This window comes from Castanea sativa, chromosome 11, assembly GCF_040712315.1.
Source record: "Castanea sativa cultivar Marrone di Chiusa Pesio chromosome 11, ASM4071231v1".
Classification (NCBI taxonomy): Eukaryota; Viridiplantae; Streptophyta; class Magnoliopsida; order Fagales; family Fagaceae; genus Castanea; species Castanea sativa.
The window spans coordinates 57,274,186-57,396,081 of NC_134023.1; the positions used below are offsets into that span (position 1 = coordinate 57,274,186).

The 121,896-nt window shown below is 33.4% G+C and overlaps 10 protein-coding genes, 1 long non-coding RNA gene and 1 pseudogene across 16 annotated transcripts; 5 read left to right on the plus strand and 7 right to left on the minus strand.

Moving 5' to 3' along the window:
• Nucleotides 1-6,111: 6,111 nt before the first annotated feature.
• Nucleotides 6,112-12,413, plus strand: LOC142617698 (putative choline kinase 2). Its single transcript, XM_075790651.1, has 8 exons — nucleotides 6,112-6,243; nucleotides 7,210-7,640; nucleotides 8,460-8,581; nucleotides 8,730-8,925; nucleotides 10,551-10,668; nucleotides 10,772-10,819; nucleotides 11,260-11,360; nucleotides 12,052-12,413. The coding sequence occupies exons 2-8, from the start codon at nucleotides 7,293-7,295 to the stop codon at nucleotides 12,190-12,192; spliced, it is 1,074 nt and encodes a 357-aa protein (XP_075646766.1). The 5' UTR covers nucleotides 6,112-6,243; nucleotides 7,210-7,292; the 3' UTR covers nucleotides 12,193-12,413.
• A 1,705-nt stretch (nucleotides 12,414-14,118) lies between these two features.
• Nucleotides 14,119-27,657, plus strand: LOC142614914 (uncharacterized). The gene is made up of 11 exons (XM_075787548.1): nucleotides 14,119-14,234; nucleotides 15,513-15,611; nucleotides 16,556-16,699; nucleotides 16,937-18,863; nucleotides 19,035-19,321; nucleotides 21,108-21,214; nucleotides 22,815-22,965; nucleotides 25,578-25,730; nucleotides 25,928-26,125; nucleotides 26,214-26,291; nucleotides 26,797-27,657. Exons 1-9 carry the CDS (start codon nucleotides 14,187-14,189, stop codon nucleotides 26,060-26,062), a joined length of 3,051 nt encoding a protein of 1,016 aa, XP_075643663.1. The 5' UTR covers nucleotides 14,119-14,186; the 3' UTR covers nucleotides 26,063-26,125; nucleotides 26,214-26,291; nucleotides 26,797-27,657.
• Nucleotides 27,658-38,259: 10,602 nt separating this feature from the next.
• On the plus strand, nucleotides 38,260-39,714 carry LOC142614640 (cytosolic sulfotransferase 15-like). Its single transcript, XM_075787199.1, has 2 exons — nucleotides 38,260-39,396; nucleotides 39,429-39,714. The coding sequence occupies exon 1, from the start codon at nucleotides 38,281-38,283 to the stop codon at nucleotides 39,286-39,288; it is 1,008 nt and encodes a 335-aa protein (XP_075643314.1). The 5' UTR covers nucleotides 38,260-38,280; the 3' UTR covers nucleotides 39,289-39,396; nucleotides 39,429-39,714.
• Nucleotides 39,715-43,613: 3,899 nt separating this feature from the next.
• On the minus strand, nucleotides 43,614-48,419 carry LOC142615421 (pentatricopeptide repeat-containing protein At1g80270, mitochondrial-like). Its single transcript, XM_075788167.1, has 3 exons — nucleotides 48,239-48,419; nucleotides 46,955-47,519; nucleotides 43,614-45,051 (listed from the first exon to the last, which is right to left on the minus strand). Exons 1-3 carry the CDS (start codon nucleotides 48,271-48,273, stop codon nucleotides 43,825-43,827), a joined length of 1,827 nt encoding a protein of 608 aa, XP_075644282.1. The 5' UTR covers nucleotides 48,274-48,419; the 3' UTR covers nucleotides 43,614-43,824.
• Nucleotides 48,420-50,030: 1,611 nt separating this feature from the next.
• LOC142615424 (uncharacterized) lies at nucleotides 50,031-52,838 on the minus strand. Its single transcript, XR_012840754.1, has 3 exons — nucleotides 52,067-52,838; nucleotides 50,272-50,902; nucleotides 50,031-50,163 (listed from the first exon to the last, which is right to left on the minus strand). It is a non-coding gene; the product is annotated as an uncharacterized LOC142615424 (long non-coding RNA).
• A 514-nt stretch (nucleotides 52,839-53,352) lies between these two features.
• LOC142616778 (uncharacterized) lies at nucleotides 53,353-56,521 on the minus strand (annotated as a pseudogene).
• A 103-nt stretch (nucleotides 56,522-56,624) lies between these two features.
• On the plus strand, nucleotides 56,625-58,654 carry LOC142615423 (uncharacterized). Its single transcript, XM_075788173.1, has 3 exons — nucleotides 56,625-56,825; nucleotides 57,782-58,130; nucleotides 58,363-58,654. The coding sequence occupies exons 1-3, from the start codon at nucleotides 56,656-56,658 to the stop codon at nucleotides 58,426-58,428; spliced, it is 585 nt and encodes a 194-aa protein (XP_075644288.1). The 5' UTR covers nucleotides 56,625-56,655; the 3' UTR covers nucleotides 58,429-58,654.
• A 628-nt stretch (nucleotides 58,655-59,282) lies between these two features.
• Nucleotides 59,283-67,506, minus strand: LOC142615422 (pentatricopeptide repeat-containing protein At1g80270, mitochondrial-like). Of its 5 annotated transcripts, XR_012840753.1 has the most exons (5): nucleotides 67,263-67,506; nucleotides 66,155-66,716; nucleotides 62,354-63,590; nucleotides 59,911-59,991; nucleotides 59,283-59,532 (listed from the first exon to the last, which is right to left on the minus strand). XR_012840753.1 is itself a non-coding variant. In XM_075788172.1 (4 exons), exons 1-3 carry the CDS (start codon nucleotides 67,295-67,297, stop codon nucleotides 62,364-62,366), a joined length of 1,824 nt encoding a protein of 607 aa, XP_075644287.1. In that variant the 5' UTR covers nucleotides 67,298-67,506; the 3' UTR covers nucleotides 62,128-62,228; nucleotides 62,354-62,363. The 5 variants fall into 5 exon arrangements, 4 of the variants coding, with proteins under 4 accessions (XP_075644287.1, XP_075644285.1, XP_075644286.1 ...); XM_075788172.1 differs by lacking the exons at nucleotides 59,283-59,532; nucleotides 59,911-59,991 and adding an exon at nucleotides 62,128-62,228; XM_075788170.1 differs by lacking the exons at nucleotides 59,283-59,532; nucleotides 59,911-59,991 and adding an exon at nucleotides 62,128-62,236.
• A 4,371-nt stretch (nucleotides 67,507-71,877) lies between these two features.
• On the minus strand, nucleotides 71,878-72,636 carry LOC142615074 (protein MIZU-KUSSEI 1). The gene has a single exon (XM_075787763.1). It carries the CDS (start codon nucleotides 72,634-72,636, stop codon nucleotides 71,878-71,880), a length of 759 nt encoding a protein of 252 aa, XP_075643878.1.
• A 3,761-nt stretch (nucleotides 72,637-76,397) lies between these two features.
• On the minus strand, nucleotides 76,398-80,882 carry LOC142617116 (protein LNK3-like). Its single transcript, XM_075789814.1, has 6 exons — nucleotides 80,683-80,882; nucleotides 79,484-79,822; nucleotides 78,797-79,058; nucleotides 77,868-77,984; nucleotides 77,624-77,769; nucleotides 76,398-77,163 (listed from the first exon to the last, which is right to left on the minus strand). The coding sequence occupies exons 2-6, from the start codon at nucleotides 79,810-79,812 to the stop codon at nucleotides 76,755-76,757; spliced, it is 1,263 nt and encodes a 420-aa protein (XP_075645929.1). The 5' UTR covers nucleotides 79,813-79,822; nucleotides 80,683-80,882; the 3' UTR covers nucleotides 76,398-76,754.
• A 5,932-nt stretch (nucleotides 80,883-86,814) lies between these two features.
• LOC142614463 (uncharacterized) lies at nucleotides 86,815-90,418 on the plus strand. Of its 2 annotated transcripts, XM_075786982.1 has the most exons (6): nucleotides 86,815-86,918; nucleotides 87,139-87,220; nucleotides 87,354-87,385; nucleotides 88,455-88,696; nucleotides 89,720-89,956; nucleotides 90,062-90,418. In XM_075786982.1, exons 2-6 carry the CDS (start codon nucleotides 87,168-87,170, stop codon nucleotides 90,068-90,070), a joined length of 573 nt encoding a protein of 190 aa, XP_075643097.1. In that variant the 5' UTR covers nucleotides 86,815-86,918; nucleotides 87,139-87,167; the 3' UTR covers nucleotides 90,071-90,418. The 2 variants fall into 2 exon arrangements, with proteins under 2 accessions (XP_075643097.1, XP_075643096.1); XM_075786981.1 differs by lacking the exon at nucleotides 86,815-86,918 and having other exon boundaries at nucleotides 87,062-87,220.
• Nucleotides 90,419-92,215: 1,797 nt separating this feature from the next.
• LOC142617207 (THO complex subunit 1) lies at nucleotides 92,216-112,668 on the minus strand. The gene is made up of 21 exons (XM_075789972.1): nucleotides 112,476-112,668; nucleotides 111,074-111,157; nucleotides 110,247-110,321; nucleotides 108,904-108,997; nucleotides 106,714-106,859; nucleotides 106,525-106,596; nucleotides 105,061-105,133; nucleotides 104,916-104,981; nucleotides 104,752-104,798; nucleotides 104,307-104,378; nucleotides 104,071-104,196; nucleotides 103,894-103,959; nucleotides 103,752-103,793; nucleotides 103,394-103,510; nucleotides 103,219-103,301; nucleotides 98,984-99,050; nucleotides 95,818-95,889; nucleotides 95,608-95,658; nucleotides 94,366-94,425; nucleotides 94,124-94,273; nucleotides 92,216-93,143 (listed from the first exon to the last, which is right to left on the minus strand). Exons 1-21 carry the CDS (start codon nucleotides 112,476-112,478, stop codon nucleotides 92,883-92,885), a joined length of 1,827 nt encoding a protein of 608 aa, XP_075646087.1. The 5' UTR covers nucleotides 112,479-112,668; the 3' UTR covers nucleotides 92,216-92,882.
• Between the last annotated feature and the right edge of the window lie 9,228 nt (nucleotides 112,669-121,896).

The window sequence follows — 121,896 nt, forward strand, 5'->3', positions numbered from 1 at the left end:
GTATTTCACAAGTTTCAATACGTTATTTTTTAAGGATATTCCAAAGGGGTTAGTGAAGCTCTGCAGAACCCCCATTGCACTCCCCTTGCTTTCTTGCCCTGCTTTCTTCTGATTTGAGTAGAGCCTTAAATTCCCTCTCTGGATGGGATTTTCGTTTTATCTCTAGGAATTTTAATTTTTTGTCTCACAAATATGGCCCTTTAGACAGTCTTTTGTAATAGGGATGAGTTCATCTCCATCTCTTTTCTTCCTTTTTGGGTTCTTGTTTTAGAAGTTGGAGATCAGTTGTGGGCCTGTGGCTCTCTCTTGTTCCTTCTTAATATATTCTTATTCTTAAAAAAAACATGATCATGTTACGTGCACATATTGTTGTTAAAAAAAAAATCATTTTAAAGATAGTATGTGCACACCACGCAGTGGCGGCTCGATCTACATGCAAACTATGGTGGTCACAGGACTACCTTGACTTGGAAAAAACATGTACATATACACTTGCCAAAAAAGTATTATATGCTAAACTAACCTATTGTGACTACCCTAATAAAATTTTTGAACACCCTGACTTAAGAATTACAAAAATTTGGGTTCAACAAAAATATGAGTAGTGCTACTACATTCACAAAATTTTCACAATAATTTTACAATAAATCTAAGGTAGTAAGCTGTTACTAATTCTAATTTGGGCCAAATACTTTTTTTTTTTTTACCCACCACCAACAACTTTTTGCATAAGATTTATTGTAAAAATGTTGTGGATGTAGCATTACTCCAAAATTAATTTTGCCTTCAAACATAATTCTTAATCCTTATTTTTTTTAAAGCTTAAATAACAACAATAAATATTATCTCAAATAACAACAAATATAAACCAAATAAAAACAAGACAAGACAAAACAACAACAAGTGAAAAATTATTCAACAAAAAGCCTATTATAAAACAAAAAGATAAAATATGTAGCGCGTTCAACCTATTTAATAAAAATAATTTCTAATTTCATTTTTCTTTAAAAAATAGTACCAATAAAAATATTGTGGTAATTTAAATTTTTTAGTGACCACTCTAAAAAAAATTTCGAAAGCTGCCATTGACACCACGTGACCATTTTTTTGTTAGTTATAGTTCACAAAAATAATTTTGATTAATTCTTAAACGTTAGTGGTCAATTAGACAACATTGATACATTCTCAAAAAAAAAAAAATAGACAACATTGATAACTTTAATTTTTGGCGTTGGTTCTTAATGATAACTATTTATTTATTATTAAACTAAGACACCAATCTGTTTTTAGTGTAGACGAAAATTGAATCATAAATCTCTTATTCAATCATCATAAATTTTATCAGTTGAGCTAACTGAAACTCACATATTTATTGTAAAAGTTTTTTTTTTAAGGGGAATTTATTGTCAAAGTTGATCCTTCAATCTAGACGGAAATATGGTCCGAGTGCAATTGGTATCAAGAGTTGACATTGAATATTAAAAAGTTAGCTTTTTTTTTTTCCAGTCTTTGAATTAAATTTTTTTTAACTTGTTAACTTTCCTCGTCAGTGTTGAGAGGAAAAAAAAGAAAAACAAAAAAAGTTAACTGTTTAGCTTTCAATCTTAGCCTTTAATAAATATTACACCCAATGCATCTCAATTCTCTTTTCCCCTTGGATCCAATTACTCCTTTACCTATTAACAAAATTGGTATAATTTTATTTATATAAAAATAATACTAATTTTTATTTAAATGAAACGTTATAATATGTTTAAAAAAAAATAAAAAATTCATTTGAGGTGGCAGAACTACTTGAATTTGAAAGGAAAGGTGTCCCGCTTCCCATGTGCTTTAGGAGTTATCTCGAAGACCTGTCAAAACCAACAGCTAGAGGTGCATAGGGAATACAATTTATCCGAAAGTTTCTTCTTATCCAAATATGCTAGCTTTTAGGGTTATATCTCACATAATACTTGATCATAAATTCGCGCACTAATTATAGATTGACACTTAAAAAAAAATTGCGAAATTAATTGTAGAATTCGATCCTCTCTAGAGTTTTACTTTAAGAAAGAGTTCTTCTATACCTCCATGGTTTTAAAAATAGAATTGGTCAATGAACCAATTTTGCACTCGGTTCTCAATTTTTACTAGTTTTTAAATGATTTTAGCCGGTTTTATTGAACCAATCCGTAACTAATTTTTGGTTGAACCAGTCGGACCAACCAGTCCGATCCTCTTTTTAAAATCATGAATACCTCAAACAATTTTACAATTTTTGCAATAACGCTTTTACATGGTAGATTGTAAGTAGTTATTTGTCATTTTTGTATGAAAGAACTACCTTTTTTCACTGCTCAAAGTTTGCACTTGCCTATGGTACTAGATTTAAAATTTCTTTTAATAGAAAACTTGCAAGTTTGTGTTACAGATTAACAAAGAAAAAGAAAAAGAAAAAGAAAAAGAAAAGTACTTCATTCACGGGGAAATCTGTGTTTTTCCTGAAAAAACAAAAGTACTTCATTGATTCACAGGGGGGAATCTATCCAAAAATAATACTAATTTTTATTTAAATGAAATGTTATAAATTTTTTAGTATAATTTAAAAAAAAAATTATTTGAGGTGGCAGAACTAGTTAAATTTGAAAGGGAAGGTGTCCCATCTCCATGTGCTTTTAGAATTAGAAGTGTCAAAATTATCTAAAAAAGAAGTGTCAAAATTTGCTCGGCACTTTGCCTGATTACGGGTTCAAACTTCAAAACCAACATATGGAGGTGCATTGGGAATACAACTTATCCAAAAGCTTTTTATTTGGTACTTGATGAGAAGGGGTGCCCTAACCATTGACACTTCCAATGAAATTAGCCGTAAGTACACTTTTTAATATTTACATTTTGTACTTTTTTTTTTTTTATTTTTTTATGTCATTACATTTTGTTTTTATCATTTTTAGTCTCTAAACCAATTAACGCCTTATATTTAGGTCCTTTTCGTCACTCAATTAACAGCAAAAGCTGACATGACTAATGGTGAAATAAAAAAATAATATAATCACACGTTAATTAATTAAATTAAAAACATATATTAACAACAACAAAAAAACTCGAAAAGAACATGGAGAAAACAAGTACTCGAACCCAAATCAAAGAACTCAAGAACACAAACCTAAACACAGAATTTTCTTTCCAGCCGTACCCAAACCTAGAAAATTTCTCTCTAACCAAACACAAAAAAATCCAGCCACCACCTCTACTGATCAAACCCAGCCAACAAACATAAAGACAAACCCAAAAATTTTCTTTCCACTCGAACCCAAACCCAGAAATTTTCTTTCTACCCAAACATAGAAAAATCCAGCCACCACCTCCACCGATCAAACAACCACTACCCACCATCACAGCCGCCACAACCCACCATCCTAACTGCCACAACCTAACCCAACTCGATCTCAACCCCAGCCACCCCGACTCAAGCCACCTCAGTCAGTCTCAAACCACCCACCCCAGCTTGACCTAAACCCAACCCGACCTCTACCCACCCCAGCCGACTCATAAACCACCCACCCCAACCCAACCTCAAACCTAGCCACCTCATAAACCACCCACCCCAACCCAACCTCAAACCTAGCCACCTCAACTCAAGCCACCCTAGTCGGTTTCAACCCACCCACCCCAGACCAACCTCAACCCACCCCACCCTGATCTCAACCCATCCACCCTAACCACCACCCACCACAGCCACCATGAGCCATTGCACCACCAGTTACCACGAGAGTGAGAACACGAGAGAGAGAGAGAGAGAGAGAGAGAGAGAGAGAAGAGAAGAGAAGAGAAGAGAATGAGAAAAGTTGATAGAAAGTGAGAGACACAGATGAGAAAGAGAGAATAAAAACTAATTTAATAAAGTGAGAAGGAAGAGAAAATAATTTGAACCCATTTTGTGATCTCTTCCTAAGAGAGAGTCAAGATACTTTTTAGATCTTAATTTTAGTGATTTTTGGTTTTAATTTTGTTTTTTATTTACTTAAAATCAATAAATTATTTTTTAAATTTATATGCTGACATGGCATTATATCCTGTGTGATTATATTATTTTTTTTATTCTACCATTAGCCATATCAGCTTTTATTGTTAGTTGGGTAATGGAAAGAACCTAAATGTCAGACGTTAATTGGTTTAGGGACTAAAAGTGGTAAAAACAAAATGTAAGGACCAAAATGAAAAAAATGCAAAATATAGGAACTAAAAGTGCATTTATGCCATGAAATTAACCACAGAATTCAACTGTATTCAGTGTTTGGGAGGAGAGAAAGTGAATGGAGTGAAAAAAAATGAAAAAAAATTTATTTTAGAATTTTTGTTTTGGGTTTTTAATAGAGGGAATAAAAATTTTATATTTTTTTCATTTGAGAGTTTAATTGAAAAGGAAAATAATAGATAGAAGGGAATACTCATTTTTCTCTATTTTCTCAAAATCTTAAATTTTCATTCTTCCAAAATTAGAAAGGATTGTAAGAAATGAAATGAAATTTAATAAATTTTTTACTAAAACTTTCAAAGTACCCCTATATTTAGTTATTTAGTTTAAAATGCGGGTTTAATAGTAATATTGTTATAAAATAATTCAATTTTTTCTCTATGTCACTCCTAAACAAAGTAACTTACTTTCCATTATTGTATTTTACAATATCTAACTTAAATACATTTCATTTTATTCATTTCTATTTATTTATGAACATTCCAATCGTTCTCTTATGAACTCTCAAATGAAACTTTAAGGGCAAATTACACTTTACTCACCTATGATTTACCCGAAAAATACTTTAGCTACCTGTGGTTTAAAAATTGGCACTTTACACACTTTAAAAATCTTTTTTTTCTCTTTGATTTTTTAAAAAGTTTTTTATGTTAGTAGGAGAGAGATATAAAAGAGTAGCAAAAATATAAATTTACCCATATTTTTAATAGAGGTGGATAACGGGAGACAAATGGAGCTTACTTTAAATGGGTAAAGTGTCAATTTTGAAACCATAGCTGGACAAAGCGTTTTTAAGATGAATCACAAGTGAGTAAACTGTAATTTTCCCAAACTTTAAAATTTTCCTCTAAAAAAGAGAAGAAAAAAAAGATATATTTTTTTTAATATCACAAACAACTTGTGACTATCGGTCAATTATTTTCCTATAAATTTACTACTTTTTTTTCTAGAGTAATACTTAGGACACATAATAGTATATAATTTTGTGCCACAACTCGCCACATGGTGAGTTGTGATTATTGTAGGTGTGTTCCCACATGACCCACCATCACACTTACACTAATCATAACTTGCCACGTAACAAATTATGATACAAAATTGTGTACTTTTCTATGTCTTGAGCATTACTATTTTCTTTGCCACTCAAAATGATGTATATATTTGTAAGGATTTTACTAATGTGTGTCCTTAGGGTATACAATAATTAATCATTTTTGAAAATATTTCTCGAGAATTGAAAAAGTATTGACAGCTTTTTCAATTCCCGAGAAAATGTTTACAAAATTAGATTACTTAATGTGTGCCCTTAAGGTAATACTAGAGACATGTTTGATACATCTATTTAAATTTATTTAAGAAAAGTATTCATTCGGGGAAATCTTTGTGTTTTTACCTTAAAAAAAAAAAAAAACTTTTTATTTGAGATTCACATGGGGGAATCTAGAGCTGTCCCCCCCTAATTTCCGTGAAACGTGTCCAATCACTATCATCTCAAGCATTACTCTTTTCTTTGCCACTCAAAATGATGTATATACTTGTAATACCAGGGCATGTTTGGTAGTATTCATTTGGGGAAATCTTTGTGTTTTTACCTTAAAAAAAAAAAAAAACTACTTTTCATTTGAGAGTCACAAGGGGGAAATCTAGAGCTGTCCCCCCCCTAATTTCCGTGAAACGTGTCCAATCACTATCATCTTACACACACAAAATACAAACGCGTATCTCTCTCAATGTGTATCTGTCTATATGTCCGAAATCCTGACTCATCAAAAAACGAAAATAAAAACACGAATCGAATCGAAAAACTACGAGGCCCATCCTCAAAAAACACACTCAAAAAAATCCTGGACCCCACAAACACCGCACATTCCCATTCTTAAACCGACACTCCCGCTTTGGCTATTCACTCTCTCACAAAAACTCTGTTTTCTTTTTTCCAATTCAATATCATCGCCCACCTTCTTCTTCTTCTTTCTCTCCGGTTCCCTACAGTTCCCTCTCAGGTTCGTTCCCCGATCACACGACGCCGTTTCATTGTCTCTCCAATTCTTTCATTCCCCTTTTCCGCTTTTTTCATTACTAGCTAAAATAATATGTGATTGATTGATTAAAGATCGAATCTTTTTGTTTATTTATGTAGTGGTTGGTTAGTTGGTTTGGTAGTTATGCAATTTACTTATTATTTATATCGTTAAAAGTAATCAAATAGAAAGGAATGGAATTAATTAATATATGGTGGATTTGTATTGGTATTGGTATTGCTTTTGTTTGTGTTAATAATGTTAATGTTAAAATGCACTGTTGAGATATTCGAAATCGATCTGGGGTTGTTAGGAAAAAAACTTTCAAAGTGGATGGATAGGATTTTAGGGAACCCAGTTTATGAAAAGATTTGACTTTATTTGATTAGGTGTTAGATCAGATCATCATGTGCTATTAAATTTGTGTTAAGCAATTTATACTTTGGCAACTGTTTTTCCAAATCCTAAATTGGGTTTTTTTATTTATTATTTTTTTTATGATTTTAATTTTAGGCTAGAGCTAAAGTTTGTTGATTTAGATTGGTTTAGTGGGGTTTTTATAGACTTGGGTATCGTTCAGATGGTTTTCGCCACGTGAATTTTCAACTTTCTGTATGTTGATTTTTGTTTTGATTTCTTGTTTTTCGAAAATATGATGTTGAGGAAAAAATTGCATATGATCATGCAGCTGTAGAAGTTGTTGGCTTTAGCTGTAAACTATGTATTTGCATTGTGTGGGGATTTTTCAGATCTTAAGCAAGTTGGATGGTTGTATGCTAGTAGGTTCTGGCTCAAATGGCACTTCCACCTATTATAAAAGTAGTCGGAGGGTTCAAAAAACATTGGGTGCAGGTGTAACTAACATTTAGATGAAAAAACACTTAGATGATTGTATACTTTTTTTTTTTTTTGTTTGGCATTTGAATTTAATATTCACATTGCTTGCAGATCGGGTTGTTTTCACATTTAGAAGTCTGATTTACTCAAATTATTTTGAGCAATATTGTGTGGGAAATTGGTGGTCATTTGTAATGGGGGCTGGAGAGAATACCGTAGACATCAAAGTGGATCGTTTACCGGGAGAAGCAAAGGAGATTCTAAAATCATTGGCTTCCAAATGGGAGGATGTACTTGATGTGAATGAATTGCAAGTTATCCAGCTTAAGGGTGCAATGACCAATCAGGTTTACCAAATAAAGTGGCCAACAAAGACGGTCTCTAGGAAAGTTCTAGCTAGGACATATGGTGAGGGCGTGGAAGTGTTCTTTGACCGGGACGATGAGATTCGGACGTTTGAGTTTATGTCAAAGCATGGGCAAGGACCTCGTCTTCTAGGCCGGTTCCCCAATGGGCGAATTGAAGAGTTCATCCATGCACGGGTATTTTGATTTTTTTTTTCCTTTATAGTAATCTTGTTTGAGCTTGAAGTAAGTAGCATGGACATGAACATGAACACACAGTACATGGAGATAAGACAATTTTTGAAAGATTAGGTTACCACATGGAGGGGATATGACAATCATTTTATATGTGTATATGCATATGTATGTATGTAGTTTTACTTATTTTTAGGCATATTTTGTGTTTATTTTAATTTTAGAAAATAAATAACAACTATCAAAATGGTTAAAAGCATATCTAAATTGAAGGAATTCTTTAAAATAAAAATACTATATTTTGTCCTCCTTACACATTGAGGACATGCATGCAGGACACCAGTGATTTTTGAGTGGATGTCCTTCAAATGCATGGGGATATGCAGTGGTCTTTTTTATTCTTAACTAAATGGTGTTGCACATGTGGTCTCTTTTTTCATCAGATGGGTTAGTAAAAGTTAGCATTATTGTGGATTTATGTTAGATTGTGCATTTTTCCCTCCTATATACAACTCAGAAGCATGTGCCCGTATTGTTCTGACCATCTAGTGGTGTAATATTTTTAGTACATGACATTTAGTTGGTAAGGTGGATCATTATGTGGTTTTTTTAGAGAATCTGATATAGCCCTGGTGCAATTTCTTTACTCTTTTACTTATCAAAAAAAAAAAAAAAAATTTCTTTACTCTTTTTTTTTTTTAATTGAAATTTTGAGTCTTTATTCAATAAGAAATGGGTAGCTTTGTTCTCTCTAAAAATTGAAGTGTTCACATTCCCTTCCTGAAATAAATATAATATGCCTGCTTTATTTGTGATTTTCAGACACTGTCAGCATCTGATCTGCATGATCCAGAAATATCTGCTCTTATAGCATCTAAAATGAAGGAGTTTAATGATCTTGATATGCCTGGCCCAAAGAATGTTCGCCTGTGGGATAGATTGCGGTATGTTTGCCCCCAATACAGAATTTTCTTTTCTCCAATCAGTTTCAGTTGTATGTATCTCAACCAAAGCAAGGTTATTTTTGCATCCGCATTGTTTGTTCTACAATTTAGATGCAATAACTTCTTCTTTTTTTGTTCAATGCTTCAGAAATTGGCTAGGTGCGGCCAAGAGTTTGGCTCTCCCCGAAGAAGCTAAAGCCTTTTGCTTAGATACCATTGAAGAGGATATCTCGATATTGGAAAAGGAGCTTTCAGGGGCACATCAACGTATAGGTTTTTGCCACAATGATTTGCAATATGGTAACATAATGATTGATGAAGTGACAAATTCAATAACCATCATTGTAAGTTCCTCTTTGCTGGTTATCTAAATTTATGGTTCTTTGGCAAAATCAGATTTTCTGGGTGACAAAACCATGTTCTGAATTTTTCATAAAACCTCTACTGTGAAGATTAAAATTTACAATTGTTTGGTCTACTCAGTGGAATGCAGTGCATAGGAGATTTGATATACCTTAAGTGTCGATCACTTCACACCCTAATTTTTGTTCCCTAAATTTGTTAGTTCATGTTTGAAAGAATGAGAGATTTCATTTACCTTGTAATTCTGAATTCTGCATTTCTTTTCCAACTTTACTTTGAGATACCTCATTAACTTTTATAGGTTTTCAAGGTTAGTACATATAACTGGAAGCGAATTTAAGAATAACTGTTAATGGGGGGTAATCAGTTTAGGGAAAGTGGTCAGGTTAGTATTAGTAGCTGCTTGGAAAGATCATTTTCAGTTGTTAAATTTTATGTTTATTATTATTATTTTCTTATAAGCATTATATGCAATTTTTGAACCAACCCTGCTGATGAAAAAGAGTGCAATTATGTCTGCAAATTATTGTAGCAATTATCCTTGGAATCTCGTATTCATAGGTCTAGCCATCTGTTACCTGTATGATGTATGAGTTTAGAGTGGTTCTGTTTTCCTGTGGTGTATATTCAACTAAGTTTGCATGGCATCCAAGTGGAGTTGTGACTCTGCCTGGTTGAATTACTTATAGGTCAATGATGGGGTTACTAGTGGTGTCATGGATTTTCCGTAGTCTCAGGTCAGACGAAGATGCATGTATCAGGTAAAATTGATATTGGACAGAAACTTCTGCTGCATCACCGGATCTTTTTTTCTTTAATTGAGAATTAAGCATTTTAGTAATTTCCTTTTTTATTATACTGCACAGAAACTTGACTCAATTGGAAAGTTCATTAGTTCAGCTGTCATGGAAGATATATACTCGGACTGAAATCCTATACAATAAATGTTGCTAGACTAAATCATATTGAACTATTTTTTTTTTTGGATAAGTCTGAATCATATTGAACTTTGACACAAAAATTCGGAAATGTATGGATTACAGTGAGAAAGTTTTGCCACTTGTTTTGTTTGGTTTGAAAATCTTGAGTCTTATTGCATCCTTTGTTCTCTTTTTCCTTTCTTTTACTTCCTTTTATCCCCTCTCCCCCTTTTCTTCTTAATTGCAATTCTATGATACCCCCAAACTAAAAGATCAAAAACCAAAAATTGTGAAAGTTATGGGATCTGAAGAGGATACTTTGATATTCTTAACTACATATATGATCATGAATAATAAAACCATGCCATGCCTGGTCGTGGGTTTTTCTGGATGGAATCCACTAACTTTCATGGTTTTTATGGATGGAATCCACAAATTTGCATGCAGCTGCAAGTCCTGCATGTATACACTTGGGTTGTTTTCTCAGTAAGTTGTTTATATACCAAAATAAAAAATAAAAAACAGATTGTCATCTTTATACATGAATGTTATGAGAACATCTTGTTTGATATGAATTGAAATATCTGAATTAACCCTTCACACATAATTACTTCCCCCATGAACGCGCAAAGATATTATATGATATAATCAGCTATCATTAATTGTAATTCCACCATCATTACCAGGATTATGAGTATGCAAGTTACAATGCTGTTGCATTTGACATAGCAAATCATTTTTGTGAGATGGCTGCTGACTATCACATGGAATCTCCTCATATTCTGGACTTCAGTAAATATCCTGGTGCGTGGCTTGCTGAGGGTTTTTTTATTTATTTATTTTTTTAAACATCTTTCTTTGCTTTTATTTCCTCTGATCGAAAAGGAATTCTTTTTGCCTCCACCAGGTTTGGAGGATCGTCAAAGATTTGTTCGTATATATTTGAGCTCTTCTGGTAATAAAACTTTTATCCTTCATTTTATTTGTACAAGTAATTTTTGCTGTGTCTCTCTTTTTTTTACTATGAATTCACATGAATGATCACTATTATAACATTTAAAAACTGCAATTAGTGTTCATTTCCGGCGATAGGATAGCCTAATATTGTCGCTGTATATTTTCCTTGGAATTCTCATATTTCATTGGCTTAAATATGTCAACAGCCTTGTAGCTCAACTGACACCTCTTAGCGTTTCCAATAGAGACGTCAAGGATTCAAATCCCTCCTTCCCCAACTATCGAATGATCCAAAAAAATAAAACAGAACCTAAATATAATGTAATTGTTTAACAATCTAAATCGCGTAACCAAGTTGTGTTAGTGGCTAGAATTATACTTCACCTGAGAATTTGCATTTTGCTTTCATCATCCTCTGATCTGAATCTTTAAATGCAGGTGATGAACCTAGCGATATTGAAGTTGAGCAGTTACTTCAAGATGTTGAGAAGTTTACTCTTGCAAGCCATCTGGTTTGGGGCTTATGGGGAATAATATCGGTACTTCTAACCTTCACATCTTAGCTTTCATGATTAGAACTTGAACACTAACATCCTTCTAGAATGTCTCAGGATGACCAGGCCAATATTTTTACCAGGAAGTTTCCTATGGTTGCTGAATATAAAGTTTGACTTACCTCTTGGATATCTGTACAGATTATTACTTAATTTAACCTTTTTTTTTTTTCCTTCTTCTATAAACATCCTTTTAAACGCTTCGTCAAACATTTCTATTCTTCTATACTATTCACCACACCCCCCCCCTCCCCCACCCACCCACCCAGTTTTTCAAAACATTAATGGCATTTCTAGCCTCATACATAACTCGCCGGGTGCCTCATCAGGGACATGCCATTAAATGGATTAAATAGAAGCTATTCTGTGTCTAGTTTTAGCTTTTATGCCTGGTTTTAGTTTCAACCAAGTTGATCTCCTACCACAGTAACTTTTTCTAGTTTTCAAAACGTTATTTTACTGGCAGTCTACCCTCATATAGCTGATAGGGACCTCACCATTAATAGGTTTACAATATAAGCTATTTTTTTTATTATATGCTTGGTTTTAATTTCTACCTAGCTGATCTCCTACCTTGTACCTAGTACGTATGTTATGAGAAATTGCTGGGAAATAATTTTTTTATGCATTTATTTTCTGCAAGTTCATTAGTTTTATCTTCTGATATCTGGTTCAGGAACATGTGAATGAAATCGACTTCGACTACATGGAATATGCAAGGCAAAGGTTTCAACAATACTGGTTAAGGAAGCCTGAACTTTTGGGCTCTGTTAGAGCTTCCTCTGATAGTGTGGCTGATGGTAACTGTGCCACCTAGTTCTTGATATGCTTCCACTTTATTAGTGTATCGTGTATATACAGATACAATAGTTTGTTAAATTTCATCATGTCCCATGATCTCAAATATAAGATGTTATTTTTATGGTTGATAAGGGGCTTTGCTTATTGCGCTTTTTAATGAAATTTGTTATAAAGAATATGGTTGATAAAGGATTTTGTTTTTGTTACAAAATTAATGACTTCATATTTGATTTGGAAGAGTTGTTTTTTTGTCTTGTTAAAACATGTTGGCCTTATTAAGGACGAAAACGAGCATGGAGCAATGCTTTTGTGCAAATATCTATGTATGACAACAATGTACTAATCCCAGTCCGAACTAGGGACATTACAATTGAATACAATCAAAGAATTAATGGTTGGTTAGTTACTTGCAATTATTTCTATAGAAAAAAAAAATTACTTGCAATTATTGAAAATTATACGTCAAAGTGTCAAATCCTGGACTACACATCAATCCGGACTCATGGTTGGTTGGTTCATAGGCCACAACTGGTTGAATTGTTGCTTTTTCAAAGACACTTGAGTGGTAGGCTCAGATATCCGTAATTCTTGATATCCCAAGTTTCATCCATTATATTATTGGTTCATGAAGTTTCTTAGGTGTTTTGTAGAATACTAGGTCAAATTGGAGACATTATATATATATATATATATATATATATATATATATATATATATATATTTTATTGGATTGATGTGTTAATTAGAGTCCCGTTAATGGGTGCTCTTAATTATTTTTTCATTTTTTCAAGAGGAAATTCCTCCTTTTTTTCAATAAGAAATTCTTAAAATGATTCACTAACAATTGGCCTTAAGATATTCGTTAATATTTCTTGTATTTTATTATTATTATTTTTTTAATAAAAACCAAGTTGTAATCTTGGTTCATGAAATGTGAGGTAGAATTGTCACGATTTTGAATTTTGTTTAAATTTGGTTAATTATAACTTATTGAAGGTGTGAATTGAAACGTATTAAAAAAATGTGTGGTTTAAACATTTTTTTAATTTGTGATTTAATTAAAAATTTTTTGGAACAGTTCCTTGAACTTAGTCACAAGCTTATAAAACCTTTGATGTCGTATTGACTAATGCAACACACACAATATAATTTTTTCCCTTACTCAATCATATGCATTGGCTAATAGAATCACCTAGTTGAATTTAATAAAATTTGTACATAATTTTTTCTGTATGTATTTACTATTTACTAATTTATTTTATAAAGGTGGCTACTTAGCGCTATAAAAAAAAAATGTCGCCATGATGTGCAAATAGAAAAAAAAATTATTTAATTATTAGAATGGGGAAAACAAAGGCTTGGATTATATGATTTTGCTTTAAAAAAAGAAGTTTGAGAAATAGTAAATAATTAAAAAAAAGATTTTGAAATGCTGAAAATAAATTAAATTTTAAACTTATCCTAACATACATGAAATATAGATAGCGAATCACATATTTCACCCAATCCAATATAATTATATAAAAAAAATCATAAATTCTAATTAATCCAACTAGGAAATTGACTATTATCCAATTGCGCCTATAATGATAACAATAATAATTTTTTTTTTGATAGGAACAATAATAATAATAATTTATTAATGTGTTGGTCACTTAGCCTCATTCTAAAGAATAGTTATAATAAAATAAATATTTTATATTGTATCATATGTTCAAATTCTATTGTATTTATAATTTTTTTTTTTAAACAGCCTTTTAAAGTTACAAAATCATGATTAAAAAAATTACAAAATTATATTAACATAAAATGTTTATATGTTACTTTAAAAAAAAAAGTTTTTTTTTTTAAATTTAAAATTTCTTATTAACTATTACTAATTAAAAAAAAAAAAAACTATTACTAGAATTTACTACAAATACTTTTCGTTTGGCGCGAAAATCCTAGACCAAGTGAATAGATAGGCTGTGTTTGGCGCTCCCACATTCTCTCCTTTTTGTCGAAATTTCAATGTCAATGGGGTGCAGCTTAGGGTTTCGTCCTCCTCAGTTCTCTGAGGTACGCCAATTGGTTTCTTTTTCTCCTTATCCTCTTTTGTTATAATGCTAATTGTTACTTGTTTGGTTACTGAGAAAATAGTCAAAAAGTTCAGTGAAATAGATTTCTCAGTTTTGTGTATTAGTGGAAAAAGTGGAAACCCACTTGACTTGATCCATGGTTAGTAGCTATGGCTCATGCAAAAATTCGTTCTTTTTTTGTTTTTTGGTTTTTTCAGCAACCGAATTGAGCTGGGTCAAGCTTAATTTTAAGTAAAATTATGGATTTTGAAAGGTTCAGCTTTTAGGTCTAATTGAAAGTTCCACTTGACTCAGTTAGCAAATGCTTATCTAAGATTATTGTTGTTATTATTGTTGTTTTTTTCGTTTCTCTTGGCAACCAAACTGAACTGGGTCAAGCTTAATTTTAAGTAAAATTCTGGATTTTGAATGGTTCACTTATTGGGTCTAATTGAAAGTAGAGGGGGGTATTCGTTTCTTTTTGTTTGTTTGTTGTTTCTTGGTTTTATCCAGGAAGAAGTATTGAATTCAATTTTCATAGGCATTTGGTTATGCATGTGATGAGTGAGTTTGTGGTGTCTTATCTTTTCCTTAAGAAAATTTCCTGGTTTTGAGGTTTTCCTACCTGGGTTTTTTTGTTTTTTGTTTTTTTTTTTCCCTTTAACCATGGGCTATTTGTTGACAATTTATATGTGTTTCCAATTTACAATAACTATTCCATCTTACAATTTTGATAAAGGAAATCCATTTAGAAAGTACTTGGATTTAGGCAATTATCTTTTTCAATTGCGATAAACCTTGGTAAATCTCGCTTATGTTGTGTTGTGCTTCCAGAACCAATGAACAACCTGTTTGAGATATTTAATGAAAATTTTCTTTCTAAGAGGGAAATCAAATATTAAGGTTAATAATGAAAGTTGCTTCCAGAACAACTAAACTTTATGTTCTCGTAGCTTTAATCTAATAATTGTATAATACCAAAGTGGAATCTTGGTATTTTGTAAAAAGAAAAAAAGAAATATTGGTATAAAATTGGAGTTTGTTGCTGCCTCGAAACTAAGCTCCCTTCTTGTACTTCCCTTTTGGCATCATGGTTGTGTTTTCTGTACATCTCCTAACTCCTATGTCATTGTACATGCTCTGCAAATTTGCATCCAATGAAATTTGGTAAAGAAAAAGAAATGTGGGTTGTTCTGTTTTCTAAGTGATTGCTTATAATTTTTTTGTTACAAGCTATAACTGCAACCAATGGTGTTGTTTGAACATGTACTAATTACAGGATTTAGTTTGGCTTCCTGGTTGGCTTCAGCAACATCAAGCAGAACCATTTGATGAGCACATAAAGGAAACTCAAATGCCTTCTGAGCTAGCAATTAAGGTTGGAAGGTTTTTTATTGTTTATTTATATGTTGTTTACCGTTTGGCATGTGTTGATATTGATACATAATACGGCTTATTCTCCAATAACTTCAAATTCTATTATGTTCATAACCTTCTCCCACCTCCCATAGGGAGTCCCTTGATGAACTTCAATTCTGTGCATTGTGGATCCAACTTACTTCTCTTGTGTCATCAGCATCTTTCTTATGTCCTACTGAATGAAATTGAAACAATGATGTTGTTGTAAATAACTTAAAAGAGTGGCCAGCTTTTTTTCTGCACTGTCAAAGTTTCTTTTTGTTCTGCTGATTGTTTTCATCCAATATTTTAGCATTCAATACTTACACAAGGAAGAATGGGATAAAAGATACTGCTTCTATAAGTAGATAGGTCAGTAACGCAATATCTATTATTTGGGCTTGTCACTATGCAACATGATAAACTAATGATCCAAAATCGCTTGCAATCATCTTATAATGGGGATTTTTTGTCAATTAGGACTTCCTTTTTTGTTAACCTAATTTTATTCCTGTCATTCTAGTGTTGTGGTCACTGAGCTCTAAGTCTGTTTTTCCACCTTTAGGTTATTAAGATGCAATCAATGAGGTGGAAGGAGTAGTGGGACAAGAGAACTATTTTAACCATCATGTTTAAGTCAGAAGCTGATTTTTCTTAGACTCCAAAAGCATCTGGAATTGGAAGAAAACTACTTATTTCTGGTCTACATTTTGTAAATTATTAGTTTGTTGTAGTGATTTTTTCTTGACTTCTGATAGTATGTAATTTGATAAAGCCATAAAGGTGATGATTCAAATAAACTTAATTAACATTTGTTATTTCCAATCACTGGATTGTTGCACAGATTATTCTATGCTTGATATGCATGAATGGTTTAGTTTAATAAAATGTTTTCTAATGCATCTTGTTTGTTGGAATGGATAGGGTTTGAGTTCTTTTCAAGGAAACATTGGTGAAAGTAAAGATGCAAATCTTTTAGCAAGGGAAGAAGGTAGATATAACAGCTGTCATTTATTCTTATCTGGGGAAAACAGTTCAGAAATTAGTTTTTCTCCATCTCCTGGAAATGTAAGTTTTTAACCATATTGGCCAAAAAGTAATTCTAAAATTTTGGGTTCTGCAAACATTATTAAGTTTCTGAATGAATTGTGAGTTTAGTCTTGTCTCCTAACTTTGACCTGCAAAATGATGCGTTTTCTTTTGAATTTTTTATTCTGCATTAGCATATATTTCAATAAAAATTAGTTATCTTGTTTGGATATTCAGTTATAACTTGGCTTGATCTATATATCTTCTGTTGGACAGGTGCTTCATTTCCATCTACATCTTTCATCAGATGGAAACTCACAGAATAGCACTGCTCAACTTTTGGATTCATCACAAAAGCTGCTTGAATCTAACAAAGTCCTCTCAGTGCAGCTTGCTGAAAATTCTGTTGGTTCTAAAGATAAGACCCATGCCAACATGCAGTTTAGTGCTGGTGGGCCTAATTTGTTGCCTCTAAGTTCTGTTCCAGAAACTGTGGAGAATGTTTATCCACCATCTCCATCCAATAACAAGAAGATTGAGGGGCAGTATGAAAAGAAATTCAATTACAGGTTCCTCAAAGGTGCTGATGTCAATGAAGCAGTTGAACTATCTATTGCAGCATCTGAAGCATTGGTTATAAATGAATTAGTGAAGAGTGAGTCAGCTTCAGAAGCACTGCCAACAGCATCTGTGCTTGAAGTTGCCCTTCTGGTGAAGCAAGCACGGTTAAATATGTTGGAAGATGCTTTTTGTTGCCCAACCAAGGAGACTGACACATGTGATTCTCTTTCTGAGTTGGATGATGTTGCCATGGCAGATGCATTTGAAGATGTTGGGTTATCTTGTAGTGTCCCTGATGACCAGCATGCTTGTAATTCGGCTATGTCTCACATCAAGGAAACTTTTCTCTCTGAAACTCATTTTAGAGATGACAATGGATTGAATTGTACAAAACTCAGGTCTCAACAAGAATCTTTTGATTATATTTCTACAAGTAAACATTTAGAAAACAATGTGGAAATTGATCTGCAGATAACAAATGACTTGCCTCTAGAATCTCTTGATTGTGAGAGGCAGAAGAAACTTCCTCATGATCCTCTCTCGCAAGAATCTCTTGATTGTGAGAGGCAGAAGCAGGAAAATCCTAAAAGTTTCCCCAAGCGTTTTCTTGGTGAGACGAGCTTTCTCTCTGAATCAGCATATATTGCCCCAGATGAGAACTCTTTTGTGCAGAAACATGAGTCCAAGTCCAAGTTAGGTTCACAGTCAAGCATGCACTCTGTGGGTTTACCTAACAAAGCTAATGAGGGAATATTGCTTTCTCAAGATGTTAGATCTTCGAGTCTATCTTTCGTTGATCCTCTTTGTTCTGTTGTTCCTTGTAGTATTTCTACAGAAAATGCTAGTACAGCACAAGATAAGAATCAGAATGAAGGTGAAAATAGTAAGGAAAATTTCTTTCAACCCATGCCAGAAGTTGGAATGGAGGATTTGCAAAAAACACTGGACCAAAATATTGAACTTGACCATGGGAATGAGCAATCTACAAACACGGTTAATGTGCAAGGCTCTGGATTTTCAGTCAGAAGGAAGTTGACCTCACTTAAGACTTACAGCATGCTTTTGCCTAACTACATTCCCCTCTTGGAAAGGGGACGCCTTTGCCATAATCAGTTTCAATTCAAATATGATTGGGGACTGCTTTCCTCTGATCAGAATATGAGCAGCACCAAGTATTCTGATAAAAGGGGTTTTGATGATCTCCTATGTTTAAGACCTGTTTCCAAGTGTACTGCTGGTAGAAATAATGAGGACAATAATGAAATTGCAATTAACAGGAGTTTAGCTGCAGAAATGAAAAATGAGGAGAGAAATGAAACTGCAGAAGGGGTTGAGTTTCTGGTTCAGCCATTAGAGAAGAGGACTTCACCTCTTGTCGTAAACCAAAGGAGATTCCATGGTCTGCAGACTTCTAAACATTCTGTGAACAATTTTTCTGGAGAGAAACATCCCAAGACTGCTACAGTACCAGGACCTGTTATTGAGCATCAAAAAATCAAAAGTCTTCAAAAGATTCAATCTGAATGCTATAACTCCAATGACAAGCATGTTTTTGCAAGAAAGCGAGTTCGTTTCTCTGAAGCAAAGGACCTGCTCCCGCAGAACAAGAAACTTCAAAAGATACAATCTTCACACCAAAACTGTAAGACTTGAATGCTGGTTGTGTAATGCATATCTAAATTTTGAATCATGTGTTTTCAAATTTGGTTCTTTTTTCATGTGGGCACTGATTGTGTAATGGACCTTCAATATGTAAATATTATGGTCCCCCCCCCCCCCGGGGCCCCATTTAACATTGTTTAAATTTATGTAGGCTCAACTGCTAGAGCTAAAAGGACGAAATTGTCCAGACCAGGATCCAGAGCTTATGGCGTGAAAAGATGTCTCACAAATTTTTGTGTTAATGTTGGGAAGAGATTGATTTTACAAGGGGTAGAATTCCTTCTTACAGGATTTTCTAGTGAGAAGGAAAAGGAAATTGAGGGACTAATATGGAAATATGGTGGTGTGGTTCTATTTGATATTCCTTCTCCACCAATTTCAAGGGGAAAGAGAAGTTCTATTTGCCAGAATTTTCCAGTTATTCTTTGTTTAAAAAAGGTTGGTTCTTAATGATTAAGACCTTTTCTTCCTTTATTTATAACTTTGGTCCTCCCCACCCCCACATCCCAGGCTTCGTGGAGCCTCACTCTATCTTTGGAATGATGCATCTAAAAATTGGTCCTCATTATATCAAGACTCATTACTTTTCTTTTCTTTTTCTTTTTTTCATTTTTAAATCCTCAGGAGTAATCAGTTGTTTTGTTCTTGTTTCCTAGCTAATTTGATTTATTGTGAGTGGAGGTGCACAACCCACAATGACACATCAGTTTCTTTCAAATATGTATATGTTGAAAAATTACTCTAAGTCACAATTATTTATTTATTTTTTCCATCTATGTCTGCTTTCACTGCCAGAAACCCTCTATGAAAATTTTAGGTATACATCATTGCTAAAAATTTCTTATATATATATATTCTTGATTTGTTTATGTAAATTTTAGAGAGACTCAATCTATGGATGGGTTCTTTTCTAAAGACTTAAGAGTTTACTTCATAGGGTCTCCATGAGTGTTCATCTATTCACGTTTGATTATATATCAATGAGTATTTTTTAATAAAAATATTTGATTGAGACCCTATGAATATCTAATAATTATTACATAATAATCATGCAGTTAGACTTCAACCGTTATTATATTGTTATCCATATATTTTTCCCATCTATGTCTGATTATATAATAAAAATATTTGATTGAGGCCCTACAAATATCTAATAATGATTGAAGTCTAACTACATGATTATATTGCTATCCATTTATTTTTGCTGTCTGTGTCTGATTAATAAAAATATATGATTGAGACCCAATTAATATCTAATAATGATTATATAATAATCATGTAGTTAGACTTCAACATTTTTATATTGTTAGAATTTTATTTTTGCTATCTATGTCTGATTATATAATAATTATTTTTATGTAATGTTTTAGAATTCAATGCAGTGTAATACTGTACAATCATTATAAAGAACTTTTGCTTTCAAGAATAAAATAAGTGTATGACATGGTAAATGCTAGATGTTTGTCATATGACTCAAACATGAAGTCAATACTTTAACATGGCTATGATGTATTCAACATAGTGACCTTCAATGAACTGATATGTGATATAACAGTGAACACAAACATGGGCATTGGATTGCAGCAAAATAGTGTTGTCCTTTTCATGTGGGTTAAAGTGAAAGGTAGTTTAAGTTATGATCACAAAATATTGGAAGTCTTTTGATGGTCTTAAGGATTACTGTTAATTAAATGTTACTGCCTATTGCAGATACATGGACATCTTTGTGATCGAGGTTCCCTCTCTCTTTTTATTTGGGGAGTGGGGTGGGGGAGGGAGGGGGTGGATTTGGCAGAGGTGATTAAAGAACTGAAATATGTTTGATATTAATGATCAATTAATTGTTCTTTATATATAGGCTAACATATCTTCCTTTATCAGTGGTTACTTTTATATTCATCAGGGTATACAATAAGTTTTGACTGTTCAGCAATTAGCTCCTCTCATCTCATTTAGTTTCAACTTTGCTGGGCTTAAGAAACTTCAAGGTTAAAATGAGTCACAAGAGTCATAGCCATAAGAGTTCTTAAAATTTATTTCGGGGTGATAGTCTTCTTAATCTGAAGTAGGAAATATCATAAGAAGTTTGTGAATATCTTAACATCTGACTTCTGTTCTATTTAAAAATATTTTGTTTTATTATCTTTCACAGTACAAGGTTTCATAACTTTTTGGGGGATGTGGCATTTCTTTTTCTAATGGGTATTCTCTTTGTCTGTCTCAGCTAAAAACTACCAAATTCTTGTATGGGTGTGCAGTGAATACCTTAGTACTGAAAGTTGATTGGCTCACTGATTCAATTGCAGCAGGTTCTATTATACCACCCGAGAAGTAAGTTGAGCTCCATGTCTGACTTGCACTTTTATCTTGTTTCTTGGAATTGTTTGGCGCTATATTCCTGCTTAATGTTCGTGTTATGTTTTAGTGTCGTAATGACTGCCTGCTTAATCAAAGCTTGAACTTTGACCATGAAGTTGACTAGGTTTCTATTGAATTAGAATTTAGTTGGAAGAAATAAGGGTCAAAGTATTTTAGACTGCTCAATTAGCTCTAACTATATATATATATATATATATATATATATATATATATATATATATATATTTTTTTTTTAGTTAATAAAATTTTTATTAATCAAGTCTACTTCATGCAAGAAGAATGAAGTAGCAAAAAAAATATATATACAAAAAGGCTACTCAATTATCTCTAACTATAGAGAAGATCATCAGAGAAAGACGAGAAGCAGTCTGTCTTTATTCATCTATACTAGCTGCCATGCATGACACAAAAGTAACATTTTCAATAGTAGCTTTTTAAGCTTGCTCTGAAACAAACAAGGCAGATTCATGGTACAACATCAACAACAACAAAGCCTCAAATGAAATGAATTTATAAAATTGGGAGAGATTATTCTTAAGCTTTTACTAGGTTAAATTTTGGTGATTGCAGTTGAGTTGTTTTTAGCACATGTCTAGTGGAAAGAGGTCCTGCCTATCTTTTTTTGGAATATTTTTTAAACACATTCTCAAATTTTTTATTGCAGTAGTTAAGGATGTATTTATAAAATTTTCTTTGGATATACATTGGAACCAAAGATTTGTGAGAGTAGTACTTAATTTGATAGAATTTTTTATTTTAATTTTAAATCAGTTCAGTTTGAATCAGGGGGAGAGGGTGGGGGTGGGGGTTTTAGAAGATGACAATTTGAGTGGTGGAATGATCCTATCAAAAGAGGATATATTAAAGATGATAAAATAGCACATTTTCCAAAAGCTTAAGTTGATAGATATGATTATTTTAAGGACTTAACCATTATTCTAACACTAACCACCCCCCCCAATCAATAAGTGGGGCTTAACACAGGGAGTTTTTAACATTAAATGGAAGGAGGTAGAGTGGAGATAGGGTTTAGATGGGGTTTGAATTCAGAATCACCTAATTTGATACCATGAATGATAAACTACCATTTGTCCGAAAAACTTAAGCTGGAAAGAAAGGGTGAATTTACTTCTAGCAAAAGAGAGAGGAGATTATTTGAGATTGGTCTTGTATGTGTAAGAGGGGTGGTGAAGCAGTTGACCATCTTCTTACTTCACTGCTTGGTTGCACAGGACCTTTAGTCATTAGAGTTTGTGTTTTGTACCGAGTATAACTGAAATTGATAGTTTTTTTTAACATAAATGAGGTAACCCTTTCTTCTTATTCTGGATTTTGTTTGATGTTATAGCTCGCATTGTGAGTTTATTGGAGAGGACTTTCCAGTCTGGCTGAATGCTTGTCTTACAACCTTCTGTCAACTGCTTTTTTTTGATGTATGAAGGTTTAAAAGAATCAATATATTTTTATCAGGAGATGAATGTTGCTGCCATTTTTTCCAATTTTGAATGTATTTCTCTATGGTTTTATGATTCCAAATTTGTCAATCTATTAGGTACATGATTCTTTTAAACCGAGCTGATGCAATGTGTACCAGCATTGGGAAGCTAGTTCATCTCAATAATAATAAATATATCTTTGAGAGAGTAGGGATCATGCTTCATGGAAAGCATAGTTTCTACACCAAATTCTCAAAAATAATCAAGGTAAGATCAGTTCACTCTAATTGATAGCTTTAATTGAAGTCCATATTATATCTCCTTGACTATATTAGTTAATTTGCCTCTCTCTGGCCATCTTTTCTTGGTCACATAGGCACATAGCTCCTGGATTACAAAACTATACTGTTAATATTTTTTAATAAGCACCGGGAAATCAGTGGAATTGCTTTTAACTGACCTTGTAACCTATGCACGGATCATTATTGAACTCTGAAGTTTGAATTTGTATCTCGATACTTCTTGTAGCTATTGTGTGCTGAGTGCTAGACCTAAAAAGTAAGAGAACTAGGTTGTTTCTTGGATATGTTTGATCTTGATGCAAAGGTTTTCCAAAAGTTTCTGATCATCTAACTCTTAAGAGTTAAGAAGTTCTTTTTTGAGTAGAGCAAAATAGTTAGATCATGGTGGGAATGGAGCACTTGATTGGGAATATTTAAGCAAACTTGCACTAGTTTTCTCCTTGATGGTAGACTCTTTTTTCTTAAAATCTTGAGTCTTTATAGAATTCATTGACTCCTGAAATTTTAGCTTCTCTAACCTTCACCAGTTCACGTATATCCTAAATGTTTAAATAAAATGATTGAAGAACAAAGAAGAAGGTTTGACTGTATTCTTTATTCCTGTTACAAGATTTAGCAACTGAAAAAGTAGGACATGACATAGTAAGGCACACAAACATGAACATGGTACGAGTCAATGTGTGCAAGCCAACAAAGCAAATTGCAAAAGTAGACTTGATGGAAATGGGAAATCGGGATGATTAATAAACCTCTCAAGTCTCACCTAGTATTTTACTCTGCGTAACTCCTAATAAAAAATAAATTTTATTTCATTTATATGAACTTATGAATGCAAAATTTCTAAAGTAATTCACGCCTTCTTTTTTTGTCACATATTCTTATATCATATCCTAGTTGATTTGTTTTTGAAATATCGATTAGTTTCATTGCTTATAGACCATTAATGTGGTTGTCCCTCTTTAAAACCATAGTGTTTCATTTATTAAAATGGAAGAAATAACATATGCCGACATGTCAAAACTAAATGAAGGGTAGGGAAAAACTTGATTATGGTACCTTAGGTATTGTTTTTCTGGTTACCAATTATAATTTGCCATGTCATACATATGCAAACTAAACACTCATTTTGTTAAACACTGAAACCCTATCATGTCCTTTCTTTTCATTCACTGAATCTTTTCAATCTCTCTTTGAAGCCTGATTGGGTCCAAAGTAGATGGCCATAAGCAAAAATTCTCTCTCTTACAGCTAATGAAATCATTTATGTGCTTTTTAGTGGGCATGTTAGCAAAAATTGGACATTGTGGCTATGGATATTACATATTTAACTTGTCCATTTGCTGCACAACACTCCTATTACAGTTTTCATAAAAGCAACATCTGATATCAAACCTACCTTACCCTTCAAGATCCCCCTAAAAGATTCAGACCTCACTTGAGAAAACACATTCTCAAAGAACCACAAAATCTTTGAATTTCAAGAAACAGAATTCTATTAGGCATAATTCAAACACTGTCATGGTTACTCAACAAACCCACATTTCATAAAATCACAATCAGTGCATCACCCACGAACACATCCATAATCAAATCCATCTTCACTGTCATTGTAGGAATTACCTGCTCCAAACAAAAATCTAAGAGTCCAGCTCAAGGCTTAATTAAACAAGGAAATGTTAATTCACTGGTTTGCATTCCGTTACATTAATGAACATCAACTAAATGTATACACAACATGGCTTGTCTTTACATTTATTTAAATCCTCACTTTGCCCACCCCCTCCCTAAAAATAATAATAATAATAAAATTCAGGTTTCGCCCCTAGTATATGGCAGTGTCATCCAATTTTGTATTGTTAATGTGATAACAATGGCACACATTTAAATGTTTGAATTTTTAAGAGTGAGCATGGGCTCACAGAAGTTCAGTTAAAGAATCTAGTCATGGTGATAAATTTCAGTCTCTAAAGATTAAATATTGATTATGCAGTGTATGGAAATGGGGCAAAAAAGTATTTTAGTTAGTCCAATAACAAGATCTAGAAGAAAGATGGAGTACATTGAATTTTATACACCTACCACATCAATGCTAAAGCACAATTAGTCAGACCAGGTGTCTTTATATGCTACTTTTTTAGAAGAATGGCAGCCAGGTCAAATATGATAATGATTTCTAACATTGTTGTTTTGAGAAAACCTGTGTTCAGTGTCAGACCCTTAATTTGAGTGATGGCTACCTTCTCTCCTCTTAAGTCCAGTTTTTTTATTTGCTAGGTAAGAAAGTCCAGTTTTAATCTTCAGTTACTATGTAGCCATAGACCTAAATTCCCAAATGCACCTTAATCACACATTTTGCTTAGAAGCAACTTCCATGTAGTTAACATATAACAGTATAACGCCCATATGGCCATTTTAGCATTTGTAGTTGGTTAGTTCGTCCTAGCTTCATTCTTATTGTACTATGATATGCTTGATTTCTGCTTGATTTCACATTCTTCTTTCATATGGTTAGTTTTTCCCTTCTAAAAAGTTGATTATAGTCTAATTCAGTGTGTTGTCCGTTTCTTGGTTGCCCAGCATGGAGGTGGGCTGGTATTCAAAACCCTTCAGTGGTTGGTTCAAAGTCTTGACAATGAAAAGATTTTTGTTGGTGCTATTATTGCTGAGGATGAGAGTAGGGTATCACGTCATTTGAAACATTGTGCCTCAGAGCGAGAAATACCCATGATGGTTAGTACTTGTTTTACTCTTTACAATTGCATTGAATTACTGATGGGAAATCATATCATCCCCTCCGAAAATTTTCTATGTCTAAGAAGTGCATATAGATATATTTCTTGGTTGCTTGCACATGAAGATTCCTAAGTATTTGCTTTTCCCTACACTGTTTAACTTTCAAGCCTTCTTTTGATCATATGTTGTTGCAGCCGGCTAGCTGGATCATCAAGAGCTTACATTCAGGAAAGCTCTTTCCTATTAAGGAGAAAACCCATTCATCGCTTTTGCCAGCAAATAATATTCCAGAGGCTCCAATTTCCATGGACTGGAGTGAAGAAATATGAAATTTACTTCTCCCATGGGCTCTTGCAAGATAAATGCACAAAGTTTTCTGTGAATTGCCATTGGTATGGCTTGGTATTGCTTGGTGTCTGTATTTTTGGTTAAATGTGAACTGCATGGCTTATGGATAGTTACATTTGATGTTTTTTACAGGTACCAGCTACTATTGAAACATATAAAAAGATGCCATACTTCTCTTGCTAAGCTGTCCACGAGAGAAAAAAAGTAGAGGTAAAGTACTAATTGATTGAAAATGGTGGGCCTATATACTTAAAACACCTTCTTTGTTTTGTTTTTTGTTTTTTTGTGCCCGAATAAACACATTCTTTGTCAGTTTAAATAAGGGGGCTGTACCCAACTTTTCTGTATCTTATGGCAGTTTAATGTTATTGAAGCAACTTTATCTGCAGAATTTTCTGCTACAGCAACGGCAACAGATAAGATGAGCTGTAACAGAAAATTCTGCACATGTTGAAAATTTTGATAATGAGATGGGCCCAAGGAAGCCCAGGTCACACTGACACCTAGTGTTTCCTTATCTGTATCTTTTTTTTTTTTTCTTTTTTTTTTTTCCTTATAAAAAAGAAAAATTGTAGACCCAAAAGGCTTGTTCTTGTTAATGTAGTAATTACTAATTTTAGGTTCTTGAAGCTGTTTTGACAACTGTTCGAAAGATTTAATGTATATTTTTCAACTTTAAGGGCACTAAAGAATTTTGCATATCTTCTCTTTCCAGGATGCTTAAAATCTTAGCCTGACATCCACACTAAAGATTTTGAACTTTATGAGAAACATTAACTAGGGTGGATTGGTGGAAAGCCTGGCTTGCTCCAACTTCTCTGATGCCTGGTTGATCAATTTGTTTGGATTAGCAATACAGGGAGCTACAACGGCTTATTAATGGCCTATTTCCTAGCTGGAAGAAAATAGGGCGGCGGTGGCCACGTGGGGGCGGGGGGATGCAGGTATGAACAGAACAGTTGATCTTATCTTCGATGATTGGATTTTGGAAGTAGAAGGCTTAAAACAGCAAAGAGTCCTGCAACTGGATCCCATAATAGCAGAGGCTCAACTTCTCAGAGAAGCCATTGTGCAAATGTGATGATCAATGACTGGCCTAAATTGTTTCAAATGAAACCGTCTTTGGCTTTAAGTGCTCTTAAGTATCGTCTGTGAAGATGTATATGTTATACCCCCAGTTGCTGATGCTGTTAACCAGTATAGCATATTCTTTTTGATCTCTTTCTCTCATGTCAAGGTACAACTTAAAAAGTTGGAACCGGTGCTGATCTTCTGTGAAATAATGGAGTCAATATTGAGTGGGTTGTTTCTTCCCCTTGGAGAGTTCCCATCTTTGTGATGCAATGTATTATTCCCAGAAACGAGATGGAAAATATTGTCATGTACTGCTTGTTAATGCACACTGATAAAGCAAGCCAGCAATGACTAGATAGAATGAGCAATTAGTGACAGATCTAGATTTGCATGTTACATGGCGTAAGAAATGTTGAAACAAAAAAGTAATGACAATTCCTAGAATCATGTAATCTCTTACATCTGTACCATAATTCCATTCGTTTGAGAAAGTTAAGGATTATTGCCTAGATATAAGTTAGAATTTTTGTTTAGAATTTAGGCAGGGTTGCTAAGGAGGAGTGGGGAAGATAACGCCCTTATAGTGTAAGCCCTAAGCCCACCTTAAAACGAGTACTCCTTGACTCCTAAGATAGTTTAGACGCTATTAAAGCAAACTTCCAATTCCATCCCTGGCAATTTGGGACAGATTTTTAAATTGAAAGTTTTTGTATTTAAAATTGTGCATAAAAAGATGGATTTCTAATTTTCTAAATTGAATAGTAAATAGTATTCGATTAACACAAATCTTGGTATGTGTGTTAAGACTTAAGAGCATAGAGAATATGTAATCTTACAGTGAGATTTTTGAAATATTAATCCAATAAGAAGTCATTAAATTAGAGTTACATTAGGTTCAAGTTACATTTAATATAACTCTAAGTTATGTCAAATAATGCCCATGTCAAATTAACCTTGTGGCCTTACTTGAGGATATGTTGTATAGGCTCGTATATACGTAGGCTTGCTCACTTAGGAGATAGTACCCTTTAAAGGTTTTTTCATTTTCTTTTGTTAAAGAACACGCATATCAAAATTAGTAACCTCATAAGAAGTGTGTGTCTATATATATATATATATCATTCCAACCTCTTTTTCGTTTTTAATTTTTAATATTACTTTTTGATTAATGCCTTCCCGATTTCCTTTTTTTTTTTTTTTTAAAGAAAAGAAAAGAAAAGTGGGTGAAATTTGATTGAAAAAATAATGAGGCACCTTACTATCAATCACACCCTTCAACCTAACTGGGACTTCTTCAAGCCAGACAAGCTCAGTATCTCGACAACCAGTCATTTTGGCCAACCTATGTGCTGCTTCATTAACTGAAACTAAAACCTTAAGTAGCAATTTCATCTCCTCAAACAAAGGGCCCAGCAAGGTCAGATTTTCTGTTACATCTTCCTTTCTTTCTTCTTCTTTTTTTATTTTTTTTTTGCTGAAAATTTGCTGCATGATTGCATCTTCCAATTCAACTATCACCCCAAGAGAATCACGATCAAAACAGACTTGTGTCAACCCCACTTCTTGCCCAAAAATTATTCCCATTCAGTTCCCGTTGTAAACCTTTTTTTTAGTTGAATAAAAAATTGGGTCTTTTATGTGGACTTATCGACTCCACGCCACGTGACAGTAATGATAATATCACATATACTACTAGACCTTATCCAATTCCCCATTGTAAACCTTTTTTTTTTCAGCTGAATAAAAAATGAGATATATGGTGTGGATTCATCGACCTCACGCTACTTAATAGTAATGGTAGTATCACATATACCACCACGCCTTAAAGGTAACATAAACCAATTGTCATTCAATAGCAATGAGAAACTACAATGGCATTCACATGTGGTACATTCATATTGACATCTCGCAAATAATTAAAATAGAAAAAAGACCGAATGGTTATAGAAAGGTAACATCATTCTGGAAATCCTACCGAACCTCACCTTCATCTAAGCATGATTACGAAGGAGAAGGAATAGATTGAATGCAATTTGAAAAGTGGATACGTAAGAGAAATTGAATGAGAATAAACAAGAAATTTAAACCATTAAATATTTTAGGAAAAATTTAAGATAGTTAGAATAAAAAAATTTACTAAAACAAAAGATTTTAATATATATAAAAGGAAACAGTATCTCAACCTTTGACTACCCTTGAGATACTCTAAAAATCTCATAAACTTATAATGTGATAGATGAAATTTAAAACTTTTGGATTTACAGTGCACCATTCAAGTTCACTGAGCCTATCATTTTGGTGTCTACAAATGGACTAAGAGTCCATTTGAGAACAACTTATTTAGCAGAAATTGAAAACTTTTTGCTAAAAGTATAGAAAATAGGTTAAAAAAATAAGCTGAATAGTACAGTGAGACTCATGAATAGTATAAAAAAGTCCAGTGAAATTCATGAATAATAGCAAAAATAAACTGAAAGTATAGATAAGCTGAATTTTTCAGCTCATCCCAAATGGATGCTAATAGTGTGATAATTAGAGATTTAAGAGAAATTAATTAAAGTATGAGCATGTCCATAAAACTAAGCTATTACACAGGTTAAATTGGTTTTACTTTACTTACATCTCCTTATTGTTTTCCTTACAAATTGCGGTTTTTTTAGATAATCTAAAAAGATTTTGTAAATAGTAACAAAAATAAGTTGAAAGTATAGATAAGTTGAATTTTTCAACTCATCTCAAACAAATGCTAATAGTGTGATAATTAGAGATTTAAGAGAAATTAATTAAAGTATGATTATGTCCATAAAACTAAGTTATTACATAGGTTAAATCAGTTTTATTTTACTTAGGGTGGGTTTGGATAGAGAGACCAGTGTCCACAATTTGGGTTTCACGTTTCAGATTTTTTTTTTCCTGCACACGAGTTTTAACAGGAGACAAGCAGTACTGTTTACCACTATGCGGTTACTGTTCATGCACAGTGGCGCACTGTTTATGTACTGTTTCAATCATTTCTTATTAAAAATAGGACTCACGACATTATTCACATATTTAAAAATTATTTTATTACAATATTTTTAGTTTTTAATTTTCAATTTTTAGATATATCCGAACGTAACCTTACATCTCATTATTGTTTTCCTTATAAATTGCTGTTTTTTTTGGATAATCCAAAAAGATTTTATTGCCAATCCATTTTGAGTGGACATCAAATCAAAGAGCTGGATTTCAATGAAGTGAAAATTTGTGCATAGGTTCAGGGTCATGAATCACGATGTGACAATTGACAAAGTAGTGCAACCTTAACTAGCCCCCACATTGATTGAAATGATATAAAGCACGAGATAAACCTTATAATCGCATATTTCAATCGGGACAAACAAAAGAAAACTGCACTTTGTACAACGTCGGCAGAAAACCGATGTCAAGTCAAGGTCTCAAGGTCCCCCTCCCCCTTTTTACTTTTCTAAGACAGTGACCTGATAAAGATGTGCATTGTAATTGCTCATCAGCTCCTATTGTATCTGTATGAAAATTGTGAGTATGTTCTTTCAATATGTCGGCAATTTATGACAGTGTAACCCTCTAGCTGTGCCTTTACGTTTCACAGCATGTTGATGCTAAAATCCAGGTAATACCATAGAAGGAACCAGCTCAACCATGTTACTGCAAATACTTGTGGTAGTACTGTGTGTAAGTGCTAAAATTCAATCGTAAATTAACATTTAAGTATATTGTGAAATTTAGTACTGTAAATACTCGTGGTGGTCCTTTGTGTAAGTGCTAAAATCTAATTACAAATTCACATTTAAACAGATGAAATTGAATGTGTGTTTGGGTGTGTCCATAAACAAATGGTTGTTCATATGTTTTCCTAAAGCGTTCTTGTTCAAGACTAAACTTAGGGGGACCAAAAATAAGGAAAAAGAAAAAAAAGAACAAGTTAACATTATAGAAAAACAAACATTATGCACACAATACATATACATCAATAATCTATAATATAATGAAAACCAAACCTTAAGCATAGATTTGCATGTCATTATTATAATATATATTTAATTGAGTTTAAATTATATTCTATATTTAAATATTTCATAAGAATCTTGTTGCATCATATTTTCTTTAAATGATAGAAAAGATAGCTTCATTTACGAACACAATCAAACTAAATGTTTATTAATTATTATCATAATTATCAAATTTCATATTTAGAAAAAAAAAAAAAAATATTTTATTCAAAATCTTTTCACGGGATATTGACTAGTTTTATATATATATATATATATATATATATATATATATATGAGAGATGGGTTCAAGTTATACTTTAAAGTTACATTTTTTTTTTTATAAAATTATTAGATTTAAGTAGATTCAACGATAAAAAAAAATCCTTATAATATTAATATTCTAATTGATCTCATTTATTATAACTTATTTAATAGATTCTATACTTATTTAATTTTAAACCCAAAAAAATTTATACGGCTGACTCTTTTTCTCTCCACTAGACGTCTCTCTCTCTCTCTCCTCCACGGCTCTTTCACTCCTCGGACAGGTTGCCCACAGCTAAAAAAAAAGAAAAAAAAAGAGCCACAGATGGTGCGGATTCAACAGATGGTGTAGTACTCGTTAATGGTGACGAGGCTGGACAAGAGTGGGGTACAAATAATAAAGGAACCCCTCTGCCTAAAAGCAATTGGTCATGGATGGAGATAGCGTCAACATCATAGAGGAAGAGTGGATGCGGATTCAACAGATGGTGCAATACTTGTTAATGTTTTGCCATTGGCATGGTAGTGCGCATAGTATAAAATGTTTCTTAGCTTCAGTTATTTGCTTTTTTTACTCTCTTTTTTAGCGTATTCGAAGGTCTTATCCTCAAAATCTTTTGTGCCATTGTGAATGTAGAAAGAACTGAAGTAATGATTATTACTGAGATTATATTATTCTTTTCATTGTTCAAATTCAAAGAACTTAACATTAGCTTATAAAAAAACTATATAATCACATCAAAGCTATTACGTACAGTCTCCAAATTAAAATTTTTCTATATAGTCTCCAAATGAAAATTTTGTTACATTTCTCATATATAAGATTGAAGACAATCGAGTTCAAAAACAGCACACACCCATTCATCAACCAAAAAAAAAAAAAAAAAAAAAAGCACACAACCTATTATAATTTTAAAAGTATGGTTAAAAAACAGCACACAACCTCTCTCTCTCTCTCTCTCTCTCTCTTTATATATATATATATATATATATATATATATATATATATATATATACACACATACACACTCATGTGAATGTTAAAAAGTAGTTTTTTTTTTGTTTGAGAAACAATATTAAAAGGTAGTTTAGTGTTGAAAAACTCAACAAAAATTATATACATAATATTGTATTGTATTTATTAGAGTTTATATATATATATATACACACACACATCGTGTTGTAATTTTTTTTTTAGTCAAAATTTTACCTAATTCCCATGGAATTATTTTTGGTAACTAGATAAAACTCAAGTATGGTATACTTTACGTCAGTTTTGTTACTCATAAAATGACTAAATTGAGTAACATTTTAAAACCATATATAGGAACCATTTATGCCTTTTTTTTTTTATTATGGGAAATTGATATTAGACTTTATTGATTAATTAAAACTTTATAGTTTAACTTAAAAATAATATCAATTTATGGAGTTTATTTATATAATTATTTCCAAATTTTGTTACTTATACACTTGTTTTTACAAAGAATAATAAATTAATAAATAAAAAATTGAGCTCCTACCACTTTTCAAAGGTAAAATTTTTTTTATATGATATTTTCATCTTAAAAAAAAAATTATAGCTTTTGAATCTCTAAAAGACCTTGTAAAATATGAAAATATTTCTTTCTATTTTTGTTTTCAAACAAAGTTTGATTTCTTTGGTAACACGTGGGGCAATTGTCCATAGTGTTTATCTTATGAACTTGTTCTATGGAGTGAGCTACTCATTGATTATTGATTATAGACCCCATGCTCATGTGAAATTCATATTTTGTGAGTGTGGTCTGACTAAGAACAATTGCCTGTCATAATTATCTTATGAGCTTGTTCTATGAAGCGGGTATTATTATTATTATTATTATTTTTGGATGGGAAAGCGAGCATTAATTGATTATGGATTCTATATACATGCATGGAATCCACATGTTGTGAGTTGAATGGGCTCATAAGATGCCCCATTATTCTCACATGTCACCCATTTTTTTGGTCACCTTTTGGTCAATTTGTTATAGAATATAGATAAATCTCTTTCTTAATTAAAGTTGAGAGGAAGGGACAGGGGACATGGGTGGAGAAGGCGTTGGGGATGGAGTAGGGGTCGCTATGGCCCCCTCAAAACTTTGAAAATTATACTAATCATTCATATGTATAATTGACCCAAGAAAAACATGATTAAATCTTTTAATTTAAATATTCAAAAAAGTTCGACCTTTTAAAGAAATTATTATTATTTTCATGAAATTATAATAAAAGTATAAAAACATAATTTATATATATATATATATATATATATATATATATATATATTAAATCACATTTAGTTTTTATTTGTAAAATTTAGGTTTTTTTTTTAATATTCTTTCTCAATAAGCATGGGCACACACTCATATATAACAAAGAAATAAATAAATAGTAATTATGAATGAACCAATTGGTAGTTTGTCAAGGAATCAACCTGTGGGCTCTGAGGGATAGAACATGCTTATTCATCCTTATTTGTTTCCTCTAGCAAATGATTGCTGGTCTCTATTCCTAAGAATTCCTAGCTATGAAATTCAACATGCTTTCAGGGAAGCGAAATAAGTGTGTTGATGTCCTTGCTGCTTTTGGAAGATTTCGACCAGGATTTTGATGTTTTTGTCGATACCTCTGCTATGGCTAGGGAGTTTATTGTAATTGACAAATCTGTGGTGACTAGTTCCTGCCTTGTTATTGTTTCTTAGTTGCTTTATATATCAATATTTACCCCACACACACACACAAAATCTCTCGAAAGGATAAGGCTGATTATCAATGACGTCTCTTAAATATTTTAAGAATAAAATCTGTATATATTATGTACGATCTTTTTAATCAATTAGTGACTTGTTCTGTTCCTAAAGGCAAAGTATTCTTTCGAATTTTACAGATTACCATTACAATGTTATTCCTGAAATGGTGAACTTTGCATTTGCAGTGACATGGATCTGTTTCAAACTTCAAACATTATCCTTACAAATTTATTTAAAATTCTATGACCATTTGCAGCCCCGTAAGAACAATAAAGAAAGAATTATCATGGCAAGAAAGTGGAGTCTTCTGTTTAATTGACCCTACCACCATTCTCCGAAAGATTGAAAGACTCAATTATTTGGTTATTAAACTATTTTGGGCAGGTTAAGTTAACCCAACCGTTTAACATCACATAGTTCAATTCATGTCCCCCACATATTTATTATAATTAGATGATGTCTCTTGTAATGCGTGGACTACTTTACAAATTCATTTAAAATTATTTTTATGTATATTAAGACCTGCATATAATACTTAGGTTATTGTATAATATTTATGTTTGCCCACAATATTGTTGAATACTTTGAAATTAAACTTGATTTTCTTAATTCATATTTTATTAAAAAATTATATAGCACTATAAGACTATAACATATTATAATATATACTATTAAAAGTAGGTTTTACTTTTAAATCTGATTAAATAATTTGGAAATCTATAAATAAGAATTTAAAGCATAAAATACTTTATATCCTAAAATTACATAAATTTAAACAACTTCCCAAATACTTTCTCAACCACTCTATTCTCACAACCAAATATGGAGATCTCAATTACAAACACCCAATTCATTATCTCAATGAAATTAAGGAAATCATTTGTAAGTATCAACAGAAAGAGAACATGGTTAAATAAAGAAAAATTGGATAAAAACACATCCATTTATCAAAATTTAATTGTCTTTAGTTGGACTTTCGTATAATTTATAAAAAAAAAGTGAAAAATACTTTGAAATCATCATCAATTTTTAATTTTATCACTATGGCTCACGTTGCACAAAATAATAGTAAAAAATGTACAAAGAAACCTACAAAGTATAAGTTCTAAAACAAAATTAAAAAAATTAGCTAACTTCATAAATAATCAATTAGAATGTTTATTTTTCTTTAGCTCAAAAAAAAAAAAAAAAAAACATTTGTGACTTTCCCAAACCAAAATCTCAAACATCCAAAGACTCAAAGTGAATCACAAAATCCACAACGTCCTACTTCAACATAAAAACTGTAAGCTACCATCGCTGAATAAAAAATGCAAGCCTCCTTTCTTGTTCATAGCCTACTCATACGGGCTAGATACAAATAGTTCTGCAATGTTGGAGTTATGTAGGTGTCATTGGAGGGTTGAAGGTAAATAACATCGTTTTTTGTCTGAGTGTCTTTTAGATGGGATAACATTAAAGGCTGTGAGCTTGTGTATATAAAGGAGTAGAAGTGAAAAGTGTGAATGGAATACAAAAAGTTTTTTGTGTGTGAAAGAGAGGAAAAATCTTGAAATATTGAACCAAATTAAACAAATAGTAGTCTTAACAAAAAATTTAACAAAAAGTATTCTTGAAACATTGAATCAAAGGAAATAAGGAGTCTTTATTTTTAAATTTGTTATTATCTATAATGTGGTTTAAGAGTGTTTTAATTCTCTTCGTAGAATGTCCTATATGGCAAAATTTCATGTTGTCCCGCATAAGGTCTTTGTTTATATATATATATATATATATATATATATATATATATATATATATATATATATATTAATTGGATTGGATTGCTTGATAATTGCACGCGCGCGCGCACACACACACATATATATATGATATTTCTTTCATTTTGGGATTTAGATTGGTCCATAAAAAATCTAAGAATTAATAAAATACTCTACCAATTAATTATGAAATGAGTGACAAAATTTTTTGAAATGAGTAGATTGAATGCTATTTAAGTCATTTAAATTTAAATAAACATTATCTAACACTACTTTTGTTGATGAAATTCAAACCCCTCACTTCATAATTAGTTGATAAGCATTTAAATCTTGTTGTTCATATGGAGATTATAAATCAATATCTATAAAAATTTGGATTTAAATTGCTAATTTAGATATTTCATAACCAAATTTGTGAAATATCTAAAATTTGATCTACTATATATTCTGTAGAAGACATTTTGGAAGTCAAATGACATTCCAAATTAAGCAGGTTGAAAATGATACATTCATATTATCAAAATAAAATTGCAAGTATTTATTGATGAATGTTCTCAGACTTACATTTGCAGTTTAATTTTTTTAGCTATTTTCATATTTAGAAGTTTATATTAAGAAAAGCGTGTATGTTGGTTTTTTTTTTTTTTTTTATGTTGGTTATACATATGTGAGTGGAAGTTTCATATGGAGAAAAACCTAAGAAATTGAAGAATTTATATAATATAACTAGACTGAAATTCATACACTTAACTTTAGTTAAATGGTATATCTATATATATTAACTACACAATCAAAATCTCCCTAACATGTTATCTGCCAAACAAGTGGTATTAGATCCAATTATGGTGTGCATTAAAGTGGCAACGTCATTGAGATTCCTTTTTCTAGTTGGAGCGGGGCATGTACTTGGAGTCCACACAAGTGTGCATTATACAAGATAAGCTTGTGGAGCCCATACAAATTATCTTAGAAAAATGTCCAGCAAAGTAATATTGGCATGGGTGCTATATCAAAAAGAATGGTGTGGCTCAAGGTTCCCATCGACGTGGAGACGCAAGGTTCACATGGGTGAGTGTGCAATGTTTGAGAAGTCCATGGATGATGCACGAATGAAGAAAGAAAACCCAAAATAATGGGGAATTAGTAAAAATTGTTGTGGCGTATATAGTGCATTGGGTAGAAATTATTCTACTCTGCATCTGTGTTTTTAGCATTCCACGTCTTTTTTTGAGCGGTAATTTTTAACTATTTTGTCTGTGCACTGTTTACACTAGCAAAATAAGCGGTGGACGGTACACATTAGTGGGTCTTGTGTATTGTTTACAGAACTCATAAACTTCACTTATTAACAATTTTTTTAATAAAAATAAGTTACACGGCACTATTTACTCATCTAAAAATTATTTTACTACAATATTTTTAATTTTTAATTTTTAGTAAAATAGGCGGTATCCAAACAGATCCATAAAGGCCTTAAAACCCACCAAGAGGTAAGGACTCACGAGAGAGCGGGACGGGATGCATATGCTTGGCGTGCGTACAAGTGTGAATTATATAAGGTAAGCCCGTGGAACCCATACAAATGATCTTTAGAAAAATGTCCAACAAAGTAATATTGTCTGGGTGCTATATAAAAAGAATGGTGTGGCTCGAGATTTTCATGTACATGGGGATGCAAGGTTCACATGAGTGAGCGTGCAACATTTGAGAAGTCCATGAATGACACACGGATGAAGAAAAAAAACCTAAAATAATGGGAACTAGTAAAATTTGTTTGTGGCTAGAGGCCTTAAAGCCTACGGAGTTATAATAACTTACATATGAGAGGAAGCAATCAAACATGGACAAGGAAGCAAAAAATCTATAATTTCAATGCAACAGTATGTTTCCATGCTGTTGATTTTAGTTTATAGTTAAAAATCTTTCCTATAAAAAAAAGTTAAAAATCTTTTACATTGAAAGGAGCATTCATATAAAATTGCATTTACGTACCTCATGCAAAATAGTGTGGGACAAACGAATTAAATTCTTCTTTTTGAGAAAAGAAAGGTCCCCCATATAGACGTATAGAACTAGGAAACTTTAAGCAACATGTCTGAATAAGGCGAAACAGGCATGACAAGTTGTAGCCCACAATGGCTTTTGTGGCTTGAACTTTTGCTGTGCATGTTCTCAACGTGGTAGAAATGGCCAAACCTCATTTTCTGACAGGAAAAAAAAAAAAAAAAAAAAAACAGTGATGAAGTGCAACTATAAAGAAGTGATCTTTGTGAGTTGATTTTCATGCCAATATTTCAACTAACACTACTTCAATATGGTGCTCACCCATTACACAAAAAACCATGGAGAAGAAGCACGAGAAGGAGAAAAGCTAAGCCATGAAAGCCAGGAACTTCTTCTTTCTCTTCCAAAAGAGAAAGGATGGAGAACCCCTTATCTCTATAAGTACCAAGGATTTTGGTGCCAGCCAATGGAGATTCAAGCTATAGTGTCTTTCCAAAAGCACTTCCTAGCATGTGACACAGATGTTGTATTAGCTACTATACCAAAATCAGGCACCACATGGTTAAAAGCCTTGGCTTTTGCTATTGTGAATAGAAAGCGTTTTCCAATCTCAAACAACCACCCTTTGCTTTCTTACAACCCCCATGATCTTGTACCTTTCCTTGAGTACAAGCTTTATGCAAATGAGCAACTTCCTGACCTTTCCAACCTTCCACAACCTAGACTTTTTGGCACTCATGTTCCATTTGCTTCTTTGGCTAATCCTATCAAAAAGTCTAGCAGTAGGGTTGTTTATCTTTGTCGAAACCCATTTGATACTTTTGTCTCCTCGTGGCATTACACTAACAAAATTATACCAAAAACTCATGCCCCAATGCCATTAGAGGATGCATTTGAAAAGTATTGTAAAGGGATTGTTGGGTTCGGTCCATTTTGGGACCACATGTTGGGGTACTGGAAAGAGAGCATAGAGAGACCTCACAAGGTGTTGTTCTTGAAATATGAGGATATGAAAGAGGATGTTAGTTTTCACTTGAAAAAGTTGGCTGATTTTCTTGGGTTCCCATTTTCTTTGGAGGAAGAGAGAGCTGGCTGTGTTGAAAAGATAGCAAAGCTTTGTAGTTTTGAGAATTTGAAGGAGTTGGAGGTAAACAAAGCTGGCAAATCTATTAAGAACTTTGAAAACAGAAACTTGTTTAGGAAGGCTGAGGTGGGAGATTGGGTAAACTATCTATCACCTAGAATGGTGGAGCAATTAACCAAAGTCATGGAGGAGAAGCTAGGTGGTTCTGGTTTGTCATTCAAAGTGATACCTTAGACCAGGCAAATAATCAATAAGTTTAGAGCTAGCCACAATATCTTTCATGATTGTTGATACAAATTGTTATAATTGGCGACTTATGAAAATGGTATCAATGATGTTAAAGTAAAACTCCAAATCATAATATTTCATATCAGTAAAAAATGTGTGTCTTTAGCATTATTCGTACGTGTTGTCAGCTTTTGCTTTTTAATTTGCTTTATTATCCGTATGACTCGTCCTTTCCATGCAGGATAGAAAGGTGAAGTCATTGTTCAAATAAATTCACATGCAGTTAAATTGTTCGCAACTGGAACAATATTGTACTCTTCGTGTTGTAAGAAAATTTCTCTTTTGTACAAATATGGTATTAGCATGTTGTTTAATGAAAGCATTTCAGTTTTTGATAAATCAAATAAAAGGATTTGATGCGTGTTTTTCCCACCTCATGTAGCCAGACTCAAATATAAGGAGTGTGATGTTTGATATTAGATCATGGATAATGTTATCAATTTTAATATAAACAAAAAAATTACAAATTGAATAACAATAAAAATCAAAATAATAAAAAAACTATTGATTATTGTTTTATTTTGTGTTAAAAATTGATATATAATAACTTGTAAAATATCCATGGTAAAATTTGTAATAATTTTATATCCAACAATAATAAAGTGGATTGTGGACCTTGTCGTCTATATCTCCATCAAAGCACTCTTTTTTTTATTGACTGTGGTCAAATAATGGATTGAATAATGAATTGAATTGGAGTTAATTCTAAGATAAGAGAAGCTTTAGATATTAATGGAAAAAGTTAAGGAATTCCTAAAGATATTAGTTTAAAAATTATTTTTAAAATTTTTTTATGAGAAAGAAAAAAAATGACTCTTTTTTGATAATTTTTTATTTATATTTTCGATTAATGATATTAAAATTTTTCTACCGTACCCCATTAACTATACTTTTAATGATATTAAAAAAGTATACTTTTTTAGAACCTAACCACCATAATTTGTAATAAAAGTGCCTCATCAGATCTGTGATGGAAATGGTTGGATTCTCATGGTCCGTGTACACTGAAAGATTGAAAGTTAATTTGACTCTTTTCTTTTTCTTCTTTAAATAAAATGAAATGAAATAAAAATAAAATAAAAGCTACACTACTAATTAAATTAAAGAATAGCTCTCCTAATATGGATTCTTTATTATTTTAAAAACTCATTATTGTCTTCAAATCACTGTCTCAAAACTCATTTTAATTTATCACATCCAAATCTTGTCAGAACTGACTCATTGCCAGAATGAGTAGATTTTATGCGAAAACATATCATTAGTGACCGTTTGGATCAACTTATTTACGGTTACGTTTTTTTTTTTAAGATACAGTTGTTGACTTTTTTTTCATGTATAGTACATTTATGCACTGTTTATAAGACTCACAAATTTTACTTTTTAACAACTTTTTCATTAAAAATAGGTTTACGATACTATTTACACATTTAAAAATTATTTTACTACAATATTTTTAGTTTTCAATAATAAATTCTATCCAAATCCACCTCTACTAAGTTCTAGATTTGTTTACGTGGAGTAATATGGACAATATAACTAAAAGGAGCTAAAGATTCCAACTTAAAAGGTGCTTTTTCTTCGACCCGTTACCAACATGATATATCATATTGGCAGATGAAAATGACATCTAAACTGTTTGGACTCACAAGAAGAACCACTCTTTTTTTTTTTTCGTATTTTAAGAGTTTCCTTTTCATGGTAAAAATGGGAGCCCCTGATGCACCATGCAATTACCATTTTGATGTGAGTGAAAAAAGTTAACAAAGTAAAAGTCACAAAAAAGTTTTAATAACAAAACTAAAATTAGAATTAAATTTTTTTTTTCTTTTAATCTTAGTAATTGAAAGTGCTATTATGCTGCAATAACTTCTGCCCATTGCACTAAATCTCAGTCCAAAAATGAGTACTCTACTCTTCAATAAAAGAAAAAGAAAAAGCGTACTTGAAAGAAAGTGAATTAGTCAAAAGTCTTGTAACTTAATTAACACTTTTTTTTTTTTTGTATTTTTAAGGAGACATCTAGAGTTTAAATCTTTTAATCAAGCATGTATATAGTATTTTCTACTTCCACATTTGGCCCACTATACAAAGATATTTATACTAACAAAAAATAATGTGTTGAAAACAAAACCTTGTTATTATAGGTGAGGTGGGAAACTGGGTGGTAGATCAAAAACTTGTAATTTGATCCCCTACGATTGTGGAACAATCGGGCAAAGTCATGGAGGAAGTTGGGTAGTTCTGGTTTGCCATTCAAAGTGTTCTTTTAGACACTTAGGGTAAGCAATACATGTGGTTGGCTTGTGCAATTTTGCACTGTTAGGTGTATGGCTTTTCCTTTGGCAAGTAAGACGAAAAGGTGCAGATGATATTCAATTAAATTAATATGTAGTTAATTAATATGTTTTAGTTTAGACAGTACCCTAAGATGTGATTATAAAGTTTTCTTAAAAGCAAGTCATTATGTGATGACTCAAAAGTGTGGCCAGGCTTAAACATAATGAATATTATGTTAGGTATTCCCATATAATCATGTGGTCGCCATTAAGTATTCCATTAAAATCAAAAGTGAAATAAGGTAGGTTGTTGTAACTTCTATGATGAAGCACTCTTGCCTTATTGATATATGCTAGTTTAACTATTAATATATAGATTGATCCAAATTAAACATGGTCCAGTTCCAAGAGTCTCACACAAACACACACACACACACGATACTCCATGTAATCATAAAAATTTCTTAAAAGTATGTCATTATGTGATAACTCAAATAGAGTGATAATCCTCCAAGCTTGTATGGCTAGACTTAAAGATAATGAATATTATGTTAGATTAACTCTATATAATCATGTGATCACCATTCAGTACTACATTAAAATCAAGAGTGAAATAAGGTAGGTTGTTGTAACTCCTATAATGAAGCACTCTGTTATTGATATATGCTAGTTTGACTATTAAATATGGATTGGTCCAAAACATTGTTAATGGTACCAAGAGTCTTGCAACTCTAGTTTAAATTGCCCCTTTCATTGTTGTAACTAGTTATATATATATATATATATATATATATATATATATATATATATATATATATATATGTTTAAGTTCAAACAATACTTTAACATGTGATCATAAAGTTTTCTTAAAATCATACCATTATATGTGACGACTCAAATAGAGTGGTAATCCTCAAAAAGTTTGTGTGGCCAGGCTTAAACATAATGAACATTATATTAGGTAGCCCATACAATCATGTGGTCACTATAGTACTCCATTATAATCAAAAGTAAAATAAAGTAGGTTATGCTAGTTTGACTGTTAAATATGAATTGATCCAAACCTGGTTAATTGTGTCAAGAGTCTTATAATTCAAATCATACTTTTTTTTTTTAATTTTTAATTTTTTATGTTCTCTATGGAAGCATCCAAAGTTTAAATACTCTCATCCTTTAACTATCGAATTAAAAAAAAAAAAACAAGAAAAAAAAAAGGGAAAAACGACAAGAAAGCAACCTTCATTGGTATGAAAAGCTTTGATTCTTAATAAACTGTTAAGAAACCAAACTACCAAAACAAAAGAGGATCAATGGTACTAGAAGCTTTGATTATCAATAAAACTTTAAAAGAATAACGATTCTAACTACCATTACATAAGAGGATCAATACGTTTTTATTAGATTTCAAAGATTTGTGGTTGGAGTTTTATGACCCATATATCTTACATTACCCTCTTGTAATGTAAATTTGAATATATGGACGTAAATTTTACATTTCAAGCACGTGATGTAATTCGATCTCATGGCTAATATATGTCAGCAAATTAGCTTTTGTTCTCATTTCACAAGAGACTAAAATACAGTTCAAACAACCGGGTATGTATCATTTCCCAGAGCATCTCTGGTGATTTTCTGCTATAATTTGGCATTGCAAATAGGAGAAGAAATGGTGTCTGACCCTTTTATCACTTTCAGTTAGATATGGTCCAAGGGTTTCTGAAGCAAACTGATTCTCAATATCATTTATAACATTATTGCATGTCTGGTATCCTTGACATATAAAGGATCATAAACGTAATAAAATGAACAGTAACATGCTTGTCTTTTAGGCTGGTATCCTCTGCAGTTGTCCATTTCTCTTGAGCAGTTCATGCAAAACCTATACTGCACCACAGTAATGCTAGTACAATTTTTTTTTTTTTTTTTAATTTTATCAAGACTTATATCTAATTGTTCCTCTAAACATGGTAAATTTATCCACAAAATACACAATGATTATGAGAATTGAATGTTAAATAAGACTCAACATAATTTTTTTTACCACTTCTTGAAAATTACATTGGCCATAATTTAAAAAACTGAGCCAGTTTCATGTACCTCCTTCCTCCTACAAACCTACTAATTACTTACATGAGTTAGACATTAATATTGCAAACTCTAGCAAAGTCAATCTCCAACAATCAAGCAAATCTAATACCTTTTTGCTTTATCTTTTCCTGAACGGATCTGCTTGTGCCAACCGTTGTGCAAATGCTTTGTTTGGGAATATGTTCTCTGCCTTCATCCTCTCTCGAAACCCATAAACAGGAGCTTTAGCATTAATATATGCCTGGATCAGAATTTCATGTGGCTTGAGTCGGCCATTGTACCCAGACTGCTTCATTCTATGGAACAATTTCTCAGTATTATGTATATCTCCCTGCTTTGCATATTCTTCCATGACAACCTTGTAAGTGTTGAATAGTGGTCTCACCTTATTCTTCTGAGCTGCCTTATGCAAAATGGAGTCAGCTTTCTCCACATCTCCAGCTCCCAAATAGATCCTCACCAGTGCATCCCAAGCCAATGGGCCAACCCAGCTCCCACTATCTCCCATCCGCTTCACAAATTCCTTTCCCTTAGTCAGAAGCTTATGGTTCACATAAACTTGTAGGAGGGAAGAGTAATGCCTTGAAGAGAGTTTCTTCCACTTCTGAAGCATCATTTCAAAGACTGCTTCTGCCTTCTCTACTTCACCCAGCTTGCCCCATGCTTCTATAGCAGCCATGCACTCGTTCATTGTGGGATCCAATTCACATTCCTTCCAAATTCTATCCACATCATCAGAAATGCCAAGAGAAGCGTAGAGAGGAAGCACCACTCTGCGCACATCAAGACTTTCCTTCAGCTTTCTTTCTTCAATTTCCCTTAAGACAGTTTTAGCTTTATCTTCTAAACCCCCAGATATGTAGTGCTTAGCCAAGACAGCTAAAACATGTATGTCGGGTAGCACTCCTTCAGCCTTCATAGTCTCAAACAACTGCTCCATCCCTACAATGTCATTGGACGCCCCTTTGGTGTCTAGTAAGAGCCTGTAAGTAAAGAGAGATGGCTTGAGATTTTCTTTCTCCATTAACAACAAGATATCGGCTATCCTTCTCTTGTCAAGTCTCTTGTAAAGGATGATCATTTGATTGCAAGCATCAATAGTGATTGGAAACTCTAGCTCCCTGATTTTCTTGAACACTGCCTCTGCTTTCTTAATGTTAACGAGATGGACGCAGCAAGTTAGGAGGGTTCGGTATACTAATTCACCTTTGAAAGACTTGGGGATGTTCTCAATGTACTTCTCTGCCTTCTGGATACCATGTACTTTAGCAATCAAATCAAGGCGAGCAGCATGATCTTGTTCAGTAAGGTCATGTTGCTTAGTAGTCTCCAACCACTCTGAGAACTGCAAAATAAATTAGATTTTAATAGAAGGTTAAAAATGCAACCAAGCATCAATCCTGACTACATAGGGTCAGCTATATGAATCTTTTTCCACATATCCTGCTTCACTTTTAATGATATTGTCTTTGCTGCAGATCATTGTTACAATCAATAAGCTATTATTATGATTGCAGCAGCTAGAAGTAAGCAAATTTAAATTTATTAATGCTTAAGAATCCAGGGAAACATATTATTGCATCAGATGTTTAACCAATTCCATGATAGAACTAAGAGTATTATCTTCTTTCTTTTCTCCCTTTTGGCTTAAGTCATAAGTGCACTAAGGAGTAATAAGACTTCAGCCATAAGCTGACATTTTCACCTATAAGAGAAGGGTTATGGTTAGAACCTAAAGAAAGAAGGAGAGAGGTCCAGGGGGCTTTGCTGTGGATGTGAAGAGTAACAGTGCAGAGAAGAGGTGGAGCGGTGTGCACACAAGATATTTCCTCCAATAATGCAAACATATGGGCATAGATGTAAAAAGATGATGACCTAACTTGTGGCCTTATGGATGAAGCCTACTAAGCCCAATCATATAATAATTAGGATTTCTTTTATATAATTGTTATTTTCTTCGGTATTTGGTTTAGGAGTTTAAATTCTTTTTAGAGTAGTAACGTTATTCTCAATCCCTACAAGGATAATAAGTTTGGAACTCTATTTAATGAACCCGTGATTCAGTTTTGTTTACAGTTTGATAAATTAATAAATTTCTCTTGGAATTTTCCTTCCAATGTTCTAGTGCTGACTTGAGCTACCCTTAGGTGTTGACTCCTAGAAGTTTGTTTGCTTACTTGGTGCTGACTCAAAGCTAGCCAAAATGTTGATTCCTAAGTTACCTATCCTTAAATTTTCTGTTCTTTGATTTTTGTGTTGCATTAAGTTTTGTTTTTATTCAATGTCAAGGAAAAGAAAAAGAAGAAAGGAGAAAATGCGCTAGGCGATCATGCCACAACACAAACATTGTTTACTATGCCAAGTCAATAGTCTTGTAGACATAACATTTCTCATAGAAAAATAAAGTAATATATGTAAATATAAATTTTAATTTTATTTTTTAATAAATTTCATTTTTTTATTAGTAATAATAGTTTTATTAAAGAAGAAAAAAAATACTCCATGTTCACGATGATAAATATAAAGTACCATGAACAATTACAAGGAAATCAAGTAGAAGATCTAACAAAATGTTGGAATTAAAAAATGGAAGTACAATGTGTAAAGCCCAATGCCCAAGACCAATCAAAGAAAGTACAAATCAACATGAAATTCAAGTGATCGATAGGTCTCGCAACATCCTCAAATGTGTGTTTGTTCCATTCCTTCCATACTAACCACATCAAGCACACCAACACCAAATTCCATACATTGGAGTAATGTATGGAATTTAAAGTCATCTCTTATTTATATTCTCCAATTTTGTATATATTATATATAGTTTATATTGAATATGGTAGGTTACACATACACTCAGTAGATCTTGAATTTACAACCTCACGTTTCACCTCGTTCGCATGGAGAAGATTTTCCAATTGAGCTACAACTAATTGGCATAAATTAACAGAAATTCATATGTATTCTTTACTTGAGGCATTAATAACTTCTTCTTCTTTTTTTGGCAATATATCTAATTTGAATCTAGCACATACCAAGGTGATGCTGGATAACTTTTGGATAAAACAATGACAAGCTAGCAAATTATGTCTTCATTTTACCTTTCAAGGTACAAAAATGTCACAGGCAAAGTGCAAGCAAACATATGCATTTCAGCAAAATCAGACATGCATTTCATAATTTGTGACAAAAAATGAAAATAATAATAATAATAATAATAATTTATTTAGGGAAATATCAAGAAATAGCACCTGCAATGTCTTGCCATACATCCTACGCTTCCGAAGGCTAACTATGATTTTAGAAATACTGAGTCGGTTCAAATCATTCCCTTCTGCAAGCCACTTATCAAGAACACTAGCAACAGAGTGGCTTGGAGCATCCATTATAGCCTTGCACAACTCTAAAGAAGCCTTTTTCTTGTGAGATTCCTCACCAACCACACCTTTTTCAGTATCAAATAAATCATCGTCCAAAATCCCTGGTTCTGAAGTTAATTCTTCCCCAACTTCTTCATGCGCATTACTATCCTCAATTACATCAACTGTAGAGGTTGTTTCAGGTTCTAAAAAAATCCCATCTTCCACATCAAGGTTATCACTGCTGCTTCTTGCATCTGCCACTGAACAAAGACTACAGCTACGCACAAAGATTCCTTCAAGAATAGGTGTATGGTGAAACAACTTCACTGAAAAGAATTTCGTTGATAATAAGTGAGCAGGGTGGTATCTACTAGCTCTGTCTCCTCTAAGATTACTTGATGTTTCCGGTTTAGCAAACAAAACCCTTGAAGCCTCAAGGAAATACCGTTGTTTCCTAACATTAAAAGAAAAAAATTCAAAAAATTTAGATAGTTAACACAAGTGTTAGTGAAAGCTATCACAAACAGCATAACAGGTGATTGCTATATAAATTCAAAATCATAAGAACATGTTTATTTATTGTAAAAACTTTTCTCAAATGACAAACCCACCCACATACACAAAGTTGGAAGCAAGACCTGAGGAGGCAAAATGGTCTTGCTTTATTTTGTGAATAAAATTATAAACTAAGAAATACTTTTTTTTAAGAGCCTAAGACACATAAAATATGAAATTTGAGCCAAGGGGAAAGGGGGAAAAGATAGCATATACCCTATTCATTAATGACAATTCTCCAGAATTTTATAATCAGAATCTCACTATCCACAAAACCACCATGGCTATGCTCTCTATATATAAAGTGAAAAACCCGATGGTACAATGTTCTTGTCTAAGTTCACCCAAAATCAACATTAATTTAAATAAGAATAAAACAGATACCAACGCAACAAAATGAGGAAAATTAGAAACTTTTGTAATGGTTGGTCAAAGATACAAGTATTGGGTAGTGAAATCACATGTTGACAAATATTAAAAGAAACATGTTTGACTATGTAGTAACAAGAAAACAGAGAAAAGATAACAAAAATTTCAATTTGCAGACAAACCCATTTGTGTATGATCATGTCAGAGTGTGTGTGTGTGTGAGAGAGAGAGAGAGAGAGTGTGTGTCACTTGAGAGGGTGAAAAGCTCGACGGAGTGGCCACATGATGACTGATGATGAATGTTGGAGATAAGCACAAACCCTTGCAATCCCAGGACAAACCTGCTACTTACTAGTCACTGAGTCTAAAACCCTGTTCTTTTGAAACCCACATTTTTTTTTTTTGCTGATTGTTAAGCCTAGTATCATTCGGGTCAGAAACTCAGGGTTGTCCTATATGAATATAAATATGTGAGTGTTTTGCAGGGAGTGACCCAGAAAGTGTTGGATATGGGCCTGGTGAGCTGGTTTATTTGCTTGATTATTAAGGGTATTTAAAGACTTCTCTTGTTTGGGCTGAAATTTTTTTGTTTTAAAATATTCTTGCATTTCTATGTTTAAGCAGAGACAAAATTAAAAGGCAATTTAATGAAAATATAACCTTTAACTTCCACTAAAACATTACCTAAATAATAAGGCCACTCTTCTGAAGGTGTTCAAATTTATTTATCCACTCATAAATTATATTCTCAAAATAAAAATTATATATATAAAATAAATAAATAAATAAACAGATTTTTTTTTTTTTACTACAACCACTAAAAAAAAAAGCCTCATCGCACACGTAAAGTGCGTGTGACGAGGTTAGTATGTTATTATCAATCTTAGTTGGTAGGTACCACAAATATTTTAGTACTTTGAATTATCAATCTTGGTTGGTAGGTACCACAAATATTTTAGTACTCTGAATCATCTGTTAAATCTTATATAGTCCACCCTTGTTATTGTAGTCGAGTCCGCTAAAATACAGTTAACTCCCTAAGGTTTAGGCTAATGATAGTTAAGTCTAAGACTTTTCAAAACTGATCAACTTGGTCCCTAAACCATTACTCATTTTCTCCTCTTTCTCACTGTGAATAGATACCAAGTTGATCACTTTTGAAAAGTTTTAAACCTGACTAACATTAACCGAAATCTCAGGAGTGTTAATTGTGTTTTATCTTATCTTTTCATCTACTTTGAAGAGTCTAATTAACATCTGCTATGAAATTGAAAAAACTATCATAAAAGTTAGTTATTTTTTAATTTTTTCATAAAAAATTATCTAAAATAGTTTACTAATATATGCCCTTAAGTCATTCATTAGTAAAACCGTATTTTGAATTGGAGAAAGTCTTAAGATTCCATTTTTCGTAAATTTTAAATTATATAATATAATGACACATTACTTAAAATCTCACAAAGGAAAAAAAATTAACTGTTTTTTGGTTAATTTCCAGAGTCCCAAAGAAGCAATATCTTCTTGGATCCAACGCTTTCATCAAAATCCTTCTTGGCACTTTAACATGCAACACGAACGCTTTTTAGCAATTTGCATGCAAAACACATTCACCACCTCAATCATGCACCTACAGATTTCAAGTCATACAACAACTGCGCTTAGTCCCAAAATTGTTGGAATTAGCCATATTGATTCTCAACAGACTAGTTAGGCGGCCACATGTTTCAAGACTTCATATCATATGCCAACAAAAAAGAAACTCAGTTCAGGCCAATGTTGCCACCAGGATTGATTGTGTAGTGTGTCTCGAAGCCTTCAGATCTAACTCCTCTTTCAAAATGTCTCTCATGTACATTAATTCACTACTCTCTTGGTGCTCTGATGTTACTTCCCTTGGAAGTACAGCAGCTCCCATTGATTTGGATCACATTCAAATCATCTGTTGCCTCTCTCTTTACAGCATACCCTGATTTTCTAGTTCTACCATTGCAATACAAAGTTCATGCCAGCTTGTCCATAATCTGTCTTCTCGTTTGGATGATTATGAGAATTGAATATTAAATAAGAAGAGAAAGATGCCAGTATCAACTATCAACCATTTCTTGAAAAATTACATCAGCCATAATAAAAAATTGAGCCAGTTCCATGTACTTCCCTCCTACAAACGTGCTCACCTACACAAGTTAGACATTAAATTGTTAAAATTACTTATTACAAAAAGAGACTTTAAAATTGCAAACTTCAGGAAAGTCAGCCTTTCATCAATATAGCAAATCTAATACCGTTTTTGCTTTATCTTTCCCTGAATGCATCAACTTGTGCCAACAGTTGTGCAAATGCTTTGTTTGGGAACATGTTCTCTGCCTTCATCCTCTCTCGAAACCCATAAACAGGAGATTTAACATTGATATATGCTCGAATCAGAATCTCAAATGGCTTGAGTTGGCCAGAGTGTCTACAGTGCTTCATTCTATAAAACATTTTCTCAGTATTATGTATATCACCCAGATTTGAATACTCTTTCATGACAGCCATGTAAGTGTTGAATAGTGGTCTCACCCTGTGCTGCTGAGCTGCCTTATGCAAAATTGCACCAGCTTTCTCCACATCCCCAGCTCCCACATAGATTCTCACCAGTGCATACCAAGCCAAAGGGCCAACCCAGCACCCACTATCTCCCATCCGCTTCACAAATTCCTTCCCCTTAGTCAAAAGCTTATGGTTCAGATAAACTTTCAAGAGCGCATTGTAAGGCCCTGAAGAGAGTTTCTTCCACTTCTAAAGCATCATTTCAAAGACTGCTTCTGCCTCCTCAACTTTGCCCAATTTGCCCCATGCTTCTATAGCAGCAATGCTCTCATTCAGCATGAGATCCAATTCGCATTCCTTCCAAATTCTAGCCACCTCATCAGACTTGCAAAAAAAATCATTAGAAGTTATCCTATCAACACATTAGCAGCAGGGACTGGGTAAGAAATCACAAATTTGGAAGTTCAATGATTAATTACAAGGCAGATCAGCAGGGACTATATGGAATCACAGGTTTGGAGGCTAATGATCTGATTGTAAAGTTGATTTAATCTGCTTAAGGCATTGACAACTCCTTCCTCTTGCTAAGTGACTAGATTAGGCGTTTTTATTTCAATCGTCTTAATGAATTGACAAATACTTTGTCTTCTTTCTTCTCCTAATCCCTTGACCACAAAGAAATTGGAAGAAGAACGCAGCAGAGTAGAATGGAAATAAGGTAAAGTAAATGGAGAATGAGAAAGACAGAAGCAGAGTAGATGCATAATTTTAGTTCTGCCCTTAGAGCTTCAAATGTTTCCATATTTTTCCCCAATTTGGAAATTTATTTATAAATTTCCATTACTTAGCATTCATAATGCATACAGTCATTAATGTTATGCTATTTTAGATGCTGAAGATTGGATATGAAAGCTCCTGGTGAACAAGGGCAATGCACAAAAATGTTTTAGGCTTCTGTTTATGGAAGGGAGGATGGATCCTAGGAAGCAGAGACACAACAAAGACCAAAAACCCTGGTGTTCCTTGCCCAACACATATGGACACAAATGCTTTATGGACACTGCCGCCTGCCTGTTTGGAGAATATAAAAATTATGCATTTAACCACTAATCCCTTTAAAAATTGATATCTAGCCCATGTTATGCAGATCTAAAAATAAAGACTGTAGAGATGTCATGTATCAATCCTATATCCCTATCATATAGAAACTTCAATACACCAAAGAAAGCGGAATGGAACTCATTCATGCTAATATGGCAATAAATTTACATCACTTATTTATTCAAGCAAACCAGGAAGACTGAAGCAAATATCACACTATGCAAAATAATCAAGAAAGCAGCTAAAGTGTTTTTTTTTTTTGGCCTGTGTGTGTGGGGAAGAAAGCAACCATAGTTGAAGTAGGAAAAGGAAGACAATCCATTGTCTCTTGAATTATTTAGAGATTCACCAAAATGGCTATTCCATTCCAATGCAAGAAATAAATAGATGGCAATTTATAGAATAAATAGCAAAATTCATACATTCAATTTGATAGGTAAAACTTACTTGGCAAAACATATCCCTTGGACAAGCGCTTTTGAATTAGGGCTTCAAGCCTTCAACCATCTGATAGGTGCCTAAACAATATATGGAATTCGTGCAAAAAAAGCCAAAAAGGTACTCTGAGAGTCAAGAACTTGATCCATCCAGCTGTGTAAACCATCAATGATTAACCCAACCAGGTCACCTTGCTTATTCACCCACACACACACACAACATTACTCACACAAGTGTTTTGTTCTCTTCAATCTCGCCACCTCTCACCTATTGATTCTCCTTTGCCTCCAATCCCACATTCCTCCTCTTCTCTTCCACAACATCACAAAAAAAAATCCACAAAAACAGACTCATAATCAGGCATTTTAACGAACCCAAGGAAGTAATTAATATCAATAACAAAATACCTATTCCCATCTCTACTATCCCTAATCAAATCAAAGTTAAAAAGCCTAAGCCCCATTGCCTCCCTCAACCCTTTGGCTAACGCTATCACAAACTCCGAAGGCGGCATTTCCGCCTTCTCCATGAGCTTCTCCACTCCAGAAATATATCCCTCCACCTGATCAGAAGAATCATTCTTCGCAATCAAATTCTTCTCAGAGTTTCCAAGAGAAGCTTGGAATTTACTTTTTTTATTTATGCAGGTGTGGTAATTTATAAATCACTCCATGTAAGATGGAAGAAAAGAAGGTGTTTGAAAATGCCAAAATAGCCAACAGATATCATCTATATTACCTCTGCTTTACACCATTTTATGTTTTTCTTTTTCATCTTACTTTGAGATTCAACCAGACAAGACAAAATTCAGTGCAGGTACATCAATAAATTATTTAAAAAATTTATGTGTCAGAAGTCTCAATTTCACTATTCAATTTCAGATTTTTTTTTTTAAAGTACTATATTTTTTTGTATGTAAAAAGTAAATGATATTATTCCAAAAGTACTATTCAATTTCAGATTTATGCATTTGTACATTCAATCCATGCACTAATGTGTAAATTACACGAACATTCTCATATGGTATACAAGTGATTATGTATATATGCCTCGGCCAGTTGTTCCAAACTATTAACTGTTTAGGTACAATTAAAAATCAAAAGCACTATATGAAAGGGGGAAAATAATAAAACTGATAGCAACACTAAATCCTTTAAAAAAAATAATAACTAATAGAATAACTCAATAAATAATTTAGGCAACCATTATCAGATGATAACCATGCACTACCATTCCTCTCTCAATTCCAAGCAGAAGGAAACATCTTACCTTCAATCCTTATGTGTGATGCCATGTAGAGCATGTTGATGACCATGTACTTGTCCATGCTGAAAAAATCGCTACAACCGGGCAGCCTTTGATATACTCTTTCGCCTCTTGATCAGGCCATCCATCAAACTAAATACAGTGGATTTATTTACAGAGACACCTTTCTGAGTGAGTTCTTCATAAATGCACATTGCTTCCTTGTATTTCCCTTGAGTACACAGCTCCTTGATCTGTTCTGAATAAGCAATAGAACTCGAATCAGACCCTTCTGGATTATCATGGGTTCCATCATCTTGCCCCTTGCCCAGTTGTGATGACTGATCAGATAGTTTTCCCATTTCAACCATTTTTGACATAAACTCCTCTGCTTCCTTAATTCTGCCTGCATCTGTAAGCGCACCAAGAATGGCATTATATGTATACTGGTCAGGACCTAATTTCTTCTCTTCTATTTCTTCAAGAAGATCAAATGCATCCTCAAATCTCCCCTCTTTGCATAGGCTTGAAATCAATGTATTGTAAGTGACTGTATCAATTGTTTTCCCTTTTGAAATCCATGTGTTGAAAAGCTTAAGAGCCTTTTCTAGCATACCCTCTCTACAAAGCCCATGGAGAAGAATATTACACGTAAACACATCTGGCTTAAATGAATTCTCGACCATTTTGTTGTGGAACTGAAATGCTTTCTCAACATCCCCCTCCCGGCAGTAACCATGTATATTGTGTTGTATGAAGTTTTTCCAGATTGGCAGAGTCCTCCAATTATAGAGTTATAGGTGACAATGCTGGGAAGGACTCCTTTCTCCTTCATCGTATCCCAAACCTCCAACTCCAAGGCTTTGTCCGGCTTTTCATCCTTAAAGTATCCCATCATCAAAGTTCCATAGCTTACCTCATCAATAATATAACCTCGCCTAGTGGCACTATTGAGCAACTTATAAGCTTCAGCAAGCTTCTTCTCCCCACAAAGAGTGTGTAGAATGGTATTAAGAGTAACAGTATCCATCTTCAAGCCTTTCCTACCCATCTCATCCATCATTCTAAACGCTTCCCCCATGTTCCTGCTTTACGATTCCCATTAATTAAAGTCAGTGGCGGGTTCAAGAATTTTTTTTAGGGTGTTCTTCAATACGCATAAATTACATAATCTAATAAGAAGAAAAATTTTTATATTGATAACAACAACAATAGAAAAAACACGCAAATACATAAAGTTTACAATTACCTTCTACGTGATTTTCTTATCAAATATTTGTCTATAATTGTAGCAAAAGAATAAACAATAAACTATAAATTCATTTGAAATATTAATAAAATTATTAATTATTGTTGTTTAGTTGTTTCATCAATTTGTTTGTCTTTTATAAACTATAATTTGTTATATTGTTGTTTCATTAATTATTGTTTAGCCTAACATAATTTAATTTGTTTTTCTTTTATAATGTATTGTTTCATTATTGTTTAGCTTAACATATTTTAGTTGTTTAATTTGTTTATTAATTGTAATCTATAATTTGTTATGTGTATAATTAATATATATAATGTAATTAAAAGTTGAATGGGCCAATCAAGTGATAAACCCAGGCCTTAAATTATACCCATGTCATAACCCAAACCATAAATCAAGGCCCACCTTTAATTTAATTTTATTTTTAATAATTTTTTTTCCTTTATCTTTGTTTTCTCCGTCAGATCTCTCTTTTCTCTCCTTCACACGTGCTTGTCACTATCCCGTCTCTTCTAGATTTTCTTCAGATCTACTTTACTGAGTTCCCTCTTTACTTTTTTCATTTCTTTCTTCTTCCTTATTTCTTAGTCACAGCGTTTCTCCTCTCTCAATGTTCTCCTTAAGCATCTTTTTACGCCGCCACCAGGCTTCTTTCAACAAGCATCATTCATAATAGCGCCTCCATGCTCCTCTCTCAAGCCGCCTCTACCCAGCACAACGTCTCCTCACCTCCATTACTGATCTATATCTACTTTGTTTGGATTCTAGGTTTATATTTTCTTTATTTTGTATGGGAAATCAAGAGTTTTTGTTTTAGTCCGGAATCCGTTTTTGGTTGAGGGTGTTCCCAAATTTAGTCAAGGGTGTTCCTAATTTTTTTTTAAGGGTAAACCAATAATTTTTTTTAATTATTATATAAAAAAAAAAATTTCAAGTCAAGGTGTTCCTGGGAACACCCTGGCCTGAACGTGGCGCCGCCACTGATCAAAGTATTGTAAGTAACGCAATCCGGAGAAAACCCATTTTCTTCCATCTTTCTCACAGTATTACTTGCTTCTTCCATCTTCCCTTCCTTACAAAACCACTTAACCAATATATTATGAGTAACTGCATTCATCTTCACTCCTTTCTCACTCATTTCCTCAATCAACTTCGACGCATCCGAACTTCCCTGCCATTCAAAACACCCGTCAATCAACGTATTATACGTAACCACATCTGGCAACAATTTCAAATTCTCCATCTCATCTCTCAACCTAAAAGCTTCCTCCATCCTACCCTCCTTACACAACTCTCAAATCAACATATTATACGTCCAAATATCAGGCAACAAATTATCCCTCGTCATCAACTCCATCACACTCGCCGCCTCCTTCAACCACCCCATCTTACAATACCCACGAACCAAAATATTCCACGTGTTCCGATTCGGTAACAACCCTCTATTCTTCATATCCAACAACAAATCCCTAGCCTCATTCAACCTCCCTTTTTTACAAAACGCGTCCAATATTGTATTATAACTCACATTATCAGGCGAACAACCAAACTTGCTCATTTTATTAACCAACCCTAAAGCATCACTAAACTTGCTCTCCAAGCAATGCCCATAAATCATAATATTAAAGCTATTAGTATTCAAACTCACACCTAACTCAACAGCATCCTTAAAAACATCTCTACGCAAAGAAATCGAATACGTGGACAGGTGTCTCACCAGAGCATTGAGGAGTGTGTTGCAAGTAAGCGAATTCACATGGTGTTTGTTTTCAATGGTGTTTGTTTGATCTTTTATGGGTTTGGTTTAGTTTTTTGTGATTGGAAATGGGTTATGTTTCAGAAAATATTGTGAATTTACTTGTAGTTTTCTTTGGTTCTTTTTTTTTTTTTCATGAGCATGATGTGGTTTGGGGTTGTTAATTGCTTTGTGTTTGGTACCCAAAAAAAAGAGAAATTTAACGACACATCGTATTTGGAAGTTGGGACAGTGTGGGAAACGGTATATCGTTTATGGGGTTGCGCTGTTTGTTTGTGTCGTAGTATTATATGGTGTCCTTTGACAATTGACAGACAGACACTAATAACTTCTTCAATATTATCAATGGGTGACTCAAAGGCGGCTAAACCAGAGGTTGAGGTTGTAGAGGTGAAGGCGATGGAAGCAACAGCAGAGAGCTTTGAAGAGTATGGTCAAGTCATAGAGGCTTCACCTGATGGTGATGAGTTCGGACCCCAAGATGCTCAGCTTGACCTCACCCGTGGCATTCCCAGGTATATATATATTCTTTTCCTCTCAATCATTCTCTCTCAAGTGGGGCTAAAATTATAACTGTTCATTCAATTTAGTATGCAGCAATATGAGAAGAATACAATACTTTTAATTTTGTTAATATATCGATAAAAATATTTGTAAAGATATTATAATAAAAAAGTTTAGTTTGAAACATAAACAAGTACTTATGTGTGTTTTGATTTAGTGTTAGACAAACTTCATATGATACATTGGTGGGTTTGTACAAACTGTTACCAAAAAAAAAAACTAAGAGGAGTTGTGTTGCGAAATAGAGCTTTGGGTTTTCAAAATACTCTTTGAAGCTCCAAAAATGCCTAACCAAATCAGACCCATTTTGTGTTAAAAAGAATTGTATTTAAATGTTGTAAAGTTGGGCAAAAAAGTTAGCATAAGAAGTTGTTTGAAGACATTGAAGAATGAAAGATTCGGCCGAGCAGAAGATGGACTCCAGAGTTATGAGGCCACTATTATAATGAGGAGGCAAATGGGTCATTTGCTGGAGTTGCATAAAGAATTTATTGTGACTGTTTCTTCTCCAGTAAATTTCCTATGAGTTTGGGTATTTTGGAGTGGATTTTAATTTGAAAGGTTTTTTTCACTTTGTCATCAATTATGTGTGCGCTTTTTACTGTTCTTGTTATCTTTATTGCTTTTAGATTTTTTGTGATAATTATTGTAGTTGTGTAATCTATAACAAGTAGACTCTAAAATTAATTAGCTTTTCAATCTTGTGCTTAAACTTTTGGAGTCTAAATCGAATTTTTCAATGTAAAATAACAGAACTAATTAAGAAGCTGTCAACTTTAAAGAGAGGACAAAAGAAATGACCATATGGAAACAATTCACAACTTTTACTAAGAAAGCTAAATTCAAGTTTATCTCCATTAATAAAAACTTTTCAGAGGGATTTGTGATGTTATAACTACGATAACAGGTTTTACATCATGCACATTGAAAACCGACCACTCAAGTTCTCCACAATCACACATCATGCAAGTGTGACCCAATGCCTTGGTTCAGTTGGTGGTAATGTTTGGTATCTTGGGGTTGCTAAGCCATCCATTGTGGACGATTATGAAGTTAAGGATGACACTGGCGGCAACAATGAAATTGTGCAGTCTCGTTGTGGTCATTTCTACGTGCCTCCGGCTGTTGAGAGTGTCCGTGTTTTCAGAGTTGAGGGATCGAAGTTTCTGAAGTTGAATCGAGGGACATGGCATGCAGGACCATTGTTTAAGGCTGATACAATGGACTTCTACAACTTGGAATTGAGCAACACCAATGTAAGCTCTCTCTCTAAACTAGTTCTTAAGTTTATGTATGCCTTTTGGTGCATTTGCAAAGCTACCCTGGAATTGTGAAGTGATTTGAGCTCAGCTGGCAACCTTTTTTTGAAACAAACACTACCAGGGAAGGCCTTGTGCATATAAACATGACAAATATGCATGTGTGCTGTTATAAGTAATTATCTTTTTGGGTATTTATTTTAATGTCTCTCTCTCTCTCTCTTTATAGGTGGTTGATCATACCACACACAACTTCAAAAGGGAAAATGGAGTGGCCTTCTTGATTAATGACTAGCTTGTTATCAGCATCAACGGCTGTGGCTATTCCAGATACTCAATTGTATCAGTATAATATAAATTCTCATAGGGTTAGATACTCAATTGTATCAGTATTATATAAATTCTCATAGGGTTACATGCCCAGGCATACTTTCCGGATATCAAAATGATACAACAAAATGCTCATCTTGCATTAACTTTGATGCTAATTTACTGAGTTTATTTTCTACTGGGATTCCAACTTCTAAATTCCCATCCAATCTTTAGTGAACTCAATACAAAGTGGTAATAGTTAAGGATCACATCACTCTTAAACTCATCACAAACAAACGTGGTTTTGTAACTTCTTCATCGATGAAACTACATTGGATGCATGTGTTACTTTTATCTGAGGAGTTGCTTCTGTTTTTCCTGTTTTTGCAGTCTTAGAACAATGAATGACAAATAAGTGTGAGCAATGATTTGTGCATGACTCGACCAAAAAAAAGAGAGATTTGTGCATGACCATCACAATTTTCTGCCTGTTTTTCATCAAGTGGAAGCAGTGTAATCTTCTTCTTCTTCTTCTTCTTCTTTTTTTCTTCTGTTTTTCAAACCATTGTGCTAGGGAATTCTCATCAGTTGAATTGCCAAAATATTCTTAGCCTCTGGCAAAGGATTAAATGAAATCTGGATAAGCCACACATGGTGAAGGCGATCCGGTATTTAGCTATCACAAAATAACAAGCACCAATACTGTTAAGAGCATGAAGACAAACTCAAATATTGTGGGGATATTAATAAGACAGTTCTAGACACACTGCAAAAACAAAGTAGCAGCACATTTCAGATCTGGTGAGGCCATTTTTAATGAAAAAAGAAGAAGAAATATAATTTGGATAATCCAATAATAACAAAAGCCCAAATTGAGGATTTTTTACACTGAACAAGGAAATAGTTGTGTTCAAAAGACCAGGAGGTCTTCCCAGTCACTGAAATTTAATGAAATTACAATTTTCAGAACCACTATATATGATAATGGGTAATAACTCCTTTTGAAGCAACAACAAATGAGGCATCGATGGATCCACAACAGTGGAGAGATTGAACTTGTGTCATGTTGCTATTCACCTCCCATCATCTGCACAATAAATCTCAAACATTTTAAGAAAGAATTCTGCTAATACTAAATATATTATTTTTCATTATTCAAAAGAATTCGCATTTTAATTGTTTAACATCATAAAAAAGAAAGAAAAAATATGTAACAAAGTATTAAAACGAGGATATCATTAACGCATAGAAGAATGGGGGGATGGAGAAGAAAAAACCTGCATGGCAGTAGTCAAAAATAAATTTTTTACTCAAGGATCATTAATTTTATGACCTATCTTCATTATTTGAGATTTCAAGACGCGCTGAAGATTTGAATATAATCAGCCTCAAGTGCTCTAGTAGAGGAGAGGCAGTAAAATTACTCAATAGAAAACCCAAATCACCGTTAGGCAATGAATAATACCTTGAAGATATCCCCAAACACCCCTTGCAAGGGATTTCTACATCGCACTCCATAGAATTTTGCCACAATTTCATCTAGCAACTAAACCATAATATTTATGTTAGAATCAACACAAAGTTAGGCCAAAAGATATAATATTAACAGATGGCAGAGTGTAAGAAAAACTTTTTTATATGTTGTAGGAGATGTATTCTTAAACAATGAAGAAATGAGCATCAACAGCAAAAAAATTTGTTTTTTGGGTAAAATCAACAGCAAAAATTGCACACCTCATTAAATGCAGGTTGCCTTTCTATACTTGTCTTGTAACTAGCTCACAACATATTAAAAAGAGGCAAAGCATCTCTTTGCAATTTGCAGAGAGAAAATTTGGATTAATCAATGATCATTATTTTACACAGAAAGTAATGGCTAATGCAGAGAAACAAATGTTAACACTTAAGCATGCATGGCAACAATGTCTACAGTTCGAAGTAAATATGAAAGAGATAATATTTATTATAAAATAAAAAAAGGACTGGCTATATAGATTAATTCACAAGATAAATTGATATCATTTTATTTCGTTTCAGGGAGGAGAAATCATTGGAGCAAAAGTAGTACAAAGAGTTGAAGCTTCAAATGTAAAGTCACACTATCAGAAGGAAGGAGGCACTAGAAATTATGAATTTAAGCTTCACATTCAGTTATAAATTTTGGACTTGTGAATTGTGATGACCTAGTAAATATTATATTAACTTTATTTTTTCTTTATTTATTTGTTTTGTTATTCCACAAGCTAGTAGGTCGGGTCCTCACTTGAACACAAGAAAAGAAGAAAAGTTCCTGAACTTATCCCACTGTCATTATTTTATTTTTATAATTTAATAGTTGGGTGCGGGAAAATTAGAACTAGATATTTCCGTTGGAAACACAAGTGTCAACCAGTTGAGTTATAAGGCTCTTGGCTTTCTCCCACTATTCATATCTCAATTTTTAATTATTTACTTATTTATTTAAACACTTTCTATTTTTTGAGGAAGGGAGGAGGTTAAGAAAAATAATTATCACAATTGGCACAATTGAACAAAATGCCAGCCTTTGAATAACATAGCAGTCTTATTAACATACTCCAAACTGCATGGAGACCCTTGCATTGCATGTGAACTTAATCCAGCTGGCACTAAATGAATGCATCCATCCTATGTAGCTAGTACCTAAACCGTTACTTATTTTCAAAACTGTCTAACTTTGTCCCTAAACCGTTACTTATTTTCTCCTCTTTCTCACTATGAATAGGGACCAAGTTGATCAGTTTTGAAATGTCTTAAACTTGACTAACATTAACCGAAATCTCAGGAGCGTTAATTGTATTTTATCTTATTTTTTCATTTACTTTGAAGGGTTTGGTTAATATATGATATGAAATTGAAAAAACTGTCATAAAAGTTAGTTATTTTTTCATTTTCCCATAAAAAATTATCTAAAATAGTTTACTAATATATGCCCTTAAGTCATACATCGGTAAAACCGTACTTTGAATTGGAGAAAGTCTTAAAGATTCCATTTTTTGTAAATTTTAAATTATATAATATAATGACACGTTACTAAAAATCTCACAAAGGAAAAAAAATTAACTGCTTTTTGGTTAATTTCCAGAGTTCCCAAAGACAACATGTCCTATTAGAGAAGCAATATCTTCTTGGATCCAACGCTTTCATCAAAAACCTTCTTGGCACTTTAACATGCAACACAACGCTTTTTAGCAATTTGCATGCAAAACACATTCACCACCTCAATCATGCACCTACTGATTTCAAGTCATACAACAACTGCGCTTAGTCCCAAAATTGTTGGAATTAGCCGTATAGATTCTCAACAGACTAGTTAGGCGGCCACATGTTTCAAGACTACATATCATACCCAACAAAAAAGAAACTCAGTTCAGGGCCAATGTTGCCACCAGGATTGATTGTGTAGTGTGTCTCGAAGTCTTCAGATCTAACTACTCTTTTAAAATGTGCTCTCATTTACATTATTTCACTACTCTCTTGGTGCTCTGATGTTACTTCCCTTGGAAGTACAGCAGCTCCCACTGACTTGCATCACATTCAAATCATCTGTTGCCTCTCTCTTTACAGCATACCCTGATTTTCTAGTTCTACCATTGCAATACAAAGTTCATGCCAGCTTGTCCATAATCTGTCTTCTCGTTTGGATGATTATGAGAATTGAATATTAAATAAGAAGAGAAAGATGCCAGTATCAACTATCAACCACTTCTTGAAAAATTACATCAGCCATAATCAAAAACTGAGCCAGTTCCATGTACTTCCCTCCTACAAACCTTCTCACTTACACAAGTTAGACATTAAATTGTTAAAATTACTTATTACAAAAAAAAGACTTTAAAATTGTAAACTTCAGAAAAGTCAACCTTTCATCAATATAGCAAATCTAATACCTTTTTTGCTTTATCTTTCCCTGAATGCATCAACTTGTGCCAACAGTTGTGCAAATGCTTTGTTTGGGAACATGTTCTCTGCCTTCATCCTCTCTCGAAACCCATAAACAGGAGATTTAGCATTGATATACACTCGAATCAGAATCTCAAATGGCTTGAGTTGGCCAGAGTGTCTACAGTGCTTCATTCTATAAAACATTTTCTCAGTATTATGTATATCACCCAGATTTGAGTACTCTTCCATGACAGCCATGTAAGTGTTGTATAGTGGTCTCACCCTGTGCTGCTGAGCTGCCTTATGCAAAATGGAGTCAGCTTTCTCCACATCCCCAGCTCCCAAATAGATTCTCACCAGTGCATCCCAAGCCAAAGGGCCAACCCAGCACCCACTATCTCCCATCCGCTTCACAAACTCCTCCCCCTTAGTCAAAAGTTTATGGTTCAGATAAACTTTCAAGAGCGCATTGTAAGGCCTTGAAGAGAGTCTCTTCCACCTCTGAAGCATCATTTCAAAGACTGCTTCTGCCTCCTCAACTTTGCCCAATTTGCCCCATGCTTCTATAGCAGCAATGCTCTCATTCAGCGTGAGATCCAATTCACATTCCTTCCAAATTCTAGCCACCTCATCAGAGTTTCCAAGAGAAGCATAGAGAGGAAGCAATGCTCTGCGCACCTCAGTACTTTCCTTTAGCTTTCTTTCTTCAATTTCCTTCAAGACAGTCTTAGCTTTATCTTCTAAACCCCCAGATATATAATGTTTAGCCAAGACAGTTAAAACATATATGTCAGGTAGCACTCCTTCTGCCTTCATATTCTCAAACAACAGCTCCATCCCTACAAGGTCATGGGACTCCCCTTTGGCATCTAGTAAGAGCCTGTAAGTAAAGAGAGATGGCTTGATATTTTCTTCCTCCATTAACAACAAGATATCGGTTATCCTTCTCTTGTCAAGCCTCTTGTAGAGGATGATCATTTGATTGCAAGCATCAACGGTGACTGGAAATTCTAGCTCCCTCATTTTCTTGAACACTGACTCTGCTTTCTTCATGTTAGTGACAAGGACACAGCAAGTTAGGAGGGCTAGGTATACTAATTCGCCTCTGAAGTGGTTGGGAATTTTCTCAATGTACTTCTCCACCTTTTGGATACCATAAACTTTAGCAATCAAATCAAGGCGAAAAGCATAATCTTGTTCGTAAAGGTCAGGTTGTTTATTAGTCTCCAACCACTCTGAGAACTGCAAAATAAAATAGATTTTGATAAAAAGTTTGAGATGCAATCTAGCATTAATCCTGAGTCCTGACTACATAGGTCAGCTACATGAATCTTTTTCCACATATCCTGCTTTGCTTTCATTGTATTCTTACAATCAATAAGATAATATCATAATTGCAGCAGCTAAAATTAACCAAAATTTTATTTATCAAGGCTTCAGAATCCAGGGAAACATATTTTTCCATCAACTGTTTAACCACTTCTGTGATAGAACTAAGCATATTATATTTCTTGTGTCCCCCTTTTGGCTAAGCATATGTGAACCAAGGACACTATCAGTATTATATGAGAGAATTTAGTTCATCCATAAGCCGACATTTCCACCTGTCTTGAAATATTTCATCATATTTAAGCTTGGGATTATCAATGAACAGATGTCTTGGATAATCCTTTATTTTTATTTTTTGGCTTAGATAAATATAAACAGGGAACAGCAAAAAAAAAACTACCAACAATCAAGCAGAAGGGCATGAACTAACTCCAGTGGAAAACCCCTTGTACACAACCCAACTGAACTTTACATTATCAAAAACATAGGCTAATAACATAATCTTGCAAACACATGACAAAACCTGCATTTATCTCCTACCACCACTGTTTTGAAGCATTTGGACATCATATCATGACAAAGTATAAAAAATCACAAGTGCACAACCACCACAGATCATATGATCTTAATATACGGAAACAGCCAATCAATTAATCTCAATATATGTTTCACCCAAACAGGCCCACTTACATTGCATAACATCCAGAACCAGTTATTGACATGTGACCTCAACAGGGCACACAATCAGCTGCAACTATGCCTTATGGAGTGGAGGTCACTAGTTTAAATCTCCCCTTGTGTCCAAAACTTACCTATATCAAAAGGGAGGGGGGGGGGGTGTTGAGAGAAAAAGAACAAGCTATTGACATAGAATAGATTAGGAAACCTGCCCATGGATGGTTTTATGGTGGTCGAGATTTTGGGAAATTTGTGGTTTAAGGCTAGGGATTATGAGAAAAAGGGGTTTTATGCTAGTTGACTGACCTTCATTGGCCAAGAGCTTTGTAGCTCAGTGGCATTGCCTAGTCTTCTTCATTAGGAGAACCAGGGTTCAAATCTCCCCACCCCTATATCAAAAATAAAAAGGTAGGGCATTATTGGCTTATTTAAGGGCTAAAAGATTGGGAGAACTTAGGCTTATGGGTTTCGAAGCATATAAGAGAAAGGTTATAGTTTGAATGTAAAGAAAGAAGGAGAGAGGTCCAAGGAGCTTTCTTTGGCTATGAAGAGCAACAGTGCACAGAGGAGGAGGAAAAGAAGAAGAAAGGAGAGAGAAAACACACTAGGGGATCTTGCCTCAACATTAAACATTTAGCCATTGCTTAGTATGTTGAGATGATATACAGCAAGAGTAGAAATTCCCATGACTATGAATCAGTATTATTGGGGATAAAATTGATATTCCTATTCATTTATTTTATTCTATTTTATATCGCAGTACTGGAACCCTGGAAGAGAACTTTAGAACTAGTAAATGTTATCTTATCATATATAGTTTGACAACATACAATGACAACAAGCAGCCTTAGTTCCAAAATTTTAGAGTCGCCTATGGATCTTCAATAGACTAATCAAAGTCAATCACATGCATTCTTAGGAGATGCCCCAACATGTATCTACAGTGAATTCATTCATAAAAAAAGTGACTAAATTTTATGATGGCCATAAACCTACCACAACCCTCATTTTTCCAGACTTGGGTCCGTTTGCGAACAAAGTATATCACACTGATGCATAAACATGGTTTGAGTATATAAATTATTTAAATTAGATTAGTCATTATCAATGACTACCATCAACTATTATAAAATATTAAATAATATATACAATTATACATTCAACTAAATTATTTTACTAGGTACATTTACATATACAGTACATTTATAAATAAATATAAGATATAATATGATATCTGATAGTAATTAATATTATAGAATAATAAATTAATATAGGTAAAATATAACTTCTCATTTTTATTTTTTTAATGTCATTTCTTACTTATATTTTTAAATTTTGTTTATAATTATATATAATTTATATAAAATTTGGTAGGTTTACACATAAACTCAGTAGATTTGAATCCACAACCTCAAGTTTCACTTAGTTCTTTTAGAGAAGAAAATGCCCTTTGAGCTACAACTCATTGGCATTGATTAATAAAACTCCTATTGTCTGAGGAAGACATATTCCTTACCTGAGGCATCAATCAATAATATTATTAGTATTGCAATATATCTAATTTGAAGCTAGTACCTACCAAGTTGATGCTGGATAGCCTCTAGATAAACAATGACAAACATGAAAAATATGTCGTCATTTTACCTTTAAAGGTACAAAAATGTAACAGGCAAAGTACAGGCAAACATATGTGTTTCTAACTTTCAGCAAAACCATGAGACAAGAACTTAATAATTTATGTGACAAAATATGAAAAACTACATAAAAAATTTATTCAGGGAAATATCAAGAAATAGCACCTGCAATGCCTTGCCATACATCTTACACTTCCGAAGTATAACTATGATTCTAGAAATACTGAGTCTGTTCAAATCATTCCCTTCCTCAAACCACTTACCAAGAACACTAGCAACAGAGTGGCTTGAAGCATCCATTATAGCTTTACACAACTCTAAAGAAGCCTTTTTCTTGTGTGAGTCCTCACCAACCACGCCTTTCTCAGCATCAGACAAATCATCATCCAAAAACCCTGGTTCTGAAGCTAATTTTTCCCCATCTTCTTCATCCGCATTACTATCCTCAATTACATCAACTGCAGCATGCGTTTCAGCTTCTAAAACCCCACCTTCCACATCAAGGTTATCACCACTACTTCTTGCATCTGCCTCCGAATAAAGACTATGGCTACTTAGAAAGATTCCTTCAAGAATAGGTGTGTTATGAAACAACTTCACCGAAAGGAATCTAGTCAATAATAAGTAAGTAGGGTAGCATGTGCTAGCTCTGTCTCCTCTAAAATTACTTGATGTTTCCAGTTTAGCACAAAAAGCCCTTGAAGCCTCGAGGCAATACCGTTGTTTCCTAATAATAAAAGAAATAAATTCAAATAATTTAGACTGCTAAAGAAGTGAAGTTATTATAAAGCTATCACAAACAGCATAACAGGTCTTTGCTATATAAATTCAAGGCTAAAATGCTAATTGCACCCTCTAAGATTGGTAGGAATTCATTTCAAGCCTCTAACTTTACTTTCATTCAATTGAGTTCTCTCATTTTCAAATTTATTCAATTCACGCCTTCCATCCAATTCTGTTAAAACATGATGCTATAATGTGCTTGTCTTACACTCTTACTTATCCCAAAACCAACATTAATAAATAACCAAAGACTAAGAATAAGATAAAAAGGATAACAACTGCACAAAATGAGAAAATTTATCAACTTTTCTAATAGTTGGTCAAAAGATACATGTATTGGGTAGCGAAATCACATTTTAGACATATATTAAAAGAAACAACATGAACTCACTGACATATAAAATATAAAAAACCAAGAAAAAAAGAGGAAATATTCAATTTGCAGGCAAACCCATTTATTTATATATCAGACTGAGAGAGAGAGTGTTACTTGAGAGTGTAAAGGGCTCTGCGGAGTGGCCACATGATCAGGGTGGGAGATGAACCCCGGCAATCCTAGACACAGACAGGACACACCCACTAGTTACTGGTAACTGAGCTGAGTCTAAAACCCTGTACTTAATTTTCTCTGCAGACTTAAACCCACTTTTTTTTTTTTTTCATTTTCTTTTAAAGGATGAAAAGCTGAGAATTGTGCTGATTGGGACCAAATATCATCTGGGTCAAGCTCGATTCATGAGAATGTGATTCACAACTTGGAGCCAGAAAGTGTTGGACATGGCCCACTCAGTTGGTTCAGCTATGAGAAAAGGTATTGTGTGGCTTGGCATAAGAGGCTTATTTAGGCCCAATTTAAGACAAAGCTGGGCTGGATTTGCTTAGCTTGATGAAATCTTGGGCTTGAAAAGTAAAGGCCTCTATTCTTCTTGATTAGTTAAACCCATTATACATTCAAATACTTATTCCACAGTTAATCGGTAAGTTGTTATTGATTTTTATTGATCATGCATATAGAATTATATTGATTACATTTTTTTTTCTCTTATATATATAGACCAAATGTTAGTACACAACTATTTTTTATAATTCTTTTTTTACAACATAATAAGATGACAAGTTATAATTGAAGTAATATTTGTTTTATATGAATCTATCATACACAATAGACGGTCTTAAAAAGTTGGGATATTTATTTAGGATCAATTTTTTAGTTGATTGTCTAATTAGAGTAAATTGCTTTTTGAATGAGATGAGCTTCATTTGATAAAGCTTGTTGATGGAAATAGCTCTTCTAGGCTAAACCTCAATATGGTAGGTAAGATACATAAATTTTGGCTTGAAATTCACACCCACCATCTCACAATTTGTAATCATGCGCTCCAATCCTCAGATTTGTGACCCCTATAAATGCCATAGCTCCCATAGCACCATGATCAAGGATAATAGGAGGGAATCAAGGAGGGAGTGTTCAGAACAACTCCTATATAAATCTTAAGTCATACACTCTCCAAGAATAGTGAATACACTTTACAATTTTCTATTTTCTTCTGTGAATTTTGACTTGAGTATTGGGGGAGATTAGACAAAGATTACACTGGTGCTTCTGACAGAGTGTTTACATCTTGCGAGTCTTTCAAAGCTCTTTGTTTGGACAAGTGGCTTACTAAGATTTCCAACATCACCACTTATCATTGTTATATAAGAAACTTGAGATTGATATTCTCCGCACTCACCTAAATTGCAAGTGACCTATGCTTAGTGGTAATTTTAGTGTTAAATTATCAATTTTTTTTAAAGTTTAAACTATTGGAATACGGTAAATTTAATCATTTAACTATATACTTCTAAAAATTTAATTATTTAACTATATACTTCTAATACTGCCCCTCACGTGTGAGTAGTTGTGGAAATTTATAGAGGAGATAAAATGGAGAAGACAATGATCGAACTCAAAATCTCATGCTCTAATACCATATTAAATTACTGATTCTTCTAAAAGTTTAAGCTATTGGGATATAATAAATTTAATCATTTAACTACATATTTCTAATACTTAGTCATCAATGTTTCAACAAAAAAAAAATTAAGAAAAGGAAATTCTCTTGCGGCTGTAATCTTTTGATATATATTTTGCGTGCAATTACTAATTTGGTATCAAAAGTCTTAACAATAGTTTTGACACTCAATTTCAAGGTTAAGAATTTATTTGTTAGATTTGACCGTGTATATAATTTTGCATCATTTAAATTTTTAAATGATATGACACTTGATATACCTTTAGTTTTCTAATATATTCGAGTTGGTGATGCCAAAAAAGATTCAAGTTTCCAAAAACTTTATATCTCAATTAGCACTTCTTAACCTTTTCAAACGAAATATCCAAAGGTCAAAACTCTAGTCTCCAACTATCTAATTATGTAAAAAAATTTAACTGTCAAATCCTATATCGCGATCGGTACTAGATATTATTGTTTATCACTACTTTTTGCCTAATTAAAGTGGTATACTTCTAATTAAAGCAAGGCCAACTTTGTGTGTTACTTCGTAGTTATCGCGAATAAATAACTTCTAAATAAGTTCAATTTTCAGGGATTCAAAGTTTTGACATTGTTTTATATACTATTCGTGCTTGTATACACGTTCGTCTCTATCTTTTTCTAATCAATTTCTTATAACTGAGACTGTACGTGTGGTATAATTTTATAAGTTAGTTTCTCATAAAGTTAGATTTGAAGTCAAATCATCTACATTAATTTCTGCTAATTTTTGGTTATTTAATTACCAGTAGGCCAAAACAGATTCACATCAGCCTCAGGGATTAGACCAATTTAGCTTTAAAATACTCACTCTTTTTTTCTTTTCTTTTTTGTTAGTTTAACTAATCTACTATTTACAGACAATTACATTAGCGTCAATACTTTATTACTATTCTATTTTAATATTATTTTCTTTCTCCTCAATTATATATTTTTAACCCATCTTTTCCAAGGAGTGAATAAAATAAGATTTTTATTTGGTGTATTGAGTGAACAGTGCTCCATAGAGGTCACTATTTGTTGTTAAGTTTGGGGGGACAAAATGAAGAGGCTGATGCGTGCAAGTTTTGGGTGAGTTTAGGTTTTTTTTTTTTTTTTTCACTAAATACGTATAAGTTAAATTGATGAGAATTAATGCTCTTAATTATATTTTGAATTCATAGCGTTGGCTATACAAATATACAATATTAATTTTGAATCATCAACAAAAAATGAGGCTGATGCGTGCAAGTTTTGGGTGAGTTTAGGGTTTTTTTTTTAACTAAATGTTGTATGTATTAGTTAAATTGATGAGAAAAAGAAATAGTTATATTTTGAATTGACAGCGTTAGCTATACAAATATACAATATTAATTTTGAATCATCAACCAAAAAATTGCACCTTTTTTTTTCAAAATAGCTAAGGTGACATGTCATAACTAATATATAATACAAATGACGTTAAACTGTTAATAATGAGCTTATGTGAAAGGAATGTTGAATCAACCATAATTTCTTAAGTAAAAAGTTATGAAAAAAATTGTAACTAACATTTTTATAATTTTTGCTAAGAGCATTGTAGTTCAACTAGTTGACACTTCTTAGTATTTTCAACAGAGACATTTATGGTTGAAATTTCTCAACTACATCCATAGATGTATTGAGGTCACTATTTGTTGTTAAGTTTTGGGGGACAAAATGATGGGGCTGATTTGTGGAAGTTTTGGGCAAGTTTAGCTTCTTCTTTTTAACTAAATGTTGTACGTTTTAGTTAAACTGACTAAAACTGATGGGAATGCTTTTAGTTATATTTTGAATTCATAGCATTAACTATACAAATATACTATATGAATTTTGAATCATCAAAAAACTTGCACCTTTTTTTTTCCTGAATAGCTAAGGTAACATGTCATAACTAATATATAACACAATGATGTTAAATGGTTAATAACGAGCTTATGTGAAAAGAATGTTGAATCAACCATAATTTCTTAAGTAACAAGTTATGAAAAAAAAATTGTAACTAACATTTTTAGAATTTTTGCTAAGAGCATTGTAACTCACTTAGTTGACTCTTCTTAATATCTCCAACAGAGACATTTATGGTAGAAATTTCTCAACTACAACTATCAAATTATCTATAAAAAAAAGAAAAAAAAAAGTAGTAGGATTTAATTTTGGTTAAAAAGAATGATTAAGAGCTAGCGCACATTTTCTTACCCCAAAATTAATCCCCTATCATCCCATTGTTCATCCTCCTAGTCCTAGACCATAAGTAAAACTGTTATACGGTTATCAGCAATAGATGATGCATACAACTGTATTTTGGAGCAAGAACTAAAAGGCAAATATCACAAGAAAAACAAACAATTGCAATTATTATATACTCTACATTTTTTTTTTCTTTACATTCATTATAATAGTTGGACAACACAGATTTTGATCAATTCCATTTACTTTGAAATGAAAGAATATCTATTTTATGGTAAAGATTTTTTTTTCCATGAATATAACAGTATATATAATGCTATAGTACTTAAGATCACATAGCACCAAATAAAGAACAGTAACTTATTTTAAATAGCAGAGAACATTATTTACACCTTTAGATTTGTTAAAAAGTTAATCTTCACTATGAAATTGCTTGTCTCTTATCAAGAAAAACAAATGGAAATAAACCTAATATAGACAATATGGATTACATGCACAAACTTGTTCTTGTTCATTTCCAGAATTCCAAAGAGACAACATTTCAATCTCTTCATGACAATTTCAAACCCTTATTGCATAGTCACAAAATGTTCCCTTAACCCTTTTTCCTTCCTTCCAATTAGAGAGGCAACAACATCTTCTTGGCTCCAATGCTCTCATCCACAACATCTCTTCTTGCATGTATCCATGGTCACATGGTCATAGATCTCCCAAACCCATTAGCATTTGCATGAGAAAAAGTCACTTTTTCCATGCTAAACACATTCACCTTAACCATGCACCTACCAAGTACCAACTCCATATCATACAACGACTACGCCTTAGTCTCAAAAGTTTTTGAGCCAATAGATTCTCAACAGACTAGATAGAAGCTTCATGTTATATTCTAACGAAGAAGATACTCAATTCAGGGCCATTGTTGCCATCAGGATTCATCATATAGTATGTCTCGGAGTCTTTCGATCCAACAACACGTTCAAAATGCGCTCTCATGTACATCAAATCACCATTCTCTTGTTGATCCGAAGTTACTTCACTTGGAAGAACCCCAGCTCCCATTGACACTGCATGCAGCATTTGCATCACATTCAAATCATCATCTGTTGCCTCTCTCTTCACAGCATACCCTGATTTTCTCCCATTGCAATACAAGCTCCATATGGGCTCGTCGATAATCTTGGTCTTCTCATTCGGGTGCTTCTCACATTCAAGTGCAACCCTTACAAGCCCCATTCCCATGTCCTGTAAAAGCTTCCCTGTAGGAATTGCAAGCTCAAGAAGAAGAACAGGCAAACACCTAGAGTTTTCTTGGATGGCAAGGTTCACCCTAGCCTTACGAAACCCGAAAAGGGTCCCTGTCATGCGTGTCCCTCCGTGAACGTGCCCGTCGTTGGACCGGCCACCGTGTAGAGAGACGGGCATTTTGCACGACGGGATGTTTATTATTGGAAATGACCGGAAAACTGATCGGAAACGCCTGAAAAGCAGGTTAGATTTTGAAGGGTGGTTCTTTTTATTATGTGATGGTTGGAGGGAGATAGGCTGCCGGATATATGTAGGTGGGGGCTTGCCCTCTACGGCTGCTGGTGGCGGTGGTGGCGGTGGTAGTGATGGCGCTTGTGGCTTTGACACCGCCATATATGCCTAATGTGTTTGATTAATTGCCGGAGCTTTGGTGATTGTAGCAAAAGGATGGATAAATGGTCTAAAATGAGAGGTGTTTGTTGTTGGTGTAGTTGTAGGGATATGGTGTATATGAAGAGGAAGTAGTTGTGGTATGCACGTTGATTATAGTCATGGTGGTTTTTATATTTATTAAAGTGGGAAATTTTTGTGACAAAACATATAAATTTTTGGTTTAGTACTGACTTATGGTTAGGCTGTACTCTAGCTATAGTTAGCTAAAGATAGGTAAGTGAAAAAGATGTGGTTGCAAATTAGTTTATGTTCTAAGTTTTTAATGTCTTTTTTAGCTACTTTGAGAGTATAGTCTTGTATATATAGAAAGCCATTTTAATATGTACAGCTTGAGAATTCTCTGTTGCTTGTCATGGTTGAGTTGTTACCCAAAATTTTAAATGCTTTAAAAGTAAGTTCAAATATACTGTCCTGCTTTTGCTTTTCTTATAGATTTTTGTAGTTTTTTTTAGCTACTTGAGAGGCTTTTCTTATAGCCTTGTTCATACAGAGGTCCATTTTGATATGTACAGCTTGAGAAACAGTGTTGCATCTCATAATTGAGTTGTTACCCAAAATTCTGATGCGTAAAAAGAAAGTTGAAATATACTGACCTGCTTTTTTACTTTTTTTTTTTTTTTTTTTTATAACATTTTTGTTTTAAAAATAATTTGATAGTTATAATAAGAACGAAGGATTTTGACCACGTTTTCATTGAAAATGTCAAGAATTAAGTCATAAGATTCTTAACATTTTCAAGATACTTACCATACTTAATCTGCAATATTAATTATGGACATGACAATTTAGGTTGATTTGAAAGATTCTAGCCTCCCTTGAGTTGACATTTTTGAGTCTGATACTTGAGAAGAATCTAATTTTTTTATAGCTAATTAGGTCAATGTTATCAAATTAAGTAGGTTGATATATTGTGCCCGTTGTGAGCTGCTACGTCTGCCATTGTGCCGCCGGCAGAGTGTTTTGTTTGTGGAGAGGCACTAAAACCTGTCCCCAAACAAAAGTCAAGCTTCAGCTACAGGCTACAGGTGGGGTCTCATGGTCCTAAGCTCCTAGCATTAGCATAGAAGAAACAAACAGAGGTGGATTTTTCATTTCCAATTATTATTTTTTATTTATATTTATCTAAGATAGAATAAAATCCATGGCCCATGGGATGGGATATTCTCATAGATATTAGTTCAAGTTACAAGCAGATCAAAGGCACTATAAGAGATTCTTGAGTAGTTCCACAAAAAAGAAAAAAGAAAAAGAAGAAGCTAATAAAAGATTTTGTTCAAACCAAAACATTAATTAATTTCTTTTTTTGTGTTGGGTGCGTTCAATCACAAATTTCTTGACATTCTTGTTTTTGACTAAACAAACTTTATCAAATGAGTTAACTTAATCCACCATTTTATATTAATTGTTACAAACAAAATACTTAACAAGTGAATACACATGTTACACTTAGTAGCACCATAAATATCCACAGTTCTAACATTAGTAATAAAAAATTTAGTTACCTCTTAATGCAGCTAGAGATAACATATAGGCGTGACTTATGACAATTGTTATCTATCTTAATATAAGAAAATTATTAGGTACTTCCGAAGTATCATAAATGCGTATTCATTCCTCTTACATAAATAGTGGGTCCTACTATGAATTTAATTAGTAGGATCTACCATTCATGTGAAAGAAGGAAGTACGTATTTATAGTACTCCGGAAGCACACAATATTTTTTCCTTAATATATGGTCTATGTTGTGTTACATAATAATTACTCGTTTGCATTATTTTCATTCCAAATTTATAATTGAATCACTGCAATGGTGCATACTCAAAATAGATGTCACATTAAACAGTGGGATTTCATTTCCCTTTTGAGCACTTTGACATAGTATGAACCTACTGATGACTTTTCACAAGGAGAACTTACTAATGCTATAATTGCTATTATTGATAAGGAATAATTATAGTAAACACACCTGTGATATGACCTGTTTTTACTTTGTCAACCGTAATTCAATCATTTATACTTTGCCCACCTGAACTTCAATCCGTTACCCACCTCTGTTAAAATCAGGGGTAAAAATGTATTTTATCTTCACTTTTATGTTTCTCTCCTCTAAAAACAAAAAATAACAGAAAAAACTCAAACAAACAAGATCAAAGAGAGGGTTTTGTAGAGAAACAAGATGTGTATCAAAACAAGATATTTGGTTCATCATTTCTCTATATCACTCGCATCTCTTTCTCAATCTCTGATTTCTCTCTCTCTCTCTCTCACTCATCCCTTCTTCCCACAACCCATTTCAAATTTTTATATCCCAACCTTTCAATCAAACCCCTTTATCAAACCAAAACTTAATTTATAATCCAACACAAAGAAAACCACCATTAACAAACCCCCAAAACCAGGGTTAGGTCGAGACGCAGAGGGCAGAAGAACCACCGTGGAGTGGTGGTGGTTGATGATTGGAGATGGATGACCTTGGAAGTTCGAGGGAGGCTCTTCCTGAGAGGGTTTCAGAGATTAGAGAGAGGGAGCTCGGGTTTGGAGAGGGCTTGGTGAGGGTCTGATGAGGCGAGGTTGCTTGAGGTGGCGACGTTGATGTGAGGGGGTGAACTTGAGAGGGGCAGCCATGGAGTTAGTTTGAGAGAGTTTTAGAGATGAGAGAATAGGGGTTTAGAGAGAGCTCAGACTGAGAGCTTAGAGAGACTGAGCTCGGGTTTAGAGTGAGAGAGGGCTCGGTGAGATTTATTATGGGAGCTTGAAGGGTCGGCCATGGAGGTCTGATGGAGGAGCTCGCCACTGAGGTGGCGTCGATGATTGAGAGAAACGACACCAAACCCATGGCTGATCTACCATGATCCAAACCCATGACTGGATTTTTCTATATCTCACACTTTAGTTGTTGGCTTATCTCTATCTCACTCTCTCTTTGTTTGTTGGTTGTTTTGAGATGTTGGTCTTTTGGTAAGATTTGGTTCAAAATTTTGAGTTGTTGTAAATTGTTGATATTGTCATAGATTAAAAATAATTTCATTGAGCCATTTGATTGGTATGTTGTCCCTCCACTTTGTTCTCATTGAAATTCAATGAAAAACCCTAGCTTTTTTATTCTTATTATATTTGTTTTTGCCTAAAGATGTGTTTTTCTAACGGCAAACGAGAAAGTGGGATACGGAACTAACCTCAAGTGAGCAAAGTGTAAATAATTAAACCACGAGTAAGCGAAGTGAAAACGAGTTATACCACAAGTAGGTTTAATGTAATTATCCCTATTGATAAACTTTGCAGTTATAGGTGTTAAAATAGAGATCATTAAAACAATATCAGTATAATCAACCTTCATCCTCCACACACAAAGTTATGGGAAACACTTCAACAATGTGCCAGTTACAATCACAGATCAAATTACTAGTAGCCTTGCAGATAAAAATGCTCATTTGCATAAAACCAGGCTTCGAAAATTTCCTATGCCCAGTGAAGCTAATGAAGCCTCAAGCTGCTTTGCCATGTGATGTCAAATTGAAGGCCGGTAGAGCAAGGTTCAGGTTGTGTTTCCCCCTTTTTTTTCTAACCTGAAGTAAAGGTCAATTTTATAGCTATTCAAAACCAGGTTTTAACTAGCTATTGCTTTCTTTCCAGAAAATTTTTGGATAATTCGCCCAATATGGCACAAACAAGAATATTAATAACTCATCATACACACATACCAAATATTATCAACTTATCATACACATACCATACTTACTAATGCTTACCCACAATCCAAAAAAGAAGAAAAAGAAAGCAAATAAACGTTTGTCCGAGTTATTCAAATTACCATTCATTTGAACTCTGATCAAAACTGAACTCATTTGACTACTACTTTCTATTTTATAAGTATATTTGGAAAAGGTCAGAAGAGGGCTATCCTGCATGCTAACTACCAGCATATATAATAACTAAACGGGGTATATATACATGCATATAGTAATGCTCAACTCAGCCGATTGTTTCATGGTCTCTTGGAAGATAAAGCTTTCATGGATCCTCCCTTCATGACAATCTTCAGATGGCCTTTCATCCATCATATCACAGAACCAAAGTCCAGTACAAAAGACTTCCTCTTCTCTGCAGGATTTCTGTAGTTCACATTTACTTTTTCAGTGTTCTTTTTATGATTTGTTTCCCGTGGATCTATTTGAAAAAGGGTCGGGACTTCTGCATCCCCAGCTAAAATTTGTTGGTCCGGAAAATGATGGATTTTGGGTTGATTCGAGCTGTAGTTTTGTGGCCCAGTTGCTCTCATGACTTCTTGCTTGGAGTTTACTGGTGGTTGGGTGTCTCCAGATACTCCTTCGTTCGAGCTAACTGATGCTGCGCTGGAAAATTCTCTTACTTCTCTTACACTAGCGTCTGTTTTATTGAACATGAGATTTGCAATGGCTCGATCAATGGTATTGGTCTCCGACTCCACTGCTTTCTTACTTTCAGACCTGAATATGAAAGAGATGTTTTTTATCAAGAGAGCTACTGCAAATGCATCCAAGACAAGGACACAGAAAAAAATCATATAATTGGATGAAGAACACTCGTTACCCAAAACAGGACCTAACAACCACATATGCTGATATATCTGCAATATTGCATAGATACACTAACAGAAGATTCCTAATAACATGGTTGATTGTAAATGCCACTAGAAATTTAAACCTAAATGAGAGTTGGATTCTTTCATTTGTTACTTGTATTGGTAGAATTGGATTCTTTCAACTGTTCAGAAATCAAAGGAAAATCATGAAATGAGATTAGTCCTACTGACACTACCAATGCCTGTGGCTTGTAATTTGACTGTTGGAACATCAACAACACCAAGTAGCTTAAATGGAAATCCTAAAACAACTTCAACATAATGATAGAGAAATACACCAAAAATACAGAGAAATTATCGCGCACCTCATTGTTACATCTTGAGTTGTCAATGGAGGGGACTTTTCCATCACAAGGTATCCATCATCGCTAAGTGTTTCCATGTGGGGTTTTGAGTTCTTTGCAAGGCGGTACAAGGCATCCCGAAAGCAAATCCGGGTCTTCTCTGGCAACTAAATTACATTGAAAGAGAGAAATTCTGATAAGAAAAAAAAACATTTCCCGAAGTGATGCAGTTAAAAAAAAGCTTTTGAGCTCTTAGTTACTTCACCTGTTCCATCACCAGTTCAAGCTCATGCAATACAGATTCTTCAAGTGATGTATCCTGACCCAAAGTCCCATCCATTTCATTTTGCTCAGAAGAGACCATGTCCTTTCCATATGATTCCTTAGAAAGAAAATTAACTTGATTAGATAATCTTGTGTGTCTAAAAACAGGTACTAAAAGATAAACATTGCAGTAAAAGTAGACGAGATAATGATGGATAGAACAAATTTTCTCTCTCTCACGCAGGCACACGCACACACTCTTTCTGCAGTTCAATAGTGCCATGCACTCTATAAAAGAAACCTAATACATCACCCTGCTTACATGAAACCCAGCAGAACTACTCAAATTTGTGTCAAATATTTTCCGCTAAAATAATGGGAACACTGTAACATAATGCCCAGCAACGATTTTAACATTTGTGGCAACATGAATCCTTAAACCAGTATATGATATAACAAAATCAAGAGATGTTTAAATGTATATGTTCATTTTCACTCAACCAACCACCTGATAATCAAGATCTTGAAAGTAGGCACTAATAAAAATTTATAGCCAAAAAAAATCATAAAAAATAAGAATGAGCCTCTCAATTCAACCATGAACCAAGTAATAGCAAGAATCTTTAACCATAAAAATAGGGTCGTTGATGTTTGAAGCACAAGACAGTTCATATAATAAAAGGGTTGAAACCAATGCAATCTTGAAAATAGTATTTTCCAGTTAATGGGTAAAAAAGTGAACTTTCATGTATCCAAAATCAGCATACCTCAGAAATAACAGCAGTCCATGCCAAGAACCAGACCACTTGATAGTACCAACCATTCAAAAAATACATTCTATATTAATCAGGCTGGTCCAGATTTTGTAATCACTAATGGTAACTAAAAACTTAGCACTTCACAAGTAAAAAGCATATAGAACAATCTAACCTTTTCTCTTGGGCAATCTAGTTGTTCTGTGTTGCATGGAATAAACTGCACAGCGGTAACATCTCCATTATCCCACCCCATTGGTGGAGAAAAGGCATGTCTTTTGAGATACTTTGAGCTTCCCATGATATTTTCTGCATCACTTGAGATACTTTGTGAATCTAGATTGTCAATGGCCATCATGCCATAGTCAGATTCAGGAGAAAAGTAAAATGATTCATCTAGATTTTCTGTCTCTGGCAGATCTTCAAGTAAGGAACTCCTGCATTAAGGGAAAACCAAAGAATGTGATGTCTAAAAACAAAGAGAACATCATTTAAATACAACAGACATGCAGGGCTTTGGACATCCCATGGATATTGAATGGCTCTATTGCATTTCAAATGGCACATAGTATATAAATATATCTATTAAAATAGAACCATCAAAGAGTATTGGATCCCTCGCCACAACTGATGCAAAATCAGTTAAGAAGCTTATGTTTTTCAAATTTTAAGTCATATTTTGATGGTGTAATGGTTTGAAATGGCCCCAATCGTGAGGATGTCTATGAAGTACACAAAATAAAGCACAATGGAGCGATTCAAATGCCAGTGATTATTATGTCAAGTTAAAGTTGTTGAGAAGCTTAATCACTTCCTACATGCAGTAATTCAAGTATCTTAGTCCCAGAGGTTACGCTTGTACAAGAAAATGTCATTCATTTGTTCGAATCCCGCTAAGTCATTGAGCTGGCAGTCAGGCAGGTCACGCGAATGTGTTCTCCAATTAAAACACTCCTCTGACAATCCTTCACACATGCTTGAACCACAGGACTGATCTTTTTCACCATTGAAGTTAACTTCTTGTTGGGTAGAATTTTCATCCATGTCAAAGCATTTGTAAGGTGACCTGAAACTTTCAGATGCACTTATCCCCCATTTTGACCAGCTTTCTGGTGATGGAAGCCTATCTGGTAATTCTTGATCTTTGGGAACAGCAAGATCATCAAATCCACTCCCAAGATACCACTCCATGAGATATGATCTGACAATAAAAGCAATAGAAAATTGTAAAAAGGAGCGTAAGATAAAATAGACAAAGCAATCAGCAATGTTATCATATTCTCAATCAATGACAGATGAAATTATCATTACAGAAAAAAGTGACCTTTTTTTTTCCTTAAGTAAGAAACAGAATATACAAGACTTAATACCTCGTAACAATTACAAGTCCTTAGTTTAGTGGCCATCAAACAGATCCATAAGAAAGAATTGTTATCAGAAACTCTTATCTTTTTCTCTCTTTTTTGTCAGTTAGTAAACTATGTAAAATCAACTAAGACTTAGTTCAACTACTAGCAGGGAAAAATCTAGAAAATGAGTCTAGATTTTAAACCAATTTCCAGATTTAGATAGAACAAGAAGATATATATGAACTATATATCAGCAGAAAATCATATTTCTCCCCCAGATTTCCTAGATCTTCAACAAAACAAGAAGAAACAAATACCAGATTTTAATTTATGCTTTCAGTTTGTTTATTTTCAGACCCAAATATATATATAGCTTACTTCCACTCAAGTCAACCAAGCATTCGTAAGTGACTCAGCTGAGTAAAGTTTCAAAAATAACCCATTACCAGATGATAAGCCTAAATCTAAATTTGGAGGCTTAATTTCTTTTTCTTTCTTTTTTCTTTCCCTACCTTTTCTCACCAACCAAACAAAAAGGAAAATCATATCACTTTAAGAAGCAGCAATTTTTTACAAAAATCCACAGCCATATAAAAACCACAGCTTCTCAAAAGGACCAAAACTCTGCTAAAAGCAATAATATCATGGTACAAGACTCACAAAACCACATTAAACTACACACAAATAATAAGAGTTGAAGAAAAGCACACACCTTGTGAGGTTAGTTGAGAAAACAAGGAAGACCCAGTTCTTGATTCAGCTAAAGAAATAGACCCAGATGAAGAAAACTTATGGAAGTGAGTGAAAACTTTAGATGGGTTTTTTTTCTTTGGGGTTGAGAGCTTAACACAGTGTCAGCTAAGAAAGCAGAGCAAACAAAAAATACACAGAGGTGGCTTTGTGGTTTTGGGTGGACAAAGAAGTGTTATTTTATTGTTCTAATAGGGTCAAAGAAAGTGGTTTGTGGCTGATAAGTGAGGCTGAGAATTCGTGGCTGAGAGGTCTCCATCTAAAACTGCAACCCCATTGGTCCACGTGGAAAATCTGGTCCCACTGCACAGATTTTGATTTGGTCATGTGGTGCTGTGAGCCTGTGCCAAAGTGAGTTGGCGAGTTGCAATATAAAAAGACTCTGATTGCCCTAAAATGCCCTTTGCTTTGTATTCTATTGAACCCCTAGTTGCACCTAAAGTCATGTGTGGCTGTTTTGCTCATTTTGCGTTGATGTGACACCTTGTGGTTGAGATGGGTACACGTGGCAGATTCTCAGTGCATGATCTGATATTGTTTAGACGTGGCATGATTAGGTGGAGTGTAGGACACGTGGCGTTACGTGAAGGAATGGAAGACAGTGAGGTGGTTAGGCACATGTGAAGGGCATAATTGGAAAAACGAAAAGGTGTTGCTTTATGTTCTGGATTTTATCTTTTTCCACCCAAAAAAAAAAAAAAAGAGTTAAAGGCTTTTATTATATAACTTTATACATAGGATAGGAGTATGAGTTAAGAAAGAGTAGGGTCTTGACTTGACAACTGTGAGGCTGTCATAGACAAAGGTTATGAGAAGAGGAGGGCCACAAGATTTATGATACGATAGTACCCACACCCACACAGCATCATATGCTATGTGGGAATTTTATTCTTATCCAAACAACAACTGCATGTCTTGGCAAAGTATCACCACCTAATTAAGAGTTTTTGATTATCACTAATTGGGAAAGTATCTAATGATAACTATATTAGATTATCATAATATTATACACCCCTAGTAGAGTATTAGGGTGGTGGGTCCATTCGTCAGGTGTGTGTTGGTTAGATTCAATTTATTACACTATGGACCTTTGAGGTTGTCGTAGTGTATCGCAAGTAAGAAGTTAAATAGCCATTATGAGTTACTGTTACAATGGAGAGGAAGTTTTGATCTATATCAATAAAGTTTTTTTGTCATCAAATAAGAGTACAAGTTTAAATTTCGTCTATACTAAAAAAATTAATTAGTATCTTAATTTAATGATAAAAAATTATTATTAAAAGTGGACATCATATATTGAAACTATCTTTAAAAAAAATATTAACTAAAGAATTTGAAAAAAAATACATTTTTTATTAGTTTACATGTATAAATCCATTGTGATTGTCTATGTTTTTCTTGGTATATGTACACAATTTGACTTTACTTAAAAAAATGTATTAAAAATTACTTAATAAAATATTAAATGTACCTTAATTTGTATCATTTAGATACTCTAAATGTGACATATAACTAGGTCTAAGTAGATGAAAGTAAGTTATAATTGAATTTTTTTTATTTGATTAGTATTTTTACTTTTTTATAATTCGATAGTCATACCCATAGAAAGAGAAGATTTTAACCATAATTGTCCTCCTCATGAAGGATAGTAAATAATGACACTAAAGTTACAAAGCCTTTAGAGAGTAGTGTTATTTTATCTCATTTAGTTATGCCCATGATCCTAAAACTTTGTTCAAAACAGTGAGGATTTGTGGGAAATGACACAACTAATGTGAAAAATGTAATATACATATGTAAGGTAACGACTAACGATCATATATTTTTCATATAGTAATTTATACAAATATATAGATAGATGAGGCCTAGCATTGCAATAATCTTTGAATAAGATAAGAACAGTTGAATGGACATGGAATAAATCATTAAACTGTCACTTTTTTCTTCTTTTTTTTCGTAAGTTCATATGACTTATTTTCACTGATTATCTTTTGAGTAGTCCAAGGGAGAATGGGACCCAAAGTTGGAGAGTCTTGCTTAGAAAAGACAAACAGTCTACGTTGGGCTGGCCCATTTGGGTTTTTCTTGGGCGTGAGGTTGATTATATTTCAGTCGGCAAACTTTTTCACTCGTACCATTCTCATTCAGTCCTTTCTTTACCGGGGTTTGTCACTTACTTGATAGAAATCTCGAGTCGGCAAGTTTTTACTGATTCTCATATTAACTAATTTATCAACTATATAAATTGAGAATATAAATTAATTTAAAGCTAAATAATAGTTAAGTTGACAAGTTATTACTGATTCTCATATAGGCTTATTATTAACATAGTTTTTTATCTACTAATAATAATTTATCTTCTCAATAATTGTAAAATTTTTTGTGTTTTTAAACTTACTGATTGGATGGTATGTTCTTCCCTTTAGTCTAATATTCAACAATGTGTCATATCTTCTAATATTGACTAAAGAGATAATCAAGAATTTTCCTCAATAAGAAATATGCCATATGTTAATGAAAAGATCAAAGTTTGAGTCCAGTGCACTAGACCCATTATAATGGTGACATGTGGATAAAAGCAAACACGTGTCACTATCTCAATAGCTTTAGTGTACTAAAGCATTTTTTTTAGTAAACAGTAATACTTATTAGAACACACATGAAAATAATAATACTAATGTTTTAAACCGGGTTTATAATACATTATATAACCAAAGTACAACTACAAAATGACCTAACCTTTGTAGTTGTAGACTGAGATTATAAACAACGGACGCTAGACATACATAACCAATGTGAGATGAACATCTCTAATTTTTTTTAGTAAAAAGTAATACTTATTAGAACACACAAAAAAATAGTAATACTAGTGTTTTAAAGTATTGAACCCAAGCGAAATTCTAATAAAAATTGGAAACATCTTCTACCTTAAAATTTTAGTGAACTACTAAGATAGAGAGAGAAAATCAATACTCTTTTGCTTTCCTTTTATTTTATTTTTCTTTTCAATAATCGGTGAACCACCTTCATTTGCTAATGCATTTAGCATCCCCATATATATATATATATATATATATATATATATATATATATATATATATATATATTGCCTAAAATGTGAGATAAAAAGTAATTTTAATTGAATAACTTAGAGTGGTTTGGATAGCAACGCGTTTGCAGTGCTATCCGTGTCTGCGTTTTCTTGGGTGGTCCTGTGCACTGTTCACGGGGCCCACAAGTACTTCTTTCAACAAATATAACATCTAACTTGGGTTCTACGACACTATTCACACATTTAAAAATGATTTTGCTACAGTGTTTTCAATTTTTAAAATTAAGCGGTATCTAAATAGACTCTTAGTTTTTATTAGAGCTAATTTATTTACTCTCTTTTGGCTAAAATGTGATAAAATAATGACTTTAACCCAATAAGCTAGGGATGCCAAAAGCTTCAGATCCATTACTATTTACAGCACACAATAACTTCCACATTTTTTTTCCAACTACTCCATTAATGTAATAAATTATGATTGAAGTAAAATACTAAAATCACCTTATATGAACTCACTATTAACATCAATTTTATCAATATTAATCACAAATTACCAACTCAACAATTGTAAATAAATTTTATATTGATAGAATTATTTATATAAGGGAACTTCTCAGTTCTCACAACTTCTCATTGCTTTTTTTTTTTTTGAGAACACAACTTCTCATTGCTAAAAACAAACTGTAAATTCTAAATTAATTAGCAAAAAAATAAAATAGCACAACACGGTTTATGAGTTATGACCACCCATTGCCTTACAAGGCCCAAAAATCTTGGAAGCCCAAACTCATGATGATCCAGAAAATACACCCTCCCACACGGGCCTTCTAGAGTCTTTCAAATCCCTTCTGGACTCTACCAATTCCCAGTTTCCCACAGAACAGTTTCCACCTGGCTGCTGCCCTATTATATTTTCCGGCAAAATCTTTTCCTGAGAAACAAACAAGCTGGTAGGATAGAACATCCCACTTCTTAATATTAAATTATATTTGTTTAATAGCAAAAATAATTGTTTTAAAATAATTATTAAAAATTATTTTAGAAGAATATTAAAGTCTAACCATTAATAATATATACATGTATCTACTGTTTACCTTGATAATATAAAAATAGAATTAAAAAACTATGCTATGTATTTTTTTTTTTTACTAATCAATATTAACATTCACATAGGTAGACGTTCAAAAAAAAAAAAACAAGAAAACAAGAAAACTTATTTGATTTTTATCATTTACACTATATTTTAATTTGGGGTCAATAATATTTCAATTGTGTTAATTTGGTTCTTAACCTTGCAATACTGTATCAATTTGGTTTCTACTGTTATCTTTTGGATGGAAATTGCTAATGTAGTAAGTGGCTAAACTAAAAAATTAGTTTACTATCACATTAACATAAACTAATTTTTTTATTTTGGCTAATTGCAATGACAGCAACTTTCACAAAAAAGATAACGGCGTGGACTAAATTGACAAAATACTGAAAAGTTAGATATTATTATTATTTATTTTTGGATAAAAGTTAAAGACCAAATTGACACAATTGAAACTGTAAGGGTAAAAGACCCAATAGTATATATTGGACCGTGGGCCTTATCCGAGGATGCTTAGTGGTCAAATGACAGACAAACGATATGGAAGACGTAAGAATCAGAGTGCTACGAACAAATTATGACTGCGAAGGTTTTGGAAGGTAGTCTAAGGAGGAACGCCTCCTCGACTAAGCAAAGTAGAAGTCCAAAGGACTAGTCTGCCCTTGAGGGCAACATTTCAAAAGGTTCTACTGATAAAAATATACATCAGGGAAACATAGGACAAAGGGATGCTAAGAAATATCTAAGGGAAAGCTGCTGCCACTACATTAAATGCTCTGCAGCTAACCCTCTTGCTGCATTAATGTGGAGGTGATACTTGAACAGTAGCAAGCAGCCTTATAGCTACTCCCCAAAGATTTCAGAAAGGTGCTGATGGGACAAGGATCAAAACCCAAAACTTGACCTACACGTGGACTTTGGAGATAAAGAAAAGAGGGGTATAAAATAGAGAAAGAAGCCCCTTATGAGGGAGGCTATTTGAGAATTGAAAGAAAAAAATATTGTAGCAACAAGAACTGGACTTGTAACCAAATTCTAAAGAAATATATACAAGAATTAGGCTTCATTTGGTAGAGTGTTTTAAACATACATTTTTAGTTTTTAAACAACATTACACGCATTTCCACACACTTTTTCACCCACGTATATTTCAAAAAACTACAAATAACATTACTCAAACTCTTTTACCAAATGGGTCCTTAGTCTTCTCGAACTGTGCCAATGACGTTTTTCTTTGGGTAAAACCAGTTTATTCTTGTTTTCTTGTCATCTGGATCCACCATAATTATTATCTAACTCATTAAAGCTTAGTTTTCTAATCAATTCTCTACAAATTCATTGTATTGGACTCTTTGAGCCTAGATCCTTTTACCTTTTAGGCTTAGAAACCAAATTGTGTCCTTAAATAAACAATTAAAAAGAAAATTGGCAGATTACATTTTACCACTCTAAATTATATCTCATATGACACTTTGCATTATAAACTTTTTCAAATGTACGTTTTGCATCCTAAATTATAACCCATGTTATACTTTGCACCCGACGTTAAGTTTTCTATTAACTTGAATAGAAGTTTAAAGTTTAGGGTGTAAAGTATAATAAAGAGTATAGTTTAGAGTGATAAAGTGTAATTTATCTTTTATTTTTTAAAGAATTAAGAAGATGAGTAATTAAGACTTTTTACGTGATGTTATATTTTTTTCATCTAAGTTAATAGTAAATTTAATGTCGGGTGTAAAGTATAACAAAAATTATAATTTAGAGCGCAAGACGTTAATTCGAAAAGTTTAGAGTGTAATATGTAATTAGGAATATAGTTTATGGAGGAAAGTTTAATTAAAAAAAATATTTAAAACACCTTCCTCCCAAAAATACCCAATTCCAAAGCGGGGGGTCAAAAGGGAAAAACTGTAAAATATGTAAGGGCATATTTGGCAGAAGTAGAAGAAGAAAGAAGAAAAAGAAGAAGAAGAAGAAAAGCCAGAGGAGATCGGCGTGAGAGAGAGAGAGAGAGAGAGAGAGAGAGAGGAAACTGAAAACCGCAGCGTTTCAGGTTAGGAATTTTTAAAATTTAGTTATATTTTCCCCCTCCTCGCCGTGTCTCGGCCGTGTCCGATTATTATTATAAAAAAAAGGGAAGGACACGCGTGCAGCCATTAAAAGAAAAAAAATGTCTTGTGCTTATAATTTTTATACAATGAAAACTTCTTTGTATTTGTGTTTCTGATGTATATGTACAAATTTTTTTTTTTTTTTTGATTTTTCATTTGCAGTTCAATTTTCTCAACAGTGCTGAAAAAAAATGTTTAAGAACACCTTCCAGTCTGGATTTCTGTCCATCTTATACAGCCTTGGGTATGTTGGTTGTTTTTCTTATGCATGCATTTGAGAAATTCATGTTATACAGATTTTCAAAATTTTTTTTTTTTTTTTTTTAACATTGCAATTTTGATACTGAAAAGTGGGTAATTTTGTTTGAATATTGTAGGAGTAAACCTTTGCAGATATGGGATAAAGAAGGTAAGTGTGTTTTGTTCTTTTTTTATGCAAAGATTTTTTTTTTTTTTTTCTAGGATACTAGTAATTTTGAAAAATTATAACATGATACGGCAAATAGGAGACAGTAAGGAAACGGGTACGGCACCCCAAATGAAGTGTCTGTGCGTCCTAGCTTTTTTTTGTGGGATAAAGTTGCTAGAAACAATTAAGTATGAGATGTAGCTTTGCTTGATTGTACATGTCAGAAAAAAATGTCATGCATTGCCATTTTTTGTCAGGAAATTGGCTTTGCCATATTTGTTTCCTTGAAAATTTGTTTTTCTCTGATAAGTGTGTATAAAGACCTGTCATCATTTTTCATCTTGATGAGTTTGAAGTGGTTTTTTATGTTACTCCTATGATGCATGGGTATGGATACGGTATGGGTATGATACGGGTACAGGGATACAATGTTTTTTTAAAAACTTAAGGTATGATAATGGATAATAAAGTGAATCCATGGCCATTAAATAATGTTTAGAATACAAACCAAGATCCAAAAGAGTAAATAATAGATAACTAGGTAAGTTTTCAACATTGAAACCAATATATAAAACATATAAATAAAAATTCTTACAAGTTTGGGCTATCTCTCACTATGGAGGATTGGGTTAGAACGATATCCAAGTCATGTTATGGGTGTATTCTAGATGTATGGTTTTTTTTTAAAAAAAATGACTAGTTATGTATCTTAGAGGCATCTGGTAGTACGATACCGGTACAATACATATCAGATATGCGTATGTGAGCAAAAATGGAGTATCTGTGCATCCTAGTGTTAATCTCTGAAGTTTTTGCCAATTAGCTCTAGCTCACATAGTGCCTCCTCCACTTGTAAGAGCAAGGCGGAGATTGAGGTACCCACCAGCTGTAGGTGTAACTTACCAATCGAAGAAAAAAAAAAGTTTCATTTTTATTTTTATTTCTATAGTTCTCTATTCAAGAGGTCCCAATATTTGCTTATGGGATAACTTTTCATCTGCAGCATAGCCCTGTTATTTTTTCCAAGTTTGTTAAGATAAATGCACCATTTGTGTTGCACTTTTTGCAGCTGCCAGTGGCCATGTAAAGCGACCGCAGGATGAAGACATACAATCTAATGTCCTTGAAATAATTGGATCAAATATCCAGTCAACTTACATCACTTGCCCGGCTGATCCAGCTGCAACACTTGGTATAAAACTACCATTTTTGGTTATTATTGTGAAGAATCTAAAGAAATACTTTACATTTGAGATTCAAGTCCTGGATGATAAGAATGTCAGGCGGCGTTTCCGAGCTTCGAATTTTCAAGTGTGTAAGTCTGCCCATGTTTCTGTTGTTTAAATGTTCCCACCCCTCCCCCCTTCTTTCTGTGTGTGCTTGTGTCTTTGTTGTGGACAATATTCTGGTAAATAGTGACCACTTTTGTTTTAGACGGTACTGAAGAAATAGTTGTTACCTGTAAGATGAGTTATTTCAAAATATGTTTTGTGACTTTTGTTAGCTGAATAGTAGACTAAAGAGGACAAGTGATTAGTAATCTAAGATCTAGGTGAAGATATGGTTTTTGGCATTATGAACTGATTTTGATCATGTTGCAAACTTTATAACCACAAGTCCCTCTTCAGTTAATGTAGCATATTATAGTTTAAACAGGATGCCTCAAGATTGTTTGAGAGGGTTGTGGAATTGGCAATTTGATATTTTATCTCTTCATCTCTACGCTTTATAATGTTCCTATAATCTCTATATTGTAGAATACTCTTTAAGCTGTTTTGTTATAAAATCTGTTACATTTTTTAGATTGTGATACAAATTGCACTATGTTTTAAGCTGTTAAAGTAAAATGTCCGCTGCATGGTGAGGCCAATGAGCTCCAAGTCAAATGACTTTTCTTCCTTTACAACGGGTGCAAGGTGATGTTGTGGGTTTAAAATTCTCTGGGCGCAAAACATGCCTATAAAATATAGGCAAACATCAAAGTTTTCTTTCTTATATTCGAAGGAGACAATTATTTAGCTTTTGGATGGTGAACACTTTTGGTAAATGATTCATTATTGTGCACTAGGTGGGATTTTTTTAGTGGTGTCATTTTTGTGCATTAGGTAAATTATTCATTATTGGTTTTAGAGGTATCATTATCGCAAAGAGGATATGTGGATTGTTTTGTAGAAAAATAAGAAGTGGATAGAAAGTAGTGCTAATAAAGTTTGAGGATACAGTTGTGGTGTAGTAATGCACAGTTTCCATCTGTACTAAAGCAAGTGTGGGACACTAAAAGTCTAAATGATGGATTTTGTTTGTGAGTGATTAGTTTTTCTTTTATTGTTTTAGGCTGTCACTCGTGTGAAACCTTACATCTGCACCATGCCACTGAGGATGGATGAGGGCTGGAATCAAATCCAGTTGAATCTTGCTGATTTTACCAGGAGAGCATATGGGACTAATTATGTTGAGACACTGCGTGTTCAGGTTCATGCAAACTGCCGTCTGAGGAGGATATATTTCTCAGACCGCCTGTATTCAGAAGAAGAGCTCCCCCCAGAGTTTAAATTATATCTTCCAATGCAGGTAAGATTTAATCAACTATTCGGTCTCGCTTATTGTGTTATATCTAGGTTTCATGCCTTCATTGCTTGTCTAAATAAAGTTTTTGGTATCATGATTTTATTACAGAAAGCATGACAAATTTCATGAAAGGGGAACTCCAGAGCCATCATGTCTGAAAGCGTTGTCTGGGATTCTATATCTGCCTCTCATTCTCTGCCAACTCACATGTTCTATCTTCTTTGAAAACTTATGACACACAATGCGGTAAAAAAAATCCTGGAACTGAAGAACCAGCTTACCTGTTATTATCTGAACTTGCAATTAAACATTACTAGGCTTGATTTTATGCTTTTTTTATTATACCAGTGAAGATCTGCCTTTTGGATATTTGTTAATGGCCTTCGACATTGTGATATGTGTGTGTATCAAACTAAAGGTTTTTTTGCAAAATGGTGGCTGCAAATCACCAATGCTTCTGGTCTCTATTGGAGTTGAACTCATTGTTTCACTTTCTGGAACTGTGCGACTAAATAGTGGTACTTGTTCATGCATCGCTTGGTCAAAGTGCACTGCTTAGAATGGTTCAAAGATCTCTGGCTACAAGTTTGCCAACAAACTCATGGGAAGTACATTCAAAATAATCAAGTGGCCATAATTTCATCACCCAAAGCACCCATCCAGATCAATTTAGTTCCGGTGGACCTTGATTAGCTTTTACGTGGTTTGTGACTTTGTGGCAGAAAGTAGTGAGGTGCTTCTTCATTCTCTATCTGCATGTCACAAGTTTAGGAAAAAAAATCTAATTCATAAGAAGAGTAATAGTGCATTGGAACATCCATGGAATGTTTAATCACATTAGTAGGCTTTTTTTTATAGGTTTTAAGACCAAGTATGTTTACGGTTCAGCTTTGGATAGAAAGCCTGTCTTCATTGCATGGGTAGCTCACTTTTCCTTGACATACTGCTCTATAGGAAATAGGCTGGTTATTCTAGATGGGAGGTGATAATATTTTCAAATGGTTTGTTCCAATATGTAGAAAAGTGCTCGCAATCTTACGACCTTCGATGCAATAGGTGGCCATGTTTTGAGTTTCAGTTGTGCTCCTTCGTGTGCTTTTGGATTAACTTTTGTTGAAAAGTATATTTGCTTATTCATTAAAAGTTGGCAAATTTACAATTATACTTAAAAAGAAGTATATCACATAAGCTAATATGTTAATGTGGATGGCATCAGAGAAATGAGGTTTTAAAAAGTTGTATATCACATAAACTAAACCAATGCAAGACGCAAGACGAGAGCGGGCAAGTCAGAATTGAATCGGGTTGGTCAAAAACCTAATCCAAATGCATCTAATAGAAGCCTCGTCTGATTTTCTGTGATAAATTATAATATCTCATTTTAGAGGCTAATTTCAAAGGCCTAGTGATAAGTTATATTATCTCATCTTAGAGGCAATTCTTTCCTTCAGTGACAAGGACACTACGTGTGCATTTCAGATTGTCGAAAAAAGTTTAACTTTTTGCTTTTTGTCTTAGGGTTTTTTTTTTCTTCGGTGCAAATAATCTAGATTTTAACTCTTTTTTTTTAAAAAAACTATTAGCTATTTGTAGCACATTTAACATAAAAATACCAAAAGCCATATCTTTTCATCTACGCTATGCAAGTAAACTACCAAAAATAAGCAATTTTTAAAATAACTTGCTTCTCCTTTCCAACAAATGTAGATGAAGAAATTTATGTATAAATTTTTTTAGGGCAATGTAGGTCCAACGTCGATTCATGGGGGGCAAAGGGCCTTATTGGATGGAGGGAGAGGGAGAGTAGAGGAGAGAGTCTACTCTCCTCCATCCAATCAGATCATAAATTCGTAGTACTGTAATTTTTTCACTAGTACATTTGGACATGATTTTGGGGTAGCACCAGCTACTAGATCGTTTAAGCTAAACGCATGGCCTGGATGAATGTAACAAAACAACGAGCATAAGAGTATTTTTTGAATGGGTAAAAAAAACTAAAATATAGATTTTTCATGTCATTTACATTAGATAGTCGTAACATCAAAACAAAATACCAAGCAACATCTACACAGGCAATAAATACTGTCCCAGGACTAATTTATGTTGCCTCTAAATGTAGGCCTCAAAAATTGATTAGCCACTCAGGCAATGTCTAAAGCCTATGTTGCTTCTACTGGATCAATTATACCAGATCAACAGGGTTAAGATTGGTTGTAGCATTTAATAGAAGCCTTCAAGCACCTTCAAAGATTTTGACACTAATTTGTCAAAAAAGTTAATCAACTCGTAACAGACCACGGCACCGCTGGGATGCCATGCTATGAAGTATCAACAAGAGTACATACATTAAGATACAAAGTGCTAAAACTTTTTCTACAGATATCTTCCAAACTGTTGGAGATGTTGGTCTAGACTTTGGTAGTGTTTCTTGTTTGAAGATCCCAAATACTCAATTCCCCATTGCATTTCAGGATATATGAAGTAAAGGAGAACACCAGAAAATTAAATGAACTCCTGAAATCATGACTTTCAGTAGAAACTCTCTCCCAAATCCATTTATGACACTGACTTTCCAAACACAGTTCACTTCCTGCTCAGGTTGAGATTGCTGCTCAGCTGCGAGACTAGAACTTCAAAGAGCTGCGTTTGGTACAGAAATCTGTCTTATATGGTCTGGAAAAACTTGCAATAAAATACAATAATGAGCCTTCAGTGAACCCATAAAGAAAAAAATGTTAAGAGGCATCGATTGCTCAATAAGCCATACAATGGTTGCATGTGAAAATTACAAACTTTGGCAAAATAGCCATTTTTGTGGCGTAGGAAAAATTCAATGCCTTTACTAGATTCTAAGTTAAGATTAAGGATTTAACACTTCACTAGCATTCTCTTATGTGCAACCAAAAACCGCAATCACACTTCCAGCATATCAGCCAACAGCGTCTAAATCAACTTCTGCATCAGTCTCTCCATCTATCATTCCAGCCTCAACCTCAGCATCAGCTTCTAACTGACCCGCCTCTTGACCATTATCAGTGTCAGAGCTTTGCTTTTGATGTTCATCGGGTGTTGGAGTGCCACCTTGGGATATATTGCCAGTTGCTGTTGCATCAACGTCCATTTGTGCTGCTGAGGCTTCAAGATCAGCTCTGATTCCTTCACCATCAACTTCACTTGCAGGTGTAGCAATCTTTGGAAAAAATACAAAAAATAATATTATAATATGAAGTGTGATTCATATGAAGCGCGTTTTAATAGAGATACTTCACACTAAATCCTGAGCATAAATGATCAAAATCCACCAAACCAGGAGATTACTGGTCATCTTTTTATGTTCTGACATCTACAAATTTTTAGTTGTCTCTAGAACACTTTTTTTAATTGTATCTAGAACACCAATTCCAAGTACAAAATTTCCATGTCTTGCTTCTAAATTCATCATCCAAAATATTTTATGCAATATATCTTGATCTCTTACAAAGTTTGTTGAAAATTTTCACATTTTGCTTCTAATCCCCCCCTCTAAAAATTTTTAATTGTCTCTAGAACACTTTTTTTAATTGTATCTAGAACACCAATTCCAAGTATAAAATTTCCATGTCTTGCTTCTAAATTCGTCATCCAAAATATTTTATGCAATATATCTTGATCTCTTACAAAGTTTGTTGAAAATTTTCACATTTTGCTTCTAATCCCCCCCTCCCCACTGCCATTGAAAAAAAAATTCTTCAGATGAGAGATTTTGATGGTGTGTGTGCCCAAGGCCCCAAGCCCACAATTTCCATGCCAGATATCTAGAGTTCTGTTTTATTAATTCTATGATTGTGAGAACTTTTTTTTCCTGGGGGTTAGGGGGGTGATTTGAACTCAAGTTCTCCCAATAGAGACATCTGGGCAATGCCATTGAGCTACAAAGCTCTTGGCTAATTCAATCATTGTGATTTCTACAATCCATCCTCTCTACGGTACCTATTATCATCTTATAAGTTTGCATTTTACATTTCACTTTCATATTCAGCTGGCAAAATGCTTCACCTTATAGATTGCTACTCAAACCTACGCACATGTCAAACCTATAATTCATGTCAATTTCACGATCCTACATTTATTGAAAGAAAAGACCTAAACTTTGGAATAAATTAATGCAGAGCTAGATATTTCCAAAGATACCTGATTTTCCTCAGCTTGTGCTGCAGCACCCTTGGATTCATCCTTCTTAGCACGCTTGGACTTGTCATTTGGTTTTGCTTGGTATTTGGACCGAACATCAGGTGGCAAAAGTTCTAGAGGCACAACCCCTTCAATACCATGATCAGTGAACTGCAACCATGTGAATTCATATTTACGTGAATTCTTTGTATTTTTTGACCATATAAAAGTAAAATATGCATAGGTTGTAAAATTAAACATACTCTAGAAAATCCATCCAAGTCCTGTCGAGCTGAAAATCGAAGACCTTTCCAACAATAAACCTGCCGAAGAATATGATAAACCTTTCTGAGAATAAAATACTTAAATATCAAGTTGAAGGCCAGCAGTCAACACTACTAACTACTTAAAATGCATGCTTTACAGTGACACAACACATTGGGGACATGACAATTAATAACTTGATAAATATATATATTTTAGTTATATTTTAAACATATTTTATGTTTTAGAAATGAGTAATAACCATAAAAATGTTTGAAAACTTATCTATTACTAATTTTAGAGCAATAATTAATAACAAAAAAACACTTATATTCATAAAATGATGTTTAGTAGTCAATTTTAGTAACCATTAATAACAACAGGAATTGTTTTTAATAATAAACATTTTGTATGTTAAGTTTTCTTAATAACAGACTTTTCTTTAATAACAATGGGATTTTTCAATAATAATTATCTTTTTGCTAAGTTTTTCTTAATAGCAAACATTAAAAAAAAAAAAGGAATCTAAGGCTACACATCTCAAAGAAGTTATATGTAATAACAGAATTCTCTCCTCGTTTTAAACAATAGAGCTGGTAAAAAAAAAAAATTGGTCAAAAGACAAAACACAAGAGTTAGTAGAAAACAAAAATCCGAAACTGGGATGAGCTCTGGGCATTCATGGTAAGTCAAACCCGTACATGTGTGAGTGAGAGAGAGAGAGACCGACCGACCAACCAACAGACAGACTAGATTCAATCAGCGGCCAATATAAGTGCTGATTTAAGGCAGGAGAGTTCCAAATGATTGATCAAGAGAGTAGATCAATGGAGTTCAAGAGAGAAGATCTAATCTGATTAAGCATCAATCAATGGCATTGATTGTGCCTAATAATCAAAATCTTCCTTAAAAAAAAATAGTGGTTGTGTCCCAGCTGCATTGCCACCGTGTCTGAGATATAAATTTTTTTTATTATTTATTTTATTTTGCCGGGACATGCATGCAGCCATGTCCCCGACGTGTCTGTGTCCGACATGGAAACACCTTGGTTTTTGCCATGTCTGTGCTTCTTAGTCCAAACACAAGGTAAAACCTTTGAAAGGACAAATTACCTTGATTAGCACATCACATGAAATCTGAGGTAATTAATAGTTACAAACATAATCTGTATTGAGAGTACAACCATCTTCTGGGTAACATCAACCTAAATTAAATCTGAAGTTCTAAGAACCAAAACCCACCCGACTATTTTTGTGGTGATATTCAGCTTCTATTCCAGCTGATGCATCCATCTGCAATTCCAAGAAGAAATAACTTTATTCTGATACTTGACAAAATGAAATTGAGGTTCAGATATGAAGGAGAAAGACTCCTGATAACTTAGTGCTATTAAAGGGACAAAGAAACATAATTTATCTGTAAAATTGCTTTCAGGAAGCAAGGAACCTTACATCTTCAGCCAAGGGTTTCCAGTATTCCATGATGTGAGGAGTTCGGACACGTTGAGGATCGGTCAAAGCATTCTGGACATGGTAATAAGATCTTAAGCATAAAATAGTAATCCAGAGTGTTTAATTAATGCTATGACATCAACTACATTGAAAAAAACAATTCTAGATATAAGGATAGAAACGTTATTAGCACAAAACATATAAGACTAGGAGTTAATTTAACCGTCTGACCAAGCTGGTAAACTTGGTGTGTTTAGTGTTGCATAGGTTTTTATTTTTATTTTTTTCGATTGGTTAGTTACACACACACACACCCAGTGGGTCTTGAACTCATGATCTCACCCTCCACCTAACACTTGTCAGGGGAGGAGATGGCAGTTGCAAAGTATGAGTCATTAAGAGTCTTTAATTGCATTAGAGTTACACGATGAGAGCTAATTCTTGATTAACTAATTAATCAGAAGTATAAAACTTAAAGAAGATTAAACTGAGCATAAAACTGACCATGCGATAAAGAGAGAGCGAAGAGAAGAAGGCATGATAAAGCTTGAGGGCTAACTTGACTTTCGTGAGTTGTATGCCTACTGGCTCATGTAAGTTGTAACATATATCTAGTAGCAGTTTCAAGAACAAAAACTACTCGAAGTACAACTCTGTCAGTGTTCTGTATGGGTCCAGTCTGAGCCTAAAGCATTTTAATGTGTGCTTTGAACACAGATTCTCCATTCTTCCACCGAAATGTCCTATGTTGATGTTAGGATTAGTGCCCTTAAATCCTATTGTATGATGCTATGTATGATATTATGTATGACATTATGTATGACATGATGTATGACTTAATATTGTGATTGATAAAGTTATTTTATTATTATCTAAAATAATGGTAACATGAATATGGGACATTATCATATAATCCATGAGATGCATTGTATGTGATTTATGTGAAAAGTCACAGATGATGTAAATCACAAGTTCTTTGTAAACTCAGAATTTATAGTTCGTAGTCGGTAATGAAATTGGGCATTTCATATGCGAAGACTATAACGTGTCAACTAAGATGATTTGTCTTGATCATGGAAGTGGAAGCTTCTAGTTGATATGTTGATATATTTTAAGAGTTAAAACATATTGAATAGGACCGCTGTGAGATTTATTATTCTCCTAACGATTGTCAAATGAATAATAAATCTCACGACTTCTATTTGCATGAACTCTTAATTCTAAGAGAATAATGGACCTGATTATAAAGTGTAGGTTGCTTTGATATATCAGGAGTGAGATCTGAAGTGACGGTCAAAACCTCAGTATATTGGGCAGCCACATTTAGTGTTGATGAAACATATATTTTCAAGATGGAATTCATAGTCTCTTAATGGAGATATAAAATATTCCCTTGAGATAAGTTTAATGGATTCAGTTATTCAGAGAGTTAGACCTAACCACTTTAGTAAGAAATTGTTAAAGTATATATTTATGAAATTGGATTTCATAAATATATAATGAATAACTTTAAAGAATTAAACCGGGTACTCAAGGATAAGATGTAGTAATTTATAAAGTGGCAGTCTACATTTATGACTTTGTGTTACTATGAATATTTTATGAAGGGGTTACGTGTATAATAAAGTCTTAGGATATAATTTATTAATAAGGCCTAGAGTGCAATTATATTTATATAGTGGTATTAACTATAATTAATGGTAACTTTGGACTTGTCAAGAGTTGACGGAAAAGCCCAAGGCCTATTGGAACTAGTGTCTTATTGGTCCCACTCCAAACCACACACTAAAGCCCAATTGGAAAGGCCCAATAGGCCAGCCCAATTAGATAATCAGTTAGTTATAAAGGGAGAAACATACAAAATTTTTATGAGAAGAGATTAGAAAAGAAAAGGAAACGGTGCGTGAGAGAGTGTGAGACACACTTTCATTCTCCCTTTGAAAAACTGATTGAGAGACCACACATCTTGGGTGTAAAGTGGAATTGAAGTGAAGATTAAAAGTGTTCCCAAGTGCTTCTAATCTTTGTTTTGAATTTCTCCACACCAAGGTACGCTATCTTGTTCTTAAATTCTGAAATTTACATTGTGCACGTTATCAATCATGAATGAAATAGATCATTGTTTGTTGCTTCCACTGTGTGTTTTGTATGAGATACAAAACCAGAATTTTTCCTTCAGTTGAATAGCCAACCATAACTAATCCATTCTCTTAATTTAATCACACTACAAATATCCCATGATCTGCACAGTATCTAGTTAAAGTTATGCAAACACACGGCTTACTATTATACTGAGATCCTAGCACTAGCCTAAAGAAAAACTACCCACTATCCTTAAACAAACTCTCCCCTAAGTCCTAATCAGACCATGACTTAAGGTACTAGACTCTGCCTCACCCTCATATGCACCACTTCCTCTTGTTTTCCTCGTTGCATCAGAATCACATTTTATGTCTAACATCAAATCAGACCAGACCATGTTCTCTCATGACAAGTGCATAAATTTTTACTTTTTACTTTTGGAACACCTAATTCTATTCCTATACATTGTTAAGCCAATTGCAGATATTTGCCTTGTCCAAAATCAAATTTAACCTTTTCTTGCTGACTCTCCTTTCAGTTTCATTTTAGGAATGAAGCTGCACTTCCTTCCCTTTGCAAACTTCTGTTGGGAGAGCATGTGCAGAGCAAAGCATATCAGGGAAGGAAGAGTGGCCAATCCACAACCAAGGAAATTATTGAGAGCAAAAGGAGAAAATTCCACTAGAAAATTTGATATCGAGGATTTTTTTTTTCTTTTGGGGGGGAAGCAAAATGCCAGTCATAGTACATAGTGGACAAATACCCCAACCATTGAAAGTGATACTAACTGCCTAATAGAAAACCTGTAAAGAGCTCACAAAGAGTTCTGAAAACAAAGCAAAGGCATTCTACGGTAAAGTGATGAACACTTTCCATGGAAATTACTGCGTTCATTATGAATGATCCACCCTAATTCCCATACGTAGAGTTTAGTAATGACCACTTTTTAGTGGTAATCATCAATATATATATCAATATATAATCATCAATATATTCCCATAGGTATCTGTTGATTGATTAAATCAGTAAAATCAACATATTGCTATTACGAACTAACATAAGTATTGAGTAAATAAATACACACCGGATTCTGATCCGCCCACTTCCACAACTGAGAGAGTTCTCTATTTCCCAGTCTCCACTTTTGTCTACTGCAGTATTAAAATTACTCAATTTATTACTAAATCTAGATTAACAAAGCAAACATATTCAATATTTAAAGATAAACGGAAAAAAATGAATAAAAAAAAAATTCAGGCCACAAATAGCTCAGTAAGAATTTAAATTTTTTAAAATTTAGGCATGAGGTACAACAATAAAATAATGTCAGGTAGATACAAATATAATGGTGGGCTTGGTTTGCACTATCATAACTTAAGTGGTCACAAGTTCCTAGAAAACCATCCTCTGAAGAGCCACATCAAAACTCAAACATTTTTGGAGATTACTAAAGCCCACATCTAATGCATTGTACACCGTGCCAAACTAGAATCCTTGTTGGACTGGGACAAGAAATGACAACTTCTACTCCCATAATAAAATCCCCAAAAACTGTCCTAATTTTTTAACAAATTATAAAGTTTGGACAAGTTGTTGATTTTATCATTTAAGAATGAGCAACAGTAGATACAAATAACAAGCTTTTCTATTTTTTTGATACTTCAATAATTGGAGGAGGGGGGACTTGAACCCTGGATGTTTTCGTTGAAAACACCTGGAGGTACAAACTAGTTCAGCAATGTGGCTCTTTGTAACAAGCTTTTCTATTTTCTAGCCAAGGGCCTTTGGGCCAATTGGCACATCCACCCTTAGTGGTGCACATTCAAGGGTAAATTGCACACCCCCCCCCCCCCCCTAAAAATCTATACCTAGAAAATAAATTTCATATTTCTTCTCCACCTTTGCAGTTCATAATATATATATATATATATATATATATATATATATATATATAAGTAATAGGGATATATATATATATAAGTAATAGGGATATATATTCAAAAAAACTGCCTTATGCAGAAAAGCATAAGGCAGAGAGAAGAATACAGAAAGAGAAGATAAATAAAAGAGAAAAAAGAAAGGGAAAGATACTAAATACAAAGGAGAGAGCTAAGAAACATAGGGAGAGAGTCACTAGAGGTGATTCCCTAAGTCCTAAACCAGTCGAACAGCGAGCCACTGAAAGAAGCCAACAATTGGTCATCCGAGCTTTCCAAGTCCTCAAACGTCCTCCAATTTCGCTCCCTCCAAAGACACCACATTAAGCACAAAGGAGCTAAATTTCAAATGCTAGACGAATGTTTTTTGGGCCAATTCCACTAACCAAAGAGAGTATCTACAACCGTTCTTGGCAAGATCCAAGAAATCCCAAAAGATCTAAACACCCAACCCCACAACCTATGAGCTTTACCACAATGAAGTAGCAAATGATCCACCGTCTCCCCATTACAACGGCACATAATGCACCAGTCAATAAAATTCATCCCTCTACCCCTCAAATTATCACATGTAAGGATCTTATCCTACATAGCAGTCCACATAAAGAAAAAAACACGCCGAGAAGCCTTAACCTTCCATACACCTTTCCAAGGAAAAATAATGGGCAATGGTCTTCTTAACTTATTGTAAAACGATCGGACATCAAAATCCCCATTCTTTGTCAACTTTCATCGCATACGATCTCCATTCTCAGTGGGAGGTAGATTTGAATCCAATGTGCGGAGAAAATCATCCACATCACTCATTTCCCAATTATTTGCTCTCCGCATAAAATGAACATCCCAGCTTCTCCATTCCTCTATCCCCAACTGTTCAAGAGAAGAGGCCACCAATGCCTCTTTATTGGAAGCCCTCCCATACACATTCGGATAAGTCAATTGAAGTGGGGACTCCCCACACCATTGATCTGTCTAAAGCTTAACTCTATCTCCCACCCCTACCTCAAACTGAATATTTTTGCTAAATTACTCCCAACCCATTCGGATACTTCTCCACAAGCCACACCCGTATACCCCTCTACCTAGCTTGGATGTCCATCCCCCCACTCTTCCCCAAACTTTAGAACTACAATCCTTCTCCGAAGCCTTGTCTCCTCGATCCCAAACCGCCATAACCACTCCCCTAGTAAGGCTTTATTAAAAGTAGTTAATTTCCTTACCCCTAACCCACCATATTCCAAAGGTGCACACACCTTGTCCCATCCCACCAAATGTGTTTTGGAATCGGGCACAAGAAATATATATTTTTTTTTTTGTGATAAATAAGAGTGATATATATATATATATATATATATATACACACACACGAAAGGCTACTCTATGCATGAAGAACATAGAGAAAACCTAGAAAAAACAAGAGGAAGAAAACAAAACAAAAATAAAAAAGAAAACCAAACGACAGGAAAACTACAAAAGAGAAAGGGAGCTAAAAAAAGAAGGGAGAGAGTCACTAGTCGTGAGTCCCCAAGCCCTAGACCAATAAAAAAGTCCCACTATAAGAAGCAAGCAACTAATCACCAGTGCTTCCCCAACCAATTCCACCAGCCAAAAAGTAAATCTGGTATCGATCTAGGTATAACCCAAGACAAGCCAAAAGTTCTAAAGACAAAGCTCTATAACTGATAAGTCATCTCACAATGAAGAAGTAAGTAGTCTACCGTCTCTCCATAGTAACGGCACATAATGCACCAATCCACAAAATCCAATCTCTTCAATCTCAAGTTATCACCTGTTAGGATCTTATTCCAAGCTGCACACTAAACAAAGAAAGAAACTCGCCTAGGGGCCTTTACTCTCCATATAGCTTTCTAAGGAAAGACAATTGAGGGACAATCTCTTAATTTATTATTGAACGACCGGATGTCAAATTCCCCATTAGGCTTTTAACTTCCATCTGATCCGGTCTCCAACATCCCTCGGAGGAGTATTAGCTCCCAATAAACGAAGGAAATGCAGCCCTTCATCCATCTCCCAATTTTCAAATTCTCTAATAAAATGAACATCCCAAATTCTTCTCTCCTCCGCCCGCTGCCTAGACAAAGAAGCTTCTACAAAAATCTCCTTATCAATGGCAATACCATACAACCTTGGGAAGGCCAATTGAAAGGTTGATCCCCATACCACCCATCCTGCCAAAACCTCACTCTATTCCCCAATCCAACAACAAACTGACAATTTTTGTTGAAATCCTCCCATCCCATGCGAATACCTCTCCACAAACCACACCCATGAACTCCCCTACCCAGCTTTAAGGTCCAACCCCCCCCAATCTTCCCGAAATTTTGAAGCTACCACCCTCCTCCATAACCGATCCTCCTCCTTTCCAAACTGCCACAACCATTTTCCCAGTAAGGCCTTATTGAAAGTAGTAAGTTTCCTTATCTCTTGCAACCTCTCAAAATTATTGGTCACATGCATAGGGATAGTAAAGAGAGATAAATAATATGTAGGAAGACTAGATAGAGTGCTTTTAAGCAACGTTAGTCTTCCACATTTTGACAAATACATCTTCCATCTGGCCAGCTTACGCTCAATTTTCTCCAAGATAGGATTCCAAACAAAAGGGGACTTGTAAGACGCCCCCAATGGCATACCAAGATAGGTCATAGGCAAAGACCTAATCCGGCAGCCCAAAATCTCTGCCAAAACATGGACATTAGGCACATCCCCGATAGGAACCATCTCACTCTTCAGCGCATTAACCTTTAAACCTGTCACTGCCTGGAAACAAAGAAGAAGCATCCGAACATGTAGAATCTGCTCCTCATCTGCATCGCAAAACAGAATCGTATCATCCACAAACAAAAGATGCGAGACACAAACCCCTCCACCCCGACTACCATCAGCTCTAAAACCTCAAAGAAAACCAGCCCCTTCAGCTCTTTTCATCATCTTACTGAAGACCTCCATCATAACCAGAAACAGCAAGGGAGATAGTCGGTCCCCTTGTCTCAATCCCCTCGAACTCCCAAAAAAATCGGCTAGAGATCCATTAAACAAAACAGAGAATTGGACTGTAGATATGCAAGTGCGGATCCACCTACACCACCTAGCTATCACTTATCAACGAAGTATAAAGATTGTAAACATTTGGTTTTTGCTTTTGAAATATCATAATTTTTAGCTGATTTGTATCTTTACGATTTAAAAACAATCCCTGCACAATTCCTCATGTTGACCATGGGGGAGTGGAAGCATGGATTTTGAAGAAAAGATTGATGTTTCTTTCTATTCTCCTAAATATTCCTCTTAAAAAACACCAAAATCTAACAGAATTTGTTATCATTAAAAAAAAAACGATCATAGAAAGTTATTTGCAAACCGCTTTTTAGCTCCATCTTGTACTGTTTTCTTCTCCAATGGTTGCTTTTCAAATGGTGGGCAACCATCACGTTTCCACCACACCTAAAATCAAAGAGATTTGAAACAAATTAAGATACACTGCAAACATAACAATTTCCAAAGAATATCTTGAGAGAGAGAGAAGGGTTTCTTACCCAATTTTTCTCACGTTCTAAGATATGATCAATTTTACGAAGAAAATCTTTCCCTTTAGGTGGAGTCATTTCAAGCAACTTTTTCACACGCTCCTCACATGATTTTATTTCTTCTTTCTGGAATCAACAAGGAAATGTTGTTAAAGAAAATGTTTAACATGTTAAGTATAATAAACACATATATACACATCTTAAGATGTCAACGTTGATATACAATTCTGAAGTATATACGTGAGAATGGTACAAAAGGCAGGATGTTGATGTACACAAACGATAAAACTTGTTTTCCTGATAAGTAATAACCAAATTTTATTAGGAAAAAAAAAAGGAGAGACCTTATCAAAGCAGTAGAACTTACCATGCTTTCAGATGGCAAATCTTTTTCATTCTTTCCAGGGGCCTATAAGCAAATAAGAGCTGTTTAATCACCCAATACACAGTTATTGAATCACAGAAGGCCGCTATAACAATTTAAATTTAAATCTCCAGATAATCATTACCTTCAAATAATCAAATAATATAAGGCACTGCACAAGAACATGCCGTCGGAAACTTGGATCCTTCAACTGTGTCCCAAAATAAATGGTTTTTAAATGAAGATTCAAGCTATTCTCCAAAAACCCACAACTACATATTTTTATCTGCTTCATTATAGAAAACTTCTAAACACTGCTTACCTCTAAACCCATTAGTTTACTGCTAGTAAGATATTTTATGCTGAAATTCGCTGACTCTTCTTCCAAATTATTAGCATCCCCCTCTTCATCACTTAATGGTTGAGCTTCAAAGGTATTCAAGACAATCTATACATCTCAAAATTCAAGGAAAAATATTTTTAAGTCAGTAATGAAGTAGGAAAAACTAACAAAAAACCAAGATCGACAGAAAACCCATTAACAGATGAAAGTTTTACCATTAAACTGGATGTGAATTTCTGCCACTTAGCAGAAGCAAGAGTTAGAGAAGCAGGGTTGCAAAAATGTTCCTGAACAAAAACATACGCCCATAAGAAAATTTAGATGAAGAATGAAAACGTCACATATCTCATCTAACTAAGATAACTGAAACAATTCTGAACTCAGTCTGTGAATCTCCATGTCAAACTAAAAACGTTTCAATTAGAGGTAATCATGCAAGCAGATTCTAACAACTCTGACATATGAAGCCATGAATACTACATGCAGCATCATTAATAGAAGTGGCAGTGATTGTTAATAAACCACTTGTACTTTTAAGTACTTTTGGCATTATTCCATATGTATTAGGTTCAGAGACTTCTCAATAGCAAGGCAGCAATTTACATGGCAGAAATAAACTCTTTTCTTTCACTAACTATGCATCCAAATGGGAAGATTTACCTGTAAACTCCAAAAGGTCTTATAAAAGTTAAAATCAATAGAAATCCCTGGAAAAGCAAGGAAATTAATTAGTGCATGCTCAAGCAAGAAACCTGTACAGAATAAATACAACTTAAGAAGACTGACATTGATGTAAGCCAAAATATTGCTTAGCAAGGACATACCATCAGGGGGGTCTTTCTCATACTTTGTTTCATTTGATGTGTTAAATACTCCTTTAATATTCACAGCTGCAAGAATTAAATGACATCAGCAAAATATAACAAGGCAAGAAACTTTGTAATAAAGTAAAAAATCAGGGTTGAGTACCTGAGCGTTCAGACAATGGAAAAAAATGTGCCAGAAACATGAGAATTCGTCCACAAAACACCACATCATTTGCCTTCAAGTTTAAATACAAAAACATTAAAAAGAAAGGGTCAGATTCACATTTCTCAATTGAAATTCTTTGTTAATATGAAGATAGATCAACCAGATCCAGGTTCAGAATAATAGTGTCCAGAAAGTTTAGTTTCCAGTAAAACAATTAAGAAAGATGTTTCTTTCTTATCAAAAAAAAAACAATTAAGAAAGATGTTGAATAAAAAAAAATTTAATTGAAAGTTGTCAAAATAATAACAACTCTATATTTTTGTTATTAAACGTGTATATTTACTGAACAGAAATTCAGATTATGGCTTTTGCTTGGTTAGTAACTCTTTGGATGGTTCATACAAACAACTTGTCTCAAAATAGATTAAAAAGATGCTTCCACTTCTATTAAATCTGTGAAAGGTCTAATAAGTAGTAGGACTATCTTTTACCCATCACTCGCACTTCTATTTACTTGGTAAAGGGAAGTTGATCATTGATGGCCGCACTTCAAGTCAGCTACTAGCAACGAGATTATCTTACGAGATTATCTTGTGAGACCACCTTTAATGTGTTGTCTTCCCCTGGTGGCTTGGAAGATTATTTTAAGGCAGAAATTCTAAATCTATCTTAGGAATAGAATTGAACCTTTGGAAACTCCAAAGGGCAACCATCGTCTTTATTTTTTTTTATTTTTAAAAAATAAAATTTATTTTTCTCCTTCAAAATTTTAAACCAATCTTTTAACTGGGAATCACTTGTTCCGTGGTGCAAACACAAATACTGATATAGAAGTAACTCTGTTGGCTAAAAGGAGGCTCCATCTTAGAGAACCTTGACCCATTGCGAGTCTTTCCTTTTTCCATCTTGGAAATTTGAATCATGATAATACAAAGAGGATTGCACTATCATGGGGCATACCAACATACATCATATTAATTCCTGTAGAAATGGTCTGTAGATTAGTAAGGCTTGTATTTGCCAGAGAATGGTAAGTTCTTATCAAATTGCAAAACTACTTAACAGCGGGATTCACTGCAAATGCTAGCTTGGCTGTTATTGCTGAAATTACTGTCTACTTCTTCACATCCATTGTACACGACAAAGCAGATTGAGGACATTTTGTAAATATCTTGCAAAAACTACTTTCCCAAATTTATCACATCTTAAATCTAGTTAAGCTCTTCTGTTGCAATTAATGAAACTTGCTAAATTTTATCAGGGCTAAAGATTTTAGGTTAGGCCAAATACGTTACTCACTTATAAGATCACTTCAGTTGTAACTTGGTTAAGAAAATTCACTAACTACTTCCAATATTGGAACAAATCACAATATTAAGGAAAAAACAAAAATATGAAACATGAATAAGGGGAAAAAAAGAAAGAAAGGAAAACAACAATGATGATGGTTCTCTATACAACCTTTGATAGACGACGAAGAAGTTGATTGCATGTTCTTAACATCACAAGTTTCCCACGAGCAAAAAGCTCTTGCTGTATGTAATGCAGCCAAAGATTTTAAAAACAACTAGGTAAGGATTGCAGTGATTAATGAGTCCAATAAATCAAGAGGAAAATAAATAAATATAAAAATTCTTAAAATTCAGTTACCTTCCCTAAAATATCTTGTTTACTCTCTATATAACCAAAAATATCCTTGCAGTTTCTCATCGTAGACATTTCTGTCAAGTCTTCCAACAGTTGAAATATCATGCCACCTTCAACATGTTCTCTCTCACAAAGATATAGCACAATGTCTGACCAAAAAAGAAACATTAGAGTGTGTAAGATTTTTAAAATTTTAACAATCATATTGATTATGTACCTAAAGCAAGTAACAGTTGTGTCAAAATGTCAAAAGATACACCCCAAAAAAGTCAGAACATAGATATATATATATATATATATATATATATATATATTATTACATATTTTCAAGACCTATGGAAGCCAACCCTAAGAAGCCTTCAAATTTTTTTTTTGATAAGTAATAAATTTTATTGATATCAAAAAAGGATCACTCTAGTACACAGGGAGTGTAAAAGGGGTCAACAACTCAAAGACAAAAATTACAAGAATCAAGGAAATCAAAATAAGAAGGGAATGATTGGTTTTGCATAGCAACCAACCAATCCAATAAAGTGTTAAAGAAAAATGACTTGAAGTCTGGTATGGATTTCTCAATATACTCAAAACATCTACTATTTTTCTCCCTCCAAAGAAACCACATTAAGCAATGGAGTACAATTAACCAAATAAAACCATTTCGATAACAACCAAACCTGCCTTGCCAACACTCTAAGAGTCCCAAAATGGATTGCGGTATAACCCAGCTTATTCCAAATAAACCAAAAACCATAGCCCACATATCCATAGCAACCAGACAATGAAGGAAGAGATGGTCAACTGATTCACCATTACACTTGCACATGTAACACCAATCCAATATCCAAACCTTCTTTTTTTGTAAATTGTCAATTGTCAAGCATTTCCCTAAAGCAACAGCCCAAACAAAGAAAGCTACTCAAGAAGGAATCTTTTGTTTCCAAATGCTTTTCCAAGGAAAATAGAAGTCAGTAGAGCCCACTAAAATTCTATAATAATCATTAACCTTAAGCCCCTTATCTCTACTAGGCTTCCAATACATCTTCTCCTCACCAAACCCCCCTATTGAAGAACCATATATGGTATCCAATAAGCCTGACATAGCCTCTAATTCCCGAGCATGCACACCCCTAAAGAAACTAATATCCCAAACAAGGACGCCATTGGTGTACTTCATAAGTGCAGCCACACTAGCCTCCTTATCCCTGCAAAATCTAAATAATTCAGGATAACTGATTGCAAGAAATGTCTCACCACACCAACGGTCTTGCCAAAACTTCACCCTAGATCCGTCACCAATATCATACTAAATATGGCGTGAAAAAGAAGGCCATCCCCGACTAATATTTTTCCATAAATCAACACCATATGGACCATTAACAGATCTGGTACACCAGCTCCCCCATACACATCCATATTTCACCTCTATCACTTGCCTCCAAAGGGCATCCTTCTCAATCCCAAATCTCCATAGCCATTCCCAAAATGAAATTTTGGAAGTACATCACCACGCAGCAGTGCAAGTTGAAAGGAAAGAAACTAAATGGTTCTCTGAGATATTATATTTTCAAAATTTTTCTTATAGGTATTATATTTTCAGTTTTTCAAAATCCATTGGGACTAACTTCCCAACAGGAAATACTTGAATCTGAATGTTAACTGAAAGATTTTTCGAGTCCAGATTCACAACAAAACACAAAAGTATTCAATTCAAGAATCAATTAAGGAAATAGTATTATGTAAAAACAGTTTCCAATATTACCTTTTCAGAAAATAGCCTAAAAGCAATAAATAAATCAATAAATAAAGCTTTCTGAACATAATAAAGTAAAAATAGTGTTAAAATTAGTAAATTACAACTAAACCTAAATAAAAACATCTGACTAGACCATAATTTTAGTCATGGTCATCTTATATGCCACTGGCACATCAGCAAGTGAATTTTCTCCCTAAGATGGATTTATGTACTGAATTTGAACTTTTTTTCTACATTTTTCTGAAAATTTCAACCAGAAAATCAAGTTTGCAATTGTCCCTTGCTATTCTTGACCTCAAGACATGATTCCTTGCAGAAAACTCATGAATAACGTAGATTTTTAAAAAGTTTAGTTCTTTTAAAAAGCTGAGGTCTGAGAATCAGAAACAGCTTATGGAACACCTAATATAAACTTTGAGCAAAAGGGAACTTGTACAGACCAAGAAGACGAGGAATATGACCCTGGCTAGTTTCACCATCATCAATCGATTGCCCATACTGCATTACTTGCTCCCCTGACTGTACTGCAGATGACTGCACAAAATACAAGAAAACTTATTATTTTTTTTGATAGGTAACGTAAAATATTATTAAAAAAGTAGCCAACCCGAGTACATTGGGAATGTACCGTAGGGGCAAAAATCAGGAACCAAAATTACAATGATCAAGTAGAACAGGAAGGGAAAAACAAGAAAAATGAGACAGCCACACTCCATTCAAGGAGAGTTTGCAAGAAAAAAGACTTAATCTCTAGCATAGAATGTTCACATCCCTCAAAACAGACCACATCACGCCAAGAAAAATTAATTCAATCACATACAAAATTTAGTTAATAATATCAGTGAACTACGATATGACAATACATGCCCCAGCTCTGGAGAAAGTTGCTACTTTTTTGTGTGGGGTTTTTGCTCTGTTAACCAAAGTTTAAGAAAAATTACCAGAAACATACTTTAAACACAATGAACACAACATATTAACCTAATTGCATTTTGAGAAAATTCAAGTCTCTCAATTTTTATGTTAGTTTCAAAATTAAGTCCTATGTAAAAACTAGCCTTAAAATGTGCAAGCAGCAAGCAATCAGATCAACTACTTGTAAATGTTTCCTGAATCAAATATACAAGCAAACATTGGTTTTTTTTTTTCCTTATTTTTTCACATCTGCATCTTTTCTATAACCAAATTTGAAAAAAGAACAAAAAAAATACAGGAGAACATTTAAAAAGAACCTAAAGAAGTACCCAAATAAGTAGATGATGGAAGCAAAACAAGCAGAACTTTTTTTCAATAAGTAATAAATTTCATAAGAAAAGCACTATCCTAATACATGGAGTATATAGAAAGGACTAACTAGAAAGAAAGAATCAATACAAGCAGATCTGCCGCAAGTGTGTTGTCTTGTGAAAGGACATAATGAATTGGCTTAGTAAATTATTGCCAATGAAGTGACTATGGAACCACTGAAAATTAGGGGCTTCTGTCCCTCAATACCCAAAAAGCAGAAAATCAGCAGGAGTAACATACAGAAAATCAACTTATCAAAAAAAAAAAAACATACAGAAAATCAAGCATATTCAGGAAGAAATAATTAGAGACAATATATTGTCATGATTTTCTTCAAGAACAACGAAATGTACCCATTCATAAAAGGATATAAAAACAATAAAAAAAAACCCAACTAATTCTTATCAATACATAAAAGGATATGGATAAAATACAGCGCACAAGTACAACCACATGCATGATTGAAATCTTGAACAAGCACCAAAGAGTAACCTACCACCAGTTCCTGAAGCAATGTCCGAAGAATGTTTTCTAATAATTGATTCTCATCTTGGGCTAGTTTTGTTTGTTTCTGTCAAAGAAAAAAACATAAACCAAATCACCTATCAAGCCTAAAGAAAAGAAAAGGGGAAAAATAAAATAAAACAACAACGAAGAGCTTAACAATATAAGCACGCAAACCATTGATAGACTAGTTGTGTTTCATGATCACAGCATATGAAAAATTGAAGAGCATTAGTTAAATGTTAACTCAGTAAGAAACTGATCTGAGCAGAAATCGCACCAAGGATCAAGCATTGATCCTGGTTGAAACATGGATCATTCATCTGAAAGACACAAGAGAACAACCCCCATATAAAGGTTTGAGCTTTTTATTTGTCATCTTTTTTCTTATTTATAAGTAAAGCTCGTTAGAAGGTTTGCACACAACACCTTTTTCACACACTCCAAATGCTCAAATCCACTAGGGTAGAGCTCAAGGCTTACCTTGGAAATTTAGAGCCAAATGAAACAAAGTCCATTAGATCAATCATTTGAAGTTAGAGAGTAGAGAAACCACAAGACATAAAAGTAAAACTTCTAAATTAATTCTATCCAAAGCCATATCCACTGAAGATACAATGCCCATCAAATCATAATTCCCTCCCAAATGCCATTATATCGTTCAATTTTACAAATAATAACAGCAAAGGTAATTGATCTTTGTTTAAATAACCATAGTCACACCAAATATAAATGGAAACAAAGCAGATCCATGTTGATTGTCCTATACAATGGAAATTGACATTTGAATCATGAGTAAAGAGGGGTATGTGTGATTACCTGAGGTTTTATAACTTCCTGAACCGTCTGTAGTGCAAAAGCTTGAGGTGGCCCAGGCTGTAGTATGGCTCTCTTGAACACTTCCTAAGAATAATAAACAACATATGCCATAATACTAACATTAATACCATAATAACCCCTATGTGGTTTCCCTAAAAACATGAAAGCCGCTCAAAGTTTTGAGTTCAACACTTTTTTTTTTTAATAAGTAAAGAAAACTTTATTCAAATTCATAAAATGGAGTAACCCAATTATACAGGAAGTATACAATAGGGGACCAAAACAATCAAATACACAAGTTACAAGCATCCATCAAATCATACCGAAAAAATAGAATGGCTTCCTACAATAGACATCCAATCCTATAGTGTTTTTTTTTTTAAAGTTTTAAGGTGGTTATTGTCATTTCAGAATCTTCAAAACACAGATTGTTTCTCTTCAGCCAAATGCACCACATCAAACAATTACAGCCATCCAGATAACACCATTACAATGATGACCGAATTTTCTTTACCAACATGTAAGGAGCTCAACCACAATCTTTGGCATTGCCCAGTATATACCAAACAAGGTGAACACCATAAACCACAACTCAAAAACAATAGGACAATGTAATAAAAGATGATCTACCGATTCTCCATTACTTTTGCACATACAACACCAATCTAGAATCCTCTTATGCAAATTATCAATAGTCAAAATAGTTCCCAAAGCTGCAGTCCAAACAAAAAATGCAACTCTGGAAGCAACATTTTGCTTCCAAAATACTTCTCCAAGAGGACTGAGTACATACACCCAACAAGGCCTGATAATAACTGCTCACCTCAAAGCCCCTGCTTTTACCCCTCAACGCTTAACTGGCGCATTGCTGTTTCATGTGTAAACCGTTAAACATATGTAAGAATAAACAGTGAGCTGCACATGTGATGACATGTGCCCATTCACATAAAACAGTACCTCAGGGGGGGGGTCTTCTGTTACACTCAAAAGTACTCAGAAAGTTTTACTGTTTACACAATTAACTTTATCACAAGGGTATAAGTGTTAACACTCAAAAACTCAACTTGGGTTGTATTTTTCCCTAAAAACAATGGATATTGGTTATGGTTTTTTAAGTATAAAAGCAAAGATAAACATAGAAATCAAAGTTTACATCTAACAATTTTAAATAGAAGGGTACAGATTAATAATTTGCAGTGTGGTAATGGAAGTCTTAAACAATACAGAGATGAAAATTTTACAAATTGTTAAGAACTAGGCCATACCCATGTATGAAATTTGGGGAAATTATAAAAATCAAATGGTAAACCAAAAACAACTTAAGGAAAAAAGAAGAAGTTGGTATGCAATTTCAACCAAGGCGAAGGGTTGAAGTGGCTAACAACGAAATAAGAAGGCTTACCATGTTGATTGATGAAGATTTGAAAGCAAAAAAGAGGCTTAGTAGACTTGAAAGAAAGCAATGAATGCTCCAATCTGGAATCGACGGAAGGAATAGCAGAGACCAGAGAGCCAGAGAGAGAATACCATTACTCAATACAGTAGAGGTAGAGCACCTTGGGTAACCGATGGTCCCGGCCTGGCCCAATATCTGAGCCCGAATCAGTCAGTTTCGGCCCATAAGGCCCCAAATTCAGTGACCCAATAATGGAAATGAGCCAACTCCAACAAATCCTTTTAAGAATTTTTTATTTTTTATTTTTATTTTTACCCTTCTCTTTCTTTTTTGGCTTTTGTTAACCGTTAACATCCCCTTAAGGAAGTTTCAAGGGGTCCTACTTACGTTGCAAAATAGCAAAATTTTAATAAATAAAACTCAACTAGATGTTTAAAGACGTTCAATATTATGGGTTTCAATTAACTCAATTGGTAAAATTTTTGATGATTAAATAATGATCCATTTGGTTGGAGTGGTGGAAAAGTTGTTGGATAGAAAATGGAGAAGGGAAAGAAAATGGAGAGAATAGAAAAATATTTTAATTTCCATCATTTGTGTTTGCTTGAGGGTGGAAAAGTGAAGAGATGGAAAAAATAGGTTTGTATAAATTTACTCATTTGTCATTAATAAAAAATTATGCTCAACTAAAAAAAAGTGTAATGTCATAAATAAAGTTTGATTGAAATGTTTAAAATTTGGGCAATGAAAGGGTTATTTGGGATGTGTAAAGTTTATAGGGGAGATGTATATTCATAATTGTACTCATCATTGCAACCTTAGCCCATGAACTCTACAAGCATTCTAAAATTCTATATATATGTGGGATTGTTTTACTGTTATTGTACACATTTAAGAAAAATCAAAAGGATGAATGACCACTTGAATACAAGAGTTTATCAATATATATTTCTTGTTTTCTTTTTTATTTAGTTTTATCTATTTCTATCTTTTCACAACATGTTATTAGCACGAGTCTCTATCTAATTTCGAAAGGAAATTGTAATTCTATTGTTCTTGAAACATCAAAGGCTATTTGTGTTGCCCTCTTAACTTACTGTAAGTTTTTTTTTCTTCCTAAGAATTAGTGTTTATCCTATCTCTTTGTTATTTCATTTTATGCTTATAATTGTAGTGATTATTTTAATTGATTAAAAAAAATTATGGTTCTCATGTTCTCTCTCTCTCTCTCTCTCTCTCTCTCTCTCTCTCTCTCTCTCTCTCTCTATATATATATATATATATATATATATATATTGTTAAAATGATTAGTGATAAACCAACTTGATTATAGCTATAGCTATATGTAACATATATTGATAAATATTGAATGTGTATGTATTGTTTCATTACAATCAACTTTTAAATATGTATGTGTAGTATTGTTTCGTTAAAATAGTATAAAAAAATTAGTTATTTAATTTCTTTTGTAATTATATATTTGATATAGATGTCAAACCTTACAAAGTTTAAATTTCTTATGTAATTATGAAATTAATTTCTCTTGTAATTATATATATTAGGCAATCATTTCTTATCATGGATCCTTGATACCAAGATTCATCTGAAAGCAATGAATCTTGATAAGATCTATATTGATGTAATAAATCATGAAGATATTATTATGGATGGCAATAGAGTATCCAAGAAGAATAGTACAAAAGAAATAATTTTTATTTGTCATTATTTACATAAAAATGGAGTACTTTACTATAAAAAACCCCTTAGGAGAATTGCAATAAACTAAAAGTGCAAGTGAATTAATCTGGCACTTTAAAATCAACCCACAATTAAAATTATATAATAGAAGACAAATATATCATGTTTTGAATGTGCTCCTGCAATGACAATATTGAATGTATATGTTCATAAAGTATTATGAACTAATGTTTTATTTTCTAATGGCTTAACAAAATAATGAGATGTTGCTGAAAACCATCAAAGGGCCATGAAATTAGGTGTTATAGGTGTGGTATGGAAGGTCATTGGTCACGTACTTATCATACTTCTAAACATTTGGTAGATTTTTACCAAGCCTCTATAAAAGAAAAGTAAAAGGGAATTGAAATGAACTTTGCTAAACATAATGGTCCTAAAGATCTTATAAATTATCTCTTTTTTTTTTTTTTTTCAAATGGAGTGGATAGGACTCACCTTGATATGTTGTTGATAGAAAATTTGATATTTTAATTAGTGATGAAAATCTCCATAAAAATTAATTGTTTTCTTTTATTATATTATTGCATTGTAATAAGTATGTTTACTTTGCTATGTTTTATTTATGTTTAAAGTAATAAAGTTTAATTTATGTTTTACATATATCAAGATGCATGAGTTTTACTGGTAAAATCAATTCTAAGATGACTAGAAAAGATTTTTGTCTAGCAGACAGTGCAACAACTCATACGATCCTTAAAGATAAAAAATATTTTCAAAAAGTAAAATTATGCAAAGCCAATGTCAATATCATATCAGGTTCATCAAACTTAATTGAAGGCTCTGGAAGAGCAATTATCATGTTGTCAAAGGGCACATAACTCTGTATTGATGATGATTTGTATTTTTCTAAATCAAGTAGAAATTTACTCAGCTTTAAGGATATACGTTATAATGGTTATCATATTGAAACCAATAACGAAGGCAGTGAAGAATTTCTTTATATTACTTCAATAGTATCGGGCCAGAAGCTCATATTAGAAAAACTGCCTATTTTTTCTTCTAGGTTATATTATACTACAATGAAAACAATTGAAACAAATGTTGCAATACACCAGAAGTGTTCGGACCCAAAGGTTTTTATGCTTTAGCATGATCGTTTTGGATATCCAGGATTAATAATGATGCGTCAAATTATTGAAAATTCTCACGACATCCCTTAAAGAACTAGAAGATTCTTTTACCTAGTAATTATTCATGTAGTGAATGTTCTCAAGGTAAATTAATTATCAAACCATCACATTCAAAGATTGTTGTTGAATGTCCATATTTCTTAGAAAGAATTCAAGGTGATATATGTGGACCAATATGCCCACCTTGTGGTCCATTTAAGTATTTTATGATTTTAATTGATGCATCAACCAAATGGTCACATGTATGTTTACTTTCTACTAGAAATGTTGCATTTGCTAGGCTTCTTGCTCAAATAATTAGGTTGCGAGCACAATTTTCTGATTATCCAATTAGAAAAATTCGTTTAGATAATGCTGGTGAATTCACATCTCAAGCTTTTGATGACTATTGCATGTTAATTGGAATTGATGTTGAACATCTTGTTGTCCATACACATACTCGAAATGGTTTAGTTGAATCACTTATCAAAAGACTTCAAATTATTGCTCGACCTTTGCTTATGAAATCAAAATTACTATTTTTTGCTTGAGGTCATGCTATTTTACATGCTGCATCATTAGTTCGCATTAGGCTAACTGTCTATCATAAATTCTCACCATTGCAACTAGTACTTAGCCAACAACCAAATATTTTTCATTTGCGCACATTTGGTTATGCTGTATATGTACCTATTGCACTCCCATAACGCACTAAGATGGGTCATCAACGTAGACTTGAAATTTATATTGGTTTTGATTCCTCATCTATTATTAAATATCTTAAACCTCTAACTGGTGATTTTTTAAGGCACATTTTGAGAATTTTCATTTTAATGAAACAATCTTCCCACCATTAGGGGGAGAAAAAGTCGTTGCCTAAAGCACAACGTGAGATTACTTGGAATGTTTCAATGTTATCTCATCTTGATCCTCGTACAAATCAATATAAACTGGAAGTTCAAAGGATTATTTATTTGTAAGGAATTGCAAATTAATTACCGGATGTATTCACCGACAATAAGAAAATAGTGAAATCTCACATTCCAGTTGCTAATACTCTAGCACGAATTGAAGTCCCTGTAGGACAATCAGTTAATATAGCAGCAAATGAATCAAAGCCACACTTGAAACTTGGAAGACTTGTCGGTGTTAAAAATAAAATTCTCTGGAAGAGAAAAGTACCAAAAAAACAAGTTGTAGCCTATAAAGAGGCTATACCTAAGAAACAGGTCATAGAAATAATTGATCTATCCAAAACTTTTGAACAAAAATCTCCCAAAAATAAACCTCCTGAACAGTTATCTCGGATCAAGTACCTGAAAATAACGAAATCTCAATATATTATGTACATACAGGAGAAATATAGGATAAAAATAAAATTATTGTCAACAGCATATTTTCATATAAAGTTGCTTTTGATATTACTAGAAGTAATGATAATGAATATGTACCACAAACTATTGATGAATGTCAACGTAGAAATGATTGGCCAATGTGGAAAGAGGCGATTTAAGCAGAATTAAATTCACTAAGTAAACGTGAAGTTTTTTGACTTATAGTTCGAACACCTGAAGGTGTAATGCTTGTTGGATATAAATGGGTATTTGTATGTAAACGAAATGAGAAAAATGAAATTATAAGGTACAAAGCGTGGCTTGTAGCACAAGATTTCTCGTAGAGACCTGGTATTGATTATAAAGAAACATATGCTTCTGTAATGGACGCTTCTGTAATGGACGCAATTACATTAAGATTTTTTATTAGCTTGGTAGCAAAAGAAAATTTGAAAATGCAATTAATAGATGTTGTTACAGCATATCTGTATGGATCATTAGATAATGATATCTACATGAAAATCCCTGAAAGATATAAAATGTCTGAAAGATATAATTCTACATCCCGAAGTATGTATTCTATCAAGTTACAAAGATCCTTATATGGGTTAAAGTAATCCGGACGCATGTGGTATAATCGTCTCAGTGAATATCTTTTGAAAGAAGGATTTGAGAATAATTAAATTTGTCCATGCGTTTTTATCAAAAAATCAGAATCTGGATTTACTATTGTTGCTGTATATGTTGATGATTTAAATCTTGTAGGGACTCAAGAAGAGTTAACAAAAACAACAAATTGTTCAAAGAATGAATTTGAGATGAAAGATCTTGGTAAGACAAAATTTTGTTTTGGCTTGCAAATTGAACATCTTTCAAATGGAATTCTTGTTCATCAATCAATATATACAGAAAAAGTCTTGAAGCAATTTTACATGAATAAAGCTCATCCTTTGAGCACTCCAATAGTGGGTCAGTCACTTGATGTCAAGAAAGATCCGTTTCGACCACAAGAAGATGATAAAGAAACTCTTGGTCTTGAAGTACCATATCTTAGTGCAATTAGTGCTTTGATGTATCTTGCAAATTACACACGACCAGATATAGCATTTGCAGTTAACTTACTAGCAAGGTATAGTTCTGCACAAAATAGAAGACATTGGAATGGAATTAAGCATATTTTAGGTTATCTTCGTGGGACGATTGATTTGGGATCATTTATCCAAATGGATCAAAACCACAGTTAGTTGGCTATGCTAATGCAAGTCACCTTTTTGACCCATACAAAGACCGATCACAAAAATGATATTTATTTAATTATGGAAATACTGCTATTTCATGGAGATTTGTTAAGCAAACAATTTCTACTACTTCCTCAAATCATGCAGAGATTATTGCAATTCATGAAGCGAATCGTGAATGTGTTTGGTTGAGATCAGTAATTCAACATATTCGTGAGAACTGTGGATTATCATCAATCATAAATAGTCTAACAATATTATACAAAGATAATGCTGCTTGTATCACTTAAATTAGAGGAGGCTGTATCAAGGGTGATAGAACCAAGCATATTGCACCAAAATTCTTTTATATACATGAACTCTATAAGAGTGGCGATATTGATGTCAAGTAGATACGATCATGTGATAATTTGGCTGATATGTTTACTAAGCCATTACTAATTGCGACTTTTAAGAAGATGGTGCATAACATTGACATGCATCGACTTAAGGATATTTTTATCATGAATAATGGAAGTTCTATGTACTAATGAGGGGAAGTAATTTTCTAAAGGATGTGTGCTGATTGTACTATTTTTCCTTCGCTAAGGTTTTTCCCCATTGGGTTTTCCTTTGCAAGGTTTTAATGAGGCAATCCTTAGGCACTAGAAGTTATACAAGAATATTGTACTCTTCTTCCTTAGCCAAAATTTTTTCCCACAAGTATTTTCTTTGGTAAGGTTTTAACGAGGCATATTCTTAGAAAGTGGTCATCCAACAAGGAGTGTTAGAAATAAAATTTGATTGGAATGTGTAAAGTTTGGGAAATGAAAGGGTTATTTGGGATGTGTAAAGCCTGAAATGTGTAAAGCCTATAAGGGAGATATATATTCATAATTGTACTCATTATTGCAACTTTATCCCATGAACTCTACAAGCATTCTAAGGTTTTGTATATATGTGGGATTGCTTTACTGTTATTGTACACATCTAAGAGAAATCAAAAGGATTGTGAATGACCACTTAAATACAAGAGTTTATCAATATATAATTCTTGCTTTCTTCTTATTTAGTTTGATCTATTTCTATCATTTCACAATGTGTAAAAAAAAAAAAAGCAATCATCCAAATTTATTAAAAAATAAAAGTAAACCCCCCTCTCCCAAAAAAAAGTCAAGAAGCAAACAATAGGCTACAGGTCCTCGCCCATGAAAACAAAGCAAAAAAAAAAAAAAAAATGACAAAGTTTAGCTACAAAATTGGTTCTAGTTTTATGTTATAACCTTGTTTAATAAAATAAACATTACTATATATTTTGAAAACCTAACCGTTGAATTGCATGTTATTTACACTCTTAATACACATGTCAAATTTTGTGTCAATCGATTATTATTTACTATATAATTTATAAGTTTATACATAATTTTAAACTACAAAAACTTGCAATTTAAAAATTTTATTGATGATATAGCTATTGATCTTTAATATTCTAAAAATTTTACAAGCATGAAGGATAGAAGAAGAAGATGTAATCTAATGGTGGATTTGTCATGATTCACCTCCAATAAAAAAGATATTGAGTAAGGTTTTAATTTTAGGTTACAACCAATTTTGTAGCTAAATTTTGTCCTAAAAAGAATTTTGAAGCTTATTATTCTATATAAAATAAAGAAGTGAAAAAGCAACAAGAGATACATGTAAGAGGGAGGGGATAGTTCAGTTATTGATTGCAATTATTCTTTTCCCCTCTATTTTCTCCCAAAAAATTGGAAAGATAAAATTTTGGTGAGTCAAGGGAGAAAACACGTGGGCCCTACCAATTTCTATCCTCCACTTCTTTCTAACCAAACACCCATGAAATTAGTTTTCTCTCAATTTTGCTCCCCTCAATTTTCTATTATCCCTATTTCACCTCCATCCAAATGGACCCTAAGAGATTTGAGATTTAATCCCTACCTACACCAAAAATAGATGTGTCTTGATTTGATGATAAATAGTACAATTATTAGAAGCAGACGCCATATGTTGAAACTTTATAATAAAAAAAAGGTGGCTCAATACCTTATAAAAGTGAGGATAAATCACTAGGTGCACTAGTTCTTGTCATTTTTGTTAGGGTCATATTAGTTGTAATTGACTAATCTTTTGACAAAACGCACTTTACTTGTAATTAGATAGATCTAAGATGAGTTTAGTACTTCAAAAAACAAGTGTTTAAGTTAAGTATTGAAGTCATGCAAATTTGACCAAGAAACAAGTGAAGGAAGTGTTACTCATTAAAGCTCGATAGAAGTCTCGACAAAATCCTTTCTATCGAGATTTAATGTTGAAGCTCGACAGAAGTTGTATTTGTCGAGAATTACGAAATCATACTTTTCAAATCTGTTTACACGCATATCCTTAAGTAATTGTGTAGGATTTTTTTTTTCGCAACCCTAGACATATATAAGGATTATTTTAAGGGCCGTCACAGGTGATGCACAAAAGAATTCATGCATTGTGTGACCAGAAGCAGAATTTACTCTAGTTCATCATATTTTCTGTAGAAGCTACTGCGTCTTTACGCCAATGGTTTTGTAACTAAGAAGCTTCTTGATATTCATTGTTGATGAACTTTGCAGCTGACATTTTTCCTCAAGTTGGTGTGTTAGTCATGTTCTGGGATCTGTGCATTATTAGTTAGTCACGTACTGAGATTCATGCATTGAACGGAAAGATCGTCGTTACAATACAAGTCCAATTGGGTATTGGAGTAAGGGTTCAACTATAAGTTGGTATTTTGGGATAGGTCAAAGGGTTTAGTAAAATTCCTTATATTTGTAACCGCTTGTGATTAATAATAGTGGATTTTCAGGAGTGATGACCTTAAAATCACCCGGTAGGATTTTGCCTCAGTGGTTTTCCCCATTCGTAAACAAATCACCTGTGTCAAACTTAATTTCCATTGCATTTAATTATTTGGTGATTTGTTTGTGCCACCACGCTTTACATGTTAGATTGACTTAATTAATTAACTTGAATAATTAATTAATTTGAAAAATGGGTCAATACATTTTTACCCTATCAATTTCGAAAGACTTAACGTTACACATTAGATAGAACTAACATAAAGAAGTACATTAAAAATAAAATAAAGTGACTAAAATGGGAAAAAAATTAAAGGATTAAATTGAAAATAGATCAAAGTTAGGGATTTGGCTTGGGTTTAGGGTCCTTTACACTGGACCTGATAAAATGTTGGCATGTGTCAAAGAATTACCACATAGTCGCATCCCATCAAATCTAATGCATTGGACTTAAGTCTTTTCCTAAAATTAGAGGATATATTTTTTAATTTAGCCTAAAAATGATTATTGCTTAACTAATGATTACTTAGATAAAAATTATAAGTATTGATGGAATTACTTAGAAGAATTATGCCTTATCATTCAAATTTCTAAGCATAACAGCCCGTCACCCTTTTTATCATGGATAATAACTCCTAGGCCAACCCTTTTTTTATTATTTTTTTACGAAGTTTTCCTACTTAAAATTAATAACCAACTATCAATCAATTATCCATATGTATTTAACTATATAATTTATCAAGTAAGTTAAACGAATCACATAACTATGAAATAAGTCATATAATTTTAATTATGTGTTTTTTCTAAACTAGTTTGGACAAATTTTGGCATTTTTCTTAATATTCTCTACCAATATCCCCCCTCCCCCAAAAAAGGAGCTACTCTAAAAAGGGAGGCCAAAAGTAAGCTTTTAAGATTTTTTTTTTTTTGGTCAACATTGGAATGAAGCCATACTATTAGATGAAGAGAGACACAATGATTGATTTTTTTTAAAAAAAATGGCAGAACATTTTACTAATAATAAAAGAGGGTTGAATAAAACTAGGGCATCCCTCTAACTACATTGAGCGTTGTAAGTATTTCAGAAATACAGGCTGTCAAAGTCTTTCTTGACAGGAACTCTCTTCTTGCAAAGTTTTTCAAGAGTTTGTATTAGGATTAGA

Coding starts and splice junctions, on each gene's coding strand:
- LOC142617698 (XM_075790651.1), top strand. CDS start 7,293: ATGGGGGCTGGAGAGAATACCGTAGACATCAAAGTGGATCGTTTACCG. Junction 8,926..10,550: donor CAAATTCAATAACCATCATT/GTAAGTTCCTCT, acceptor CATCATTACCAG/GATTATGAGTATGCAAGTTA. Junction 10,820..11,259: donor TATATATTTGAGCTCTTCTG/GTAATAAAACTT, acceptor CTTTAAATGCAG/GTGATGAACCTAGCGATATT.
- LOC142614914 (XM_075787548.1), top strand. CDS start 14,187: ATGTCAATGGGGTGCAGCTTAGGGTTTCGTCCTCCTCAGTTCTCTGAG. Junction 16,700..16,936: donor TTTCTCCATCTCCTGGAAAT/GTAAGTTTTTAA, acceptor TCTGTTGGACAG/GTGCTTCATTTCCATCTACA. Junction 22,966..25,577: donor AATTCTCAAAAATAATCAAG/GTAAGATCAGTT, acceptor TTGGTTGCCCAG/CATGGAGGTGGGCTGGTATT.
- LOC142614640 (XM_075787199.1), top strand. CDS start 38,281: ATGGTGCTCACCCATTACACAAAAAACCATGGAGAAGAAGCACGAGAA.
- LOC142615421 (XM_075788167.1), bottom strand. CDS start 48,273: ATGTGGCCACTCCGTCGAGCTTTTCACCCTCTCAA. Junction 47,520..48,238: donor CGAGCTTTTCACCCTCTCAA/GTGACACACACT, acceptor TTTTAATGTTAG/GAAACAACGGTATTTCCTTG. Junction 45,052..46,954: donor TGTATGGCAAGACATTGCAG/GTGCTATTTCTT, acceptor TTTATTTTGCAG/TTCTCAGAGTGGTTGGAGAC.
- LOC142615423 (XM_075788173.1), top strand. CDS start 56,656: ATGGGTGACTCAAAGGCGGCTAAACCAGAGGTTGAGGTTGTAGAGGTG. Junction 56,826..57,781: donor CTCACCCGTGGCATTCCCAG/GTATATATATAT, acceptor CTACGATAACAG/GTTTTACATCATGCACATTG. Junction 58,131..58,362: donor TGGAATTGAGCAACACCAAT/GTAAGCTCTCTC, acceptor CTCTCTTTATAG/GTGGTTGATCATACCACACA.
- LOC142615422 (XM_075788172.1), bottom strand. CDS start 67,297: ATGTGGCCACTCCGCAGAGCCCTTTACACTCTCAA. Junction 66,717..67,262: donor AGAGCCCTTTACACTCTCAA/GTAACACTCTCT, acceptor TTTTATTATTAG/GAAACAACGGTATTGCCTCG. Junction 63,591..66,154: donor TGTATGGCAAGGCATTGCAG/GTGCTATTTCTT, acceptor TTTATTTTGCAG/TTCTCAGAGTGGTTGGAGAC.
- LOC142615074 (XM_075787763.1), bottom strand. CDS start 72,636: ATGGCGGTGTCAAAGCCACAAGCGCCATCACTACCACCGCCACCACCG.
- LOC142617116 (XM_075789814.1), bottom strand. CDS start 79,812: ATGGAGTGGTATCTTGGGAGTGGATTTGATGATCTTGCTGTTCCCAAA. Junction 79,059..79,483: donor CAAATGAATGACATTTTCTT/GTACAAGCGTAA, acceptor CCCTTAATGCAG/GAGTTCCTTACTTGAAGATC. Junction 77,985..78,796: donor TAGATTGCCCAAGAGAAAAG/GTTAGATTGTTC, acceptor TTTCTTTCTAAG/GAATCATATGGAAAGGACAT.
- LOC142614463 (XM_075786982.1), top strand. CDS start 87,168: ATGTTTAAGAACACCTTCCAGTCTGGATTTCTGTCCATCTTATACAGC. Junction 87,221..87,353: donor TCCATCTTATACAGCCTTGG/GTATGTTGGTTG, acceptor TGAATATTGTAG/GAGTAAACCTTTGCAGATAT. Junction 88,697..89,719: donor TCCGAGCTTCGAATTTTCAA/GTGTGTAAGTCT, acceptor TTATTGTTTTAG/GCTGTCACTCGTGTGAAACC.
- LOC142617207 (XM_075789972.1), bottom strand. Junction 103,960..104,070: donor GTAAACTAATGGGTTTAGAG/GTAAGCAGTGTT, acceptor TTTGGGACACAG/TTGAAGGATCCAAGTTTCCG. Junction 95,659..95,817: donor GGAAACCCTTGGCTGAAGAT/GTAAGGTTCCTT, acceptor TTGGAATTGCAG/ATGGATGCATCAGCTGGAAT.